Source organism: Zeugodacus cucurbitae, chromosome 6, assembly GCF_028554725.1.
Source record: "Zeugodacus cucurbitae isolate PBARC_wt_2022May chromosome 6, idZeuCucr1.2, whole genome shotgun sequence".
In the NCBI taxonomy this organism is placed as follows: domain Eukaryota; kingdom Metazoa; phylum Arthropoda; class Insecta; order Diptera; family Tephritidae; genus Zeugodacus; species Zeugodacus cucurbitae.
This window is the reverse complement of record NC_071671.1, coordinates 39,737,024-39,840,302: the sequence shown is the minus strand read 5'-3', so window position 1 is coordinate 39,840,302 and position 103,279 is coordinate 39,737,024. Positions and strand designations below refer to the sequence as shown.

Here is a 103,279-nt window from a genome sequence, read left to right as displayed (position 1 = left end):
CATTTTCAATATGTGTAATGTATTTGTTGTTTGTTATTCAATAATTTTTATATTTACTATATTGATTAATTTCTCTTTTATGAAAGCTAACAACGTGGACGGACGAAAACAATGCCAAAAGTTACATATCTACTTCAACTACAGGCCACAACGCCTTGCATTACACGCGATTACTGTTGCATTACATGCTCAATACTACATACGCACAAATGTAATGCTTGTACGCATCTACTGGTTTCAGTTTGCTACTGCTCTACTTTGCTCTGTTAAATTTATGCTTTTTACATGTTACATTTATTGTTGTTTGTTTATTACATTTTAATGTTTACGTATTTAATCTGTCGGAACTTGACTTTTCTGTTGCCTTTTATGGATTTTTAATGAATTTCTTGCACTATATACATCTGTTTTTCCAGAAAAAATTTTTACTCAAACCATAAAAATTAAAAAAACAATAATTAAAGCAATTATTTGCACGACACTCGCAACTTTTAGCCAAGCCCAACCCAACTTCAACCGACTTCCAATATGCATACGTACATAGATTGTACATAAACAAGCAATATTTAAAAAGTCGAATCGTAGCTGTTTACCGCTATTTTGACTGTGAAGTAATTAAATATATTATGTTTTTTTTTTTTCAAGATAAGTATTTTTTCGGATTTTGTTTAGTTTTTGTTGTGTAATATTGAAAGTGTTTTAAAGTGACTTCAATAATATCGAAATCAATGAATATATTGAAGGCAAGTTTAAAGGATTTCTACGTAATCTTTCCTCAAGACTTATTACTGTAATGTTCTATTATCTGGCCAATAAAATGTATATAAGCAACAACAAAGTTGTTTAGTCGAAACGAATGTATGTGATTACCTCGTTTCCACGACAGTCCAGTCGACGTAAGAGGTTACGTGGGTTTCAGAGTATGAAAACAAGGGTATTTTTAACTAACTAACTAACAGTATTTAGTGAAATTTGTATTTCAAAAATTCCGAAATTTGTATTTTAAAATTTAAAATTAAAACTTTGCCGTTGGTACCAAAAAATATTTCGATAGTAAATGAATAAATCTAGTTAACAACCGATGAAAAAAATAATATATGAATATTTGTATTTTTGACAGATTTTATTGGTTTGAAAAATAGTTGTAATAAAAATAAAAAAATCTAAAAAATCCTCTAACTAGGTAAGGTTATTCCAAAGGTGTGTGTTTGAACAAAATCACAATTACTTTTAGAGATACATGTCACCAACTTAAAAAAATTAAATAATAATTTGCCGTACTATTTACTAAAATAAAAAATAAAAAAACAATTTCCAAATTTTGAAACACACCTAACCCCTTAACCGAACCTGGATTTTAAGTTAGTTGCTAGGCATGTTCTGGAAATCGCGCTATTTCAGTTGAGAACCGAAATTATAATTCGTACGAATTTGTTTTAGGTGTTCGTACGATTTCCTTTGATTTCGAATTTAAATTCGAAACCGCTAATTTCTTTGGGATAGTTTGGAAAAAAACAAATAAAAGGGTAGAAATTATTAAGGTAGAATTAAAAGCAGGGTCCGTAATCGTTATAAGTTTTATTAGAAAAATCACAAAATAATGATTATATATTGATTTTCATGATTTTCTTCACCGTTAATGATTAATTTTGAGTAATTTGTGAAAAATCATAAATAATCATTATAAATGATTTTTATTTTTTTTGCTCAAAATAAAACTCACTTTTGGATTACATACGTCCATACCTAATTTAATAAAATTGGCGGCAAGTCTTAGATTTTTCGCTGAAGAGAACCCAAATTTCATTTTGTGCAAAATTTGAAGGAACTCATGCTGCTACGGTAAAACCCTTTGTAAACGAACATATTTTTTTCTTTTAACAGAAAAAGTAATTTCAGCGTAATAATAATTCTTAATATATTTCTAAACACCTTCTTGAGTTTCGGAAACATGTAGTGGCTTCCCGTCTTGTATGTGGACGTTCTTCTTCCGATTCACTAACTTTCTACCCCAAAAGTTCGAGAATCTTAATGCACTCGACGGACACGAAAATTCCACAAATCTTGGCAACAGATGTTTTACTATTTGTTAATATATGCTTATTAAAATATAATAATATTGTTTTTATTTGTTTTATTAAATACATACGTACATTGTAATAAATGTAATTTGGATTCAAAATCGATCTAGTTTATCTTGCCGAATATGAATAGGAAAATTGTCACGATTCCGATTTGCAGAATAGGGCGACAAAACAATTTGGTTGAAGTTCGAAACAACAAAAACGCAACTGTTTATAGAATATCTCAAACGGAAAACATTGCCCGACAATTATTTGTAAGTCATCCCTATATATCATATTATTCGGATCTATACAAAATAGACCATATACATTTTGAAAAAAGTGATGTATTGACATTATTTGATTATTAAAAAAATTACTAATTTCTCAGTTTTGACTGATTATTTTCAGTTTATTATTATTATTTTTGTTTCACCACATCTCAAGCGCACAGCTTGCTTCTTTACAATAGAAACTGCTTAACTCAAACCAGCAGCAACTCGAATTTGTTGAGTGAATAAAATCTGACGCCTAGAGTTATGCAATACTTTTTATTCCTTGCACCAAAACTACATAGCGAGCTCAACATTGTAAAAAGACGAATACTTCTTCTATGACCTCTTCAAAGGATGAGTTGTCTGTGCAAACAAATTATAACTCATTAATATAATATTAATACAAAAAAATAAGAAAATATATTTAAAAAAAAATAATAATAATAAAAATATAAACAAATTAATAAGATACAAAAATATATTAATTAAAGTAATGCTTCACATGAACAAATAAATTATATACCGGTTTACACTCCATTAAGGTTCTCTGCACAGCACATTTTTGTATTTTTGTTTCATCGATTGCAGTTTTTTGAAATTTGAGCGAAAAATTACTTATAAATTCCGTTGATGCTCTCAACCATAGTAACTAAACAATTTCAATGATTTGTTGTTGTAATTCATTGCTTTCTATGACTGCAATGGAATTGTAAATTATAATTTGTAGAAAATCTCAATTTCTGTTGCAGTTGTTGGAATATTTATTATAAAACTCCGTTCACCGCACACACACACACCCTCAACTCTATGCTATCAAACGCTTGTCTATGTGCTATTTAGTTGTTGTTTATTAATTATGTAGTACTGTTCTGAATAGTAGAGTGAGAGTAGAGTTTGAAAACGACTTAAACGCTAGCAATAATAAAAAGTTATAGTAAATTTATTGTTTTTTTCTTGTTGTTGTTTGCTTGTTTGTTATTTAATATAATAAATTTTATTTATTCAATTGATTATGCTTTAATGTTAGGTAATAGGAATATAATAGTTTATAAATAGGGGAGCAGAATATATATTTTAATATATATATATATATTTGTATGTATATATATAATCACATTTAAAAATAAATGTGTTATCATACTTTAAAAACAATTTTAATCTATATTTTGTTTAAGAATATTTTTTTTTGCTTTTATTCAATTCAACGTATTACAACTCAATTCCATGCGCTGCTTTCGAGGAAAACCGAACATATTCGTGTGCACTCGCTAGGCGCACCTGCTCTCTACTACTAGCTCAGTACAAATTCTTTGCGTTGCAAGTTTTGGTAAGCACTTTCTCACATTTTGGTTCTTGTGTATTTATATTTGAAACGCGCTGTCGACAAAGCAACGTTGTGTGGAGTTTAAGTTAAGTCAAAAGTCTGTATATATTATAAATGTTAAGTTTTTAAAGTTTAATTTTTGTTTTTCATTTTGATTTTAGAAATCATTGCAAATTCTTAATCAACCATTAAAATATTTATAGATTATCCATAGTAAGTTTATCGTTTAATAATTTTATTTTTTTATTTTTTTATTTTTTCTAAAGATTTAAAAGCATAAATATTTTTTTATATCAATAACTAGTAATTTTAGTAGTGGATAGTTGTTTTTTAAAAACGCACTTGTTTCTTTTGCTAATTTTAATATATTTTTGAAATTTTCATTATGTATGTATAACTGTTTTGGCTAAGTAACGTAATGAACGTATTTCGAAAATGCCTTTTATCTCGCATTGTAACCTAATCTATATAGTTGCATAATTCATTTGTTCTGTTTTCTGGTTTTGTTTTTGTTTTTTGCTATATTTTTTAATTCATAATTAAAAATATATACTATCAAGTTTTCATGTATATATATGTAGGTATGTATATATACGTACGTTACAAATAGAGCTTTCGTTTACTACATGCAAGTGTGGTTAAAAAGTTTACAAGGTGTACTATTAAATTTGCTAGTATTCCTCAACATTATACATTACATTACATATTTTTATATTAATTTCATCTAAAATAGTTTCAGTTAAGTTTGTTCTTGTTTATATATAGTTTTATAGAAGGCTTCTTTAATAAGTTCTCTTAGTTTTGCGTATGAATTTCAAGTTTCAAATTCTTCTTTAAATTCTACTTCTTCGGTTCTAGTTAAAATAAAAGCAACACAAAAACAAAGAAGAGACACGTTAAATGTTGCTTTTGTTTTTTGGTATTTTTTTGTAAAAAAAAATAAGTAACATTACCATTTAATATATGCTTAATAATTTTACTACATACTTTGTTGGTATATATATATATATATATATATATGTGATTTTTTTAAAATTCTTCGTAGGACTTAATCAACGACTCACTGCTTAGTTATAAGAAAAGAGAAAAAACTCCAACAATTCGTAAAAAGTGTTTTGATGTTATTCTTGTTTGTTGTTGTTGCTACATAAGTAGTTAATCGATTTAATAGTTATTTAATAGTTAATAGTAGTAATAGTTAATTCCTCACTTACATATAAATATATTTAGAAGGCAAAAAAGTTTTATTTTTTATCTGGTGCATATTAATTATTAAATATGAAACATACTCCACATACTCTTCCTTCTTCTCCACTTCGTCAACAATTTAAAATTTAAGATTATGTAATGTTTACTAAATACATTTTGCTTGAATTTTACATATTGGGGAACTGCATTTCGAGAAGAAGGCGAAGAGTTGCTACGAGTTTTCTACAGAACCGTGCAATAGCAAAAGTAAAAAATTAAATTCATTGTACAATTTACAGTACTTTATCTCTTTAGGAGTAATCAAAAATGCATACATGTGTAATTATGTATATTATGTAATCGTAAATAAGACGTACTACAAATTCTATTTCAAAAATATGCGAATAGAAAGTTTCACTCAGTATGATAAAGCTATTGAAAGATTTACAATTAGTCATAGGTTATAGTTGGTTTGCTTTGCTCCATTTGGTTTTTGGAATATATATGTATAGGCATATGAATGTATAACATACTATATGCGTAAGTACCTATGTATATGTATATATATAGTATATATAAACAATACCTAAAAATTGTGTATTTACATGCATTTAATTCAGTTTTGTATATAATAAGTATGCACGTGTTGCAATTTCATTCCATTTACTACATTTTGTATAACGGTAAACAACGTTGCGTCACTTTATGCAAGATTTTCGACGCAAAGCGCTTTCGTATATGAAGAGAGCGCTTTCATTTCTTTCTGACTGCAGCCATTTATGGGTTCTTTGTTCCAAAATTACTTCATTTCCACAGCTCATTGTGGGTTTTGACCCAAATGGTAGGTAAATATATTGTTGTTAGTGTTGTTTACACTGGTCGCATTGGCAAGCTCACTTGTCGTGCTTGAAGTGGGCAGTTCACTGAAAGTAGAAAAAAATTTAGATTCAATTTTTTCAATCTTAATTTCAGAAAACTTATAAATAAAATTTAACAGCATAATTTTTAACATTTTTTTTAATTTTAAAATAAGAATGATCGAGAGTGTCTCTAAGGGAACCAAAGTTAGATTATTTGTAATTTTTTCTCCAAACAATTTTAACCATTATTTATTTATTTTGCATATTCCTACAAATGTTTATTCTTGGAAACTACCTTTTGCTCTTTTTATTATGCAGTCGTCTTCTTATTTTATTACAACTTACTTTCTTTCGACTTGGCAGACAATTTCCGGTTGTTCTTGATACTGCAAGCTTTGAAGGTATTCCGCCCTGCGTTGGTGCACCAGCTTCTCTTTTTCTGCTCGTTCTCTCTGCAGTCTAATTAAGAAAATAATGAAGAGTAAATTTATTAATTTAATAATAAACATTTTGCAATTATTTTTGTAGTTATTAAATTAAATATAAAATTATTTGGTACAATAGTTTTCAGTTCCATAACCTTACCAAGGTAGCTGAATTTCCATCCCAAATGCTTGCGTAGAATATTTTATAAAGACATATTATTAAATTTGGTACTTGGTGGAGGTAAATTTGGTTTTCTACAAAAAATTAGCTTTTTTCCAAAACAACAAAATTCAAATCAAATGACGATTCTAGAGTTGTAAAACAAGTGGTCTGAATTATCTGTAATTGCTGACAATCGGTGATTGATTGTTATAAAAAAAATAAAACATTTTTTTTTTACATTCGCTTGATCAAAACACAGAAGCCGAAAATGCCTGAATAAATACAGTTTTGTCTATATTTTAAAAACAAAATACTCTAGAGAGAAATGAGGTATTAGAAATACTTGAAAGAAGCAGATTTTTAAGGTAATTTCTTTTAATAATTTTGAACAGATCCCTAAATAAAAATTGGAACTCTGCAAATTTTGAATATGAGTCGAAGCAAATAACAGTCTATAAATCCTCCCTAAAGAAAACAAATTGGTATAATCCTAAGGAAAAATTTTGTACTAGAAAGTAACGTGTTGCCATTTGAAAAAAAGTGCTGCAGAATCGCATCGAATGTTTGTCGAGGCATTTGGTGAAGATGCTCTATCAGAAATAATATGCAAACGATGGTTTCAACGGTTCAGAGGTAATGATTTTGATGTTAGAAATTAAGAACGAATGCCTCACCCTGTTAATACTAATCGCTACATACAACAAATGACACGACAAGGCACCTGCACACAAAGCAAAATCGGTTCAGGATACAAACAAAGTGCTTGGCTGGGAACTGTTACTCCACCCGCGGTATTCACCAGAATTTGCCGCTTCCTAGTATAACATTTCTATTGGCATGGTATCCACGAATTCCAAGAAATGTGATCAAAATGTGTGTAAAACAATGGTCAAATGGTTTTTTTTATATCCCGTTCAAAATTAGCAAACGCATATACTCGAGACTTAAAACGGGTTTAAACCCCAGAGACTGGTATAATTATTGTTAGTTGCTGTACTTTGTTTGAAAAGAGAGCAAAACTAAAGCTGCGCATTTTACAATAATTATAAAAATATAATAATTTTAAATTACTTACAGATGTTTTTCAGAATGATAATGAAAATATTTTTTGTATATAGAGTCTCTTGCGTTCTCGGCATAAGTTTTCAAAGTGTTTAAAAATACTGCTCTCAGACTGCTCTAGACTTACTGACTCTACAAACATAAGGATATGTAGATAAGGAAACAAGTGATACTTACTTTATTCGTGATTGTCTCATGAACTGTTGTATTTTTCTGGCAGCTTGATTTTGGGTTGATTGTGAATAAGTACGTCTACAAGAGAATCAAGAATATGCGCGTTATATATTTGACTTTTACATATATATTATATGAAAGCATATTTTCCAACAAATTTTCAACTCACTTCAATGGACCGGATGGGCTTGTCTCCTTCGGCGTGCTTGGCTGTGAACTGAAGTCATGTTGTTTCTGCTGCTGCTGCTGATCGTTACGAAAATGATCGTAGAAACTCGACAAACATTGCGATGTGGGACTGCTCTGACTATCGCCAACTGACAACTCAATGCCAATTGACATGGATGACGACTGCGATTTCTTGAAGCGCTTATTACGGCAATACGACCGATATCCATGCTGGATAACGAGCGCGGCATTCGTCATCTGTCGATAGTAGGCATATTGCTTGTAGCGACGGTAGTAATTCTGTATGACAATTGCGGCAGTGCGTTCCTTGTTCTGCTCCTCCAGTTTCTGGCGGCCCTTGTATGAGCGATATGCTTTCTGTATGCATTTGGCAGCCTCGTACAATTCCCGTTGTTCGGTGTCTAATGGAAAGTAGAGAGAATTATTAGTTAATTATGTTTTGTTATGCTCATGCATTTGTAATATCACACCTGTCAACGTTAGCTTCGAGAAGTCAGCTTCGAATGGATACTGACTACTGCTGGAAGCATGTAAAAACTCAGTCAACTGTTTAGTTGAGGGTGGTGGACTAGGTGAGCTAACAGAGGGATCGGCACCCAGTATGGAGTAACTGGCCGGTGATTGCAATGGGCCCGAACTGGCGGGACTCAGACTAGAGCATGGTGTGCTGACATCGTGATAACGGTAGCTGTGATCATTGAAATCGAAGCTCTCATAGTGGGTATTCGGTAGCGAATCGAGTGGATCCATAAAACCGTTATTTAAGCTGGGCGAATCAGAGTTGAGCGGTTCAGTTAGTGGACTGCCGAGCACCATCATCTCGTCGGCCTCGTTCTGTGTAATGTAACGAAAGGATTGTAATATATTAATATGAAATATATTTATATATATGAAATATTGACTACCTTAATGCGCTCCGGCATGGCAGCGATAATATGTTCCGCTAAGGTGAGAACTTTGGCATCCGAATCCCCTGGAAAACGTAACCAATGGCATAAGTTAGTATGTTAAAGCAACATTTGTGTTAGTAGACACCAATGACGTTAAATGTGAACAAATACTACAGCTGGCAGTAAACGATTGCGAGCAAATACGCCTGTATACGATCTTCGGTCGAACTTAACTACCGCCTTAGGATCTGATACAAGGCATACGCACATGAAAGTTTAGTAATACACCGACACAAGCAATTAAAACACTTAGGAGAGTTTATTCTTACACATACGTACATACATATAGTATAAATTAATATTACCCATACGCCAACTAATTCATCAACTACAGCAACACATACAGTTCAATTTGACAATTTACACATGCAAAGTAATTAGAAATCAAATAAATGCTGCGAAAAGTATTTGAAAAAATTATAAACAATTTTATAAAAAATTACAATAAAAATAAAAAAAAACCAAAAGACCTTGGCGTGGTTACTATTTACAAAACTAAACACTTCTGCCCGCATTATGATTTTTAGTTTTAAAAAATAAAAAAAATTAATATGAACTATTACTTTGGACACTTATACATTCATGAATTACCATCCTTGAATTCACTTTATATACAAATACCAATTATTTACGCTTTACCAAATTACTTGAGGTTAATACATGAATATTTACACCAGTTTACTTGTTAATAAAACATTTGTAGCTTTTCCGGCGCATTTACTCCGATTGGCCAACAGTATATACAACAACAACAAATAACTTGAACAGCATTCAGTACATATCTTCAGTGCCAAGTACACTTTAACAATAACGGTTAAGATCTAATGCTATTTAAGCACTGTTAACTTTCTGTATGAATGCGTGTGTGTTTGTGTGTATGTGTGTACTGGAGAAATGCACTTATTACTGTGTCGTACAGAAAGTGAATTATACATATGCTTATGTAGTAGTGGTAGTAGTAGTACAAAGAGAGCATAGAGCGCACACACAAACTGACCTACAATAGCATCGTTCTCATTACTTATAGTCACATCGTTTACATCATCATTATTGATCGTCGATGTATCATCGTGATCTTTGTCGGGTAAGGGACTTGAATCGCCAGTTGATACCTCGCCTGATATACATACACATAGTATAGGGTACATACATATAATATTGAAAAAAAATATTGATTTCAAATAAAGTTTGATTTATACAATTGTAATAGAGAGAAAGTTTTCAAAAATCAAAAATTTAAAAAATATATATAGAAAGAAAAACGCAAAATAATTTTACAAAACGAAAGCTTAAATAATTTGTTTTATAGTAATATTGTATAAATAAATAAATAAACAGTTATACTTACACAATGCAAAGTCCATTTTGCGCGATGGCGAGAGTAGAGAATTCGTTGTATTTGTTGCGGCCAGCGTGTCCAGAGTTGATTCCACGGCCAATTTAAAATTGTCATGCGTTTCGAAACTGTGACAGAAAATAAATTGATTAGCAGAAGGATTAGTAGTCGAAAGAACAATTTGGAAAAAATAAGACCTTCCCATTTAGAGCTACACAATTTTTAAAAACAGAATATACCCTTTTGATACGGAATTTTAATAATATCCCCTTTTATTGTGTACTCATATGTAAATATCCCCTTTAGTTTTATACAACGTTGAAAATATTCCATTTTTGTCAATATACATACACTTGTGGAAAATTTGTCGAAATCGGACTATAACTTTTCTAAGGCCCGGTATATCGAACATAAGAACTCAGTGCCTAGGGTTACCTTTCCGTTGTGCTTCATGTGGTATACAAGGTTTTCCTATGGCGTATAAACAAAGTCAACGGAATGGATTTGCACTTGTATCAAAATTTTGAAAATGTGTGTGAGCAAGGTATCTTAAAACTCATACACAGAGGATCCTTGTCTGCATAATAATATAGAATGATGGTACAAAACGATATCGAACAGAACGATTTCCGTTCTCTCTGTTTTTTCGCATTAATATCCTTTCTTCCGCCACTATTTTGATCTTCTGCTGTTTTCCCATTAATGAATTGGTAAAATCAATTAGAGTCGTTAAAATCCTCACGAAATTAGCTAGTAAAAAACTGGCCGAATGTCAAAACCAGCCGAGTCCGAGATCCTAAACAAATAAAACACTTTGTAAAAGTAAATATCCCGTTTTAAAAAGTCTAACATGGACTAGAAAAAAATAATTTGTAAATACCCTCTTTTGTTTTGAAATGAAAAAAGTTATATTTTAATGCGTAAAAATATCCCCTTTTGAAACGGATGCTCACATTTAAAGCTTCTTTACTTGGAAACTATCTTAACATTCACGTCGATGATACTCCAATACCGACCGTGAATAGCCTTAAAATGGGTGTTACCTTCGACAGTCTGCACTCCTTTACTACGCATACTACCAAGTACAGTGCTGCGACAAGATCCTCAAATCGCTAGTCGGTAACAGTTTGATCTCCTACTTATCCTACATTTATGTCCTGCATGCAGCGAGTCCCCGCATGATAATAGATAGTCACCTCTTTACATGCCTATCGAACCCGACTCATCTAATACCTCTTTCCCTACGGTCCGAACCTGTCGAAACAGCACTTTTGCTGGGCTTACCGTTACTTGACGACGTTCGACGACAACTAGACTTATATTTTCCGTTTCAGCAGGGCTGGGTAATCGTTATGACAACAACAATACTAATAACACCTAGCTTACTTTCAACCCAACAGGGCTTGTATAACAACTACATCAAAACTAGAAATACAAAATCTCTTCAATTCCTAAATAAATGCTTCGAGGCCAGTTAGTCATTAGACGCAATTTAAATGTATTAAAATATCATCAAATATATTCAAATATAAATATAAACAGCCCATACGTGCTTACCTCTGCAAACGTGTTATATCCTTGAAGGATTTACCCGATTTCGTACGAATATCCATATTGATTCCACTATCGACCGATGAGCGTTTGGAGAAACGACTGGCGTTCGGTGGACTTTGATTGCTGCAAAGACATTTAATGTTGAAAGTTCACCAAGAGCTTTAGAGAATAAAAAAAGCATACCTTGCCACCGCTACGGGACGAAGGAAGACCCCATCATGACTACGTTGCATATCTAAAGCGTCTAATGTATTAAAAACATGTTCGTTGTCTTTGACATCATAAATTTGTTCGTTGGTGTTCTGTGATTTTGATTGTACATCAGTTAGCTGTTCAACATATGTGCGGTTATGAATAAATATCTAACCTTAGCGAACTTCTACTTACCGAATATTTATTTAGACTCAGGGATATGTTGCCAAATGTGTTCTTTTTATTTTGCTTTAGGCGCTCCTCCTCCAGACGGTAAATCTCTGACAAGAGTGCTTTATGGCTAAAAGGCGAAATTAAATTTTATTAATTATATATTATATTACTGTTACGTATTGTGGAAATCTAGAGCTAAAGAGTAAAAATAATACAGTTATAAAAATGTGATACAAACCCTTTGAAATGAGCGATGTCCTGGGGTGTTTGTTGACCATTATCTTTGATCTTCAAGGCGTTGTGATTCCACTTATATAGTATAATGGTCATTTCAACGTGATTGCGTGCACAAGCCCAAGCCTGAAAATGCATGGTATTAATATAAGCAGCAGTTAAATATAATACCCCCACCGTCCTCACTTACCATCGGTGTATAGCCGTAGACATCACGACTCAGTGCATCAATCTCAGTCTCGAGTATGATATTTGGATTCTCCGCACGCCAATTGAGCAAGGCGCAAGCCAGCTTGGAGTAGCCGAGCACGGCTGTTAAGTGCAGTAGCGTCATAGATTTGAAGCCACCACTCCAGTTGCTGCCATTTTGCAGCCAGGTGCGTTTCATAAGCTCTTGACAATAGCCAACTAATTGATCTTCGAAGTTTTTGTGCAGCAAAAGGGTTTGCTGCTCAAACTGCAAAAACAAACAAGACATTATGAAATAAAAAATATATATAAAAACATTATCCGCTTTGTGGGGATGCTCACCAGGGTCGCCGTTGCTTCCGTTTTCACCTGCATTTTTTCGTCTATCAATGCCAGTCGGTTGAGGAGTGTGAACTTGTACAGACAATCATTGGTGTACGCATCGAAGTGCGGTTCTTGGTATAGCGTAGTCTTGTACTCGAATAACACCGTATCGGAGATAATGTAATTATTGCAAGACACCTGCAGTGTAGCGAAACCGACCTCGTGCGGTGGACAGTAGCAACGCAGCACGCCCTCTTGTATCAGCTGCGTCGGCACCGGCTGTGCATCGAAGAGCAGCGTGTATGTGGTATTCGCATTCCATGGCCCGGCCACAAGCACCTTGACCCCACCCTCTGTGTACGCCCATTCCGGACTGAAGTCGCTAATATTCAGCAACTTTTTATCCGCCACCAAGCCAGAAGAACAGTGCGCTTGACTGTTGTTTAGCTGTTCTAATGAAACGTGTATATCGGCTTGTTGTTGTTGCAGTTGTTGCTGCTGTTGGTGTACGGTATTCGATAACGCTTCCTTGTCATCCAGATCCAATTCTGGGAATTCGACTAGCATATCGAACGCATCCAAATGGGCAAACACATCATCGGCGTCCTCGTCGTCTCCCTCGCAGCTAACACCGTGCACGAGTATCGCATCGTCATTTTGACCCACACAATTTCCACTCAAAAAGTCAATGGAGTTCAACATATGCGGCTCGCCAGCTCCTGTTGCCGTGGAAGTTGTCAGTTTCGGATTTGCCGCGCCGAAAGGCAAATTCGCAATGAGGGTACGTTGGATGTCTTCCTGCGAGAGATCGAGTGTCTCATTAAGGAAGCTCAATGATTCGTTCAAATCATGTGTCGAATGTGAAGCTGATTGTCGTTGGTGGTGTTGTTGCTGCTGCTGACCTACGGCTGCACTACCATTGCTGCTCAGCTCCAGTGATTCAAAGTCAATAGCATGTGAGTTTTGTTGTTGCTGTTGTTGTTCTGTTTCACAATTTTCATGGGAATTCGGATTGGTTTGTTCGTGTTGCTGTTGTTGTTTTACATTGTTTACCTTGGCATCATCGTTGGAAGCACCAATATTTACACAACCATCGGTATTGCTGTTGCTGTTGTACTCTATTACTTGATTGTTGTCGTTACAATTGTTGTGGTTGTTGTTTTTGGAAGTATTTGAATTATGTTTCATATCACTACCGGATGACATCTTCAACGCAAAAGAATTACGGTGTTAACAAGAGTTTCTGTTGTTATTTTCCACATAATATAATAAAATAAAATATTCCAAAAATAGATCTTACTTCCTAAAATATTGCAATAACACCCAACAGTCATGGTGGCCGCAATGTCATACCTCATACAAATATTTATATGTGCATTTTTGTTATTGTTTATATTTCTTGTTCAATGTTATTTTTTGAACTTCGGTAAATCTGGAATAAAAGGTTGATAAGTTGCCGTTACTATGCAACGAAAATTCGTTCATACTTTTCTCGTTCAATGTATCGTTAAGAATGTCCTTGTGAATTGGGTATTGCTGATAGTGTGGCGGCAAAATCTTTTTGTGTGAAAATTTGTTTTTAAAACTATTGTATGTGTATTAATTTAATGAATTATTAAAGAGTTGATCAGATTCATTTAACTTTAAGTGTAAAAGTGGTCCTAGTTTGTCTGCCAAGGAACAACGAATAATCGTAGAAATGCATAAAAGCGGTTCCAAAATGCGTTTAGAACAAAGAAATATCGAAAATGTATCTCAAAACTTATTAAAACCTCCACTATTTATGGTACAGTGCGACGCAACGGACGGAAAACAATGATGATCGGTGCAAAAGGATGATTCGACGGTTAGCAGTTGCGGACTTGATAAGCAGCGGTCAAATAAGGATCTAGTTAAGACAGCAAATCACAATAAACAATTTTGCCAGTTATACATAAAAAGCTGTCTCTCAAACACACCTTCATGGTACCTAAAGCAACACTAAATAAAGGCACAAAGAGGTTTGCAAATAAATACCAATTCTGTGCCGCTAAGTGGTAGAATATAGTGTTTAGTGACGAAAAAAATTAAATTTGGTCAGCCCAGATCATTGTAAGAAATATTGGAGGGATTCGCACCTGGAATGACGGTCCTGCAACAAGCGTTGTTTTGGAAGTGGTACCTTAATTACATGGGCTGCATTTTGCTGCAGTGGAAAGACATCTACACATCATGTTTAATATCCACTCAAATGAATGCTAATATTTGTGTAGATCTTTTGGACAGCGAGTTAATAAAATTTTCTGGAAATATTTATGATATATAGCTGAACATATCAGCAGGATAACGCTTCAATCCACACGAAGAACATCCTTAACGACCCGAAAATTACAATGTGCAGCATTGAGTTCGAACCTAAATCCTATTTAGGATCTCTGCTACTGTTTACCAAAACGGAAAGCAGTTTGAGACAGTGCGTCACCTTAAATTAGCCATAGAGCAAGAATTTGCCAATATTTACATAACTATACTACAGTCATTAGTTAATTCTCTGATTAAGCGGCTTAATTAGTTTTAAAATATAAGGACAATGCTACTGACTATTAACATAAACATTTCTTTCAGTTAAACTCAAATATATAGGATTTGCTGATAAAAATAGTAAAATGCACATATAAATATTTACTACAAGCCTATACTTAAATTATGTTTTAAACTTAAAGAAAATGTTAATTTGTTAATTATTTTTTTTATATCGTATATAATAGTAATAACAAACCTGCATACTCAGAAACATTTTGCAATCTTGTAATCTTTTAGTTTTTTGCAAAAAGATAATGCACATATAATTATTTGTTCATATGATATCTTAACTTGGAGATTCGCGTAAAGTTTTAACCTCAAGTTTTAAAATAATTGAAGAGAGAAAATCTTGACACCGGTTAGTATGACTACGATCTTGTTATGGAAACAAACAAAGGTCTATGTATATGTAGAACATTATCAGTATTGTGCGGTTCCTAACAGTTCAAAAGTGTCCTAATCCACCTCAGAGCTGTTGGCTACTTACACTGATTTTGACTCGGCTTTACTATATGTGTGTGACCGGGAGCGGCCTTCTCCTTATCACTTTAGTTCGCCTTCAACGAATGTCTGTTAGTTACGCAAGGATACATGGTCTAAGACTGGAAGTCGTGAGTAGTTTGAGTCCTATGCAAAAGAATGGTTTCTGGCCACTCCCAGGTGAATGGCGGTCTACACTTTCCTCACATGAGTGAAGTTCTTTCTTCACATAGCCCCCTAGTACCTATCATAATTTGATCCCCTTGCAATGTACGATGCTTAGTCCGAACACATTCCGACAATACACATGTCAATCACATTCAAAGACAGGCCAACTACTCACAAAAGTCGGATCTAGGTAATCAAGATGAGCTCAAATTGTAGCCGACGAAGGACTACAACTCCAAATAGTATCCAAAAACTATTTAAAATGTAATATATAGAACAATTTTTAAAGTAAAGTCACTGTACTTTCAGAGACCTGCCCCAGGATATACTCGAGAACAACATGTTAAAGATTATCCAAATTAGGCATAGTGGATATATTACAAATTCTAACTGGGCTCAGGCTATCTGAAGACTTGGTAAAAGTAGATATATAGGTAAAAGATGTAGACAGGACCTCAAAAACAATAATTTGTAATACCATTTCAAGACTCAACAACAACATAGAAAATTAGGAATTTAATAAGAAAATAGTATTGCCCTTAATAATGCATTTAACTAAGCACTAACAACAACTGGATTAGCTTACCTCCGTTGCATCATCATTTTCTGCAGGTGAATCGAATTTGCTCAGCTCACTAGCATTCTCGCCAATTAAATTTTCATCAACTCCTGTGGTCTCGGCTGTCAATGTATCGCCAACGCTCGGGTGTTTATGATGATGACCCACATTATCACTCATAATCGACTGAGACGAGGGTGATGACGTGGTCAACGCACCTGCGCCCACCATATTCGACGAAGAAGTTGCGTGCGATTGTGTGTGCTGCTGCTGTTGTTGTTGCTGATGTTGCTGTAAGGGATCACTATTGCTACTTAAGCCTAGCGTGTTTGGACTCACTGGTGTCGAAGGTTGGTGCTCTGGCGACATACACATCGGCTCCACTGTGGACAAGGAGGACGATGACGATGAGAATGTCGTCGAGGCAATATCCAGTGTCGTTGTATTTGCTGATTGTTGTTGTTCTTGCTGTGATTGTTGTGACTGCTGTTGTTGTTGTTGTTGTTGGTGTGTGTGCATTTGAGATTGCGTGTGGGGGTGTGAGTGCTGCATTTGCTGGAGTTGTTGTTGTGGTGATTGCGAGGAAGAATTGGAGATGGAGGACATATTTATGTCATTCGTTGTTTGTTTCTGTTGCTGCAGACGATGATTGTAAAAATCTTGCTCCTGCTGTTGTTGTTGTTGTGTGGAAGAAGTGGAAGAAGCGAGTGTATCAGTTTGTTTATGCTGTTGTTGTTGTTGTTGATGCTTATTGAAGCTGTAATTGCCATTGTTATTTATGGCATTTTGCTGTTGTTGTTGTTGTTGCTGCTGCTGCTGGTGAGGTGTCAACACTAATTGACTACAATTGCCGTTTGCGCCACCACTCCCAAAACTGCCACTGCGGTTAATCGTGCCATGGACATTTGACGGCGTGTGGTTGGGGTGGTTTCCAATTAGTTCATCCTCATGCATTCCCATCACGCGCCCCATAGTCGCACCAGCTCTCTCTTGCTGCTGCTCGATGATTGCCGAAGCGGCAACAGCAGCCGAGGTAGCTGTTATTGTTGTTTTTGCAATACGTAAGCGATGATTTACATGTGAATTATTATTATTGCCGCCATTGTTGACATTATTACTGCTGTTGGTGGTGTTGCTGTTGTTGTTGTGGCTGTGGTTGGTGCCGTTATTATTACCTACAAATCGTTGCAAATTTAATTGATTGTTATGATTGCTGTTGGAAATTGTTGATGAGTTTTGATTGAAATTTGATTGCTGCTGCTGCTGTAGTTGTTGTTGTTGTTGTTGCTGCTGATGATGATGCAGTTGCTGTTGCTGTTGCTGCTGCTGTAACATCATATTGTTTCGCGCAGTCAGCTGTCGATAGTGTTGTTGTTGTTGTTGATAGGAAGCCTGCTGTTGTTGTTGTTCGTTGTGTTGTGGTGGAATGATTTGGAATTTAATCGCCGACTCCTGCGGTAAAGTCTGTTGTTGCATATGATGAGTGCCCGAATACTGATGGTGTTGCTGTTCGCCACCATCGCGCAGTCGTCGCTCCGACCAACGCGAGTAAAGCTGTCGTGATTAAGGCATAAATGGAACAAAAGCAACAAAATCATTATAAAAAATCAAAATAAATTTGGATTCCGCTGACCCACCTTCTGACCAACTACGACATTAGGCGTACCGCTCGTCCCCGACCCATAACCATCGCCAATGCTAAGGCGCTTCTCGCTAACGGATTTCAATAGTGTAGGTCGCCGCATTACCGGATGCGAACAGGTTTTGCCGTCGGCACATGACGCATCCCCACAACCACAGTCCAGCTGCTTGACCAACGCCGCTTGTCGTGACAGACGTTGCTTCTCCATCAATTGGCACACCAATGATTCTACGGTCTCGGCGGTCTTTACGATAAATTTATTTATTTATTTATCATTTCTTAACAAAAAATTGCAATGAACTGGAGGCTAATACTCACCGATATTTCTATATCGTTGCCGGAATCAGAATCATCATCCGAAGTAACTGTGGATACTATAGTAAATAGAATATACAAGTTGAAAATATATATTGGAGATGTGATTGCACCATATTTTCAAATAATATTTATTATTAAGGTTCCCGAGACTAACTCGATACGTGCAGATATTTAATCGACAAATATGCTGTGAATATAGCTGAGTCTCTGTGGAAACTAAGACTGACAAGGCGACTATTAAAATTTTAAAGGAATGACACAAGAACCCTAGGAGGAGTCCTAACAGGTCACTGTCTGATTGGGACACACGCCAGCACACTGGGAATACCTTACTATGACTACTGCAGAAGCTGCCAAGAAGTAGGAGACGAAGATACTATAATAGAAATTGTACTATAAATAAAAAAAGAGGAAAGGAGTCGCAACTATCGGACGCAGCTTCTTCGATGATATCTCGGAAGTTGCAGGTTAAAAATGTTTGAATTAATTAATCAACACATAATAGTGTGAAGGCATTTCAGTCCCGATGGTGTCACATTAGTCTCTCAAAGGCCTAGATGCGTCTAAAGGCAACCTGACCTAACCTAACAGTAAAAGATTGAAGTTATGCCGTTTGGCTCATTCCTCAATCTGAACAGAGTTCAATCTTGTGGAATAGAGAATAATCGATTTTAAAATTATCATCGTTCCAATCGTTCATTAGTAAGGAAAGGTGTAATTAACCCAACCCGAAGATTTGTATCCTAGTGTTCCAACGAAGGGAGAAATTTATTCAAATCAACTACATTAAATTGCAATTTTCGTCATGATTTTCAAATTATTTCTGTTTAACTTAAATAAATCTTTCACAAGCATTTCTTCTCAGAAATGAAACTCGCGGTGTTATCTGTGTTTAATAGTGTACTGGAACCAAAGCAAATAATAAATAAATAAATAACCCACTAAATTTGAGTTATGTATAATAGAATATAGAGCAGCATTTCAAGCTTGAATTGCTCAAATAAATACTTTCTATACTTACACATAGGTTTAAGTTGACTAACCAGCTCATCCTTCGTCCACTCTTTTTTATCGCCCCACAGTGTTATACTCGGAGCAATGACAGCCATTTTATTATCATCGGGATATGGAACGTTCAGATAATGTACCAAAACTATATCGGGATTCTGAGAAATTAAAGAGTTTAATTCAAAATCACAAGAGTTATTGAAATGGAGAGAAAGAAAATAATAATGAAATAGTAATGAAGATCGGCTCACCTGTAACAACCAGTAGCACCTGCGATGAAAAGTCGGAAGGATAGCGGAATGAACATAGCAGCCATAAATACACTGTAAAAGACCAAACAAATATTTTTAGTATTTCCCTTTGTAATATCTAAAAACATTTATCTTATATTGTTATCTCGAGAATACGAAGAATCAATAAAGTCAACTTGAAAACTGAGAAAAACAAATGCATAAAAATGCACTAAAATCTCGCAGCAAAATTGGTGAAAACAAATTTATTTAATTAGAATATGAAAAACTAGCAAGGGAGCTGCGCTAGAGAGTGCGAGTGAAATTGAATTGAATTTGGAAAATTCACGCTGTGAGCAAGTAAAAAAAATTATTATAAATGTGGGTATCGTAGGCAAATTTCGAACAAATAAAAAATACGCGCGGTGCCGCCTTATGCCAACGTTCAACCCTTCTATCGAATGTGAAATATTTTTCGTTTTGTGCCACACCAGGCGCGAGCTCCCTTACTCTTTGCGTTCATTGGCATGTCCAGAAGATAAATAGGATTTTTTTCACTGAATGCCGCCCGCTGATGACTGACGGCTGATGCCGCCAACGGAGACGGCGTAAAATACGCGAACTCCGCGCCATTATTCCCCCCTCAACCTTTGTAACCATTGAGAGCAGCAAAACAATTGCTTATCGCTTCCCAATGCTAGCTAAAGTCACGGCGTTTGTCTGTGCGACTCTGGGCTTGGGGCAGAGCCAATGTCTTGGCGCTTCCGTCTTCAAACAAATCATAAATCTTGATACTGCCACGAGTACGAGTGTTAGCAGGAGTGCAGTGTGGAGCAGAGAGACGCTTGGCAGCGCAGTGAGCAATGTCAAATGGAACTAAGAGCAAAAAAAAACAGTGGCAGAAAAAATCACCAGCGAAAATCACAAACAAAGGCATTTAAGAATTGAAACAACAAAACTCACGCCAGCCAAAAATGCAATAAGACAATAAAACAAAGACAACAACTCGAAGAAATTGGCGTGAAATTATAAGAAATTTCTTTTATTCTTCCGCAGCTCGAGATCCGCCAACAAGACGTAAACAGCCGCTGCCCAGCCAGTGCCGGGGTCGTGAGCTCGCTGATGGGTGGACAAGTTTATACACTTCAGACTTGTAAATACACTTAACCCTTAACTTATTGCATTAGCAGCTTATCCCGTGTTGGAAGGTCCCTGCCAAAATCGCTTCACAACAACGCCGAAAAAATGTGGCAAAAGTAAACATAAATATCCACGAGCAGTTTGTGCAGAAAGGGTGTCTGTAATGCAAAAAATGCCAAACAGTCACTTCATGCATGTTTCCGGCGGGAAATCATAACTCATGGATACACCGGCTAACGGGCTAACCAGCCAACCACCAACCCTCGGGGCGAGGACACAACGTATGCTGCATATGTGCCGCCGCCACCAGCACAAGCAGGCAATTGAGAAAAAAACCCAAAATGAAAGGAAAAAGAAGCAAATTATAAAAGAACAGTTAGTTTTTCTTAAATACTCTTCGTGCAGTTGCCTTTGTTTTCATTATCTTGTAAATTAATTTCAGGGCAGCGTCTGACTAACGACGACGACGCCATACTTAAGTGGCCAACAAATGGCCAACACCGCCAACAAACCGACGCGAAGAATATGTGTAAAAAATTGGGGAAAAAGGAAAAAAGCCAGTAGAGGTTATCAAAAAAGCTGTCAAGCAGGAAGGAAACCAAAGAAGCAAGCGCATGGAGTTGGCTCTAATTGCCTAATTGCACAGCAAGTGTTGTCCGGCTCGGCGAACAAAAAACGCTAATGCAAACACCAACAACAAAGCTTATGCGGAAATTACCGCCAACAAAGTGTGAACCTTTTATGGCTACTTAAAGCTTTGTGTATTCATACAAACAACAATAACAACTCAGTTACCTCTGTTCCTTGCACTTTCAGCTTCATGTGATCCTCGCGCGTCGTCTTGCCGTCCTTGCGCTTCTTCCAGCAGTAGCCATCACGACGATAGCGCACCTTCTTGCGGGAGTACAACAGCAACGAACCGCTCTTCGGTCTGTAAATAGAGGAAGAGGGTTAATGAAGCATACGTGATAAATAATCACGTATAAAATCAGCAATAAGATACCCTACATGGAGTTTCCAAAATCGGGTGCATAAAAACTATTAACGTTTATAGGGATTGTAAGATAGCTTTTAGATACCATAGTAGCCAAACTATCCAAGTAGATAGGTAGGTAGGAGTACAGCCCTTTTTATTTCGAGCTGAATTAGAATTAACCTTTTTGATGCTTTCTGTGTCGGATGTGCGACATGAGATGGTCATCTACAGAGAAAGTGGAAAATTGTTTCCTTTCTTGTTCACAACCGTGCCAAATGCTATTGTAGGGCATACCCATTTTCATCGCAAGTGCTCCAAATGGTCAATGCCCTGTTATAGTAACTGTAAGTCTGAAAATACTTTTTCTGGACCTATTTAATAAATCCCTAGTTCTTGTCTTGTCATATTTTGGCCATATCTGTTTAGTTATTTTGCATTCGGTTGTGAGTTTCCATTTGATCTCAGCTAATTGTCCAAATTTTGTATAGAGCTCTCTCAAAATCGATCCTAGCGGGCATGGAATTAAATCTACCTCGTATTTATCTAGAAATGCTCCTGCCTTTGACAACTAGAATGCTTTTTCGTTACCAAAAACGTTCCTGTGGCCGGGAAACCCAGATCAAGTCTATGTGGAGTTTGTCCCAGTGAGCTCAATGCCTTCTTGCAGTTATGGACTATGCCGGAATTGGTCATGGGCGACGACAAGATGAGGAGTGTTGCCTGGCTATCTGTGTATATTGTACTTTATGTATTCTCTAGTAGTTATTCAATAGAGCTTCCTAGGCTTTCTCTATCCCCAGTACCATGCTATCAATAAAAAACGCGTATACCTTGCCAGATAAGTGGTTCTCATAAAACCGTACAACATTACAAAGAGAAAAAACTTCTTCAAATATCTGAGAAAAGTTTTAGTATCAATTAGGATTGTCTGACTATGTAACATACATATTTTATATTAATATTTAAATTAATCAAATAAGTTCTGTAGGCACTAATCATATAGTGAAGAGGAAGAACGATATAAGGTCATCACTATCAATGGCCGTGGTAACTCTCAACTTTACTACTTACCATAAGTGAATAACTGAGAATGTTGGTATAAATTGCACAGTAACATAGTAAGCTTCAGGTTTTCTAAGTCCCTCAATAAATATTTTGTTTTTACTTAAATGGTCTTAGGCGACCAACTAGTCAAAGCACTTGGAACTCGTATCAACAATATACCATGTACATATTGGTAAAAGCCTTGGCGGCTATTACGAAATGATATTCTCCCATAAATATTTACATATATTACGAGACACCTTACAACCACTCAACTTACGAGATAAATTCAACGCAATAATTTTGGCTTGGCTCACCTGGTTTTGACTTCCTTGGATTGCCACTCATTGTGCTTATCAAAACTGATAAGAATTGCTGCGATTTCCTGGAAATGTGCAAAAAATGCTTTTAATGTTTGCTGTAATGCCAAAAACAACAACAACATAAATAAACTTAAGTAAATATGAGCAGACAAGAATTAAGAAAATATTAGCTTTGCGATGGAATTATACTGCGAACATCATTGTTGTGACGTTATAACGAAAAGCAGATAACGAGATCTACAACTTACTACAGTTGGCCACTTAAGTGCGTATACGCACGGGTGCGTGTGCTCGATGTGTGTATGCGTAAACATGTCGAGCACGTGTTCAAATAAATTGGAAGTCTTGGAAGTTTCAAGGTAGTCTACTTTTTAGTAAAAATATGATAAATTATAATTTTAATGTTATACATACACGATGAAAGTTTATAGTGGTCGTTAAGAAGCAACGAAGAGATAAATGCTGCTCTCGTAAATAAAAATCTTAAAATACTTTTCTCGCATTTCTAAGTAACCATTCCTAAGCAACCAATTTGCACAAAAAAAAGATTTGTTTAAGTGTTCGAACCTAATCGAGGTGAGATGATGTTTCATCGAGATAATCGACTCTATTTTTCCATACTTCCATACTTGGAATTAAAGGAAATTACTAATCTTGGTATTATCCATAAAACTCTAGTCCTCAGTAAGGTTTATCTTTACCAGTAGTAGCGATTTTAATCGAACACAATGGGCATAAGTATGATTGAAAATTCAACGAACGACATATTCAAAATTCTCTTGAAGATGGCGAGGTGGCGACAACTTTTGATTATGTTTAAAAACATCTTGGATATAGTGCGTTCTGCTGAAATCGAAATTAGGCGCCTCGATAGCGATCTAGTTGGTGTTGATCAGTGCGCAAATATAAACTTAACAAAACTGGACATTACTCAAATTATTTAGGATCTTTGCTCGTTCTAATAATCTTTTTTCGGAAAATTATGAAATGTTTATTTTTCCCAAGTATTTTGAAAGCGACTAAGGCAATAAAATAAAATATATAAATAAATATAAGTCTCAAAAATATACATTCATACGTGCTCTTCTAAGCATAAGTAGCTTCATATTAAATAAATATTTAAATATTTACCGCTCAACGCTTACAATTACCTCTACAAGGAAAAATATCACACAGATTAAATCAAACAAAAGTAAAGCTCTAAAATTTTATAGCGCACCCGTGGCGAATGCGAGTGGTTTTATAAATCAAACTTAAGTTAATTAAGCGTCGCATAAGTGTGGATCACACACACACACACATATGTGCAAAACTTAAGAGAAGGTAGTGAAGAACAGCAGAAGAAGAAAGGGCACTCAACTATTCCCAAGCAGAACGCGCACAACAAATCAAAGTTAAGAGTTAACCAAAGGGTTAGCATTCAAGTATTCATGGCAATTTGTTGTGGCAAAGCGAACACCAAGGAATTTTTGGCTTGCGACAGCCACGCTGGACAGCCGCTCCTGTGGTGGAGCACAGCCGAACTGCTGAAACGCATGAATATTTAATGTGAATGAAGAAGAGAAGAGCGTAAAAGGAGTAAATGCCACGCATGCAGCATATGTTCTATCCTTTATGAATCTCTGTGAGTGAGTGTGTGTGTGTTTTGCATATGAAATACATCATAAATATCTCCGAACTAGTAGCAAAACGCAGGAATGGATGCTAAACAACGATTTATAAACCAAGTATTTGCTGAAAGTACGGAATCGAAGGACATTTGTACATAAATAAATAATATACATATTGGCATGTATGTAAGCGTGTATTCAGAGAGGAAATAAGTGCGCGCACAAGGACAACGCTGATCGAATTAGACGTGGCACGCGGTTTTGCCGCAATCAAAGCATCTGCGAACACATTTACACATACATAAGTACATATAGGAACAAGTCGAGCACATAACAACAAGCTGCAGCTGGATCCTTGTATACTTGCGGTCCTTACAAAAAGCACGAAAGTGATTTTGAAAATCCGCCTTTCACTTTTCTATTCAAATATGCTTTTGGGATTTTTCATGACACTCAAAAATAAGACACTTGACGAACACTTAACTTCACACTATTTGTTGAGTGAATCTGTATTTACATAGAACGGGCATTTACTGTATATAACGTTCCATAGAAAAAAAGGCTTTTGGCTTACGCTCTGCATTGATGAAAGCTCGCTTTGCGTTTTAGATCGAGATGATTTCAGCAAATATATATTAAAAGACGACAAAGACAAATAAATAACAATTTAAGCTTATTAGTTTAATGAAAAAATCTCTCAAATGTCGAATTTCGATTCTACCGATAAATTCGTTCAGCCTCCTTCAACACATAATCGGCCATAAAAAACCTCATTTATTTAATGAAACTACTTAATTTCTAATTATTTTAAATTTTGAACCAACGAATTATTATTTTTATTTGTTTTGTCAAACTGTCAGAACAAAGAAATCAGTTGTTTCGCATTGAAATTAAAAATCAAATTAAATTGAACGAATTGTCATTTCGGATCCGAATTGAAATCGCACGATTTCCACAACATGCCTGATAATTCTTCAAATCAAGCTAGGTCGGAAATCGTTTGGTGGTCAACTTTATACATATGTATGTAGGTATTTAGCAATTTAACTTTACACAGTAGGCGAAGCTGAATGAACACATTTAATGCTATATAAATCATAGCTATATATACTATATATCATGAGGTGATTGTGGTCCCTAGTATGAGGACATCTCTGATCAGAAATTGATGGTAGTAGGAATCCTTCGGTCATTAAAAAGAGATTAACACTTTTAGGGCACGTAATTTGTTATAGGAATCGAGCATATAGAAGGGTCTAAAATATTCTGAAACTATTTTGTACCATGAGAAAATATTTATTTATTTATCTGTCGTTACAACCACTTTTGAAATAACTCTGATTAGGAATTCGGGACTGGATAGCAAGTAATTATATGAAATTAATTTTTTTTTAATTTCTAGTGAAATAATATTTTTCAACTTGTTTGCTAAAAATGCTCAATGAACCCATTTAGAACAGCATAGATAAATTTGCGAGAATATCCAGATACAGTTGATCTCCTTTTTACACGATTTTTTTTTTTGCACGGTGTTTTTGAACACTTCCCAGTTACCATTTGTACACGGTTTTACTTTTTTTACACGGATTTTTTATTTTAATTGTATACTTTTTTGCAATAAAATCAAAATCCCATACGTCAATACGTCACAAATCCAATTCTGTTAATATAATTTAATAAATTTTGAATTAGATTTAAACTAAAAAATACAAATTATAGATTCGAAAGCCAGTGAAAAGGTTGCAACAATTTCAATACGTTAACAAATAAATGAAGCTATATGAAGAAGTAAGAAAAAAGAAGACACAGCGATTATTGACGAAACTTTGAAATGTATTATTTTTTTACCATTCCCAGAATAGTTGTTGTTTGTTCCTTCTAACAGTAATATGCACATACATATAATTTCAGAAAAGTCTATAACAACAACAACATTGTAAATTCTCTGTACGAATAGATAGATTTTCATGTAAAGTAAGATCTTTTTTACACGTTTTCTATTTTTTGCACGATTTTTTTCTTAAATTGGTCCCAATAGCGAGTTTTATATAAAAATTTGATTTGTCCCAGTTAACCGTGCAAAAAGGAGATCAACTGTACACTTAAATTATTCACGATAAATCAAGAATGACAAACAAATTGATAAGTTTAGCGTAAACACACAACAACACTCAATAGCTCGGTTGGTTTCGAATTCACAACGCAATCCACTTTTTAGGTACCAGTGGATGAGTAGAATAAAACGCCTAAAGCACTCAGCTCAGGCCCTCACGCTCCACTCGGAAAGAGTGTACTTTCGCTGATGGTGACACTTTTTTCCCCAGGGCATTTGCGAAGTTTTCCGAGGTCACACACACACTCGTACACTCAAGCGAGCAAGCAAGCTAGCTGATTGAGAAATAGGAATATTTATTTATTATACAAATCACATTCGATCGTCGTTTGCATTTTTATTTCGAGTGAAAGGTCGCGGCAGCCAACATCTGGTAGCGCCATCGCGTTTTGGCATCCTTCAACATCCTTTGACCTCCATGAAATATGAAGAGTAATAGACGGAATAGGATGTGCTACGTGCTGACATAAGCAAGAGTTATTATTTATGTGCATATATGCATTGCATGTGTGTGTGTTGGTGGTCTCACATGTGTACTTGGCAGTAATCCAAAAGGAAGTAAGAGGGTTAGCCTTAAGTACAGACAATTCGGTTGATTTATCGCTTGCTATATTGTTAAGAATGCACTAATCGATTGAAACATTGCAACGAACAGCAATTGAATAACAATTTGCAATGTAAACTCACACAACAGATATTCGATTTTTTACTCAGAGAATAGTGCCTCTATGTTTGTTTTTGGCAACTCAATTGAGGTGTTCTGGAAGTGTTCTTTCCCGAACATTTATTCATCTTTTTTATATTTTTATTATTATTATATTTTTATTAAACATAAGATACGGTACATAAAAAACGCCAAAAACAAAAACAAGTTTTGATGAAAGAACTGTTTTTTATTTATCCAAAAATATATCTGTGGGCTTTAGTCTTTCACACAGTACGCTCTACAGAACCTTATAGGCGATGTTTACGATCCCACGATAATTGGCACAGATTGTAGGGTCTCCTTTTTTATGGATTGGGTATAGCACATTGAGATTCTAATCGTCAGGCATGTTTTCCTCCGACCGTATTCTGACAATTCTTCGCCGCCGTACGTTATAGGGTAGTCAATTTCATTTGCTTGCAAAAATCCATTCAGTCGACCCCAATTAAAACTTTAGCACTTGAACGCATTCTCTAAAAAATAACTCCAACAGCTCCAAATAACAAGACAATTAATTATTCTTTCTTAGCAAAAAAACGAAACTCAAATTATTTAAAGTCAATGGACTCCGCAAAGCAAATGTATACATAGACGAACTCTCTCTTGGGAGGACGCGGTCAATTATTTACTATACCATTAGACAAAACACTTCTTCTCAATGGACAAAGAGATTATTTTTTCACAAGCAATCCAACCAAAACCTTTGTTGGGCGGAAGCGAACCCTCACCTTCGCGAGATAAGTGTGAAGACAATTTTTTACCTAGTAGTACGACTTCAGTTTGTCAGCCTTTGGATCAAGGAATTGTTAATAATTTAAAAGTTCATTAACGATATTTTCAGGTTAAAAATATCATGGTAAGAATAGAGACTTGCTGTTTTAGACGTCATATATTTTACAAAATAAGCTTGGGCGAAGATTCAACCGGGAACCCTAAAAAATTGCTTTGAAAAAGCCCGGTTATAAAGAAATCGCTATCTAACATCTGAATTCGAACCCGAAAATGATTTGTCGTTAACTTTGGCTTTAATTTGTTCATTATAAAAAACCTTTCGATGACTTTTTCGCAATAGATAGAAATACATGCACCGAAAACGTAAACTCGAGTTAGATGTTGTAATAGAAGAAAATTTAGAAACTATTGATTATAATTGTACAGATTCTGAAGATATAACCGAAGTAAGTAATTACATTTTATCAAACCAAACTACAATGAAGACCTTATAGCATTCGACCTCTTGATTCAAAAATTGGAAATACATTTGCAAAAATGTTTTCTTTCAAAAACGCAAAACCAAAAAAATGCCAATAGATATATGGCATGTGTTTATTTAAAAGCGTATTACATATATAATTATAATTTGTTTATTTCTGAAACTAGATACCCACTCTCTTAAGGGGACACCTCTCTTGGGCGGACAAAAATCGCACGAAGGCAAATAATAAAGAGATCGAACATCAAATCCGTATTACGTGAAATGCAGCTCTACCAAAATTTCCAAAGTTCCAAAGAATCAGTGAACAATAATAATATAATATAATTTGCGTTATTGGATCACGTGATCAAATTCATGCAAAATTTTTAGGATGCATGGTACGAGGTACGAGGAAAGACCTAATTTGTTTCTGGCATATAACCTAAATGGAGGATGGAGTCATATGTAGAAGTTCACGTAAGTGAGGAAAGTTTCTGACTGTCATTCACTTGGGAGTGGCCAGGAACGATTCTTTTACATGTGGCTCAAGCAGCTCACGACTTCCGGTCTTAGACCAAGTATCCTCTGGGTAGCCAACAGACATCCGTTTGGAGGCGAGCTAAAGTGAGAAGGCGAAACCCGCTTATGCGGTTGTGCGTAGGGTTTGGGACCCACCACATAAAAACACCCCCCAATGAAAAGGAAGCAACAGCCACGGATGAGAGACCCCAATTTTGATGACGACCACTGTAAACGTTTAAAGGACTACGAATTAAGGGAATGCACCTGGAATGTCCGGACCCTTAATTGGGAAGGTGCCCAGCGGTTGATGTCCTCCTAAGAGTAAAGGCTGACATCACCGCAATCCAAGAAATGCGAATGGAAAGAAGGTGGGTCCTTGTGACATCTTCTACAGCGGCCGTATAAAGGAGCGTAAATTCGGTGTGGGATTCGTGGTGGGAGAGAGACTCCGTCGTCGAGTCCTGGCATTCACTCCGGTGGATGAACGTCTAGCCACAATTCGCATCAAAGCGAGGTTCTTCAACATATCGCTGATTTGCGCCCACGCCCCGACGGAAGAGAAGGACGAAGTGATCAAAGATACCTTCTATGAGCGCCTAGAACGTACCTAAGGCGGCATCAGTGTGGCTTTAGACCTGGAAAATCAACAACTGACCAGATATTCACCATGCGCCAAATTTTGGAGAAGACCCGTAAAAATAGGATCGACACACACCATCTCTTTGTCGACTTTAAAGCTGCTTTCGACAGCACGAAAAAGAGCTGCCTTTATGCCGCGATGTATCCCCGCAAAACTAATACAGCTGTGTAAGTTGACCTCTCCGAGCCGTTCGATACCAGACGAGGTTTCAGACAAGGTGACTCACTCTCGTGTGATTTATTTAACCTGATGCTGAAAAAAATACGAGCTGCAGAGCTAATTAGAGAAGGTACAATCTTCTACAAGAGTGTACAGCTACAGGCGTATGATATCGAAATCATTGGAAACAACACCCGCGCCGTTAGTTCTGCCTTTTCCAGACTGGATAAGGAAGCGAAGCGTATGTGTCTGGTGGTGAACGAGGACAAGACGAAATATCTCCTGTCGTCAAACAAACAGTCAGCGCATGCGCGTCTTGGCTCCCACGTCACTGTTGACAGTCATAATTTTGAAGTTGTAGAAAATTTCGTCTACCTGGGAACCAGCATTAACAGCAATAACAATGTCAGCCTGGAAATCCAACGCAGAATCACTCTTGCCAACAGGTGTTACTATGGACTAAGTAGGCAATTGAAAAGTAAAGTCCTCTCTCGACGAACAAAAACCAAACTCTACAAGTCTCTCATCATTCCCGTCCTACTTTACGGTGCAAAAGCGTGGACGATGTCAACATCCGATGAGACGGCATTAGGAGTTTTCGAGAGTTAGGTTTTGCGGAAGATTTATGGTCCCTTAAACATTGGCAACGGCGAATACCGCAGACGATGGAACGATGAGCTGTATGTGTTATTCGACGACATAGACATAGTCCAGCGAATAAAAAAACAGCGGCTACGCTGGCTAGGTCATGTTGTTCGAATGGATGAAAGTGCTCCAGCTCTGAAAGTATTCGATGCAGTACCGGCTGGTGGACGCCGAGGAAGAGGGAGACCTCCACTCCGATGGAAGGACCAGGTGGAGAGGGACCTGGCTTCGCTTGGTATAACCAATTGGCGACAAACTGCCAGAAGGAGGGATACGTGGCGCGCTGTTGTGGTCTCGGCTATAACCGCGTAAGCGGTGTCTATGCCAGTCAAGAAGAAGAAGAAGAAGATATAACCTATTATTATTAAAAGAGATACAGCTTTATTTGTTTTTAACTTAATCAAATTTTTAACAAAAACATTTATTTTTTCCAAAAACCGTTATTCGTTAAATTTCACTCTGTTATAAAATGTAGAAAACAACCTACAGGGGGGACTTGAGTGACTATTTTATAGTTAAGCAACATGTAAATAGTTGGTCAGTGAAGAGCAAAAGACACAGTTACCTCGATTTAATAACCCCACCGTTGTACTACATAACGGCAATGACACCATTGAACCAGCTGGTCATCTCCGAACACTTTCGTATCAACTGGTTTATGAGACGATCGTGCGATCAAAGGTACATTCATATAAATAAAAACATAAACCCAACTTTATAAACTACACGTCACGTGACGTCCATCCAACACAGAGAGCGGACACACGCTACTTTTTTGCGCGTAAAGTGACAAAAACTTTAAATGAAAATTCACTGCTGAGGTATTTTTATGCCACCAAATTTTTATTTTCATTATTTATTTTTATCTCTTTTTCACGTGAATTAAGAGCAACCGCAAATATTCATTTGCCATTTGCCCAGTAAACTTTAACGGAGCACACGCATACACATACAAAAAGCACTGCAAAGAAGAGTGGTGGATGGGTGGAGGGGTGGAAGACGAGGGCAGATTCAACTTCTGATTTTATGATCCCAAGAACTACTAATAAAAATGGCAAGAGTATGTGCCTACGAGCGCGCGAAGTTGCGGGAAGTGAGCGTTGAATGTCGCTTCGTGGATTTACACGAATACATGTGTACGGTCGTGCGCTCTCACATACACACACACACACACATGTTTGTGATTTTGTAGGCACACTTGCCGAACAAGTTGACTAAATTAAAAATAAAAGTTTATTAATATGCCAAAAAACGACGAGAAAAAAGACAAAACAAACAAACAACAAAAACACACAAACGTTGGGGGATGACTACGGAACGTGTGAGGAGCCTCAAGTACATATGGAAGTGTAAATTCCTGGAGCTGGCGGCAGCTCACTGGCCGAGCTGCCGGTTGCTGGTTGCTGTGCATACAAAATGCAATAACATCATCTGCCAAACATAAATAAAATTACGCACGCTTATTTTACCACGTTTACAACGAAAAGTGCACCAACAACAACAACAAACAACTACACATGTATAAGCCCACTGTCACTTTGGCCACCGCAAGCATCTCAGGTGTGTGGTGTGAGCACCTGCCGCCCAGCCGTCCAACTTGACCCACGACACTGGCACACAGCACAACTCGACCGCAACCGGATGCCACCGCCGGACAGCCACAGCCACAGCCACAGGCCGCTATGTCATTGGCGTTGTGGTGCGGCTGACCGCGAGCTTTTAATTTTATTTCGAACTTAAAACCGAAAACGACGGCGCATTTTCGCCTATAAAGCACCTCAACGAAACGGCTAGCGAAACACAGAAAAATCAACAGCAACAAGCAGAAAACACCGAATTTCACGGTGTATTACGACAAGCGCAAAATCACAAAGTTAAATTGTTACTCCCAAACAAATACTTTTCGCAAAAAAAAAAAAAACAAAACAAACATAATAACAATGCAAAAAGTGTCTTTGCCGAAAGCCGGTGAATTTCTGCATAAACAACGGTGAACATTTTTTAACTTTTTAAATTGCGCGTCACCGCGATTTTTTACGCGCTATCGCTGCAACAAAACACCAATTACAGCTGTGCAAAAAGATATCACATTAAAAGAAAAACAAGTACGCATAGTTTTTGGCGAGAATTTGAACTTATGTCGAAAATGCTGGTTGAATAATGCAAATTTATAATTACTAAAATGTTACCCAGAGGGATGAGGTCATGTGTAGAAGTTCAAGGAGGCCAAGCCAAGGGAAGAAGGTAGGTCCTTGTGAAATCTACTACAGCGGCCATATAAAGGAGCGCAAATTCAATGTAAAATTCGTGGTGGTAGAAAGACTCCGTCGTCGAGTCCTGGTCCAAATCGGAGTTCTTCAACATATCGCTGATTTGGACGCACGCCCCGACTAAAGATAAGGATGATGTGACCAAAAATGGCTTCTGTGAGCGCCTAGAACGCACCTTTGTGCGCATCCCTCGCCACGATGTTAAAATCGATAGCGATTTCAATGCTAGGGTGAGTAAAGAAGCTGTCTTCGGCATTTTGTCATAACTTTAAAGTTGTAGATAATTTCGTCTATCTTGGAACCAGCAGTGTCATTGGTGTTAGACAATGTCAGCCTTGGAATCCAACGCAGAATCACTATTTCAAACAGGACTGAGTAGGCAATAGAAAAGTAAGGTCCTCCCTCGGCGAACAAAAACCAAACTCTACTAGTCCCTCATCACTACCGTCTTGTTTTATGGTGCAGAAACATGGGCGATATCAACATCCGATGAGATGGCACTACGAGTTTTCGAGGGAAAGGTTTTGCGGAAGATTTATGGTCCTTTGAACATTGGAAATGGCGAATACCTGAGGCGAGCTGGTACGAGCTTTAAAAGTTATTTGACGACATAGACATAGTTCAGCGAATAAAAAGACAGTGGCTGCGCTCATAACTTCACCTAGTCCGAATGAACAAAAGCGCTCCAGCTTTGAAAGTGTTCGATGGCAACAGAGACAGCGTTGGAAAGATATAGACGGAGAGCGACCTGGTGTCGCTTGGTATTTTCAATTGGCGCCTAATTGAAAGGAGAAAAAATGAATGGAGCGCTATTATGGATTCGTCTATAATCACGTAAACGGTGACAATAACATACACCCTATAATACACAATTGCCCTAGCATATGTTTAAACTTAAACCTTGGTAGTTATCAATTTGTATTTATCTGTTAATTTTGGTTACGATAACGAATACTTCATCTTCGACTCGAATAATTAATTAATGTGGTAACTAATAGAGTAGTGCACGACTAAGGAAACATTCCGCTGAGACTTGCTGGGTACGATTCAGGGAATACGTGTTACGTAAAGGTATATTTCGCCGAGTCTGACCAAACTAGAAGCCATAAAATGTCTTTCCTAATATAAATGTTAATTTAATATAAATTATTGAATCCATCAATTGACTCTAAACCCTCACAATTTACCTAATTAAGTGAGATTAACAAACCAAATAATTCAAAACAATAGTAAATATATAAATTTGCGAACCAAACAACACACAAACAACCGAAAAGTTGTAATAAAAATACAAAAATGTTTGCCACACCAAATAAACAAGGACTTCAACCAGTTACAACAAAAACTCAACAAACATTCATCAGTCAACCTTATGCTCATCAAGTGAACCCACATATTCACACATTCACAGCCTTCGCAGTCACCTTTGACCGCATCACGTCAGACAGTTGCTGGGTGACAGTTGAGAACATGCCTTGAATCCTTGGGCATGAGCGCGTGCCAACAACAAAAAAGTTACGAGTTGCCCATAAAATCTGTTTAATGTCAACACACCGTTTAAAAATGACAACTTGTCAGCGCAGTTGATGTCTTCCTTTAGTTGTACTCGTGTCACGTGTACGCGACTTCAGTTTTTCGCCGAGTTGAAAGCGATTGATGTGTTTTACTACACATTCGTGCTCTTGGGGACACGAGTGAAATGCTTTATGTTCACTTATAGTTGTTTTACAACTGTCACTTTTGCTGTTCCCTTTCAATTTTTTTCTTGATATGGTATGCCGTATGTAATCTTTTTGTTGTTGCCGTTGCAGTTTGAAATGTTAACGGTGGTTTAACTGTCAGAAAACGCTTAGATGATGCGCTGAGAAGTGACAGTTCAAGTTAGTGGAAGCAGTTCAAATAAGTTCTACGTGTTTTATAGAATCAAGAATTTAACCTCCCTGGATTTCAAAATCCATATTTATTGTGTGAAGTTTTTAGGATCTCCAGGCAGCAATATTTTAAAACGTTTAATATATTTCTAAACCATTATCTGTATAAATAAATTATAGCACTGGGTCAGAGGAAGTAATAGTGATTATTATAAAAGTTCATGACGGTGAATGTCGCAAATACTGGGATGACTGCATAAGCATTTAAACGACAATGAACAAAGCTACGCCAGCTGGAAAAACATCCGAATATATCTAAACTCTCCAGTCCTGTTCTCCAGGTTTTTCAAATATGGAGAACAGATAAGGTGTTATGGATTTTAATAAACTTTATTTCTCAAAAATGTGAAAAGCAAAATAGGAGTGCCTTGAAAAAAGTAAACTTTTTCTAATTTTATATAGGTCTTCAATCCATTGTCGACTTATCATTTAATAATTTAAAGCCTAAAAGGTAAAATGTTTTAAGCAAATATGAAGAATAAGTGCGATTATTTTCTCCGAGTTAATATTACGATAGCATACAAGTTCTAAGTTCTTTATATACACTATCGGACGAAATAAAATCCAAACATGCTTTTCTTAATTTGGTATTTAATTTGAAGCTTAAAGCAATGAACAGCAAGAATTTGATGGGACATCCTTCTAAATTTGAAAAGAAGTAGTAAATTTGAAACTGCACATATCCCCATAGAAGCAACTGCTCTCAATCTAAGCATTCTGTAAGTGAGTTGCGACAGAATAAAGTTGCAATTAAATAAAAAATATCAATTAATTTATGTTAGAGCAATAAAAGAGCCCTGTACTTAAACATTTCATCACTTCCCATGCGAAGAAGATTGGTTAAGATGGGAATGAAAAGTAATTTTGCCATAAAGGACCGTCTACCGGCTAAATTTTGCGAAAACTTAAGTTAATATGCCGACTCTTCTTGAAATCACGTTATTTTGTCAGATGAATCGAAATTTGAGTTAAAGAATTCAAAATTCAAAACGGATGTGCTGTGAGTAATGTAAGAGACTGCAGCCAAATAATATTTCACAAAGACAAACCTGAAGGTAGGCCTCTCATAGCCTAGTATTGCTTTTCATCGTCAGGAGTTGAAAAGCTGGTTACAATTGGCTGAATGATAACTGGTGAGCTCTATGGTGATTTATTAAAGAAAACCCTTTTCAAAAAGTGCTATGGAAATAGGCTTGACTATTTTGGACGAAACAATTCCATTTGAGGCGCGGTTTCACTGGACATATCAAGTACTAACGAGCATTCTGTTTTAATATTTATTAAATTCAAGAACAATTGTTATATTTTGCGCTTTATTTTATCCAATGTAAGAAGCAAGGGCGGTCAGTAATATTATTCCTGTGTACAGTTAAATACATTTTTTATTTTTTTTTATCATTTATTTTAAATTCTTTCGAAATGAAGTAAAAATTGCCGTCTTTACTTTGAAGACATATTCATATATTCTCATGTTCACAAGCACATAAAATTAATGCTTACTTTATGTATTTTCCGTTACAAAAATAAACATAAATCTTAGAATTTTTTAGGTTATTCCGATTCACTCAGTACACTTAAATATATTTGTCTACCATATAAAACTAGTTTCAAATTGAAACGACGACGCCCCAGATCTTATAATTAAGTATATCAATTAGATCAGATCTTTTTTGGAACTTAAAAAACCATATTCACCGTTATCACCGTTAAATTTTAAATCCGAAATGTTTTTTAATAAAATAAATTTAGTAAAATTTAAAACTAATAGATCTTAGTATGAAGTGCTAAAACCATCGGATATCTAACAGAGTGTCATAAAAACACAAACTCTTGCCTACTGGGTCTCAAATTCCTTAGATTTAATTTGGCTGCTTCCAATATTATTGCATATGCTTTCCAAATGTTCCTTTTTTATTTTATTTTCCTATTTTATCTTTTGTTGTTGTTTTTATGTAAAATTTATGTACACTCAAATCAATGTAAATAAAACTGACCTCATTTGTATTCCACCGATGTCGCTGTGACGGGAAACTGTCAGCCCTTGGCAAGCTCTCCAAATTGTCTGGAAGTTTGATAGGTTCGCCATCTGTAAAGGAAATTAAAATGACCGAAACGGAATGAGTTATTTGCGCGCTCAAAATGCAACGTTGTCAACAAATGACAGCGCGCCATAGACAAAATCAAACAGTAAACAAGAACTATAAAGTACAACAATAACAATACAAACAACAAGCATTCACCCGAATTTGCAATAAAAAATCAATTTATTCCATACGAAATGTTTGCATTAAGACACACTTAGAGGCGCAACGAACGATGGCCGGACGTGAGGCACTCACTTGGAAAATGCGCACATTAATGACGCTGAAGGGGCATTATTTCTATTTAACCATGGCTCAGCATTATTTCGGAGCGGGTGCCGAGGGTGCATGAAATGCAAACCAAATGCTAAATAAATGACGGCGAAGTATCATAAGTCAACTTTTGCATTGTGCTTCCTTCGTAAACGTTTCGAGTGCGGCAAGCTGATTTCGCTACATTTTACATAGAGAGAAAGGCGCTCCAGCAACTTGACACTAATCTCCCAAATACTCACCATAAGTCACAAGTCAGGTGTAAATATTATTCATACGTGAGTATATTAAATTTGATTTATTGCTCAGAATATTAACTTTCACTTTGTGTTGATACATACATGCAAACACATGTATGCCATATCATCATTTATTACATTTGAGCTGGAGCATAGACGAAGTCCACACTCTCTTACCTAATGATAAACAAACTGTTTAAGAAAAATAGATATTTGTACAAGTACATATGTACATATGTGTGCAGTAATGTAATTTGTCTAACCAAACTAATATAATGGGCTAACAGAATGTATTCGGCGATTAAGCGTTCAATTAGCCGAGAGATAACTTAATTTAGAACCAACTTTTATTTGGTAAGCATTTTGAAATTTTAGTTTTTTCTGAAGTTAACAATACTAATCGCGAAATCCGTTTGACCACTGTAGTTTTTTAGTTATTGCGCCCTGATCGTGCGGTGTACTGGATTCGATAACTGATTTTGTCTCGCCCCTGGAAATTCATATAACGTATACTATTAATTTAATGTATTTGCCTTTATTGTCCTAATACTGTGATAATTAAAGTCAAATAAATAATTAACCAAAAAAGTAATTCAGTCAATTAAAACAATTAAATTATTCATGAAAACATCTCTCCCCTGCCGTATTTACCCTGGCAAAATAACTGCCAGGGGAGAGAGTTAGAGACCAGGGGAGATACTATTCATCATGACACCCGGACCGGAAGTCGTGAGCTGCTTGTGTCTTGATACTTTCTTGCGTGAACTTCTGAACATGGGCCCTTTCCCACCTCCAGCCATCACCAGCATCAACAAAACCAAAAATATTAGCCTCGGAATCCTACGCAGAATCGCTCTTACCAAGAGATGCTAGTTTGGACTGAGTGGACATTTCCTCTCTCGATGAACCAAAACCAAAGTCTACAAGTCCCCTATCATCCCCGTTCTGCTTTATGGTGCAGAAGCATAGACGATGTCAACACTAGGAGTATTCGAGAAAAAAGTTTTGTAGAAGATTTATGGTCCTTTGAACATTGACAACGGCGAATGCCGCAGATGATGCCGATGATGCCGATGACGATGAGCTATACGACGACACTGACATATGGAGTTCAGCGAATAAAAAGACAGAGGCTACGCTGGCTAGGTCATGTTGTTCGAATGACGAAAGCGCTTCAGCTTGGAAAGTGTTCGATGTAGTACCCACTGGTGGAAGCAGAGGAACAGTAAGCCCTCCATTCCGTAGGAAAAACCAGGTTAAAAGTGACCTGGTATCTATTGGTATTTCCAATTCGCGCCAAACAGCAAAAACAAAAGATGACTAGCGCGTTCAAATAGATTCGCCTATAATCGTATAAGGGGTGCATACACCAAAACATACATGTATGTATGTATATATAAATATAAGTTTTTGAAAGATCTTAAGAATTTAAATTTAATATTTTTTTCGTTTATTTATGATAAAGAGTGAATTTAGTGATTTGTTATTTTAATTTTAGGGTTTATTCATCTAGGAAAGAGAGTACCTTTAATTTGTAATACTATTTTAAATTAATTTTTTGCTTTTGGTAAAATAATTATCTACCATAAACTTTACGTCTCTCCCCTGGCCGATGTATTTACCCTGGTCGCCGAAAAAGTAATAAAATATGTATTAAGTGACTTGCCCTTACGTGAGAAGAAAAATAAAAAGGACAAAAATCATAATATAGATGTTTATGAAAAAAATCCAAAATCTTTCTTTGGCCGTTTTCTCTATGCAATTGAAACCTCTTATCGTAGAATCACCCATACATTTATACATCCCTATTCTGTGCACTTGACAAAATACAAAATTTAAAATTTATTCAGAATTTTATCAAGTAAGAAATTTTTTGGTATTCTGTGAGAATTTTAATAAAATAAAAAGCTTCAGTACGCATAGCTTTTCCCACACGTATGGGAAACAAAATAATGTAAACAGAAACAGCTGATTTCTGTCCCATTATATTCGAATTGAATTGAAAAATTTAATTGAAATATTCTATAACGGAGGATGGGATCATGTGTAGAAGTTCACGCAAGTGAGGAAAGTTTTTGATTGTCATTCACTTGGGAGTGGCCAGAAACAATTCTTCTCCACATGATTCAAGCAGCTCACGACTTCCGGTTTTAGACCAAGTATCCTCTGGGTAGCCAACAGACATCCGTTTGAAGGCGAGCTAAAGTGAGAAGGCGAAGCCCGCTTATGCGGTTGTGCGTAGGGCTTGGGACCCACCACATAAAAACGAAGTACCAATGAAAAATCGACGAAAGCCTCGGATGAGACACCCCCCTTTTGATGACGACCCCTGCAAACGTTTAAAGGACTATGATTTAAGGGCATGCACTTGGAATGTCCGGACCCTTAATTGGAAAAGTACCTCTGCCCAGCTGGTTGATGTCCTCATACGACCAAATGGTGACATCACCGCCATCCAAGAAGTGCGATGGACGGGACAAGGACGGAAGAAGGTGGGTCCTTGTGACATCTACTACATCGGCCATATAAAGGAGCGCAAATTTGGTGTTGGATTTGTGGTGGGAGCGAGACTCCGTCGCAGAGTCCTGGCATTCACCCCGGTCGATGAACGTCTAGCCACAATCCGCATCAAAGCGAGGTTCTTCAACATATCGCTGATTTGCGCCCACGCCCCAACGGAAGAGAAGGACGATGTGACCAAAGATGCTTTCTATGAGCGCCTAGAACGCACCTATGAGCGCTGCCCCCGCCACGATGTTAAAGTCGTGCTTGGCGATTTTAACGCCAGGGCGGGTAAAGAAGGTGTCTTTGGCACAACAGTCGGAAAATTCAGCCTCCATGACGAAACATCGCCAAACGGCCTGAGGCTGATCGACTTCGCTGGGGCCCGAAATATGATCGTCTGTAGTACTAGATTCCAGCATAAGAAAATACATCAAGCTACTTGGCTGTCTCCTGATCGAAACACGCGGAACCAAATCGATCACGTTGTGATCGACGAAAGACATGTCTCCTGTGTTTTAGACGTGCGTACGCTCCGAGGTCCAAATATAGACTCGGACCATTATCTGGTCGCAGCGAAGATACGCACCCGCCTCTGTGCAGCAAAGAATGCCCGTCAACAAACACAAGGAAGGTTCGACGTCGAAAAGCTGCAATCGCAACAGACAGCCACGAAATACTCTACTCGACTTGCACTCCTGCTCTCTGAGAGCACTCATCAGCATCTCGGTATAAGGGAACTGTGGAACGGCATCTCAAACTCACTGCGTACTGCTGCAGCCGAAACAATTGGTTTTCGGCAACGACAAAAAACAAGCTGGTACGATGAGGAGTGCCGTCTCGCAGCGGAGAGAAAACAGACTGCCTACCTCGCAACGTTGCAAACGACCACAACACGTGCGGTATGGGATAGGTACCGAGATCTGAAGAGGGAAGCGAGACGCATCTGCAGACAAAAAAAGAAAGAGGCCGAAATGCGTGAATACGAAGAGCTTGAGAAGCTGGCAGACAGAGGTAATTCTCGAAAATTTTATGAAAAAATGAAGCGACTTAACGAAGGTTTCAAGACCGGAGCATCCTCATGTAGAGACCAAGGTGGTAATCTGGTAACCGATGTCCAGGGCATACTGGAATTATGGAGGGAACACTTCTCCGACCTGCTGAACGGCAGTGAGAGTACAACACTAGGAGATGGCGAACCCGATCCCCCAATCGATGACGATGGAACAGATGTACCATTACCCGACCATGAAGAAATTCGAATAGCAATTACCCGCTTGAAGAACAACAAAGCGGCGGGGGCCGATAGATTACCGGCAGAACTATTCAAATACGGCGGCGAAGAACTGATAAGGTGCATGCATCAGCTTCTTTGTAGAATATGGTCGGAAGAAAGCATGCCTGACGATTGGAATCTCAGTGTGCTCTGCCCAATCCATAAAAAGGGAGATCCCACAATCTGTGCCAATTACCGTGGGATCAGCCTCCTAAATATCGCATACAAGGTTCTATCGAGCGTACTGTGTGAAAGACTAAAGCCCACCGTCAACAAACTGATTGGACCTTATCAGTATGGCTTTAGACCTGGAAAATCGACAACTGACCAGATATTTACCATGCGCCAAATCTTGGAGAAGACCCGTGAAAAGAGGATCGACACACACCACCTTTTTGTCAATTTTAAAGCTGCTTTCGACAGCACGAAAAGGAGCTGCCTTTACGCCGCGATGTCTGAATTTGGTATCCCCGCAAAACTAATACGGCTGTGTAAATTGACGTTGAGCAACACCAAAAGCTCCTCAAGGACCTCTCCGAGACCTCTCCGGACCTCTACGAACCAAAATCAAGCTCTACAAGTCGCTTATCATTCCCGTCCTGATGTATGGTGCAGAAGCTTGGACGATGTCAACATCAGAATAGACGACACTAGGAGTTTTCGAGAGGAAAATTTTGCGCAAGATTTATGGTCCTCAGAACATTGGCAATGGCGAATACCGCAGACGATATAACGATGAGCTGTACGAGTTATACGACGACATTGACATAGTTCAGCGAATAAAAAGACAGCGGCTACGCTGGCTAGGTCATGTTGTCCGAATGGACGAAAACACTCCAGCCCTAAAAGTGTTCGATGCAGTACCCGCCGGAGGAAGCCGAGGAAGAGGAAGGCCTCCACTCCGTTGGAGGGACCAGGTGGAGAGCGACCTGGGATCTCCAACTGGCGCCGAACTGCGAAGGAGAGAGAGAGGTGGCGCACTATCGTCGATTCGGCTATAACCGGCTAAACGGTTGCAACGCCAATCACATACATACACAGTTAATACTTTAACTTCAATCCTTTGCTCCTGGGCTAGATGTGAAGTTTCTGAGAGTGCGCAAATATTCCCTGCTCCGAATCTGGACTTATTTTTCATGCTAAAGGTGTTTGTTTTCATCGAGCTTTTTTTATTGTGGCTTCATGGATAAGTTTGGTTTAAGATTAACCGGTTCTCAGTCTATCCGATTCTTGCTATCTATCTACCTTTACTCGGTCGTCAGAGCCTATCACTTCATCCAGATATTTTATTTGTAAAGAACTGTCAAGAGCATTTGGCTTCTTAACAATTTATCAAAAAGAGCTTTTTATTTTAGACGAAATACGAAATGCTCGATAAATTTCAAATTTTTATTAATTTAGAAACATGTTGAACTTGTAAAGTGCACAGAATAAGGCTGATATTATATACATATATCAACTCCAACTCTTCAGCATTCTTAAATATTATTTTGATAATCTTTTCTGACGATGCAGTAACGACGAGATTAAATTAATTACATACAAAATTTAAACTTTTTTTTATTAACTTTAAAGTATAAATACAAATAAAGTGAAAATTTTGTAGATTGTTTGAAATATATTCGTGCGTTAATAAGTGGACAAATAATATTCAATATGATTAATATTATACGAGTATGCACTAATCTAACAAACTTTAATAATGAAAGATGGAAGCAAGAAAATTTTCAAAAAAATATTGAAATTCCAGAAGATTAAATATTATCAATACTAGTAACATCATCTAAGCGTTTTGATAGCTTCCTTCACCCATGTCAGCGAGGGTTAATCCTTAAATTTTGGATTTTGACCCCGCTAAGCCACTACGGTCAATCAAATGTTGGCATGGGCGCTCTTAGTTCAGCATCGCTTTCGTGAGGCTTTTAACAGCTTCATATCCATTATGACATCTGCCCCAGCGGACCTGACAATCAAGTGTCGCTCCACAATCTCACTGTCTGCCGCTGCTGCTTTGGACGTTGTCGATGCTCTCTTGTTGCCAGAATTGAAACTGTCTATCGATAGCTCAGGAGAACGAAGAGATTCTCATTCTTTTTCTGTGATTACTGTGGACTAGCTTGGCAGTAGTATTACAAACTGCAACGTGCTTCCGTTGTAGTGGTGGTGTGGCCGCTGCTGACACAACTTGTATAATGTTGTACCTTATATAGATAACCAGCCTCGCCACCCACTGAACTTTGGACTGATATCCCAAGTTTTGTATCCATGTTGAGTTTCTGAATTTTGGAGTCTCTACCCCTAACATTCTATACCTACCGACAGGTACCTCATTAACAATGGCCAAGGTAATCCCTCTTCCATCTTCTTCTGATGTTGCATAAGCAAGCGTGGAGCGTACAGCTAAGAATAATTCCACAATTAATATGCGCAAGTAGTAATGTTAATTTCACATATTTTTGGAACACCTGATCAGCAGTCATCAATAAATATGCTAATGATTTTGAGATACATTTCGAAATTATGTGTAACCAGTCAAAAAGTTATGTGTTCCATTAAAGTACCCCAACAAGCAGGTATGTAGTTAACACAAACAGAAGATTTCAACACTTTTTCTTTTATTTCGAGAAAATTCACTTAATTGTGACAAATATAAACATAAGTTTGACAAAAATAGAGCAAAGGAAATTAATACAAATATGATTATCTCTTTATCTCTCTATATTGCTAACTAGGGACTACTTGGTGAATAACCAGTTACAGAACACCCATCGCACCCATCGTTATTTATGAGCAAAACTAACCAACTATTTGATTTCATTATTAACAATAATACAATAATTACGTTTGTTACAGTATATATTATGGCTCAGTAAATTTATAGCTCCAACATTATTCTGCTGTTTACATATAAAAATGGGTTTCACATTAATTCTAGAGCAATATAATGCTGCTAGCTAGCAGCACTAAATAGCCTTCAGCGTCACACCAAAAACCAAATCATTTGCAATTTTACGACTTCTCTTGTGAGTTAACAACTTTTGCAGCGCAAAACAGCCAATACCAACCGATGAATAATTACTTCTTGCACTTAAAGCAACCCATTCCTCGACGCTTTCCACTGCCACAACAACAAAACAGCAAAGTGAACGGCAAAGTTTATTAAAACGTCAAGCAACAAAAAATAATAATCATTTATATGGAATAAAGGCGGTAGGTAGGTAGGCAGAGGCAAGACTTGCAACTAACTTGTGGCCAAGTGTAATTTAGTGGCAGCTACTTACTGTGACACGGTCACAGCAAAGACAACAAAGCCACTAAAAAGCAGCGCGAGTGGAGGCTTCGAATTTTATTTTTATGTTTGTTCTATTTGTTGTTGTTGTTGCGTTGATGGCACGTTAGTAAAACTAATATATCAAATCAATTTTTATGGCTGGTATTCATTGCGTTGGGTCCGCACGCAGCGCGCTTTGGCCGAAGGGGGGAGCAAATGGATGAATTTCAAAAACTGCACTTAAACTAAAAATGTAATTTATTTGCTTGCATACAATTCATATACATCTGTATTTATGTACGTATGTATGTGTCTCAGTGTGTGTCTCAATGATGCCAAATTGAAGTACGACTGATTTCAATAAACAAGCAACCACTAAAGTAGCGTCGATAATCACTGCCAAGCAGTCAGGGCGTATACGTGATATTTATTACCCAACACGGCAGACCAGCAACTGAACAAATGAGCGTGCGCGTGCGTGTGCGTGATCTCTCCTGCTCTTCCTCTCTCCTTCCACCTCAACCACTTTGTTACACACGTGTGTGGTTGTGAGTGTGTTTGTGCCTCTTTTATTGTGGCAATATGGTATTTATGAAGTTTGCACCATAAAAAACTTGACTGCCAACAACAACAACAGTAACAATGTCATAACACAATAATACAAATTGCCAACAACTTTTCACAACAGCAATAATAGTTGCCGTTGCCGGTTGGCTCTTTTTATTTTATTACACGACTAATTTGTCATTTCCTCCAAAGGATCGGCGATGAGCTCACGGGGGAGATGGAGGGCATTAAGTTGCTAGTTTTAACACACCTCCAATTCGTGTTTGGTTAAATTGAATGGACATGGACTTGTCAATTGTGCCGTCGTAAAATAAATAGTAGTAGATATTTCTGTATGCATAAATGTGCCGTTGTGCGTTACGCATACACCAATTGTCGCTTTGACATCTCTGACAGCAGGTAAGCGTTTTAAATGCTTAATGAAGTGCCACTGTGCTCCCCGTGTTTTTTTGCGCTGCTTGTACTTTCCGGCGCTTTGCGCTCCTGTATGTGGAACAATGAGGCATCAAACGGAACAAAACAGTCTACTGCTGTTGTCAAACAGTTTTGGTTTGAATGAGAGAACTTTTAACTTTTTAACTGCTGCTAAATATTTCATCAGCAATTGTGGTTTCTTTGTTTTACTTCACAATTTTTCGGTACTTTCTACAGACTTGGTGCCATAAAAATAAGTGAGGATCCCTGTGAGAAATGTTTTATTGACAGCGGAATATTATAATAAAATCCGAAATTAGTGTTATTAATGTGATTTTAAGAAACAAGTTAGAAACTAAGTTTTGCTTGCAATTACTTTAACGATTTCATAGAGAATTTTCCAAATATTATCACGAGTTGTCGCAGGCCTTTCATTTTTCATTGATAGCCCTTCAGATAAATATCAAGCAAATTTATAAAACATGCCTGCATACTTAATAAATATTGTACCTCATGCAATTATAATCTCAATTAAGAATATTTGTAATTTTCGCTTAATAAGATCAATATCAAATTAAAGATTAGAATTTTTGATTTTAAACATTCAGTCTAACTGGTATCTAGAAAATATGGTATATGACCTCCCATTCGAACAAAGTAATACAATTTCCAAGTATGCTTTTTTCTTCCAGTCGGCATAATTAATATTTAAAAACATTACAAGATTTTCGTTTTCCTCCGGCCAGAGATTGATCGAAGAAGTATTTATTCTCCAACAGAATAACTCCTTGCCATAAGGCGAAACTTATTACCACATTTCTGAAAGAAGTTGGGTTGGAAACATTAGATTGGCCGCCACAGGGTCATGAGCGAAATAGAACCGTTGGCAACCGTCAGGACGAAATAAGAAACAATCAGGGAGGTTACGAAGGAGTGGAATGGCATTGCTCTAAAGGATTAAAGATACGAAGGAAGTATATATTTTTGAATAATTTTAAGTTGAAATCAAATTTACAAAACATACTACAGTTGATCTCCTTTTTACACGGTGTTTTTGAACACTTCCCAGTTACCATTTTTACACGGTTTTACTTTTTTACACGGTTTTTATACTCTCACAACAAATGTTGCTAAAGAGAGTATTATAGTTTTGTTCACATAACGGTTGTTTGTAACACCCAAAACTAAACGAGTTAGATATAGGGTTATATATAACAAAGTGATCAGGGTGAAGAGTGGAGTTTAAATCCGAATGTCTGTCTGTCCGTCCGTCCGTCCGTCCGTCTGTGCAAGCTGTAACTTGAGTAAAAATTAAAATATCTTGATGAAACTTGGCACACTTATTTCTTGGCACCATAGGAAGGTTGCTTCCGAAAATGAGCAAAATCAGACCACTGCCACGCCCACAAAATGGCGAAAACCGAAAACACATAAAGCGCCATAACTAAGCCATAAATAAAGCTATGGAAATAAAATGGTATGAAGGATCGCACTATGAAGAGGCATATTTGGATGCAATTTTTTTGGGGAAGTGGGCGTGGCCCCGCCCCCTACTAAGTTTTTTGTACATATCTCGCACACCAATAGAGCTATATAAACCAAACTTTCTGCAGTCGTTTTTTTTAGCCACTTCTTAATACAGTCCAAAAATGAAAGAAATCGGATTATAACCACGCCCACCTCCCATACAAAAGTTAGGTTGAAAATTACTAAAAGTAGGTTAACTCATTAACGAAAAACGTCAGAAACACTAAATTTCACATAAGAAATGGCAGATGAAAGCTGAACTCAGATTTTTTTACAAAATGGAAAATGGGCGAGGCGTCGCCCACTTATGGGCCAAAAACCATATCTCAGGAACCACTCGACCGATTTCAATGAAACTTGGTTTGTAATTGTTTCCTTACATCCCAATGACATGTTGTGAAAATAGGCCAAATCGCTTCGCAACCACGCCTACTTCCTATATACCAGAACTTTGAAGACGATCTGAATCGTTTACATTACAATATATAAAGTAACAAATACTATGTTAATAGTGTGGCAGTCCCATTCTAAAAATCGCCGAAATCGGACCATAGGTTTTTAAGGCCCCATATATCGAACACGAGGACCTCGGTGCTTCTATCCTAATATTATGGTTTCCAACTTTCAATGGACTTTATACAATATATATGACGAATATGTGGGTCGAATTGAGTATTATATAATATAAGGAAAGTTAAATAAATAAATTGCGAGAGTATAAAATGTTCGGTTACACCCGAACTTCCTTACTTGTTTTATTTTAATTGTATACTTTTTTGCAATAAAATCAAAATTCCATACGTCAATACGTCACAAATACAGTGAAAAGGTTGCAGCAATTTCAATACGTAAACAAATAAATGAAGCTGTATGAAGAAGTAAGAAAAAAGAAGACAGAGCGATTAATGACGGAACATTGACGAACATTGTTTGTTCCTTCTAACAGTAATATATACATACATATAATACCAGAAAGGTCAACAACAAAAGTGTAAATTCTCACTGTACGAATAGATAGACTTTAATGTAAAATTAGAGTTTTTTTACACGTTTTCTATTTTTTCCCAATAGTGAGTTTTATACAAAAATTTGATTTTTTTTTTGCACTAGTAATTTACTGTCCCAGTTAACCGTGCAAAAAGGAGATCAACTGTATTATATTTAGTTATTATAGAATATGTTGTCAAAATACTTATGCCACCTAATGAATTTTATTAATTTCAGTTTTAATTAAAAAAGTAATTCTAAATAAAAATTGTAAAATGAAAAATTCTCATATTTATAATTTAACATTATAACTAACAACAATATGTAAATATAACCAATAATTATTTTCTGATAAAGAAACAGAGGTCTATGTCAAAATAATTATACCGACTAGTGTATATCAGTCTGTCACAGAATGTATGTAAATATCTGAATAAAGTGGTATGTATAATCGTTGCTTTCTATTTTTTATTTTACGAATTAAAGCTACTACAGTAAAATAATACGTTCCATCAAAGTAGAGCATAATTCGAAACAGCGCTAAACGAGGCTATCTTAACATGAGTTAAGAAGAGATGGATAGAAAATTTGTTAGGTATGAAATTTAAAAATCATGTTTTTTAAAACACCCCGTCTATTTTTTGAAGCTGTCAAAATGTGAATCATTTTCAATAAATTGGTAAAAAAAAATCAGTTATAGTGGGTGAAAATCCACTTTACAACCGCCACCGAATGTTCTTTATGCTCTTCTTCGAAATCACTGTCCAAATATTCTTCCAAACTGCTTTCACAGATCTTTTTGTTATATCATTTCAAGAAAGGTTAATGTTTTCTACAGCATTCAAGATATTGCAGTTTTTCCAAAATACTATTATTGTTGCTTTTCTTCTATGTTTTTTTTCAAACATCTGTTTAAATGTTCGCCGCAAGTAATGCGCCTTCAAATAAAAGAGCGCTAAACCGAACCAGCGTGAAGCGGGATCTTACTGTGCTTGTTTCATTTTATATAAAAAGGAAACTATACAAATCGCTGAATTGAAATTTCAATTGACAATAATAGTTTCCACTAAAACTAGAATTTATGCTGATATTGTCGCTTGCATTGCATTTGCAGCGTCGCTGTATTTCCTACAGACCAGTAGTTCAGTTAAACTTCAGCACAAAAAAGTGGCTCACCTCAGCAACCTCAACTCAAACAAAGAGCAAACAAAATGACAATACACGCTTCAACGTCGCGCTGGCTGTCAATGGATAACGAAGTATTTTATTATTTCACAACTTAATATTGCAACTGTCCGCCATGAGGAGCAGCACCAGCAGAGGCGACGATTGTGTTACACGGATTTTCGTTTGTAGTACAAAAACGCCGATGAAGGTGCACGACTGCAGGCAGCTAAGAGTGAGTTGTATGAAGAAGAGCGCGGCATGGTCACAGAGTGGGAGAAAACTATGAAAAAAGAGTGCGTGGACAACGAGATAGACCTACCACCCACAATATGACTTTACGCCTTGGCTCTTATTTTCTATATGTACAAATATATATTAAAGCAGTATCCTTGCACACCTCACTGTCTCATAGTCGTTTTCCTCATTCTCATGATTTTTTTTTTTAACCAGTGATAATTTGGTCATGTTAATTGTGATAAATGTGAAAAGCGAAAAATTAACGGGAATGGTGGAAACCGCAGAGCAACAACAAGACGACCCCATGGTAAAATAGTCGAAATCTCATAACTCCGGTTTAAAGTCATCCCTGTGGGCACGAACACGAACAGACAAACACACAAACAGTGAAATGGAAGAGCGAGCGAAAAGCGAACAAAATAAACTATGAGTTGCGAGGTAAGCAGCAAGCGTTGTTAGCCGGACTTCTGAGTTCGCCCGTCATAACTTCTGGGCACGCAGCGAGCATTTTTTAAACGGCCAGCAGTTTGCCACTTGCAACATCACTTTAAATGCCACACACAATTTGTAAAAATGAGCTAATAAATTTGAATGCGAATTACATATACGCATACGCTGGGAGCACAAACACACTGGAAGACCGAACGTGAAGCTACTGCTGGAGCCGCAGTTGAGCTGCACATGTTTAAATCTTGATGTACTGCAACCACAACTGTATTAACAAGAGTTAGCGGTGTTGGTGTTTCGGCGGAATGACTCTCAGCCACGCCGCAAACTGGCAACACTATAAAGTAAATCTTTTAATTTAAAGTTTTAAAACATAAAATTCGCGCAAAACGCAGCGAGTGTGAAATTACTTTGAACTACTTCACGTGCCGCGAAGCTGCTAGTTGACAATTAAACAGCGTCGTTAAACTGTCTACAGCGCCTGCAACTATGCAACAATATTTTTACAACAGACAAATGGTCCTAACTACTTGAAAATTAAATAAATAACTGAACTCAGTACCGAAACACAGTTGGAAAACTGTACAAATAAAGAAAAGTTTAAATAGGTATAAAAAAGAAGAAAAGATACACTATAACCTTATCGTTACTAACTAATATACCAAGTAATAACCTCAGATAAGCTAATAGGCTAAAGCAAAAAATAAAATTTTTATTTGATATGAGACTAGCGAATTCGATAGACGTTCATTTCTAGCTATTAGGATATTAAACAAAGTATGAAATGAAACACATAATAAAATATTGGAATTAATATATAATTGGATTGAAGATTTGGAACACCGACCGACATCCAATTATAAGACAGTTTCCAATCAAAAACAATTGTATATACCTTTAGGCGGTTTCTAGACAGTAGCAATGGCACCATCTAAATATATATATTGGACCAAATGGTGACTACAAACCATTCTCTAATCCAGCTGAAGACACACAACAATTTCATTCAATTCGGTCCAGCCATTGACATACACACATAAAGAATAATTTTATATTTAAAGATAAGTTCAATTTCTTAGATCTTTCTTGACAACTGACAAGCGTCGAACTTTGGCTATAAAAGCTATACTGGAGGCCAGCAAAGCTAAGTCCACTGACATAACCTTCTTTCAAAAACAAAAAATGTTCTTCAGTTAGATTAATTGGCACGCACTGTCATCAGATCGAAACGTTAAATATCTTAGTTTAACCCTTGACGGGAGATTAACCTAGTCGGCACACTTCAAAGCCAAGAGCGGCAGCGGCAGTTCAGCTTATTGGAATTTTTATAAACAATTTAAGACTATTTTTTCGGTCAAAAAATTAAATTATTTTATACAATGACGCCATTTTGCAAAAATATATTGTAAAACTAGGTTCATAGTACACACATGTCCTGTAGATGACAGGGTTCCTAAAATCACCGACTAGATATATGTGATTCGGAAGATTGATCCAGTAGGTGTCATTCTTCTTCATCATTTTTATACCCTTAAATATGTAGACGTCTGATAAAGCCCTAAAAGAAGAAACTCGATTGCTGCTTCCTTACCCCCAGAATAAATTCTCAAACGTTTGCATTCCTTAGGACTCTGGCCTAATTTTTGATGCACTCCTTTATTTTTGATGCATCGTAATAAAATAAAAATTAAGTTATTTAAATTACAATTTAAAAAAAGTGAATAAAATTAAAATGGATTAACTGAATCATCATCAAATTCTAGATTCTGAAAATTTGCAATTCCTTTCTTTACTCACAATGTCTGCGGTTATAACATATCATGAAATGAAATTTAAAGGTCTACTTTTTATATTAAGCAATTTCCATAAAATGGGCGTGACAAGAAGCAAGACGTCACACAATTTTTGCACTGGAGCCAAACAATTCTTCTTACGCGCCAAGAAAACTCATCAGAAATCTTAGATGCGAACACATACCTTCACTTTTGCATGTAAATAATAATAAAAGAGCCTAACAACGATTGCTATACATGACTCACACATGCATTTAAGAACTTGTACAAACACACACACATACAATACATAGCATACATAAATCAAGGCAAACATCTGTCAAATTGCAATCTCAACCAAAGAGCCAACAAAAACCAGAAGTTATTAAATATTCTAGAATAAAAAAAAAATTAGCATTTATATTTTTCATTACATATGTACTGTCAGATATATGTACATACTTAGATGCAATAACAGCAGTATACATAGAAGGTTAATGAATGTAATAGCAAATGTCAACCAGTCAAACCATTCCATTAGCACTTTCTACAAATTAGCAGCGGTTGAGGCCAATGAGGTTTATCTCTCTGTACCAAAAACAAATTCCCAAATTCATGACGTCACACATTATCACTGCGATACCTTGTGGAAAACCAGAAACTAACAGTAAACAACGAAAGCGCGTCACTCGAAGAGGTCTAGGGTAGCACAAGCTTTTGATATGAACATGCTAATTGCTTATAGTTGAAGAAAAGCCAAGATACGTGCATACTTATACATATGTATGTTTGTAAATACATTTAAACAGAAGCTTATCACTTGTTTGATTAGTAAGTGCATGTGAACTACGTTGCTTCTTTGATAAATGTCTACATATTTACGTAGATACTAATAGACAGGTGTGGTATCGGGCGCAGTGCAAGAAAGTGGCGTATGAGATAAAAAGAAAATTTAAGTATGACTTTGAATGAGAAGAGGAAATAAATTCTTCCAACTTTACACAAAATCGCATTTACTCATTTTAATAAGATCATCATGATCTTAATAAATGTCTATGATCTTAATAATGAAAGACTTTGTCCAACAAACGGACACATCTAGAAATTAAGATGTTTTACAAAAGTAGTAGTAGTAAGTATAATATTATACTATTGAATATAATCAAGAACATACTCTAAACTACTGGAAAAAGTGTTTCCTTGTTGTAATATACTTAATGTATTATTTTAAATCAACGTTTCAGCCCACGACCCACCGCGTGGTAATCACGCACTCTACAGTGGTCCCTTAACTAATTTCAACACATTAACATTTTCGGTCTCTATAATCTATGATTTTATCAATCTTTATGTATAAATAATTGATTTGCTCAGCAAAAAAATTACAAAATGTGCTTATTAATAATTAATGTACGAAACGCTTTATAGATAATATTTAAAGTTAGATAACGTCAGTAAGATATTTATAGTGACAGTTAATAATAATAGGCTTGTCTATATTTCGAAATGAAAAAATAATCCCTACGGAAAATCAATGCTGAAAGCAATGAAATATTGGATCACTCTGGTGGCTCGAATCAAGCGAGACTGAGCTTAAAATTTCTTAGACGTATCAAGAGTGTGGAATTTGGTCTAATTTATACCGATAATATGAGTGTAGTTCATGCTGTAGTTCAACTGATTTTAAATTTCATTCTATGTTTTATAAATAGTTGAAGAAAAAACAATAAATCTTTTGACTCTAAAATACAAAGAGAATGTGTATACAATGAGTATGCGTCTGTATTGGTCTACACCATTTATCTTAAATTACTTACATGGTTTTCACTATTGTTTACGACTAAAACAAACATACATTACATCCAATATATTAAGTAAAGCAAACACACATAGCAACTATATATTTATATACATATGTATATATAAATTTAAAGAACTACATACACTGAACAATATTTATTTGTTGGTAAGCTCATAAGTCTGTGAAGAAAAATGGCAAAACACTTTGAAAGGCGTAAAAGCGTCGACGGTTATTTGGCTTTTAGAAGACACTCACTAAAGACAAATGTGGATTTGTGTATATTTATTGCCAAAAAATTGCAAAGAACACAAAATTTACTCGGAACAAATAGTCATTTTAGGTGCAGACTTGTGGAGTAAGGAAGAATTGTGTGGGGAAAACTACAACGGAAATGGCTCTTTGGAACTTTTTTTGGAAATTATTTTAAGAGTCTGTGGGGGTTTAGATAGATTTTTTGCAAATATGTACTCCATTTATTATTCTTAATAAATTTTCTAAATAACAAGTAACTATAATAAACTATAAAATCGCACTGGTTCTTCAAAATCAAATTTCATATGCATTGACAAAGTAAGTTTTCTGCTCTCTTGAGAAGCACAAGTGTTTTCAAATAAAGCTAAAAAAATATTAAATGATCAGTACTTAGTATAATGTGTTTTTATTGCTGAATATAATTAATAATCGATTATCGACAAACACGATTTTTATTACAGGCATACATGGGAAGTCGAACTAATTCATAATTATTTAATAATTCATAATAATAATCATTAATAATTCGATTTTTTCGATAAATTTGACACGTCATCATATGTATGTTCAATGTTTTAAAATAACTTTAGAAGAGCGCATTAATAGAGAAATGAAAATATAGCAATATTGTTTTAAAATGACAAAAAAATTCTGGATAGTTTCGAAGCTTATACTTAAATCAACCCATAAATCTGCAATATAACTTCAATACGTATCAAATCTGCTGATACCATTTCTAGGGTTGTATATTTGATCAACAATTCGTTTAAGTTATTTCAGTTATAACAAATCGTTTTCTATTTGTTTGTTTCTCAGAATTTTAATTAAATTTCCTATTAGAAAGTGCTCAGTTTTTTACTAGTCTATTTTCGTAGTAGGTTGCCATCCGTTTAAGTTTAATTCATTTTAATTTTTTTTTCTTCTCCTGGTTTTAATTCCTACTCTAGCAATAATTAGTACCATATTTTATAGTACGTGTTGTTGGCCCATGTCGAAACTACACCAAAACAATAATTAGCCAAGGCAAAATGATTCTAAGGAATTTTAATGTACAAAAGTCCACCACAATAAGACAACTTAGCCCACAGAAGAAGGGAGCAATACAATGGAACATTTGTATTGTTGAACACACGAAAGTTTTTACAAGTTTTTTTAAATGAATACGCTAGTGGACCCTGCAGGGAAATCGTGGTGTGGTGGAGCCAAACATATACTTTTCATAATAAAATTTATATTTATCCACAGAATAATAATCCATTTGCCGTGTATCAAGAAAAGAAAGTTGATAACAAATATGAGGAATATTTCAGTTTTATTAGAAAAAGATTATTAATTGTATTTACATAGCAATTTGAACTTTCACAAACTAATTTAATTTCTTCGCGGAAAAATTCTATAAAAACCGCAATTCCTGCAGGGTATCGTAAGAATTCATATGCTTATGTCTAAAGCCAAGAATAGTTATGAATTAAATCAAAGAAAACGAAAAAAATGCCAAAGGATTAATGAATTCCCACAAAGCAAAGGTAAGTTTGCAGAAAGAGAAATGACATAAATTGTTTATGAATTACAATGCAAGACAAAGGACAATGAAGGAAAATGAAAAAAAAAAAACAATTTAGGCTACAAAGGCTGAGTCGCGCAGTGGCCAATAGTGGGGCTAGAATAAGAGGAGTGAAAAGCCAGCAGCGAAGCCACCTCGAACACGCGCACCAGCGACCTCTCTACCCGCTCAATGAGTGTCTCAAGGCAATGCAATTATGCGATTCCACAGCATGTTTTATTCGCCAATTCGCATTCTACGAGAAATTCATATTTTCATTTCTCACAATACTTGAATGACGTTTCAAGCGTTGACGAGCCTGACATTTGTTGAGTACGATGTGCAGAGGACACACAAATATATTCCACAATCGGAACATGTCGCTTGCCACCCGACATGCCGCCTTAGTAAATTCAGAACATGAAATATTTGAAATGGGCCCATTAAGGTCCGCCACGGATGTTGGGAAATGAATGAAATAAAATGAAATTTACTTAATGTATTTTTTGAAGTTTTCCCAACGCCGCCAAACGAAGAGTAACGACGACTAACTGCCAAGCCATCTAAATGGCGGCAAGAGCGTACGAACTGCATATGAGGACTGAATGATGACACCATAAATATAGTGCGAGTCTAGGGCTGCGACGGTCTTGTTGGCGAGGGACGCCGGGATGGATGGTCAAATTGTATTTTGTTTCACAGTTATTGTTGCTGCTTGTTGCCTGTTGCCTCTCGTCAGCGCACTTATGCATATGAGCCAGTTAAGCGACGTGTAGTATGCGAGTCGGAAACATATGTTGGGGAAGTATAAAAATTATATTAATATGCAGTCGCGGTTCACTTTTACCACTTTGTATTTAGATTTTTTCCTTCAATCATAAGTTCACTATTTTTGTACTTTTTGAAATGTTATTTTCATTTTTTACTGCCTCGGCACATGCAAGGGTGTCTTTACTTTGCAATATGAACTCAACCACTAGCGAAGCCGAGGGATTTGTAATTTATACATTTTTTATATTTGCTCAGTTTTTTTTCCAGATTTTTTCTGTGTACTTTTGCATACAAAGATTTTTTGACTATTTTCATGCGCCGCTAAATCTCGCCTTGACCATTGGTAACTTGATAAGAAAAAAAATGTTCTCGAATCGAGTGGTAAGTATGAAGGAAGCGCGAAAGTATGCATTGAGAACCTTCACTTTAATTCTATTTACATTTCTCCATCTCATTCCACACATTCACAAAGATTTTTTTTATATTTATGGCAGCTCGCTAGTGATGAGGTATAATTTGTTTTAATGTTGGTGTTTATCATTTCGCGCGCATATAATTTCCATTATTTAATATTCCTCTTTAAGGAGTAATTTTACGGGGAAAAATGTTTTGAAACTCCTCAAGTATGTGTAGTTAATTTGGGAAAAATTGCACAGTTACTATGTAAATCAAATGTTTGTTGTCGTATGACTCTTGTCTTTAAAGAATGTCAAATATTAAATACAAGTTTATAATACAGATTTTTAGACAATCTACTACATATCTAGCAAAGACTAATAAGGCAAAGTTAATATGATGTACTGTGATTGCTCGTATTAACAGTTAGTAACTATCATTTTACCATCTATATATGTGCTTTTGGAATCAAAAACTCACAGAATGTTTCAAATTTTAACCTTCATTACTTACGAGGTGGCCCTCCGAAGGGTCTGAAGATACCTGGTGGCTATGAATATAGGACTCCTAGTGGTTTCTACGCCTATATCTGCAAGTGTGATATAAAGAAGGAGCAATGAGCTTTTTTACAAAATTCAGAAGGAGATTTCGGGAGCCCTTTCTAGGGAACTCTCCGAAAACTCTTGTTTTAAGCTCCCAAGCAACAAGCAGAAGTGGATGCCGTTAGAGTAGTGTTAATTTGGTTACTCCAAAGTTCATCGACCTAGAGAGAATCGCAGAAAACTGAACAACTGAAAAACTTGAAAGGGAAGGACTCTTATTGAAGTTTCTCAGACATCAGACTAGGAGTGAGACAAAGTTCATCTTGCGGTGTAGTACTTAACGACTGGTGCTCTTGATAGCTTGGCAAACCCTAGTCAACCATTAGCATTTGTGCGGTGACAAGATCGTTCGGTCACAGTGTAAAACCTACGAGGTTGTAGTTGTGTAAATTGGTTTTGAACCCTTCGGTCGTCTATTAGATGATAGTAAAAAAATCTCCACGTACTAAATGTGATATTTTTGTAAAATAAGAAAGTTATCTCGGTACTTTCCTTTTACTATGGCATTCTTATGCTTTATTAGACTCGCGACGAGTAAAATACGCTATATCGAATACACGTCATTTTAGAAACATTTTCACGATTATTTGATGTTGTCTAAAATTGTGTTTTTCGTCGCAGGGATCAATCTTGTCACTTTACGACGGGTCTGGAAAAGTTTTAAATCTAGAGAGACTCGGTATTAAAAGGTTTGGCAATAACGCAGACACAGATTCTGTCTGGAAATTAAAAGGCACAAAGATATTTTGAAACGATAAAGACCCAAGTCAGCAGGGACGTTTTGACTAGCTTGACAGTTCCTAAAAAATGAAGATACTGACGCTATTGAACAACTTTTGGATAAGTGTATTGAGCATTAGTTTATTGAACAATATGAAATAATAACAGTACAAAACTTAATATTAAAATTTCCTAATTATGTCGGCATATGTGTAAATACATGTATATATGTATGTACGTATATGGCAGTATGAAATGCCTAAAGTGCTGCTTGTATCCAAATAATGAACTCGATTCATTGATTCAACGAAAAGCAACCCTCGTGGTGTTCGAATAAAGCTTAATTGCTGCTGAATGGAGTACCGATCAGCTCATTAATCTAAACTAAATGCAAATATTTATCTAACAAATTAATATGGCCACATAGAAAATTATAATATTGTAATAATGACTAAATTGTTTACCACTAAATAGTCAGCGCTACGTAAGCAAAGTCAAAAACAAGCAACAACAACACAGCACACGCACTTAGTGCCAGCAACGATAAGCCAAATAAATAACGCCAACAAGTCGATTACCCTCCACCACGTCGAACAATATCACCAGCTGAGCAATACAAAGCGAGCAAAAATGCAATGCAATGTTAAAAGTGCACAACAACAACAACATTAGCAATAACAAATCGATTCAATGGACATGCAATTTGTTTTAATCAGGTTGACTTTGGTAGGACTTTTGCCCCCAAAATCCTTTGCCATCGCCACCGGCTAATTTGTATTCAAAAGCATAAACAACAACAACAACAGCCAAGTTCAATATTGTGGCTGCGAGGCGCATTCCATTGCAACATCACAGCTCGTATACTATGCAACCGGCTAATAAATCTATTTTAGATTCACCTAATCGGACCTAACGCACACGCACACGAACGCCCTGCCGCTCGTACACATTTGCCAAAGTAATTGTTCCTGTGGCTCGATTGGACAACACCATATTAATCCAAATTAGCATCAAAGTGATTTAATTGCTTGGAATTGCCAGCCGCCCAGCAATTGGTGAGGCCATGTACCTGTCTGACACCGCACACACACACACATGGTAGGGCGTAATCATACATTCCTGCAAGTGTTGGTGCATTTCGAGCAGTCTGCTGGCCTGCATCAACTCGGCAGCGAACCAGTCCGGTGGACCAGCACCCAGCCAACTAAACACACTTTGCACAGGCCACTGCGGCGTTCAATTGTTAGTTCACTTTCCATGCATTTAGTTTTGTTGTGTTTCGATTCCAATGCACGGTAGCCCAACCAAATGGTCATCTGAGGCCGCAAATCATTGTAATATTCATGGAGACAACACTACTTGCTGCTGCTCTTGCCGCCGCTCTTTCAGCTAAACTTGTTTACATGAGACAGCGTGCAAAAATTTATCTACGCATTTTTGCAGTTAGAAGGCAATCGATCAGGATTGACAGAACATGCAAAATAACCACACAGACGCACCTGGAGATTATAAACTTTAGGGTGTTTGAGAAAAGGTTAGGTAAGTGGCCAGAAACTTGCAATCATATAATCAAAAATTACCTTTCACTATCAATTGACGAAGACATTGTTATGAGGACATGACATTTTAGGCGATAGAGAAAAAGGGATAGAAAATTCGCAATGTAAACAGAGGAATTCCTATAAGTGAAAGAGAAGTGCATTCTTCTTAAATTTCGTTGAATTGCAAGAGAGGATACTCTAGCAACATTGATGTCGGAGAGGAAGAAGTGGGGTGTACTTCTATTAACAATTCATGAAATATTTATAAATCTATTTAGAAAGTTTCAAAAAAAGCGATTCACTGATACATATATATAACCCAATATCACAACATCAAAACCTATTATCAACAAAAAGTTAGTATGCAGAGCATTCTAGTTATGAGCCGTTCGCAGGGAAATTCAAGTCAAATTTTTGTCAATTAAGAAGAAATCAATTCAATCCGAATCAAAAAGTAATAATAATAAACAAATCAGAATACAGAAGAATATGAGTATTCTAGAAGGTCTACAAACTAAGCCAAATATCGAGTTATCTCTCAATTGATATCTGTTGAATAATAACCTCCAGCATTGTTCAATTTTATTTCTGACGGATTAACTCACTTATTAATTCAGATTTGTAAAATTTTCTCGCAAAAATGCAGTAATTTGTTGATAGAAAAATTGTGAAACTTAAACTATATAGCAGGAAATGTCAAAAATTTTCACAAAGGGGTTCAACATGCTGTTCCGATCTGAAAACAAAAGGCAGAGCGTCAAAATATTGAAGAAAGTTGTTGAGGGATGATTATCCGAATGAAGATAAAAAGGTATTCATTAACGACATCTTAAAGGTTAAAGCAAATAATTGAAGGCTCTTATACATTTCTACAGATGTTTTGCTAGTAACCAATAATATATCATTCTCGTCCCCCTCACAAAGCAAGAATTGTTCCGTAGTTGTGAGGTTTTGTAAGTTATAAATTAATAATTAAACTAAGAGTTTCGCCTAAAACAGGTTTTTATAATGACATCAAACCCCAAGAATCTGTCCAACAATAACAAGACACAAGCTGTTGATTTCCGCTATAGCCATAAATTCAAAATCATGTAAAATCGCCACGTAGCTTGTATTATATAACTAAAGAGGCGAAATAAAAATGAAATTACCAAAGGCTCATGCATTTTTCAATCCAACACAAAATAGTTGCACATCTCCACCCATATGATATGGGTTTGAGAGGGACACTCAGGAGAAGGCAGCTATAAAAGCGAAAATCCATGCATTAAAATATAAGGCGCTGTTAACCAAGTCAAAAAAGCAGCAAGTGGGACAATCACAAATAGAGAAATAGAAGGAACGCCGCCAACCAACGAATAAGCAATATTTATTGAGTACGTGATCTTTGACAAGTCCTTATGTGACCATTTTGAATTTTTTATTGGACACACGAGACTTAGCCCAGAAAGTAGAAATGAGCAAAACGAAAAGCATATGTATGGATGTGTAGGGGTAAGTGTGTGTAAGTGGACTACTCAAATTCAAGGAAAAATCAGCAGAAACAAGCCATTTCGCGCGGCACACAAAACACATTGCCTCACAGACGACGACAAGGATTTAAGAGCACAATAAGCTTCGGCATATATTATACAAATTGGTAACTTCTGAAAGTTTTCACCCGAAAAGCAGACCATTCAAAAGTAAATTGCTGAGTGGCACATGTCTGTGTCAAGGTAATTTTTGAAGACGACTTATTTGAAGAAGATTTCTCACCAACTGTTACGATACAGACAATTTTTTCTGACTTTGGTTTTTGATTTTTTTTCTTGCTGGTGTGATGCACTCGCACCTCAAGGGAAATGTATGTGATTCCAGATGACTGCATGCCTTGTATATGACACTTCAACGAATTGCCTTCAAGAAAATCGCAAAATAATTTTGGTCAAATGTCCGCCTGTAAGAAATGCGACTTTCGCAGTTGAAAAATGAAAACATTAATTTTTAATTAATATTTCGTGGAAAATATCATTGCTCAAAGGACACTGAGACGTGACAAATTGACATTAAAAGTAAAAAAAATTACTGGTATAAGCAGAGAAATGTGAAAAAAGGAGTAAACGAAGTGATATGCCGATAAATCGCAATAAGATTAAGAACATAGTGTAGGCAATAAATGAAAAATTATTATAACTAGCAGTGAAGCAGAACTAACAGTAAATCATCACTATAAGCAGGACGAATTGAATTATTAAGCATCATATTTAAGAAGAAAAAAAGGCTCAATATGAAGAATAAATCAATATTTACAGCAATTCCATCTTTCGACTGTTAGATCATAACAAAATGTGTATTTTCTTGACCTGTAAAGCTGCATTAAAAAATAAACAAAATTGTTTGACTGCAAAGGAATTCATTTATGGAGAAAAACCAATGTATCACTAAAGGTTTGACCGATTTTAATATTCGGTGTAATAGTCAAGTGATTTAAAAAAAATATTTTATTTTTTCAGGCCTAAGTATGTATTACATGTCATACTTATGCCCGGCTTCCCAGTTCGTGCTTTACGTGTTTTACGTTGTGCTTAAGATAAAACAGATAAATAGTTTTTTACAACTTTATTTTTCATCAATAACAATTTAAATTTGTCAAACATACTATTTTTATTGATGGCATTTGTAAAACATAATCAGCCTTATTGTAAACTTTCTGAAACTGAATTCCATTACCTATTGAAAAAATCACTAATTCACAAGAATTTCACGGGAGAAAAATTTCACTTATTCAAAAAATTCACCTTATCGTAAATGTAAATTTGTTCATGTGAAACCATAAAATTTTTCACAGAATATATTGATTAACATATTTTTTAACATGAACTATAGCTAGAAGGAGTATGACCACGAAAATTGCTAACGGTCAAGGAGGCTGGGCTGGGCAAGTTGGGACGTAGTTGCACTTCATCTTTCAAAGAAGTTACGATTCAGACTGCGGCTATACTAGTCTTAAGCGCGCTGACTGCAAGTTTGAGACTGGTAAAGGAATATTCCAATCTTCACTATAATTAGCTTCGAGCTACTTTACAATTACACTATTTAGAGTACCTGACCGCAGCTGAATCGCAGGAAATTATAAGGCTATTTAATATGATAAAGCAATAATAACATTTTAACAAATAAACTACTAAGTGATAAGCTGAGGTGGTTGTAAAAACGTTAAAATTGAAAATATTTAAGGAGCGTTGCTTGTAAAATGTATTTTTTCAGTTTTAGTACTGTCTTCAGTTTTCAAAGAAGAAGATAAACCAGTACCAGAAAAAGAAAACCAGCTGCGCTTTCTAAAGTGACTATTTTCTAGGTAGATGCAGTGGCAAACCAGCCAAGACCACAAATTATTATAAAACTTTTGTTGACTATTTATTGAATAAACTGCCTTTTCACAAATCTGGAGACTCATCAAAGTATAATACGGCCTTTGATAATTGATTTGAAAATTTTTAAAAGTGTCACATACATACATATGTTTTAGAATTAAGAGAAATTAATTTGAAGGTGAAGAAACAGGTTTTTGAGGAATAAAGAAATTCTTTGAAGACTGACAAAATAATTCTTGCTTGTGAACACTTTAATTTTCAGTCGACAACAGAGACAAATTTCTTTTGCTAGTATTCAATAAATCTATAGTTGAACGAACAATTGAGAAAATTCTGTAGTTTAAAGTAATATTTTTTATGGTATTCAAAAGACTTTGAAATTAGTGCGCTCTCGTGCTTTTCCAAACTTGAAGCAACACACATATACACGAGAAGTGGGCATAATGAGCGTGTGTGTACGCAAATCTAAGGCAAAAACGCGTCTGTGGATAATAACGAACACACAATGAATAGTTACGAACTCTTTGACCGACGACCGTCGACACACAGACACACATAAATAATTATAAGCACACATGTGCAAGACAATGGCGTGGTGTGTGTTTGCCACAATAAACGGCCCGAATGCCTCAAGGCACGACCGAAATCCGCGTGGCGCGTTCACACAAAAACAGGTGAAAAATCGTGGGCCATTGTTGACTTGGCTCAAGCCCTTTTTTGCACACACAAAACCAACAAACCTAACGAAAAACAATAAAATATTATTGTAAAAAACAAGCACGCACACACATCTAAATAAAACATATTGCAATGTAACAGAGGTGGAGAAAGGGGGGACGCCATGTGTCCATGGAAGAGACAAAATATTATTGCATAAGGATAATAAAGTGAATGTGGCCGACAGACAAGCAGAATCACACCACAGCGACGTGCTGCCAACAGCCTTAACAAACAAAGGCCCCATGCAAAGGCTTCTAGCGTGTAAGTGAGTGTGTGTGTGTTGTTGTTATTTTATTATTTGCATTCGCATTCTTCTATGTAGGTAAGCACTAAAAAATATAAACTGTGCCCCGTGGCAGCGGTCGTGTACGTAATGTGAAATAAAACAAAAGTGTCGTCGCTGCCATTGCAACAATTGCAGGCACAAACACACAACAACAATACCAATGTGTGTGTATGTATGTGTGTTTGTGAGGAAGCAACACTAACCTCTTGTTGCGTTTTTGCGAACGCATTTCAAAACATTCATTCAAAGCGCAGAAGCCTCAACTGTGCCATAATAACAACAACCACACATCCTGGCACTAAAACAACAGAAGTGCACTTTCAGGCGCACAAAGCGCGTTTGTCCTTTATACATACGTGGTCCCTTGCCGTGCCTCCGTGCCGCCGTTTGCCTAATCCTCCGATCTCACTTGGATTTTTATTGTGCCGTTTCAAGTGTCATGCTACAACAACAACAACAACAACACATAAAAAGCAGTAGAGCCAACACACCACAGGCGAGTGCGTCTCTGTGTATGTGCGTGTGTGTGTGTGTGTGTGTGTGTGTGTGTGTGTGAGTACGACACGAGTACAACACTTGAAATGTTTTAATGCAATAAAAAGCGATTGTAATGAGGCTCATAAATGCGTTTAGAAACGCTTTAACACTCGTGTTATTGGGCGAGTATGACGACTTTTGGGAACGCTGTTGAATGGCTTTTGTGTTTACGGAGCTTTGCGAAAATCCCAGCTAACTATGGACCCCAATAAGTCCAAACACGGCGACTGGAGCAGCCACTTACATATACACGTACATTTCCATGTACCCTGGTATATATATATATATGTGTATGTATTTGATCGCCAAACATGCGAATAATAGGCATTCCTTTGCTCTTTAACTGCATGAGGGACTTTATTCGTACGGGTTCAGTCAATTTACGTGGCAGTTCCAGTTCCAAATCGGAGTTTTGTGTATTTACAAACATTTACAGGTGCGAACATTCCGCTTTGTCAGTATCACACACACACACACACTCAATTGAAATTTGAAAACAATTGCAGATATTAAAATTTTAGTGAAGTGTACATAGTTTATACACCTTCATATTTGCCCTATAGTACATAGATACACATGTATATAGTATATGAATACATAAGCCCGTGAAAGAAGCTGAAATTAGGTAATTTCATTTATAAAAAGCACCTAGCTTCCTCTCTGCCTAAAAAAATATTCCACCAATGCTGATCAGAGCCACACGTTAGACATGTTCAAGCCGAATAGAGTCCGTATGAAAAGGTGGAAACAAATGGATTCAAATATCAGAAACAAAAGTAATTTTTGTATTTACGGGTTTTCGACCGAAATAAATTGACATTACTAACCATCATAAAACTTAAGGCCAATAATTGGAAAAGTGTGGTTAATATATTTCCAGAGATATCATTTATCTATACTACTATTATAAAGAGGAAAGATTTGTATGTATATCTGTAATGAATAAACTCCAAAACACAAATACACTTAAATACGACCGCATAAAAAAAAGTGTAGGATTATTGTTATTTATTCGAACTACTGCATTTTTTTCACAAAAATAGTTCATCATTTTATATGATTACTAGCTGACTCCGCAGTCGTTGCACTGCATGAAATTATTTGTTTTGAAAACAAAGTTGAATTTGTATAGTGTTGGAAAACATTTATTTGAGATTTTTCTAAATATTTTTTCAATGTAATTCAGCTTAATAAACAACATTTTTTGTTTTCTGTTCCGGTTTTTCAACTCATGAATGAAATTTATGCTACACATCTCCAGCGGCTGTCTTTGAGACCTGTTGATTGTCATCCCAAATGCAAGTCTCGTTGGAAACTGAATACGTTTGAACTGAAATGGCAAAGCGTTCGAACTCAAAGAAATTCGTGGAATCAAGCATTCTGCCCCCTTGTAAGTCCCTTTAAAAAATTATTGCAACTATTACAGTATTCGATAGCTGCTTGAAGATTGCGAAGCATAATAAATGACAAAGCATTATAATGACAAAGAATTTAGAAATTTCACTGGATAATTCACAGCTTCGTCTTCATTTTCAACATGATCGATCGATGTGTATGAACACAAATCTCCCGGAAGTCGACGTAAGTCGTATAGATTAAATCATCGACATCGGTATTTTTGGCATTTAAAAATCTGCGTGCACTCAACCAATCGTAGTTACGATAAATTTGGCTAATGTTCGGATTGATTTCAAACCATTAGAAGTATTAACCAGAATTTGCCCAGTTCTTTGCAAATCTTCTGCGGTGCTTTCCTGTTGCAGGAACACCCGCATATTCATGGTCAATCATATTGTTTTCGCGTGCCGCCACAAGTACGATGACTTGAGACATGCGTTCAATTCCTCCGCCGTTGTTGATTTCGAAATAACAGAATGTGTTTGTCAATAACAGTATCATTACGCCACCAAAGCGACGATTATTATTCCATAGATCTTTCATTGTTCTGTCAAGTGCTTCAATAAAATTGCGCTCATCTCATAGATGTTTCATAGATTTGCATGTTTAACTAAAGCTACAATGTCGAATGTGCCGTTCTTCCAACTGCCATTTTGAGATCGTATTGTTGCCAAAATCAATGATATCAGAATCAATCAGGATTCCCAGTTCCACCGTGCGTATCAAGAAATAAAAGTCCACCATTTCCATCATGGACAGCCTTAATCAATTCATCATAGGTCGTCTTTTGCTGCTCATTAAATAATGGAACATTTCTTTATACTTGTTGTTCCAAAGTTATTCTGTCGTCTGCACGATTCAGTGCATCACTAATTTGACGATTTGGTGATGGCATATGAATTTCAATGCTTCATTGTAGATGTCACCGTTCATTTGCAATTCAGAATTCCCTGTTGCCACTTGCCAATTTCCGACTTTTCCGAATTGTTTTTTTTTTTATAGATAGATTGAAAAAAAAATGTATGGAAAAGTCACTTTTTGGAATTTTACAATTTTCCAACTAAACCTTCCAAGATCCACAACGAACAACCTCTGAACATTTCATCAAGAATGGCCCAACCGTTCTCGATCCTTAGCGTATCTAATCTTGAACCGCTTTCGCAGCGCAAGGAACGGAAGCCCTCAAAGATAAATAATTTCCCCGTTTTTTACACATTTACCACTGTTTCTTCGCTCCTGATAGCCTATAGCCTTCCTCGATAAATGGACTATCCAACACAAAAAGAATTATTCAATTCGAACCAGTAGTTTCGGAGATTAGCGCGTTCAAACAAACCAACAAACAAACTCTTCAGCTTTATAATATTAGTATAGATTACAGTATACAGATTTCAATATTTTTTCCAGAATGTTCATTTATTTATTTGAGATTACTAATTTCAATATATGATATCCACACGTATGCACATATGTACATTTGACAAAAATTCTTATTAAAATTTAACTAACATTCGTTCGAAATTTGCACGAAAGCACTTTCATTGGTTGTGTTCTAGGGCAATATTGACACCCAGGAATGATATTGTGAACGAAATCAACAATCTAATAATTCAAAAAGTTAAGAAATTGAAGGACAATTTAATTGTGCCAAACATTATCACCGGCCCAGCAGCTGGTCAACTAGCTGATATACCGAGGATTCCGATTAACTCAAGTGATCTCACAATCCTATTTAAACGGCTTCAGTTTCCAGTAAAAACGAAAATTAAAATAAAAATAAAAATAATAATAATAATAATACAAAAACAAAAACAAATAATTTCATATTCGAATTTTCTTCATTTTACCCTTTTTAATGACCCCACACAAAAAAGAAAAGGTATTTATGGGAGAGTATGTGCCTAAAAAATTATAACATTTGAAAAGTTTGTTTAATACCCGTGTGAAGCTGGGGCGCGCTGCTAGTTATCTATAAAGGCAACGAAATAAAAATTATTTTATATTTTGTAGCAGATTATAGCAGTGACAGTTTATACATATGTATGACATTCTGAAGCGCATATATGGGTAATATAATCGAGTAATTTTGAGTTGATGAATTTTTCAATTTGCAGATATGTTTCCACTTCACAAAATTATAAACACATTAAAACTGCGAAAATCACTTAAAATCAATTTGAATTATTACCAATTGGACTCGTTATATTCGCATTAGATCCGCTCTAATCAGTGTACATTTCGTGTTTCTTTTTTATTCTACGCCAAAAGCTGTTGTTCACTCCGCACGAAACTACAAAAAGTTAAAGACATGAGTTTGTCTCCAATCCAGTGCACAATTCTAATAATATTAACAATTCATAGCTTTGCACCCATTATCCGCGCGATCAAATACACATTCACCAGAATGGAATGCGAGGCTTTCGACCAGCAATTGCTGCAATTCGAAGAGTGCGGTGTGAATAAGGAGCATGAAGCGCACATGCGTTTAAAGGTGCTCAAGCCGTCACTGGATAATATATCGGTATGTATTTTACTTCAGTCCCGCATACCATAAGAACCCAGATACCATAAGAACATTTATTTCTCGCCAAAGGTGCGGATTATGCTGATGAAGTACGATAATGGTGAATATAGGAGTTTCTTTTTGAATACCGAGTATGACGTATGCCGATTCTTGAAGTCACATCGCAATCCATTGGTGCAGTATCTCTTTGAATTTCTGAAACCGTACACAAGTTTAAATCACAAATGTCCTTTTCCTGAGGTATGTAGCGAACTCATTCACAAACCTCAGTAACTATTAAAAAATTTACAAAAGCTTGAAGAATGTAAGATAATTGCATAATTATATTCAAATTAACTAACTATTTACATGAGAGTGCATAATTCATAAATAATTTTGAAATTTTGCAAAAGCTCAAAGATATTTATTTCATATTTCAGACGTCCATGTACCTAAAGAACTTTCGAGTAAACGGCAGCATTTTGCGACCAATGAAAATCATACTCGACGGAAATTATTCCTTCTTCAGCACCTGGATGACTCATAAAGTCAAGCGCATGAAAATTGATTTGTATTTCACCTGGGAGGCTTGAATATTGTTAATTATATAAATTTCCAGAATTTGAAAAATTGTTGATACAATACATACATACTTCGTTAGTTATACTCCAGGTGAAAATGTTTCTTAAGTGATACTGGAAGGGCAAAGGCATTGTGTTAGCATATATATTAAGGATATATAACGGTTCGTATAGAGGGACGCGTACAGAATATAAAAACTACATGAGAACCTTTCAATTGCTCCCATATTCCAACTACCCAAAGTTATAATTTCATAATCTAGGAAGTTGATAATGCTTGGAACACAATAGGTTTCCCTGCCTAAAATAAAGAAATTCCGTTCACTGGAATCTGTAAGGAGGAGCTTCAAAACAGAGCCCGAGTTAAGAAACTCGGCATGATCGAAAGCAGATCAAAAAAAAAACTACTAACGAGATTAGGAAAAGATTAATGACAAGTGACAACCACATGGCAGATCTTATCAAAACCGCTATAGCAAAAAAGAGCAAAGTAACGGTATGTCAAAAAATATTATCAGTGGGCATCTTACGATGTGTGAGTACCATAAGATCTTACCCTACGGTTTTTACAATAATGAGATCATCGCCTCATCAATTAGCCACCACTTACAACTTTCAACAACTTATTGTCTATACTTACTTATATTGAGCGGCATAATGGCGGCTTGCATCTGACTGAAGATCTGGCGATGGTGATGGTGGTGTGGATGCCCGTGGTGAGCGATATGACCACCCACAGCTGCACCGCTGAAATACAAGTGGTTCTGATGCAGCGCCAACTGCTGGTGATGATGATGGTGATGGTGGTGATGATGGTGCTGCTGTTGTTGTTGTGCGTTGAACGCATGCTGTTGCAGGTGGTGGTGGTGATGGTGAGGCTGCAACTGATGCAGTGATTGCTGCTGCTGTTGCTGTTGTTGTTGTTGGCGGTGATGATGGTGGGCTAGGGGATGTTGCAACGGGTGTAAATGTTGTTGCTGCTGTTGTTGTTGTTGTTGTAGGTGGTGGTGGGTTTGTTGGGGGTGATGCTGCGGTATGGCCAAAGCCAAAGAATGATGGCCCGCTGCTACAGCACTAGCCGGCATCACCGCTGCGGCGCCAACACTACCGTTGCTCACCGACGCAGAGGGTGGTGGTGCGGGTGGCAAAGGAGGCGGCGGTGATGTTGCTGTACCTCCTCCTCCGCCATATTGACGTGTTGTTGTTGTCGCTACCGCTGCTGCTGTTGCAGTCGCCGTCGCCGTCGCTAAAATGTGATGATGTGTTGTTGTAGAACGTTGTTGATTTTGTACTGTATTCAAACTGTGTATGGAGGCGTGTACCGCCGATTGATAGATAATACCGTTATTCGACATAGCCGTCATCGACTGGTGATGATACATCGTCGGTCCGGCACTGGGTGGCGGTGCTGCGGCCGCGACTGTTGCTGCTGCTGCCATGGCAGCGGTGGCCGTAACCGGTGCCAGCGGAAGCGAGCAATAGCCGGCCATCTGTGTGTTGGTGTGGGTGCTCTCCACTATTTCTTTTCGCTTGTTATTGGTATAATTATACGACTTATTCCCTGCTATTCCATATCATTTCGCAATATTTTTCGATTAATAATTAACCTCTTAATTCAGTTAAGTTGAAAAGTATGCTTCCGACTAATATGAGAAGTATTTTTTTTCTACTGGGTAATGTTTTTGACCTTTATATATATTTATAAATATATATATTTTTTAATTATAAAGATCGGAAATACCAATATAGCATTGTTTTTATCTTTTGAATAATAGTGTTATTATGTTTTAATTCCAAATTTTTTGCTGATAAGATATTGCAATCAATTGGTTTCAATACAATTACTCAATGAAAATACGAAGTTTACAAATATTTCATTTCGTCATACTAGAAAGAAGTCTTAAAGATACATCTTCGAAGTCACTCCAGAGTTTTTATACCATAATATGCTAAGAAAGATCCGCTCGAAATTTCAAAGTAGTACGAAGTGGCTGAAACGATCTTCATGGTTATAAGATTCTTATGGAGAGTCGCAAAGTCTCAAGTTGGAACGTTAGTGTTGAAGGAGGGCTTATCTCTTCACTTAAAGCTTATCAGGCTATTTGATCATGGTCATTATAGTTGAAGCAATTATGAAAAAGCAGAACTATAACAGAGAACAGATGGACTAGACAGTTTGCATGATAAGCAATTCGTCCAATGTTTTATTTACAACAATGTGAACTTTGAAGAGCTCGTTGATATTTATAACTGCAGATTTGTAGTACAGGCGAAAAGAATGAAACCCAGACAATAAGTGCTAAAATTTCCATAATAAAGACAATGATAGTCTCTGTCTCGTTAAATTAAAATAACTCCGCTATTCTCAAATTCTTAGATCTCTATGTTTGAACTCTGCTCAACTCTACTGTAGTTAAATGGTAAAGTTAATGCTACAAAACTATGATTCATTAGATCAAAGATCAATCACTAGTTATTTTCAAACAAAATTTTAATTGAAATTCATTATCGTTATAGCTCCTGTTTCATATACATAATAACAATTTGTTAAAATTCAAATATTGTTTGATTTAATTTGAAATCGATTATTCGGATTTTCGGTTTTCCTGAATACACCTGATCAGGATATTCGGTATTCTATTTTAGATAGTTTAATGAGGTATACTCACTATGTACTTGAATTATGTCAATATTCTTGCATTCTCCAATTGTTTAATGTTAAACGAGACGTTACTCTACACATTTTGCGCCTAGAAAACAGTAAGGTCGTTAAAACTCGCTAAGCAGTATAATTCAACAAAAGATTCGGAGATTCAGTTGTTATCTGAAGGTGTACGATTTCCGGACTATGAGAGGAAGCCCCTAAAGTTATTTTTATATCATACTTTCAAAATAAATGTATAGACATTTCAAAGAGTTCGCACAATTGATTCGTGAGATATAGCATTTCGAATGACGCAAGTTTGAGAAAAAAAATTGTTTAAATGAATTTAACACACTAACTCAATATTATTTCCTATGAATGACAGTTTCATATGTATTTTCATGCTTTGCGCGACAGTTGAAACAATTATTCGTTAATGATTTGTTAAATTTGGTAGAGATCATATTAGCATGGAGTTTCAGTGGATGTTCAAAAGAGACTTTCGCGAACGAAAACATCAGAAAAAAAATAAAACTTATTTCAAATTACTGAAAAGTGCGGTTGATCAAGATAGCAGCTTATCATTTAAAGTTCAATTCTATGTCAATTGAATAATCAACTTCGGCTAAATCACCTAATCCACTCTCACCACTGTATTCTCAACTTTCTACATTCAAATTATATACTTTTGTCTCACTGGCTCAAAGTCGCGGCGCGTTTAATGTACTATTTAGGGAAGTTCTTAATTTATTTCGTATGATTCTTCATTTTCGATATTTAATCATTTTAATTGATCACTATATTTGCATTTCTTAAGCATTCTGTTACATGTGCTTTCATGCTAGCCACTTAATTTCCGCGTAATTCAATTTTGTCTTTTTATTGAGCAATTATCGCGACGGGAAACAATGCCTTCCACGTTGGTAAATTAATACTAAATTTAAATGCCTTCGCGAAGAGGCGCTCACTCCACTTTTCACTCGTCACCATTCAACGTTTTATCTCCGTACAAAGAAAAAATCAAGAAAAAAACAATTTCGCATACATATTTAACATTTTAAATTGATAATATATGTATATGAACATATGTATACAGACATATTTCAGTTAGCGCGATTTATCTTACATATAAATCTCTGGTGTGGTGGACACAGTAGCATTCCGGCTGCTTGGCTGCGTGTGTACTACGTAAGAGAGGAAAATCTTATCGCTTAACAATAATTTCTGCCCTCAACCCATTTATTGTGCTTTCTACACATGGCACACACGCGTGTGTGTATCAATGTTTTTATTTAATTTATATATATTATAAATGTGGCTAACATAAGTACCTCGCCTTTTTAATTATTTATTATTTATACTATATGTGGACATACACATATACTCGAATGCGCGAGTTTAAATATTAATTTTGTTTATTTTTTGTCGTGGTTTTCTGCCTCTTCTTCTCCATGTTTACCTTTTTCACAAACTCAGTCGGTGTTGTTGTGAATTTGAGTGACAAGATTATGCTTAAAATAACAAACTATACATTTTCGCTTCACCGTAAGCTAGTTGGGCAATAAAAGCTGAAAAGCTGATTCATTTCAATGTTTGCCTTTCTTCTGCGAAAGGAACACGTATTTAAGAAGATATTTTTTGGATCTGCGTAATTTTAACAATAAGCTCTTAATACTTAAGGCAGGCAGATTTGTGGGATGTATAGGTTGCGTCGCAAGATTTTGGAGCTTATGCGCTCACAGGAAAACAAAAAGAAGAATCACTCCTAAGAAATGACTTACAGTCGAAGGTCATAATATCAGTTATGCTGAAATACCCAACAAATGAAGGGATCTTTCAACCAACTCTGAACAATTGATAGATTTGATGGAAAGATTTTTCAAGTCAAAAATACATTCGAGATTTCACAATGTGTTCTAGGGGTTGACTACTATTATAAAAACCTTTAGATTACTTCGGATTTGGATACAACTAAAAACTCGACTAAACACGGAAAGTGGTGAAACTAACAAGCAACTAGTATATATCAAAAAGATAGCGAAGTAGTTAATTCATTCAAATGAGGATCTACAAATTTACCCGAATTGAATAGGATAACTGTGTCAAGGCTTTTGAATGCAAATATTTTGATAAGAACTATAGAAGGGGAAGAGGTGTTTGACATAAAGGGACTCTTTCAGAATTGAATGGCAGCTGATTAAAAGAAGATATTCTTTGAATACATTGAAGCTTAAAACTGAACTTGAATGAAAGCCTGAAAATTTAAGAGGACTGTATTTTGACGTATACTCTCTGGAAAACGTCGATAAAGCAATTAGTCGCCGTGATTTCGATGGCAGGTTTTATTTCATATCCACAACATTCATATACTTTCTATCGTTCTCGTTTATTAAAAAAATAAAGTTATATGGACTGCAGAATCCTGAGCTTTTAAGAATTTAAATTTACATAATAAACTCAAATCGAAAAATTGAACTGTTGTGCTTCATTTGCTATTCACCTTCGGAAAAATCAAATTTAAAAGTGTAGTTTGTATATAAATACAAATATACATATATGTATGTATATTTATTAGTGTAGAAGAAATTTCATTAATTTAACACTCCCACAACCATTGTTGACTGAAATGTCATCGGTGTTCGAAGCAAAAGCACTCACGCAGTCTTGATAGTATTTGTTGATATGTGTAGATAATGAGCAATCTTATACTAATATTTTTGCAGTTGCTTAATTTAACATCAATTAACAAACATTTAAAACACTTAGAACAGTTAGAACACCAAAAATATATATAGCTATTTGGTAAGTATATATATATATATAAAATGTTCAACATTTATAAAAACAAAATATTTACATAACTATATAACTCAGATTTCACTTAAAAATCTCTAATATACACAACATTTGCTTATGTGAATCACGAATATTTTCTTTCAATTTTTTATCTTCTTCCGAAAACACGCACTTATTGAATTAAATTTAATATATGAAAGCACGTGACTGGAAATTTAGTTGGCAATATGAATCGTAATCGTAATGAATGTTGATCTAATTAGTCATAGAAACTTTCAAAAATATTATTTTTACCGACATTGATAAAGTAAATCTTTGCAAGTCATAACGGAAAGCCGAAATCTCAGAGGTAGTGCAGCGTTCTTGAAATTAGTAAGAAGGGAGAGATATATCGTCTGTTCAATCTGATCAACTCATTTTTACTATAACAACAAAGTTGAGCTAAGGAAAGGTACGAAGTATAAAAGAACTTGCAAAGTGAATATTATCCATACTTGTTTATTTTAAAGACATTATGCTGTCTGGACATACAGACTATGTTAATCTAATTATGAAATGTATATTAACTATAACGATGCGATATAAAAAATGCCTTATAACTTCTTCGGCTGCCTTAAACGGCATAAGAATATAATATTCAATAGGCAATGAGTAAAATTCTGTTCAACTTGATCGAACAAAATTCTGATATTTGTATAATTAGAGCAATTTTGTATCAAAACATTATTTTATTGGTGTTATTTTGAATGTACTTTATCAATTATTTTGGCATTATATTACGTGAGCAATTTAGTATTAGAGATATATTAAAACCAGAGCATAACATAGTTAATATCCTAGCAATGAGTATAAATATCTTTAAATGACATTAAAAACTTTCAGTTAAAAAAGCTTTTCAGCACATCTCCTCATTTGAAAATCTCTTAAGCTAATTAACTTCCAAAAATCTACGATCACCTGCTAATGACGAAACGGAAGCAACGATAACGTGTCGTTTGTGTTGCTGTGATGTTATAATCGTTGGAGTGCAAAAAAAAACGATAATCTATTTAACAAAATAATATTCAAAAGAACATTATGCTAAGAACGCACTTAATGCAAGCAATACGCTAGCCCAGAAGCTCAAATACGCCGTTATTTTTCTTATCAAAGCTGCCAATTCAAGCTGTCAATTATTTAAAATATAAAATACTACTTTAGATAGCGATTATCTGACACCATTTTACGCTTTAACTAAAGAGAATTTTAATTTTAATTTAATTTATGTGAAATTGCATTCATTTACGTATATAAAATTTATTTTTTTTTTTAATGATGACTACCAACTTCCGGAGAAAAGATAAAAATAGTTTTTAGATTATTCAAGAATTTTTAAATATTTTTTTATAATAATTTCGTAAGCACATAAGCAAATGTTGTTTATTCATAATACAAAAATACAGTTAATTGCCTTGTGTAGAGCAGGGTTAAAACAAACATGGCAAATGTTGACAGTTATGATAGACACAAAGATGTTTGGCGAGTCAATAGAGTAGATTAGCGTAGCAGACTACACACATAGAGTTTAATTAGAATTACAACATTTTCAACATTTTCGTAAATTCAAAATTTAAATTTATTCAGAAAAACATTGATACGAAAGATAAACACAAACATGTAAAAGACACAAATATTTATAAGTTGAACTCCACAACATTGAACTCTACAACCAAAATAGAGTCAACACAGATATATGTATAACATAGATAGAATTTATGATGACACCAAGTAAGACAGCAATAATAACAACAATTAGAGCAACATTAAATAGTTGTAAACACAGCAAGTTGTTACAGAGTAAAAAATTACAACACAACATTCAAACAACTTTTGTAGCTTACGAATTCAACGTTTTCAACGCGTGAGTTCAGCAATAATGCTTTGTCGCTGTAGTGGCGATTTTTCTAATATAGTTTTCCTCAAACACACACACAGTTATTTGTTGAAATATATATATTTTTTTTAATTTCAATATTTCAATATTGTTTGTATTCACGCCGCCTTCGCAATAAAAATCGACGCAACAATTCAAACGCACAAATCCGTTAACGGTTCAAACTGTGGCCGAATGCGTTTCGCATTTATCCGTTACATCGACCGACTTCCGCCCGAATGCATACGAACGCGCCAATGTTGCTTGTCTTGCTGCTGACGAACAGCAATGCGTCCTGCACGTGAGGCTAGAGTCTAGAAACTAAACTCGCCAAAAGTTGCAAAGCGCCAGCCAAGAAAGGATTCGTCGTTCAACTCGCTACAACGAAACAGACACACACACAGTTAACTGCGCTTACAATGCGATTTATGGGCTGTAGCACGTGTGCAAGCGTCTCGTGATTGCATTGCGATTGCACAGAGCGAGATGGCGATAGTGTTATGCAAGGAAATAGCTTCACACCGGCCAACGGAATGCGAAGCAGCGCATTGCGAGCGTGTTAGTGTGGTTTGGGGCTGGTTTACTTCTGCTTATTGTTGTTAATTTGTTGTTTCTTTTGTTGTTGTTGCATACTTGTATGCGCTGTGCATTACATGGCAAACATATTTACATATTATACATATGTAATTTTTAGAATATTCAAATACAAATAATCATTACTTCAAATATCCATTTACTTATCAAATTATAGTTTATGTCTGGAAAAAGAGCATTTTATAATTACTATTAATTAACCTAAATTTCTTGTTTACGAAATCTCATTTTGTTTGAAATCTGCTGAAGGTTTATATGGAAATAGTACAGTATAGCCTCCCTTTCGAGCTGAGGTCACCGAATCCCATCCTGATTTCCAACCAGCCATGGAATGTGAACTCATCATCAAAATTATTCGTAAATTTTTTTCTGTCGCTACAACAACTGTAATTTGCACCCACAAAATCCATCCGTTAAAAAATCATATGAAGGTAAAGAATAAAATTGTCTGGGCAGCCATCATTTTAAATAAAATACGTCGACTGTGAGATCTAATCTTTATATATAAAATTCTTTTGTACTTGTGTATGTTGTCCTCCTAAACGGCTGGACCGATTTGAATGCAATTTTTTATGTTGTCTTCAGGTGGGTTCTCTATGGTTTGTAGCTACCATTCGGTCCAATTTAAATAGTACATTTAATTAATTTTAAATTTCTAAATTTTTTTGATGTTTCATAGTTGCCAAAAGTAGATGGCGCGATTGCTACTGTATAGAAACAGCCTAAAAGTAGATACAATTGCTTTTGATTGGGAAATGTTTTATAGTTGAATGTCGTTACTGTCTGTGTACCAGATCTTCAATCCAATTATATATTAATTCTAACTACAGTTGAACTTTCATAACTCGAACTTCAATAACTTGAAGTTCTCCATAACTCGAACTTTTTAATTGGCAATATAAGTAAAATTGCATACAAATTTCCTTCCATAAATCGAACTTTTCGACCAGGGCATAATACAAAATTTAAATCTGAAATCGAGGCAGAATTTTAAAAGAGTCCCTATATATCGAAAGGAGTCGAACAAAAACTATTACCCTTATGGATTGATGATAAATCATATAACAAAGGCATAAGATGCAGACATCAAGTGCTAAACAATAGCAAACTGCAACACACAAAATTACAGAATAGACGTTTTAACGTATTTAAATAGACCTTTATGCGAAATAAATAAATACAACTGTATATAAATATATATTTTAAAGTTTTTTGAAAAATTGTGTGCTTTAATGAAAACTTCTATAACTCGAAGTCTTCTTGTGGATTATGGTGATTCGAGTTAGGGAATACCAACTGTATTATTTTTATGAAATTTATAAATTGAATTTATTTATTTAAAAAAAACACTACCAAGTTCCAAATAATTATTTCAATTTCTCTATTTATTTATTTATTTAAGAAAAATCAAAATGTGACTGTTAAGTAAATATTCGAAAAAAGTTGCTCATACGCCCACGCACTTTCGCACCACATAATTTATAACATAAACAAATATGTACACAGGCACATACTACCGGCCACTTAAGACAGCCCATTCCCGCCTTTTTTCAGCCAGCGCTTCGTTTAGGTCCTTTTTGCACATTCATATTTCGTGAAATCTAAGCAGGTTCAGGGGTGGCTTTTAGCGTCCTGCGCATTGGCCAACAGCCGCGTGCAAACGATAACTGACCATGTAGTTGTTGTTGCTTGCTGCTGCATGAAAAAGCATGCATTAGCTTAGACTAACAACAAAATTTTGGGCACCACCTTCCCTTCACAACAACAAAGAAGTGGCGAACACAACGCTGCAAACGCCTGTTTGCCGGCAACAATAAGAACAACAGCAACAACAAATGTGTTTTGTTCGAAAGCATGGCAATAACAATAAAAGCAACAGTGTTGCCACCACCACCAATGCAGCCACTCAGAATAACAATAACAACAAGTGTCACGTGACACGTGGCAAAGTTGTTGACAAACAAACTTTTCGCTTTCTTTGTTTTCACGTTTTGCCTCTTCTCACTTCCACTTGCAGGCGAGCAGCAGCACTTCCTTGGACGGCAATTTGCGCGCCTTTTTGCCGTTAGTGGAATTTATGTGGAATGCCGCACGAACATGTGGAATGTGTGTGGCAAGTGGCAAGTTAGCGCGCGTTGACAACACTTTAAGTGCATTCCTCGCCACCTGACGAACTGCGTGCCGTACACACACACATTAGATAAATATTTATTCCATTCACTATATGTACATACCTACATAGCGTACGCATATTTGTAAATGTGGAAGTGGGTGTGTGGCAGGCGCGTTTCTATGCTCGGCTCGGCCGTCATTAGTGGAATGTTAATCAAGTTGCACTGAATTGTGCACTGCAAATATTTATGCGCAAAGACAAATGCACTCCTGTTGACATTCAAGAAAGTAACATGGATCCACACATACGTACCAACACAAGCATACGCGACCGGCGAAAGTTCTTTAATGCGTTAATCGAATGACAATTGCATCTTTATTTTATTTTCGAAAGACCTCTTAAATATCGAGAAGCAGTTTAATCTTAAACATTCGCTGAAGAGGCAGGGTTTTGGATGACACATTGTTTTGGAGCCAACAACTCACTGAGTTCAGTGCGCGAAATTTTGTTTGCTAGTTGTCCTAATTTTTTTATTCCAAATTTATTGAAAGCATCTTGAACTCTACAATAAAGCGCCCAACTCCAGTAAGCAAGTAAATTACATGAAAATTTTACACCTGAAAATTATAGCGAATTTGCTTCCCATCGTATTATGACTTTTCCCAGTTTTTGAAACTCAAGAACGTACTCGCTGCAAAGAAACCACCGGGGACAACTGGGGACTATTTTGAATCAGCTAGGTTGATTAATAAATCAGAAATTTTACGAATAATTTGTTTTTCCCTAACCCTTTCATGCACAATGTTGATTATAGGCAACATTGTACTTACCGGCTTCTAACTCTCGTTATTTAAATTTTTTTGGACTTTTTTCAATTATGTAGACTTATGTGTTGTGCAAGCTTACAGTTACTTTTTCTGATATGAGCTGTGCACGATTTCATTCAGTAAGAGTTCTCCGCAGAGTGGAATTGTCACAATCGGTTTCGCGAAAAAAGTTATACTAAAGTGGTTATACAAACAGTGTTCAAAAACATAAAAATAATTGTTTTATTTTAAAACAAAGTGAGCTATATAAATAAGTAAAGATAAGAGAGATAATCATGAGAAAAGTGTTTAGTTTATTTATAATAATTTAATTTATGCCTGTAAGCAACATCCTGTAACTATTGAACCAGGATACATAGGACTTTGAAATTTTTAACACTTCATATTTGAGTTAATATATATCTGTCCTAAAAAACAAATTAGCTCCGCCCATTTTAATTCGGGCATGAGAGGGTTGAAACAATTAAAAGATTTAAACCAACAATATTTAACTATCTGGTATATTTTATAAGGATAAACCATTGAATCTTGGAAAAAGATCAGCAAACTAAATTTATAAAGAGTTTAATGATGCAATGCCTCTTCTCCACCATAAAACCAACAAATCAGAAAAAAAATTCTCTCATAGGTAACATACCCTAGTTTGAGCTCTATAATCTAACAGTAATCTGTCAATTAACAATTTCGTAGAACAACAATGTTTAATAATTACTCGTTATTCGTATGGAAGGAAGATAGTCTGTTAACTAATTACACTTACGGTACATACTAGTTCTAAATAAGTTTATAGCAAATCTCTCATATTTGCTCTTCACTCTGCTGTAAGCTCACCCTTATTTAAATATAAAATCATAACATCTTACAAATATATACTTGGGTGTATAGTGAACCAAAAGAAACTTGTACAGAGAAAAGTTTGGACTTTGAAGATACTTATCTCTTAAACTAATTAAGATATTGACATGCGTCTAAGAGTGATAAAAAGTGCGTTTTATTAGTTATTTGAATGTAAATAAAATCTATTTCAAAAAATTTTTGTTTTCTCAGAAAAATTAAAAAGTTTAAAATAACTCCGATTTCGGGAGTTAAGAAAACTTGATGAAGATTACAAAGTTGTTTAAGAAAAATTAAGGCTTTATTGGTTACGGAATGGCTATCGTACTAACCCTCAATCCCACAAAATATAGGCAAACATCTACGAGCCTATATGGCGATAAAGCCACTAAAGCCCTAAGTTAATAGTAAAAATAAATATAGATTAAAAAAACTATAATAAAAAACACGCTTTTAATCAAAATCAAACTAAAAAATTAAAAATAATTCTAAAAATATGCTCACAAAAATAATTAACGAATAATATTTGTATTTTTGGTTCAAAATAGTGAGTTGTTCAATGTGAGAGAAATTTAATACAAAACACTAACGCTGTACAATTTTTTTTTGTTCACTGTATGTTGATTTTATGATTCCATTTTGTGCTCGTTGAAATTTTCTCACTAAAATTTGTCCAATGTGTAATATTAGGCAAATGGGTGCCTAATTGGGACACTTTACATGCAAATGCCGGTCAATTCCGTTGCCTGAGTGTGTGTGTGCGCTCTGGAGTTAATTTTTGTTTACATTTAATGCAAAATAAATTGAGTAAAGATTAATTTTATGACTTTTCTACCATGCCAGCCAACAACAAAAATAACAACGACAACGCTAAAGTCAACAACTATTTATTATACGTCAACAACAACTTGTGCGTGTGAAATGACTCTACTTTAGCAACAACAAAATGAATATAACTTTATTACCAAATAGACAAAATAATGAATCTAAATTCAAAATAACAAAAACAACAACGATGGAATATTACAAACTCTAATATATTTATACTGACGCTGTTCATTAGTGCGTTGAAATGTGTTTTTGTTGTTGTTTATTTTAGCACTTTGCGATGGTAATGAGATCATTGTTTTGGGCAATTTTGGTAGCAAAGGATACTGTTTACATTTTATACATATGTATGTATGTTGTTGGAGATATACAAATGAGGCTATTTGTCCATATTATTTGTTGTTTAGCTAGTGGAGCTCGACTCGTTGGCCACTATGTGGATTGCAGCGATTCTTAGCTGAAGTGGATTATTGTTTATTGATTGTGTAAAATTTAAAATTCAATATCATTAATGAAATGTTATGGATGGCCGTTGTTTTAAATTGCCGAAATAGCAAATTGACCGGCAGCATAAAATTAGAATTTATCTGGTTTGTGTAGAGATTTGTGTTTTGCAATACACAGAAGGGTGTTTGTACAATATACGGAGTGATTATCATGAAAAATTAGTATTTATTGTCTAATATAGACATATACGTACAACATATATTACTTCTAAATACTGAAATTACTGCATATGCAAGGAAATTTATTAAATGATTATCAAATGTGCTACTTGTATTGTCATGGAGACTTTAGAGCCTGATCAAACAAGTCGATATCATCGTTTAGCTCGTCGACCTTATCCCTTCATCACAGTTATCCGCGCGGGAAGGTCAACAAGTGTGCAAAATCCTTCTCAGAAACTAATCAAGCGAAAATTTCTTGAATATTATTAAATGGGAGCCGATATACTTTTGATCTGATGAATGAGAGGAAACTTGGAGGAAATGTGTCAATATAATCGACCATGGTCGTTAAGAAAACTTTTGGAGGTTATAAAACGCTGAATTCAAATCTGTAATCAGTTTGCCTCTATCAGCTCTAGTTTTCATGATATCGCTTTTTTATACCCTCTACTTATGACCTCCAATTATGACAGTCTGTCAGTTTTTTCCAAAATATTTTTTTCCATCAAATTTTTTTATTTGCTGTTATAGTTATTGCCAAAAAAGTGCCCAAATATTTTAAGTATTTAAAAAGTAAAACATTTCCAAATTTTCAGGTAATCGGTCCAAGTGACTGTGCAAATAATGTATTTTAATACTCATGTTGCAGCCAACGTCTCTGAACTTATCCAGCGTATTCTCCATTAATTGAACTTAACTTGGAGCTTTATTATTTCCCAAGAAATTTTTTATAACTTACACGAATGATGCCCACGCATTTCGTTCAGTTTCGTTCATTGACTTATCAAAATCGTTGTCATTCATAAACTGCCTTATTTGGGGATCGTCAAAACTCCTGTTCTAATCTTATCTCTACTTAGAGTAGGCATTTTGCTGCAAATATATGCAAAACATTCCCCATCGCGATTCAGAGCCCTAACAAACTGCTTCATGAGTCCTAAATTGATGTGCAACGGTGGTAGGACGATCTTTTCACGTGGAACGTTGGATCTGCTATCCCAGAGACACAAAAAGCAAGGGTACTTAGTATAACCACTCTGTTGTCCAGGAAGAAAATTGACAATTTTAAGATCAACACAAATGATCCATTGGTGGTCTTGGTATTTTATCTTTTTCATCACTAACGCAAATTTGTTATATTCTTCTTTCATTGTTGTGGAGTGCACAATTAATGCATACATATTGCCATTGCGCAATAATACGCACTTCGCGAACGCGAACTGTCCACGAAGAGACGCCAATCTCTAGGTAGATACTTGGATAGCCCCAGTTTCTGCATAAGACCATTTATATTATTACAAAACACCAGATTGCCTTCCTTAGTAAAAAATGTTGAAGAATAGTTTCTGTGCCTTCGAAAACACTGTCGCAATCACTTAGATCATTAGCGGCATTATGTTCAAACTCCGAACTCGGCTCTGGAGAATCATTCAGTTTTGGAATTTGAACATCTTCGGAATGGGGAATTGGACGGCGCGTGCTGACGGTAAATCGGGATACTGCCATTTATTTTCTTGTTAATACCAGCAATACTCACTAAACAAAAGTAACAGTCCAAATGATTTCTGGGCTCTCTCCAAGCCATCGGCACACCAAACTTAAGCCTATTTCGTTTTCCTTGAGTCCACTGTCGCAAATTTACATAGCAAGTATTGCACACAATGTGAGGAGCCCAGCTTGTTCACCAAGATCAACTCCAAAGTAATCTAAATACGATTTTTTAACAAATTCGCAAATAGGTCTTATGTTTTCTTTAAAGGTGTATTCTCCACAAATGTAACAAAATGTGTCAGCGTAATTTTTACACCGTCTTCTAATGGAAGTCATTTCTATTTAGATCAACACTTTTAAATAAACTTTGCCAACTGCAATAAACCACTTCTTACAATCAACTAACTTCCGATATGCAATTGGAGCGCAATAAGAAAAAATAACGTTCTCAATAATATTATACAAATAAAATTCCTGTTAATCAGCTAGCAACTACACAAAAAATAATATTTTCGGAAACTGCTTGTACCGAATTTTATATACCATCCACTAAATGAGTTACTAAGTTAAATTAACTGAATTCATCAAAAAAGCATATCTTAAGCGAACCGGTTTGATACCTATAATTTTTTTTTCAAGTCATAAGTTAAGAGGAGGGTATAAAAAAACATCAGTATATCATGAAAACTAGAAAACAAACTGATTACAGATTTGAATTCAGCGCGCCCAAATTAACTAGAATCAGTTGATAAATTCAAAGAAGGAAACAAATAATTTGGTTAATTTTGTCGGGCTATGTTATCTAAAGGATGAGTGAATTCCCCGCTGTACGGAAAATTCAAGAGAACGAAAATATGCACAAAATAGTTAAAGCTTTTGTGAGGTAAAATACAAGCTCGCTTAGATAAAATTTTAATAATACGATCTGGACCCCATTTACAATCACGTTTGTACTTCAGCCACTTCTTTCATTCATAAACTAAATTTATCCATGTACTAACGAAATACTTTTGGTTTATTATTTTTAGATGAACCAACAATGAGTTTTGATGTCCACGGAAAAAACATCTTTTTAGACAAGTCATATGAGATGATGATCCAACGGCTGTTTTCGGAATTTTTAAATATAAATTTCACAGAATATTGTTTAAATATGTGTCTTTGATATTTTGATTCGTTTAAATGAAATATATGATTGCATATGTATATTAAAAAAAAATTGAAAACATCATTGTTTTCAACATCTGAAACCCATCTAACCCCTTAAGGCAATGCAATATATGTAAACATTGTAAGTCCAAGAATAGTGAACATTTCTTTTAAGCTTGCTTTCTTAAGACCTTCAAATATTTAAATAAACAGAAACCTATAAATTTATTTTGTATGTGTTTTGTCTTTTGCAAAACGGCAGCGTAAATATATCAGACCAACTTTTGTAGCGAAAACACCAACTTTTAATTACGAATATTACGTAAAAAGCAATTTACTTAGCTGCTAAGTAGAGCACGCCCTACTCCAAAGAAGCAAAGTAGAAAATTAGCTGGCAACGCCCGCCTCATTTCGACAATCGCCGTTCCAAGTGTCAGAGGCAGTTTTAAACTAATTTTACCATAAAAAATAAGGAAATAACAGTAAAACTTAAAATGAACGGTAAAAATAAAACGCTCGTTGCAACAACAAATGCAAACAAACATTCGCAAATGAAAAAGTATGTATGCTTCGGAAAGGTTAATACACACATTAGTGGAGCACAGTGTAATTGATGTGTATTATTGTCATAATCTTTCTTTGTCTATTTGTAGGCTTAATAAGCGCCGCGTTTCTGTGTTCACATGGAAAATATTTGAAATTCTTTTGCCACGAGGAAAATAGTAAAAAGAAAGCGCATGGAGGCAAGCGGTAGTGGGGGGAAGAGCGTGCGGCTGGGATCTTTTGTAGGGGCGAAAAATTACAAATTGAGCCGAGTGATATCTAATTAGTAGACAAGTGTAACCTAGTACCAGGAGCCAACTGTTCCATTTTGATGCGCCGGAAATACACAAAGTGCAAAGCACAAAGCAAAGGCCAAAGAGAAAAACATACAAAATAAAAAGCGAAAAGCACTTCAGGGGATAGTGGAGAGTGGAAAGAGGGAAACTTTACCAAACAACATGTCACACACTCGTTCACACATAAACAGAAAAGCGGTGAACAAATGTAGATTTCACTTGTCTTTTATTTACAACTACAGTGGGTATTTGAAACAACGGTAAATGCAAAAAGTGCATCAAACCTAGAAGATACCAAAAACGTGCAAGAAGACAGCATGAGCAAGCAATGAAAAAGGAAAAAAACATTTATGTAAACTTCCAAAGTTTCCGAAACTCACAAAGCCCTGCCCCCTCCGATATCTGTGCAGCACAGAGCTCAAAGCGAATGATGAGCTCCACTCGCAAGCCGTTAATGCACTGTTGGGCAAAACAAATGTAGCACTGTCCAAATGTTAGCTCTGTGCGCACTGTGCTAAATGCTCAACCCGAAATGGTTAGCAAATTAAGCGCCAAATGCTGCACAAAATCCAGTCCGCATACGTGCGAGTGTGAGTCGGTCGCGTCCGAGTTTTGTTTTGCAAGCCGTGTGCAACGCCAACGCTGTGGAATGCTCCCTCGCGAGGCCATTATGCACTTTGCCAACTAATAAAATAAGTTGGGCGCAAATAATATAATAAAAAGTTTAGAAATGTAACGGTGAAATGTTGTACAACAAAAAATTTTATTGACGAATACTTAGACAAGGTAACGGTGAGCAGACTCTGTGAGAAATGCTTTACGGAAACAGAACGAAAGATTCGGCAAGGCAAAAATAGATTAAATCTGACTGTGGAAGACTCTGTAAAGACTATTCAGGTTAGACTTTCCGGCAGTTCTATAAAATTTTATCAAAATTAACTAAATTATTTTGAGACTTATGGGATTTTTTTTTCATTTCAGAGAAAAATATATCGTATTGAAACTATAATGGTTCCAACCCCCCTTTATCAATATTTACGAAACAGTAACTATATTTAGGTCTTAAGAAGGACTGTAACCTCTCCGGGCTCAACTAGCACAAGACGCGTCATTTTAATGCCTTATCGTAGGATCTTTATATTCTTGTTATCTTCTTTTCATCATGATCCAAATGGAACCCCGTTATAGTCTAAGTCTGCATATACTTTTCCAGGACCAATGAGTACTTAGTTCTTGTGTTGTCAAAGCTGACCCATATCTGCTTCGTTATCTTTGATTTTATAGATTTTCATCTGTTCTGAGCTATTTACATATTCTAGTGGGTATGGTATTAATTCTGCCACGGATTCGTCTAGATAGGCTCCTGACTTAGCCAACTCGTCTGCTGTCAGATTACGGACCTAGGCCTTTAGGAAACCAATTGCGAATCCACCGGGACTGGAATCCCCTTACACTACATTGTATTCTCTGAACCACTCTGGAGCCTTGATGTTACTATGACTGAAATCTCAGTCAGAGAGAAATCTCAAGATCCTTGAAATATGTATACCTACTTCAACGATACTCGTACATACTCCGCTACCCATGTTGGACCCGTCGGTATAGATTGAGATAATCGTAGTATTCTCCTCCCTACAAAACTTCTTCTCCAAAGATGTCTACTATTGAAGTCCAACTGTGGGAGTATATAGTCCAATTTATAACAGTATATGTAACTCAGAAGTTTTTGACTATCCAAAAAGGCTTTTATAATGAATCGATATAATGCATGGAATAATTAATTTTTAATCAAGCCCGTAATTTTGAATAAATAATAAGCCGATTGTAATACGATAAGTTATAATCATGGATCTACTTAGTACAAATCACACAATCAACTGTGCACCACTTAGGCATAAGGTTAGAACTTTGACAACGAATTTTCCCAAAGGCCAATGCCAAAAAATAGATATAAGGCTCCATGTTTTTATTTCGCAAACATTTATTTCTTTCTTTTACTGTGAATAATTTAAATAGAAATGTATAAAATTATTTCATAAATAAATTGGTTTCTCCAACATAAAACAATATTTTTCTTTCTCAAAAAAATTGTATTTTTTTACTTTTCCCTACAGGTCATCATTTCAATGAAGTTGTATGAACACATTAGAAGTGCGGGCATCAAGGAGATCATTGGTTGATAAATTGATAAATTGGTTTCTCCAACATAAAACAATATTTTTCTTTCCCACAAAAATTGTATTTTTTTACTTTTCCCTACAGGTCATCATTTCAATGGAGTTGTATGAACACATTAGAAGTGCGGGCATCAAGGAGATCAATGTTTAGCTATTGCACCGTCAGGTACTGGCCTGCATATCGCTCTTAGATGCAACTGATCTACTGCCAAAACTTGTGCATTTATTTTACAGACGAATACAAATAAATAATATCGTTTTATAACTGGACTTTTTATATTTATTTGTTTGTTGCAAGTGTTAGCACTGAAAATAAAGAAATAGAAACTGTGCTGCCAAAGCGGCGTAAGGTTAAATGACTGCGACCACGGGCCGTATACGTAACATTTGAAATGTGCATAAAAACAGGCGTTGCATGCAACAAAGGTGCAACGGCGAAGGTTATAAGCACACATAAACCAACGCACATACATATTAAACCCAGACTTTGGTGTTACCGCAATCACATAGGCTACATATAACTCCGACACGCGTGTGTGCAAAACTCGTTTGCGAACTTTAAATGTAAATTGTAAAAAATTACAAGAATAAAAACGTTGCTTAAATGTTATTGTTTTATCAATAACGAGTATTTGTTCAAATCATTTTGTTTTAATTTTTTTCTTACGCCTTTTTTTCAATGCGCTTGCCTTGAGAGCCAGCGATTTGTGATAAGAATCGCGCCAAGCTGTGCGAAAGCCAAAAATTACAACGGCAACACCCACTAGATGCAGCACCCGCCCGCTCTGTTCAGCGCCGCTTGCAGTGAAATATCGACGCAATACTCGAGCTGGATGGCAATGACGCTTGCTAAGTGATTTCGAAGCAACTGCTCGCGATTCGCTTCGTACCGTCCTCACAATCGTTTATCAAAAGCATTTCTTATTGCTTGTCAGCAAAAACCATTCGAGATTGTCGAATTATCACAGCGGCGACATAACGAAAATTCTGAAGACATCAGCACAACGCGGCGCAGCGAAGGCCGTGGGCGCTGCTGACACTTGTGACTTGCCATTCAACGATGCTCAGTTGGTATATGAGTATGCTGCCACCTATTTAAGCGCCACACTTGCCACAGCTGCACTCGAGCGCAAGTGAAGTTGTCACTTGAGCGTAATCGGAAATGCCAAATCGACAAATCGTTGAAACGACCAATACTACTAACAACAACAACAACCATCTTCGTCTGTTGTCTACATGCTGTCAGATGTGCTCAGCAAGTGAGTTAGCGCTTCATGTGAGCTCACCAAACCCCTTAAGAATGTAATGCGAACACATGTGAACCACATTTTATACCCAGGCACAACATGCAGCATAAGTAAATTCCATGTTGTCAGATGTAACGGATGTGGGTGTTTGATTCGAATTCTAAATTGGAGCAAATTTTCCCAAAAAAGTCGGTATTGTATCACCAATATCCCGCTTCTGGTCAGTTGTAGCATATCATCAGACCATAGATTTAAGGGGTTTGGTGGATAGATTGTACTGTCTCATTAAAAAGTGTAATATGTTTAAAACATTATCTAAAATTTTCAAATCAATCCTTGTACTATCGAAATATTTTTGGTTTACTGATTTTAGATGAACCAATAAAGAGTTATAATGTCCACCACAAGACCTTTTTGTTGGACACGTCATAGGAGATAAGGTGCCAAAGGCTGAGTTCTCGGAATTTTAAAATGAAAATACTTCTTAAACATGTATCTTTGATACACTGTATTGTATAAATGAAATATATGATTGTATATATTTAAAAAAATTAAAAAATACCCTTGTTTTTAACCCCTGAATCCCACCTAACCCCTTAAGGCATAACAACAAAAGTTCTCTAACATTGTCAAATCACAATTTGGCATTGAGATGATTAAATTTGATTTTTGGAACAAAAAAGTCAAATTTAACTCAAGTGAAACTTGAATGTAAATTTGGTTCGAGCGGCGACAGCACTTCCCTACTAGCTACAGTAAAAATTTGTATGCAGCTTTTGGCATACATATAAATAAATGTGTGTGTGTGTGTGCATAGCAAATAAACATGCCACATTATCCTTTGAAAAGCTGCGAATTCCCAATGGCCAAAGGACATTTTGGAACTTGATACAAGCGTGTAGTAGGCGACCATGCGCTGAAAGATTGACATCAACACATTGTGTTTTGGAGGGTGTTAAAAGTCACAATTTACATTTTCAAGTGTGAATAGCAAATCTGAGATGTAACGGTAGAAGTGAGGTGCGAGCACTTTATGCGGCATTGGAGAATATAAAACGCTTCAAAAATAGTAAATCGGCTTTTATCTTATTCGTATTTCAATTCAAATTTTATCTGAAAATAGTATTAAATTGTTTTAATTTAACTTTACTCAATCTTTTGAGGATTATATCTATGATATAAAAATTAATCGCTAAATGTGTTACTAAACACAAAACTCGAGCAAAACCAAATATGTGAATATGGAAAAATTGCGAGGAAGATAATAATAAGAGAAGTTTATTTGAATTGACAACAAAAATATAAAAAAAGCAAACAAAAACTAATAATATTTTGAAGGTTGTCATTGTTGCTTTATTAAAATATTTTTGTCATTGTTCAATTGTATAGGGTTGTGTCGATAGCCTAAAACAATTTGTAATAAGTAAGGAAAAGCTAAGTTCGGGTGCAACCGAACATTTTATACTCTCGCAATTTATTGATGTAATTTTATTAAGATAACACACAATTTGACCTATATCTTCGGCATAAAGTCCAATAGAAAATCATCGTATATAGTTTATGAGGGCTGATGTAATTCCTGAACCGATTTCACTCATTTTCACCACCAAGGTATAACGGGAATAGGAGCAACTTGGCACCTGTTCGTAGGCAGACAAACGGCACATTCAGCCTTGAAATTACTCCTAAATTGCAAAGCTAAGGAACTAATCTCATGATTAAAATCGTCTAAATTGTAGCGACACATAAAGAATCTCCAATTAACAGCTAACATACGAGTGTTTTTGCAACAATATCAAACGCGTTTGTAGAAGCAGTTGCTAGATATTTGAAATGGTAGTGTGGCAGATGACACATCGAAGGAAAAATACCATTTCGAACAGGTTTCTGGCACTTCACAAATTTGAAAGAGGTTTTTCAGGTCATAAAACCACGATGCCAAAAAACATAGATGTCAATGCGACAATTTCAAGAACTTCGTTCCAGGAGAGTTCACATAGCTACAAACCAGGATGACGTAGTCAACTACCCAAAGAATTGTTAGAGTCATTGGATTTGCCTGGACTATCACCACTTAATTTTGCAGTAAAAATTTGCATCAGTTGTCATCATGATGAATAACATAAATCAACCTCGACTTTTCAATGGAACAAGAATGGCTGTGAAGAAGCTTATCAATGTCGTCATCGAAACCAAGATTGTTTCAACTTTGTAATTTACTCATTTGTTGCATACTTAAATATAAGCCTAAAAAATACAAAGTTGAACAAATTATGTTGATTTGCGCTTAATACAGATCTACAGCAAGGTATGTCAATCATTTTCAAACTTAGCGGCTATAACTTTTTCGTCTTTATGCGTAAGAATTTTTTCACTATATTGAAAAATTTACTAATTTAACCATAAAAACGTGTGGTCGGGTCAGCTAGTTTGGATTAATGAGACGCTGTTATGTCACTGTTATAGGTTTATGGATCGATATCTTCCTCTTACTCAAGCTTTTAATATATCCCGGATATACCTTCAACGTCAATTGGACAGACTGCACGTTATTTACTTAACAAGAAGAATATTTAAATTTTTGCGCTCAGAAAAAATAATTGTTGCTGTGAAAACACTAGATTCGTTCGCTCTTCCTTATTTCTTTATTTACAACCATCCATTTTTTTTTAAATATCTCCTATTTAGGTCGGCAATTTTCCGGATCCCACCACCACATTAATTTGTTGGTACTGGAACCATTTCTTGAAAAATTTTGAGTCAATGTTTGGGCATGAAGTAAATAATCCCAAACATTTCTCATTTAATTGCGGACACACATATTTAACGAAGCAGTGCATTAATTCAGCTTTTTCCCTTAGTTTTACAGGTGTGGAGTACACCCCGCGACCAATACTGAATATTTAAGCCGACATGTGAATTAAGCACAAATCGCCTAATGATACTAGTGACATTGATTCGCCATTTCTCTACATGCAGCTCTCTTATTAAACAATTTACATTTAAAAGCAACAAAAAAGTTCGCAAATTTAATTCAATTTCAGAGAGTATACTTTCGGAGATAAGAATTATTTCACAACAATAGCTCAGTTCTTCCAAATATTCAGTAATTTTTGACAGTTCTTTTTCAATTTAAACCGTTGGTATAATTTGTTCGATTCGATTGGTGAATTCGAAGACATCTAATATGACCATACCTAACTACACATTACTGCACGCTTAGCATAATCTCAAGAGTCAGTAACAATATAATATTGATTTCTAAAGCCTAGATGTTTAAATCGTTAAATTTAGACGCAAATCAGACAATCAAACATACTAGAAGTGTCTCCACTTACACATCCGCTTCCAGTACAGCATTATTTCTCAAAACATCCAAGTGAATAATGAAAAAAGCTGAAGAGAAAAGAAATCAATGAGCTTAACTTCACAAAAGTCGGAAGTGGCAAACGAAACAAATTTCTTCTTCCGAGCCACTCAAGTGCAATTTGCTCCCTGAGGTGTAAATACACAACAGCGAGCTCAGCAAAAATTTTCTAGAAACCACCAACTGCATATCAATGAGCCGCAAACACTTGTGCGAAACTTTTCATGTTGTTACAACCAAGTGAATGGGCACAAATTCGCCGAGAGTGCAATCAATGATGGAAAGGTAATGAATTAGGAAATAAAGAACCAGGCACAAATAGAACGCAACATTCGAAAGTTTCACTAATTCTTCTTAATTTGCTTTAAATAACAGACACAAACTTAACAAGTCGAAATGTATTTTTATTGGGATTAACAATTCAATAAATGTATGTAGCAAATTGGTTTGTTTATTGTTAGTACAGAAAACATTTCCTGAATCATTTTGAGGACTTTAATCGATTTGACTGCCTGGGTATCGAGTAAGTACACGAATTGTAAGAGGAATGATATTTCATTATATCCACAATTGTATATTATTAATTATTTACAAAAACTTATAACTTCATGTACCATGTACGAGATAGAATTTTCGAATGAGATTTTTCCTGGAGCTTATTGAAAGAATGTTATTGGTAAAGTAAAATATATAGCTGAGGCTAAAAGGATAGTCATTGTGAACAGCAGACGCTAATGAGTAATTAAAGACAACTTTAATTCCCCCCACAGCCGGTTCTACGCCATTGACGCAATTGACGGAAATAATATCATTTTTTCCTCGGTCTAAAACTGTTTCGAGTCTTTCGTCGGAAGCTCTCAATCAACAACAGCTTTAATATATCAGTGCAGTGTCTTCCAGAAAAAGAAAACAAAAATTCTATAGATTTCAACAACTCGCTTACTTCGCTACACACATTTTAAATCATATACATATATTCATATCACATATTTATAGTTTAAACGAAACTTGTATATATATATAGCGAGTCTTTACTTCCTTAGAGTCTTAGTGTGACTAACACCATCAAGTAGCTAAAAACCTCACAGTTGATCAAAAGTGCAAATAACAAAATGAGATCACTGGCCAAATGAGATGAGTGGCTACTGCATTCTTCGCAATCATAGCTGATGATTTTGCTTTTGATTAGACCACTCCGCCTAAGGAAAGGTTTATTCGTATTAATTGAGTTATGCTCACGTAAGCTAAGCACGTAGCACGTGGAGTGTGTGCGAAAGCATAAACTCAAATATAAATAACAACAGTCTAGTCACATGCTTCTATTTTCCTTATTGCTAAATAAAAAAGCGTGTATAAAAAAATACCGAAATCCCACCGAAAAACACAAAAGGTGTAAAGGAGACCACCAAAGGTGCGACCAGTGAATTCCCAAGGCACACTTCACCGTACAAATAGACAACAAAGCACCTCTAATAGCTGACAAATGTGTTTTGTTTACATTTTCAGCTATCTATTTTTTTTCATACTCGTATTGTGGCCAAATAAAATATAAGGAAGAGGTAAAATTTGGGTGAACGCTTGTAAAACAAATGAAATCAACGCTCGACTTACCGCTCCCGCGAGGCGCATTTGACACAGACTGTTTTTGCTGTTGCGCCTGTGCTTGTTGCTGTTGTTGTTGTATCTGCAGCTGTTGTTGGTGCACGGATGTTGCCGTTGTTGCTTGTTGCTGCTGTGGTGTTTTGGCGACAACAAGGCCTCCCGCTCCGCCACTGCGCGCATCTAATTTCAACTGCACATCAGACAGACAAAGTTGTGTTTGCTGTTGTTGTTGTTGTTGCGTATGTGTGTCAACAATTCTCATGCCACTCGCGCTGATGGTCTTGCTGTTATTTGGTTGGCTTTTACTGCCACTGACCACTACGACCTTATTCATGGCCACCCCGTTGACGCTCGCATTGTTGTGATTGCCACCGTTGTTGTTGGCAAACACAGTTGTTGCATTGGCCAAACGCAAGTATGTTGTAGTTGTTGTGGCAGCAGAAGCTGGCAGAGTGGATTTCGTTGATAATGCGGCAGCAGATGTTGCACCGCTGCTGGTGCGATTCACAGTGATATTCCCCAGTTTGGCTGTTGTTGGAGCGGCGGATGACACCACAGTTGTGCCAGTGGTCTGTTGACTTTTTGTGGCACGTGTGAAGCTCACCGCGCCCGTCTGTGTATTGGTGCTAACACTAACTGTCTGCGCCGCCGTGGCCAAATGAGCCGAAGACAGTGAAAGCGTTGAACCCGATATGGAGGAGGAAGCGGAAGATGAGGACAGCAGTGCGCCGGTGTTGGACACACGATCGGCGCTAGTGGAGGTGGCGGCGTGCGCAATATTGCTCGACGAGGAAACAGTCGAGAGCGATGAAGCGGAAGCGGAGGCAGTGAGAGCAGCCACCGATGAGGCAGACGGATTACGTATGACTAGTATGGATTGCGACTTCTCCAGCCGCTTAAGTGTTTGCAGCACAAAGGGTGCTTTGCTGGCGATGCTGCTGCTACTGCTGCTGTTGTTGCTCAAGCTACCGCTGCCCATGCTGCCACCTTCCGAGGCGCGCGTTAGGCGATTGCTGTCGGTGCTGAGGCTGCGCGAGGCCTGTAATGCAATAGAGAGTTTTACAATAAAAACACAAGATGTTATATTTAAAGTACTTACCGTTTTGAAGAGATACTGGCGATCGGCAGCGGTAGTTACGTTCGATGTCTTCTTCAAATTGGCCGTGTGCAACAGCACCGATTCCAGTTGGCTGGCATTGATTGGCGTTTGCAGGAGAATGGTATTGGACGCATTGCCAGTGGAACCACCACCACCGCCACTACTACCGCTTTGAGACGGTGTCGCCGTCGTCTCCTTGGCAACATAAGCAGCGCTTTTCGTATTACCAAGTAGTGTTGTTGTTATGGGTGTTGTTGTTGTTGTTTGTATTGATTTGCGTGCAACTGTTGTGGCTGTGGGTAATTGTGTCAGTGTCGCAGCAACGGTTGTTTTGTCAATTTTCTGCTGCTGCAGTTGTTGTTGCTGCTGCTGATCATTATTGAATATGCTGATTATGCCATGCTTATTCTGTATGACAATCTGCCCGTTTTCGTTGCGCGCGCCGCGCAACAATATGATGTTGTTGGTTAACTGTTGCGTCTGCGGTTGCTTTTGCGTCGTTTGCAATTGCAACTGTTGTTGCTGGTGTTGGTGTTGTTGTTGCAACTGCTGCTGTTGTTGCTGCTGCATTGGTGTGGAAGTGTTATGGGGCGCTGTTGTTGTTGTTGTTGTTGGTGCAGTTTTTTTATTTGTTTTGGTATTTTTCGTAGTTGTTGTTGCTGTTGTTGGTTTTGCTGATTTTGCACTAGCAACATTGTTGTTGCTTAATTCTCCGTTTTCCTTCGATTCTGAAAATGTGAAAACGTATGTGTAAATAAAATTGTTCAAAACAAAGCCTAATCTCATTTGAGCAACAGTTGGTTTTAAAGAACAACTGTCATTTCATGAGAATTAAACAAAACATCCGAATCATGGAAATGCAAACTGCTTAACTGAAAGAAATTTATGTTAAAATCATATCTCAAAACTTTAATTTTCCTAAAATCAGGTGAGAAATGAGCGATCTCATTGAAGATAACCGAAACATTTTAATACTATGGTAAGTGGGCACATCATAAATATCTTGCACTAAATTCAACTTTACAAACTGGATCATGAGGTATGAAACCAAGCGTCAAAGTTGGCGGCATAAGGTTTATATATTTAATTTAATCGTTTTCACTAGTATATTTCGAATTTTATTAATTTTAATATCTTAGCCGTAAATGGTAACATCGAAGAGGTGGAAGACGTAAGTACATCAATCCTTTAAGTAAACTAAAGTAAATATGAGTTTCCTACAGTGAAATCAACAATGAAGCTGCTTCACAACAAGTTCAAAATATACCAGTTGCATACTTGTTAAAAAAAGATATAAGGTAATAAGTATAATTATGGACTAAACTTAAAATTGCAGTAAAACTCGAATCCAGATTTTTGCATCAAAAATCGAATACAATAAATTTGTAATAGATTGTTTAATATTTTGTATAGATCAAATACATTTCGGACTAATCTGATTTCGAAAGCACTATTTGAAAACAAGTTGTTTTCGGCTAGTTCGATCTCAGTCAGAAAGATGCTAAATTTTACTATGAACTTTACTACCCATACAGGTTCAAGAGCACTTTACAACAGCAGGAGCAACATCTTCGCTTCACTAATCAACGCGAGGAACTCATTAATTTCATTACTCATAACTCTATTCTGGAAATTCATCAGAGTGCTGGACCTTATTGAGTCGATATAGATATCAGTGGGGCCAATAGACTGTATATAGCTCAACAACTTCTATCTATCTTCTATCTAACTCCCATATGATATATATACCCAAACGATTACCCTCCACTCGCCCAACAGACACTTGGAGAGCGAGTCATGAAGAGATTTTTAAGCGTGAAACTGCTCAGCTATAGAAACGATAATTCCAACAGCTAGGATTTAACAATTACATAAAGAAACTTTTAAATGTTTAGAGTGTTACTTATTAAGAGAAGACAGACAAGTTTTTTGATGCTAAAGGTTGAGTCAGATAGATCAAACGTGCTGAAATAAGAATTAAAATCATGACATATTCGGCGGAATGGTTCGTTTAACACAAACTTTATTATAGGAGATTTTAAAATTAATGGTCTAAACAGTCTAAAGGAATGAAATGGGAGATTAACCTCAGACAAAATAAATTATCTACAAACTAAACCATTCAAAAGTTTTACTAGGGATTGCAGATAGATTTATAAGTTTTAAACGACTAGTAATGGAGGAAGATTCAATCTCGAATCCCAATGTAAGTAATCTAAAGCAAAATGAAAAAATTGCTTTTGGAAGGATTCCAGCTTATCCGAACCATACTCTAAAAAAGCACAACGAATCACTAAATTCTGTTGACCAACGTTTAACAAAGCTAAGAGCACCTCTAGCTTTTAAAATAATTTACATAAAAATTTAAATCTAGTTCAAACTAAAGTTTTTTATTTCATACGAAGAAGAGTCAACAGATTCACGTTAAAAGCATACGATTCAGTGGCTTATAATTTGTATGCCACCAAGTAACTAAACTACTTAAGTCCGTTTGTAAGTGATGTATTTCATTATGAAAAGTATATGATTTAAAAAGTTTTATATCAAGTTAAATACTTAATTACAGATAGGCAGAAGAAGAAATTGTATAAAGAAGATATTTTAACTCTGCCGTTTAACCGTTCCGTTTATTTAACGTATTTCATACACAACCCGTATGTACATACATATACTATCGAAACAAAACGTTAATATAATCGAACTTCATTATTAATAATTGCTAAATATCAATGGTCACTTCTGCGCTTGTATAAAATGGTGGTTCCTTAATGGAGTTAAAAATAATCTTACTGTCACCGTATTGATAAAAATAGACACTCATATAGACACAATAGATGTTAGATATACAATATTTGAACACATGTCATGTTAGGAAAAACTATATTACTCATACGACATGTACGCCAAGTACGTTGTCAACACAGCGCCACTGCAACGGGAAAGTAGCGTGCGTTTGTTGCGTCAACTCCCACAACATGACAACTAACTTGTCCAGCATGACAAATTCACATTGGTCGCTGCCACACCCACTGCACTCACACAGACATGAGGCACTTGCATACGAGCTTGTTAAGCCACTTGCAATCATTTAAAGTACGAAACGTCTCGTTTGCCGCCCACTTCGGCCAAATTGAATTGACATTGGCAATATGCAAAACGACAAGTGTAAAAACAAAAACCAAAAAACAACATTTTTTAGAACTTTCAAAGCGAGCACAGCTGATAAAAACAACAACAAAAATATACGCATAAACACACAAATAACGGTACATAATAGACGTCAAACTAAACAACAATAGCGACCGCAAGGAAAGATAACCACTTGAAAGCGTACACCAACCGGAAATTTATTACTTTACATTGTCCTCGCGAGCACTGGCTGGCGACCCTTCGTTCTAGGCCTTTTTCCGCTGTTGCTGCTGCTGGTGCTGCTTTCACGACAATTGTGGGGCTTGTTGTTCTCGCTCTAAGGTCGGTCGTGTGGTCTACTTGACGCTCCGTTATGTTGTACGCGCTTCGGAAAGGACGTTCACGCGTTCTAACAACTACAAACTCGCTGCCGGCGCGCGACCAACTGTTTACTGCTTGCGTCCGAGCAACGCAAAAAAGCGCAACACAGCGAAGAACGCGCAACCCACAGATCCCACACGTGCGCCAAGAGGCGTACAAACAGGCACATGAAAATGTGGGGATGTATGCAATGAGGCATGTAGTTGAGTATGCACGACACGCACGGAAATATACGACAAATCGACAATACGTTATGGCATGACGATAGTCAGTAGACAGTTGACAGCGCCGAAGACAATGCCAACGGCGCAGAGAGTATCGGGGGGAAGTATAAGGCAACACGCGAAAAATTTGGTGAAGCTTTGAAGGAAGGGAAGGACAGCAAGCACTCGTGGTTTGATTGTAAGCGCTGACACTCCTTTGGCATTTAACAAGAAAATAATAAACCAAGTGGAAGTGACACAACGATCTTCAGGGAAGCCAGCGCCTAAAATTAGAAGAATGGAGTTAGGAAGTAAAAAATATTTGGAAAATATTCAAGCTCCATTCATCTTCATATCGACAGCTGTTAGGCATCGGTTATTATATAATGCATATAAGGATGAGTACCACATAGGAGTTAAGATCCCAGTTTTGACTGTCTGTTCCAAGAAGAATTGAATCTACGTAATCTAAGTGGATAGTCGTTTTTATCGGGCCAAATCGTCAGCATTCTTCAAAATTATTGTGAGGAATGTTTTCTGATACTATAACCAGAACAGCATAAGGGCATTGATAGTACTAGCTGAAGACACCTTTTTTGAGAGAGAGTATTAACTATACATATACATTGTTTTGACATGGGATTGATATATATGTTTTCATGGATGTCCTCTAAAAACTGTAAAAATTACAGTGGTTCTTCCAGATCAAAACAAAAAAAAATAATTTATTTTTCTTCAATTGATATTTTACAACCCTTCGTCACAAGGCTACAAAGATAACAATCTTTATCAACGCCTTATAAGCTCAATCATGAGCTACTTTAACGGTTGCCCTAACCTACAAGTTTTCATTTCATTTTATGTGACATATTTGCTGTTGAGTGTGGATCCATAACTCGATCACCAATATTTATCCAGCATCCAATAGCCGATTCGTCCAATGTACAGTCCATAGAAGCAGTTGTTAGGAAACATAAAACTAACAACCCAGCCAAGGCTTGTCTTCGTTCACCACTGGGCCCATTTATCGAAAAATATGAATGCAGATACGCAATATCTGGGGACCTCCGTTTCTTACACTGGGTTTCAACGTCAACACCATTCGCATATTATAAGTAGTAAATGCAAAGTGTCTTGCCGTTTTATTACAAAACAAACAACTTTGAAGCGCTGACTGCAACGCAAATAAAATATACTCGAACATGCCACAACTGAAATGACAGTCAAGTCAACGTTCAAGAGCAAGGCCGTAGGCTAAGCGTCAAGCGTCAAGCGGTACTTGCTGGTGCTGTTACAGCCGAAGCACTCACACACAAGCCCACAGGCACAGGGACGGTCTCCAGCCAACGTCATACGCTTGTGCGCTCTCGCTGATTCAGCCCCCCCCTGCACCCCCTACCCATACAACTACCGCGCTTGTGTGGAAATAGTGTCAGAGGACGAGGTGTAAACAAATTCTCGGCAGATGTGGGACATGTGAGGTAAAAACATTCACTCAGCAATGCTGCAAGCTAAATATCGATGAAAACACATGTATCTGTAGGTGAGTATGCTTGCAATGGCTTGGCTGCCGACACACAGCGACGACGGCGAGGATAGATGGCCCATCTTTAAATCAAGTGGACCGACGTATTTATTGCATTTTGCATGAGCCATGTCTTCGCCCAACAAAATAAAACCGTTGCAAAAGTGCATGTGCTCCGCAAGTGTGACAATGTTCGGACTGAAAAGTAGCCGGTTGATGACGACGTACACACACACGGTAACTCATTGTTTTGTTGTTAATATTAGTACTCGTATCGTAGCATTGTCTCGGCGCGTTTTGGTCCGACATATGGCACTCACACACACTCACAAACCCATTTCTGACCCGGCCATCCCGGCACAAAAGTCGCACGGCCGCCTGACAAAGGCTAGAGGCCAAAGCAAAAAGGCGAGTGCTAACGCGAATTCGCTATCCACCGCTTTTTCTAACGGTATTTAGCCACTAAAGAACAACAAGCACTACATTTGTTTAGACTCAGTACAAAGGTAACTACGGCGGCCAGTGGCCATCTAGGTAGCACAAAACCCAAAGTATGGGTGAGTCTAAACTAACCGACAAGGACACGGCGTGGCTATTCTGAGTATAAAGGACAAGCTTCGGCTTAAACAAAACGACAACGACACGACAAGTGACGCTTTCCTCAGCGATGCGTACATCAGGCAGTATGGGTCCGGTTAGCCTTACTTTGGCCGTGGAACAGACGTAAGCGACGCCTGAAGTGTCTGAGAAATGTGCGGGCAATAATTAGCTGTTGGCTGTCACCGTTACGCTGAACATTACAAAATATGTGTCTCTCATTAATGTCCTTTTTTCAACGAGATATTTCACTTTTTCAACAAGTGCTGCAGCAAGCGGAGGAAGAAGGGTTTCTAAGCTGCGTGGCGAAACAAAGGGAAGTCATTACATACTTTACAGGGTACTTACACTTGTACATAGACACTTTCATATGAATGCATGTTCGCATAGAGATATAAGTCCCATATTTCATGGCAATGACAAATAATGTATGGCCTGCTTTATGAGCAACAAAACGTCACTTCCAACATGAAAACACAAAAGAAGTGAAAACAGTAGAGAGCACACTTTTGTCTTGGCAAATAGCAAGGAGCTAAAAACAGGCTGCTGGTCAGTCGATAGCGCCAGCTGCCGTTAACGATTTGGACGAAGCTTCAAATACTTATTTGCATTAATATTCATACTGTGGAATGTACAATTTTGTGTAAAAAACTAGTAGAATGTGTTAAGAAAATCAATACTAAACTTTACGGTAAAAGCAAACGCACATTTTCATGACTCCAAACCAATGACCATCTATAAGGGATTGCAATCTCAGATCTTCGAAAACTCGAATTGTTTTTGGCTTAAAGCACATCTTAGAGTCATAGAAGCATTATTCAATAGAAAGAGGAAATTTTTTCCTTGTATTTTTCACTATTGGGTCGAAGCGCTCGGACGCGTTTCCCTTGAAGCTGGTTTTTTTTCAACTCAGGCGATTATAGTCCTACGAGACTTTGTGTAAAATTTTTGAATCGATCAGATTTCGTCGTCACTCTTGAAAAAGGTGATTGCTTGTTATCATTATCAATATAAACTTCTTATACACTTAAATATACATATTGCAGATAAATCTATCGATAACTTTTTCCTTACTTTCCAGAATAAATTATTTATGTAAAGATTTTGTTTAGGGGACTATATTGACATAAACCCCTTAAATAGAGGCTTATGTTGACTCCGTGTAAGCTTGAAGTATTAAGCTTTAATTAACGGTATTTTAACTTTAGAAAAAAATAGACATAAAATAAATTAAAATATTTTATTTCTCAAATTTTTTAAAGCAGTAACTATAAATACATATAAACTTAGAAACAAATTAAAATACATTGGTTAGGTTAGAGGCTAACCCTCGAGACAAGTGTCTTGAAGTATCTCATTTGGACAGCTAAAGGCGCTGGTCCATTGTGATGCCAAAAGACTCCTATATGTATACGGATTTAAGGATGATCCTTGTACATATATCGCTGAAGTGCATAGAGCCTATCACAAATTTCCCGAGACAGCTAATGTCTATTACAGTCAGTTCGCTTGGTTTGCCAAAGGTATGGCTACCAATGGAAAAGAAAATTACTTGATGTTTCCACCTCGTCTTCCTCCATACAGCTATGACAGTTATAAAGGAGGTAGACTACAGTATAGAAATAACGGACTAGACTATGCAGACGATATATATTTAATTACACATAACTTTGCAGACATCGAAAAGAACAAATTATGGTACAAGAAACTGCAAATTGAATTAACTTCGACAAATATTATAAAAAATAAAATATTACCTATTTTTGTTATTAAAGCACTATTATATCTGCATACGGAGGATCACAGGAAGACATCATCAACCGTATAAAAAAGGCGATGCAAGCTTTCAGCGCCCTCAATATAGTCTGGATCTCCTTCCATCATTACGCGACATAACAAAATAGAAATAATATTCAATTCCAATGTTGAGTCAACCTTTCGTTACGGTTGCGAAACATGTAAAGGGTGATTTTTTAAGAGCTTGATAACTTTTTTTAAAAAAAAAACGCATAAAATTTGCAAAATCTCATCGGTTCTTTATTTGAAACGTTAGATTGGTTCATGACATTTACTTTTTGAAGATAATTTCATTTAAATGTTGACCGCGGCTGCGTCTTAGGTGGTCCATTCGGAAAGTCCAATTTTGGGCAACTTTTTCGAGCATTTCGGCCGGAATAGCCCGAATTTCTTCGGAAATGTTGTCTTCCAAAGCTGGAATAGTTGCTGGCTTATTTCTGTAGACTTTAGACTTGACGTAGCCCCACAAAAAATAGTCTAAAGGCGTTAAATCGCATGATCTTGGTGGCCAACTTACGGGTCCATTTCTTGAGATGAATTGTTCTCCGAAGTTTTCCCTCAAAATGGCCATAGAATCGCGAGCTGTGTGGCATGTAGCGCCATCTTGTTGAAACCACATGTCAACCAAGTTCAGTTCTTCCATTTTTGGCAACAAAAAGTTTGTTAGCATCGAACGATAGCGATCGCCATTCACCGTAACGTTGCGTCCAACAGCATCTTTGAAAAAATACGGTCCAATGATTCCACCAGCGTACAAACCACACCAAACAGTGCATTTT

General features: G+C 36.2%; 2 protein-coding genes and 1 long non-coding RNA gene across 5 annotated transcripts; 1 reads left to right on the top strand and 2 right to left on the bottom strand.

Annotated features, from left to right (window-relative positions):
- Positions 1 to 1,932: 1,932 nt before the first annotated feature.
- Positions 1,933 to 70,368, bottom strand: LOC105216879 (uncharacterized). Of its 3 annotated transcripts, XM_029043293.2 has the most exons (25): positions 70,024 to 70,368; positions 69,322 to 69,927; positions 36,912 to 37,003; positions 23,121 to 23,188; positions 21,579 to 21,714; positions 19,665 to 19,736; positions 19,427 to 19,571; positions 18,406 to 18,461; positions 18,083 to 18,331; positions 16,473 to 17,999; positions 12,695 to 13,882; positions 12,354 to 12,620; positions 12,168 to 12,289; positions 11,951 to 12,056; positions 11,747 to 11,892; positions 11,567 to 11,686; positions 10,022 to 10,137; positions 9,671 to 9,790; positions 8,629 to 8,696; positions 8,194 to 8,557; positions 7,704 to 8,124; positions 7,538 to 7,612; positions 6,056 to 6,169; positions 2,154 to 5,773; positions 1,933 to 2,082 (listed from the first exon to the last, which is right to left on the bottom strand). In XM_029043293.2, exons 1-24 carry the CDS (start codon positions 70,169 to 70,171, stop codon positions 5,668 to 5,670), a joined length of 6,432 nt encoding a protein of 2,143 aa, XP_028899126.2. In that variant the 5' UTR covers positions 70,172 to 70,368; the 3' UTR covers positions 1,933 to 2,082; positions 2,154 to 5,667. The 3 variants fall into 3 exon arrangements, with proteins under 3 accessions (XP_028899126.2, XP_028899125.2, XP_028899127.2); XM_029043292.2 differs by having other exon boundaries at positions 69,322 to 70,368; XM_029043294.2 differs by lacking the exon at positions 9,671 to 9,790 and having other exon boundaries at positions 69,322 to 70,368.
- LOC128922841 (uncharacterized) lies at positions 6,482 to 19,887 on the top strand. Its single transcript, XR_008472028.1, has 3 exons — positions 6,482 to 6,628; positions 6,691 to 6,931; positions 19,488 to 19,887. It is a non-coding gene; the product is annotated as an uncharacterized LOC128922841 (long non-coding RNA).
- Positions 70,369 to 93,352: 22,984 nt separating the features above from the next.
- LOC114804517 (putative mediator of RNA polymerase II transcription subunit 26) lies at positions 93,353 to 102,638 on the bottom strand. The gene is made up of 4 exons (XM_054233477.1): positions 102,461 to 102,638; positions 94,869 to 95,596; positions 93,779 to 94,808; positions 93,353 to 93,366 (listed from the first exon to the last, which is right to left on the bottom strand). Exons 2-4 carry the CDS (start codon positions 95,436 to 95,438, stop codon positions 93,353 to 93,355), a joined length of 1,614 nt encoding a protein of 537 aa, XP_054089452.1. The 5' UTR covers positions 95,439 to 95,596; positions 102,461 to 102,638.
- Positions 102,639 to 103,279: the final 641 nt, after the last annotated feature.

Coding starts and splice junctions, on each gene's coding strand:
- LOC105216879 (XM_029043292.2), bottom strand. CDS start 70,171: ATGGCCGGCTATTGCTCGCTTCCGCTGGCACCGGTTACGGCCACCGCT. Junction 13,883..16,472: donor AAAATGATGATGCAACGGAG/GTAAGCTAATCC, acceptor TTTGCGTTGAAG/ATGTCATCCGGTAGTGATAT. Junction 10,138..11,566: donor GATATAACACGTTTGCAGAG/GTAAGCACGTAT, acceptor TTTCTGTCACAG/TTTCGAAACGCATGACAATT.
- LOC114804517 (XM_054233477.1), bottom strand. CDS start 95,438: ATGCAGCAGCAACAACAGCAGCAGTTGCAACAACAACACCAACACCAG. Junction 94,809..94,868: donor GCCAGTATCTCTTCAAAACG/GTAAGTACTTTA, acceptor ATTGCATTACAG/GCCTCGCGCAGCCTCAGCAC.